Raw genomic sequence first — 144179 nt, forward strand, 5'->3', positions numbered from 1 at the left:
TCGCAGGCAAGCTGGAGCCTATCCCAGCTGACTACGGGCGAAAGGCGGGGTACACCCTGGACAAGTCGCCAGGTCATCACAGGGCTGACACATAGACACAGACAACCATTCACACTCACATTCACACCTACGGTCAATTTAGAGTCACCAGTTAACCTAACCTGCATGTCTTTGGACTGTGGGGGAAACCGGAGCACCCGGAGGAAACCCACGCGGACACGGGGAGAACATGCAAACTCCACACAGAAAGGCCCTCGCCGGCCCCTGGGCTCGAACCCAGGACCTTCTTGCTGTGAGGCGACAGCGCTAACCACTACACCACCGTGCCGCCCGAGAAAGTTATTGAAACGGTTAAAAACGATGTTCCTCACAGAAAGATAGGAAGGGATTTGAAGATTTCACCCTCTACGGTACATAATATCATTAAACGATTCAAGGACTCAGGAGGAATTTTGGTGCGTAAAGGGCAAGGGCTCAAGCCTAATCTGAACACCTGTGATCTCTGTTCCCTCAGCTGGCACTGCATCAAGAACAGTCATTCATTTATAGCTGATATAACAACATGGGCTTATTTTCGCACTTTGGTCCACCTTTGTCAAGCACTGCAATATGGAGTTACGTCCGTTTCCGGTTGAGAGTACACTGTGCACATTCTGGCTGCCTGCTTCTCACCGGAGCTTTTTATTTTATTTTATTTTCCCTTTTGTTTTTCTTCTTCGTGTTTATGTAGTTTGATGTTTGTTTTTTGTTTTTTTTTTGTCTGCCGATTATGGTGTAGCTCCAGACCCAGTTTTGCGTGTAAGTTCCTTCCAGGCCTTGGTCCGCCATGGGTGATGCCTGTGCTCCTCGCTATGGACTGCAGTGAGCTCATTGCTCTTTTAACATTGTGGTTGTCCAGCGCTCTGTGCAGCAGTGTTTTTGTGCTTGGCATGGTGTTCCGAGTGACGTTGCTTGGTGGCATCACAGTGGCTGTGCAGGTGGTTTGGGACATACCAGCGCTCTGCGTGGCGGTGCTTCTGTACTCGCTTTGTGGATCCATGGCGCAGTGATCCGAACGATGTTGCCCGGCGGCGTGGCAGTTGTGCAAGCGGTATGGGACTTATTTTCATATGGCTTTTGGTGGGACTGTGGCTGCTACACCATTGGAATGACATCCTGACCTATTTTTGGTGGCCTTTTTTTTTTTCCTATAATTGTAAAGCAACCTTGGGTATGAGAAAGGCACTATATAAATTTAACTGATTATTAACTGATTACATCCACAAATGCCAGTTAAAACTTTACTGTGCAAAAAGGAATCCTTGTGTTAACTGTGTCCAGAAGTGCCGTCGACTTCTCTGAACTTGAAGGCATCTGAGATGGACCATCACACAGTGGAAGCATGTATTGTGGTCAGATGAATCAGTATTCCAGGTCTTTAATGGAAGAAATGGATGCCGTGTGCTCCAGACCAAAGACAAAAAGGACCATCCAAACTGTTACCAGGAACGAGTCCAAAATCCAGGGTCTGTCATGGTATGGGGTTGTGTCAGTGCCCTTGGCAAAGGTACATAACTTACACTTCTGTGATGGCAGCATTAATGCAGAAAAGTACATTGAGATTTTGGAGCGACATCTGCTGCCTTCAAGATGACATCTTTCCCAGGGATATTTCAACAAGAAAATGCAAAACCACATTCCAAAGCCATGACTGCGGATGAAGAGGGTGTGGGTACAGGCAGGGCCGGCTCTAGGTCTTTGGCTGCCCTAGGCGAGATTGAGTTTTGGCGCCTCCCCCAAGAAAAAAACCCCTCTAATAACATCTAAATAACACTTTAATCTAATCAATTTATTCTATTACTATTAAACAATGTACAGTGCATGGACAATAAACAAGAAGTCATTTTTATCTTTTTCATTATTGTTATTATTGTTATCATTATTCACATAAAGTGTCACAAAGTAAAATGACCACACAAATTCAATACATATCTCCATATAATGGGCAAAAACTCTTCCGCACCCTGTTCAAAGTGTAGTGCATGGACAATAAACAAGAAATTATTTTTAGTTTCTTTTTTGCTATTAAAAGTTAAGTCATCTCTGAAGAATTAACAAATTAAATGAATAAAAAATTCTACAATTCTAAATTGTGCAAACTTAAGCACCCTGTTAGGACATCAATGGGCTGTATTTTCAAACAAAAGTGCTATTATGGGTACTTTGTTATTGAAGTAACATTACAATGGGACTCGTCTGGTCTTCCTAATGGCAAATTCCTTGATAATATCATCAAATGATATTTCTCTTGAGATCTCTTGGTTGATGCTCATCAGAGCAAGCCCATTCAGACGTTCTTGACTCATTGTTGACCTTAAGTATGTCTTCAGCAGTTTTAATTTTGAAAAGCTTCTTTCAGCAGAAGCTACTGTCACAGGTAGTGTAACAGCAGAGGTAAGGAGCGCGTATTTCTACATCCCCAGCCGCATCAGAGGTGTTGTAAAAAAGGTTTTCAACCTTTCATGAGCCAGGGTGCACTTTTTTCAATGAAAAAATCTCAAGGCACATCACCAATAGAAAATGTTGACTGAAACTAAAACGCTGTTGCCAATATTTACAATATACAGTCATTCTATAATTTTCCACGGTACACTTGGTGATCTCTCACGGCACACTAGTGTTCCGCAGTACTAGAGTTCGGCAGCACAGTGGTTGAAAACACTGTACACCACTGATGCACTTGGTAACATCTCCATTCAATAACTCCATCCCTCCTTTTTGGTATGGTTTTGGTTGCCCTTGGCGCCCCTGGGCACACTTTGCGCTCTAGGCAATTGCCGGCGCTGGTAAAGAGAACACATCTGAGTGCTTGTTTAGTTTCCCTGCAGTCTTGACGCACTGAGATTGTTTCTTGTTTTCAACGCGTTTATTATATTTTCCTCCAGGAAGCTCTTCACAACATGGTTGCTTGAATGAGCTGCTAAACTGTCATTTTAATGAGAACACAGATCAACAAAGCAACTTTGTTTTATTAAAAAATAAAAAGTGCCAGGCACCATTGGAATATCTCGCTGCGAAACGTGTTCGGTGCATAAAAGACCTTTACTTCAGCCCAGACTGCTCAACGACACCGACAGACTGCTCCAAGTGCAGCCATATTCAAAACAAGCAACAGATCTATGTCAGTTATCTACGTTATGCAAAAACACTCTTTAGCCAACAACACTTAGGCTATTACATGGCCAAAACAGAGAATAGCTGCGGATGTGCACTTGCGTGCCCGAAGACACACTATAGACAGGGCGAACCACTGTTGAGCGCTTATTGTTTCATGATTAACAACCACCACCCCACCCCACCCCGCTTTTTTTGACAAATCTCACCCTGACTACATGCTTTGCTGTACAATTAAATTAGGCTAAGATATAATGCTGACTCGTTTTCAGAATAGTGGAAGTCATAATTTTTCTCCCCCCGTTTCTGCGCCCCTGGATGGACGCAGCGCCCTTAGCATTTGCCTATATTGCCTATGCCATGGGCCGGCTCTGGGTACAGGACTGGCCTGCCTGCAGTCCTGATGTGTCCCCAATAGAGAATGTGTGACGAATTTTGAAACTAGAAATATGACGACACCCCCATACTGTTGCACACCTTAAGACCTGTTTTCAAGAAGAATGGGACAAAAAAATAACACCTGAAACACTTAATCACTTGGTATCTTCAGTCCCGAAACATCTTTTAAGTGTTGTGAGAAGGAATGGCAACATCTTATCTTCTCGGTTGCTTGTACAGGTAGGAAATGAAAAAAAAAACTCGATGATTGCGAATTCAAGTCGCTATTACTGTGTTTGGGTGAAGGATTATGCTTCAGCGACACTGACATGATAACAGTGTTCCTGAGGATTTTATGCCAGGAAGGGGTACTCCAAGAGGAAGGCGGATAGTACATGTTGAGGAAAACACACACACACACACACACACACACACACTTTTTTCTGCAAATGGGGCAGGCCTGGTGCACCTAGTGGCTCCTCTCTCAGGCGACAGGCCCCATCTGCCACCTGCTCCTCCTTCTTGTGTGTGTGTGTGTGTCACAGTGACAACTGTCGAGCAGCCCACGCAAGATTGATTATCAGTCAAAACCCATGGCACTCGCGGCAGATTTCACTGGGTTAAGCTTGCTGATCCAGCAAAGAGCGAGAACGCACGGCTACGCCAGGCCTTGCCAACCGCGCCCGATGCTCACAGAACAGCCATGCGTGTCACCATGAAAGCGAGCCAAGGAAACACAGCTGCGGCACAGAAGTTCCGGCCTGCAAAACTTGGCGCTCAGCGATGGGCTCATAAATAAACATGGCTGCTGGATGGCACCATTTTCCACCATCTCCCAGGCCAGGATAAATAGCATGTGAACTCCTGCACTGCCCTTTCCAGGACAGACATCTCAATCCAAAACTCACTTTGACTCGAAATGAAGCGGTGAAAGCATCCACACTTAGAGTCGGCCTTGAAAATAACTACCTTACACTTCTTTTGATTTTAAAGCTCATTTCTTGGTGGAATATCAATTTTATATACAATAGTGTGCAAAAGTCTTAGGGATTAATGACATTTCCAGAAAAAGAAAAAAACACCCTTTTGTTTTGTTTTTTTTACTCTTTACATTTATTTTTACTTCCGTTTCTATATTTAACCAAGTAAGCATGTTGGCTTTTTAACCTGGTATTGGCTTTGCTAATACCAGGTTAAACTAGCATTGATTCCAGTAGCTAACATAAATTAGCTTGGGAGTAAGTCAAATTCTAGCGAACAGTAAATATCGAAATGAATGACGTTTTCAGGCAAAATGACATTATTGCTTTTAAAAAACAATTATATACAGCCCTGTGCAAAAGTCTTAGGCACATGCAAAGAAATCAAATCAAATCAAATCAAGTTTATTTGTATAGCGCTTTTAACAATAAACATTGTCGCAAAGCAGTTTTACAGAATTTGAACGACTTAAAACATGAGCTAATTTTATCCCTAATCTATCCCCAATGAGCAAGCCTGTGGTGACGGTGGCAAGGAAAAACTCCCTCAGACGACATGAGGAAGAAACCTCGAGAGGAACCAGACTCAAAAGGGAACCCATCCTCATTTGGGCAACAACAGACAGCCTGACTATAATATTAACAGTTTTAACAGGTATAACCCTCAACTGTCCTCATGGGGCCGTCCTTCACAGGAGCGGTGCGATAAAACTCCGACCAGACACAGGGCACCAGGATGGATCAAGCAGGTCCGAGGGGCAGAAGGAGGCCAGCATCTCAATCCCAGGACCAACATGTAACTCAGAGGGACAGATTGGGGGGGGGGGATGCTAGAGACCAAACATGGCTTAAAAATAATTAAATGAAATGAAATGTTTCAACATAAAAAATACTATAAACCACTGGCGGCTCGTTAATAGGGGCGATTTGGGCGACGCACTCCCAAACAGGGAGGGAGATTTTTTTTTTTTTAATCTACTCCTACTACCAACAGTAATGTCATTGTCCAATCAGGCTAAGGTCGTGCCTGGTGTAGCCACACCCTTTTAGGGCGATTTCTGTCAGGTTCAGATTTGCCCAAAAATCTCCCATTGACACTAATGGTACGTACGTTTTTTTTCGAAAATCCTGCTCCCAATGCATTTTCTATTAGGTTTTATGTGCTCGCACAAGCAGCGTGCTTACGTCATACGCCTGTTGCGCCGCACAAGTGTTGCCAGATTGGTTTTAAGTGCATTTTGGCGGGTTTTGAACATAATTTTGGGCTGGAAAACGCAACTTGCGCGGGAAATGTGTGAACATTCTATGAAGATGGCGGCGAGTGTTGAGTGCAACAATACGATAGCGTCTCTGAAAGAAGTTCCCTTTAGTCGTCGTACCAATGAGGAGAAAACGGCAATCAAACAGCTAGGACCTCCTAGACCGAATTAAAACATCAAGCAAGTGTCTACGAAGGGGGAGAAGACCTACTCAAGAGGTTTTAACAAGAACTGGTACCACCGGAAAACTTGGCTAGCTGGCTGTGATGTAGTCAATGCTCGTTTTTTGCTACCCTTGCGTTCTCTTCCACCCTGGAAGTAGCACAGCAGACAGTACAGTGATATCTGATATTTGAATTTACTAGGCAAAAGTTGTTTGTTTGTGTGTTTTACCAATGGCAGTTTAACATTGCCATGCTTGGAATATTTCAGTAGCCTCAAGTTCTCTCTGACTTGGTGTAAATTAAGCATATTTTCAGTTTTTATATATTGTACAGTATGTGTGTTCATTGGAGCCAGCAGCACCTTACCTTTTTTCCAACTTGTTAAGCCACACTGACTACAAAACCTTGTGTAACCTTGTGTGTGTATATAGCTAAATAACTAAAGCCTTTTGTGTTCATTGACATGCTTGTAATACTTTAAATTTCCTTTTAAGGCATGGCTTTCTGTAGGAATTATTGGGGGAAAAAAACTGCAGAATTTATTTAGAATTATTTGTTGTTAAAATGGTGCAATTCCATATTAAAAAAACACATAATTAAGCTGCACACGTTTGTTTGATGGTTATGCTTTTCATCTTTTTCAAAACTTAAATAAACACTTGTTTTGGATTTATATCCTGCCACTTTAATTGCATTCTTTAGAATTGAAGAAATTAGAATATGTTTATAATTAAGAATTTGTGTCTACTTATTATAGAATACTGGAATAATATGAGAAAATAAATGAGTAATGTAATATTAATTGATTGTTATGTTTTGCTTTGAAGACTTCACAATGAATCTTCCTTAGTTTTAGCCTGGCAAGCCAGACTAATGCTGCGTTCATGTGCTATGGGAAGATGATATTTTCCAGTTGGGAAGTGGTATTTACCAGTGTGTTGTGTTCACATGCTTTTGTTGTTGTTGACAAATTAAAGATGGTGGACCAGATTCAGAATCAGGCCTGTTATTTGGCTAAAACAATTATAGATTGCCTTGTTCATCAGCTGCAGCAGGAATATGAGTTATCAAAAGTCAAAAGGTAAATAATGCTGAATATTTCCTGATCATGACAAGTAGAGATTTTCTTAACACACTGAATGCCACGCAGTTTTTGGAAATTTGGCTGTAGCCACAATGAGTGTAGCTAGTATCTAGATCATTGTTGGCGTTCTTTGGACAGCCACAGAATATTTTGTATTAGGCTATAATATACATATTATAATAATATAATATCCATAACATGACTCGTTTAAAAGGTGAGAGTCAGCTTTCCGTAGGTGAAAACCACTTCTTTCTTGGTTCATAAACTAGTCTTGTACCGCTCGCCGCCATGTTGAAAAGGTTAAAGTTCATCTCATCTTGGCAACTCGTGTATCAAAATTTTCTACGAGTTGCCCAGTGGAAAATACCACAAGAGGGGGCGTTCATGTGTGCTTTCCATGTCGGCGTTTGGTATTTACCATAATTCCCATAGCACATGAACGCACCATAAATGTGAATATTTGCCACTCGTAGGCAAAAATATTTTTGGCACTAGGCGGGTGGGTCTAGTTTACTAGGCTACCTTAGTTTGCCACCTTTAACTTGTTTAGTGTTGCCACCTAGTGGAGAGAAGAGATATTGTCTATATTGATATCTGAATTTACCAGGCAAAAACAAGTTCGGCCAATTGATTTGCTACCTAGGTCAATTTACTTCAGTCCTGTGGACATTTACGGTCCATGTAGACATAACGGGGGAAAATTGCCCCCCCTGAAAAAAAATTCAGGAGCCGCCACTGCTATAAACTGTAAGCAGTAAGCCATAACAAATGAGACGACCCTTTGTTTTTTAAAAAAAGTAGTCTCAGGAACAATGAGTGCAATTTTGTAAGGAAATGAGCTGTAGGTTTTACTGAGCATCTTCCAGAACCAGCCACAGTTCTTCTGTCAGGCTTGTGGTACTCGAGTCCGACTCGTGCCCTAATTTTAAGGACTCGTGACTCGACTTGGACTTGAGCACTGATGACTTGGACTCAGACTCGTGCATTAACTGCATTCGAACTCGTAAATTGGAGACGAGGACTTGGATTTTTTCTTTATATTTTGTAACATGCCATAATAATTTGGCATAAGATTTATATCTACATTAATTTTTATACTAATTTCATGCAAGAGTGTCACACCTGCATGGCTTGGCATCAGATAGACTGGCGCTTTCTGGACAGCACGCGCGCCAAGCGGACTGTCACGCCACACCGTAAACGACTCGCACCTGCACAGGATTAAGGCATACCTGTCAATAGGGGTGTAGTGGGAGTGGTACGCGGGGGTACGCCGTCCACCCACTTCTCCCGAGGTGAGATTCAAAACAACAACAACAAAAAAAAACCTGTCATTCAATGGCCTGAGTTTATAAGCTCTACAGTAAGTGACACGTGCCTTTGTGCTCATCATCAATGCCCCCCCCCAATCGAATGTTACGTAAAAGTTTTACGTAACGTTCAATTGGGAATATATCTCATCTCATCTCATTATCTCTAGCCGCTTTATCCTTCTACAGGGTCGCAGGCAAGCTGGAGCCTGTCCCAGCTGACTACGGGCGAAAGGCGGGGTACACCCTGGACAAGTCGCCAGGTCATCACAGGGCTGACACATAGACACAGACAACCATTCACACTCACATTCACACCTACGGTCAATTTAGAGTCACCAGTTAACCTAACCTGAATGTCTTTGGACTGTGGGGGAAACCGGAGCACCCGGAGGAAACCCACGCGGACACGGGGAGAACATGCAAACTCCGCACAGAAAGGCCCTCGCCGGCCCCGGGGCTCGAACCCAGGACCTTCTTGCTGTGAGGCGACAGCGCTAACCACTACACCACCGTGCCGCCCTCTTGGGAATATATATGAATTTCAAATCATATATAATATATGATTTGAAATTCATAATCTTTGTGGCCTTCCTGTTTAGTGTTTTGTTGTACATCCAAAAATGTGAAATGACAATAAATTTAAAGAAATACTCAAGTCTTTAAGAAGGAGTGCATGGTAGGGCTTAACCCAATGGCTGCATGTCATGTATTTTGTATACGCAGGTGCCTCAATCGCGCCAGACTAAATGCTTGATTTATTCGATTGGTGCCTTTTATAATAAATTTCAGCCCATTGCTGGTTTGTATGCGATGTGAGTGAGTGACGTGACTTTTTTTGAACTTCTGGACACATGCTGTAGCTGTTGCCACGGCAGTAAGTAGGCTAGTAAAAATATCGAATTCCGAATGCAGCTCGGCTCAAATGAACATGAATCGAACATGAACAAAGGTGTTTGTGTATCATAATTTCCAATATTTTGGCTTCACGCCTGATAGTCCATGTTAAACCTATGCAAGGTTTATGTTGAGTTCCAGCAGCAGAGTGGTGCTGTCTACGACGATGCATTCGGAAGGAGAAGGCGAATTTGTTCCTCTTTAGCCATTTCAGCATATTATTTATTGGAGACAAAATAAACCGCGGCTTTTCGCCATAACAGTTGGGCTGTACTGACAAACACGAATGAAAATTGCACACATAAAAATTTCTGAAAAAAAGTGTCTTCTTGTGCCCTCTTGTGTTGTTAAAAGAACGTAACATTTATACAAATCATTCATACCAAACATAGGTGACCAAACAAAGGCTACCGCTTCTGACATGATATCAAATCGATGACGTCACGAATCGCGTACCCCCACTTTAAAAATCTCCACTACACCACTGCTGTCAACCCTCCCGTTTTTCCCGGGAAATCCCTTATTTTGACTTATTTCCCGCTGTCTTCCCGTTTTTTTATTTTCCCGAAAATATCCCGTGTTTTCACATTATATAAAAGTCGGTAGGTCCAGAATTCATGACGCGCCTCTGACAGGAGTTTACAGCAGGAAGTCGGGCCATGAATTCACGTCCCCGCCCTCTCCAGTACAGCAGGTGGCAGTCTAGTAATTACACATTGATTTTAACCTTCATCCTACCAAGTGGGGTCCATCTGGACCCCGCACCTATATGCTTGTTTGCCATTTTAAAAATATGTGACATACTGCCTCACCGTTTTATGAATTTGTCAGAATTTATGTCTTAATTAAAACACTAAAGCACCGGAAGATCAGCTTTTTGCATTGTGAAGGTATAATTAATTTGTTACTGGGGTCCAGCCGGACCCCAGAGTAAAGTTTATCTGTCTTTCATTTTATAATTGAATAGCACACTGAAAGTTAACTTCTTTTATTTCTTTTATGTTCCATAACGAAACTACCAAGGCATTCCTTCTTGGGGTCCGTGTGGACCCCACTGCTGCAATAAGCACAGGCTGCAAAACAAAAGCTCTAAATTATTTTACAATTACTTTTTTGTTTTAAATTCTGTAAGAAAAGACCTAAGTTGTAATCCAGAATGTTTTACAGCTGCATGAGCTGCAAAAATCATGTATATAATGCCAATTTTTTTTGTGGCGCTATAATTTGCTACATGTATGCTAGTTATTGCAATATTATTGCAATGTTATTGCATTTATAATACATCATTGATATTCAGCCATAGTGGATTTTGTTCTTCAATAAAGTTATGTCTGTTTGCTGCATTGAATTGGTTCTTACTGCATTGATTTCAAGGTATTCCCTCCTGGGGTCCATACGGACCCCGCCTGGTAGTTTGTGTATGTAAAATTGGCTGGTAGGATGAAGTGTGTTCTTTATGCCTTGGGCCCTTTAGTGTATTGCTGTTATTAATACAAAATGTTCTGAACAAAACTTATCTGGTGATTTTGTCTTTATAAGCTTTAATTTTAAAGAAAAGCATTGGGGTCCAAACGGACCCCACATGGTAAGATTAAGGTGTAAAATAGCATGGTAGGATGAGGGTTAATTGCATGTCTGTGAAGAAGACTGTCAGAACCATAGCGCCAGTCTGACCCATAGATTTACATAGAAGACTAGATTCCTCACCGCATATTCCAGAACGTCCGCACAGGGCGGCCATCTTACCACAGACAAGGGGGATGAACATAGACATCCTATGGGTATGAAGACTTAAGTACGCAAGCACAGCCCAGCACTCACATTATGATTTACAGGAAATCAAAGTACTGACTTTGATGACAAGCTGATGTGTGTGTCTGTTTTAATTGTAGATGTTTATATCAGTATGTTTAGTTTTATTTTAACTGCACATTGGAGCCTAGTCAAATGAAATTTCAATCTTCTGTGCTAACATATATTGACTTTGACATGATAATCAGCTTTGAATGTTCTTTTTGTAAATGTAAAGATATATTTTTATCCTTGGAAGTATAACCACGTGGTTAATTAAGTGCTTTTTTTTGTCACAAACTACCGTGAGTCGCTGTCACTGTTTTATACTATTACTTACTCGAGCAGTGCATTTGTTATTATGCTATGATGTGAGTTTACATTTGTTATTATGCTATGATGTGAGTTTACATTTGTTATTATGCTATGATGTGAGTTTACATTTGTTATTATGCTATGCTGTGAGTGCATTAGGTTTTTGAGGTGGATGAAGTATTTCTGAAGTTTCAGAAGTGAGTAAGCTGTTTATTTAACTTTAGCTTCCCCTACGGCCCTATCACATGTAAAAATATTTTCACTAAAAATTGGAAATAAATTGTATGATTATTTGTCCTAAGGCCGCAGTTATCCATAAGTATGCAGTGTTAGGCTTCTCACAGCATAGGAATTTCAGCATGCATCCTGTCTTACAGTCTGTAGTATACTGAAATATTTTTGCCAAGCAATGCGTATTTTTTAAAGCATAAAATGATTATTCATCATTAATATCATAAATACCTACTTCCGTTTGTTTGTTTTATATAACAAACCAAACCGTTTGAATATCGATTGAAATTTGAGGAAGTTACGGTCATCTGAAAAGTACATATCGCTACTAACACAATGTAATGGGTAAGCCAGCTGTCTGAGGTAAGATGGCCGCCATGTGCGGACGTTCGACTTCGTTGACAGGCAACGGGGACGAGGCATCTAGTCTTCTATGTAAATCTATGGTCTGACCAAGGTCACTGCTCGGAACTTCTCACAAAACTAAAAGATGGTCGTAATTCTTTCCTCAGGGAGCGAGTTTCAGTAGACGGCGAGACTAGAGACATGAATAAAGAAAGGAGCGAGGCAAAACCAAAAAGGTGTATTGCCGCTACTTGCCCAAATGGCAGGACGAATTTAATTTTGTGAAGAAAAGTCAGTTCGATTACCGACTTTCTGAAATTTTCGGAAAGTTCGACTTTCCGAAATTTTCCCTTATTTTGAGTTAAAATCTGGGAAATATCCCTTTTTTTCAAACCTCAAAGTTGACAGGTATGGATTAAGGCGCAATCAGCGCGCCGATATAAAAACTGTGAAAACACACTTACTTTGCGAAGTATTGAGTTGTGTTGCTGATACATTACAGAGCCTTATTTCCTTGTTTGGTCTCCTGATCCCTGATTTCCTGTTTCTTGTCTTTGATTCTGCCAAGTCTACGATAGCCTGTTTGTGCCTCGCTTGACCTGTTTCACTGTTTTACGATTTTGCCTGCCGTTCTGGATTGTTTACCGTCTTCACTTGTATTAATAAACACGCCTTCTGGACTTGCATCCATCTCCCAACCATCGCTGACAGAATACTTCGCACTGCCTGATGAAAAGATTGCACATTCACCTGTTCATATGGCATGTTCAGGAACAAACTAATGTTAATGGCGCTAAAACAACCAGTGTCAAATGGTGCAGTTGGAGCCTTGTTCTCGGACTTGACTTGAATCAATAGTGGACTTGACTCGAAATTTTTTTTAATGACTTGGACTTGAACACTGGGGACTCGAGACTGGACTCGGACTCGAAGTTTAGTGACTCGACTACAACACTGTCTTCTGGACACTTTGACTGTCACACTTGCTTCTTAATTTTGCCCCAAAACCCAGTAGCCTTTATTATGTTTTCTTTTTTAATCTGAAAAGTGCTCTCTTATGGAATATGCTGCTCAGATACAATTTTTTTTTTCCTGTAACATTTAATTTTGTGCTGGAAAATGAACGAGCGTTTGGACTCTAAAATGTTTTTGTACTGACTTGATAATGTCGAAGTTATAAAATAGAAATCTATAACAAAGTTTGTGTGAAAAAAATAGGGTGCCTCAGACTTTTGTACAGTACTGTAGGTTGAGAGAATACAGCAGCAAGCGTTCTTAATCAAACATAAATATTTTCATTTATTTTTTTCGTGGTCCAGTTTCTATCAAATCGTACGCTCTGATTGGCTCGCGAGTGATCCAGAATCCTACAATCCGTACCCCGGTTACGGCCCTTTGGCAACTCACTCGTTCACAACAACAACAAACATAATAGCAATGTTTTGTCAACATTTTTGTTGCCTAGATCAGGGAAGTGATCTCGAGCAAGTTTTCTTTTTGGAAAATTCCCAGCTGATGTAGCTTGTCAAACAGGTTTTTGGCGAGCTTGTAGTAGGTTTGTTCTAAATATGGTTTCCCTTTCGGGCGCTCTAATTTTCCGTTAGAATTTCATCTCATCTCATCTCATCATCTCTAGCCGCTTTATCCTTCTACAGGGTCGCAGGCAAGCTGGAGCCTATCCCAGCTGACTACGGGCAAAAGGCGGGGTACACCCTGGACAAGTCGCCAGGTCATCACAGGGCTGACACATAGACACAGACAACCATTCACACTCACATTCACACCTACGGTCAATTTAGAGTCACCAGTTAACCTAACCTGCATGTCTTTGGACTGTGGGGGAAACCGGAGCACCCGGAGGAAACCCACGTGGACACGGGGAGAACATGCAAACTCCGCACAGAAAGGCCCTCGCCGGCCCTGGGGCTCGAACCCAGGACCTTCTTGCTGTGAGGCGACAGCGGTAACCACTACACCACCGTGCCGCCCCCGTTAGAATTTGGTAAAGAAAAAAATAAATATATTATTTACCAGGGCGGCATGGTGGTGTAGTGGTTAACGCTGTCGCCTCACAGTAAGAAGGTCTGGGTTCGAGCCCCGTGGCCAGCGAGGGCCTTTCTGTGCGGAATTTGCATGTTCTCCCCGTGTCCGCATGGGTTTCCTCTGGGTGCTCCGGTTTCCCCCACAGTCCAAAGACATGCAGGTTAGGTTAACTGGTGACTCTAAATTGACCGTAGGTGTGAATGTGAGTGTGAATGGTTGTCTGTGTCTATGTGTCAGCCTTGTGATGACCTGGCGACTTGTCCAAGGTGTACCCTGCCTTTTGCCCATAGTCAGCTAGACCCTGTAGAACAGGATAAAGTGGCTAGAGATAATGAGATGAGATTATTTACCAGCTTAAGGTCGGTCCGTATCCTGAAATACCGTGACCTCAACCTTGAAAATACTGACCTCGGCCCAGAGGCCTCGGTCAGTATTTTTAAGACCTCGGTCACGGTATTTCACGATATGGACCTCCCAGCTGGTAAATAACATACTGTATATAAATAGAAAATAGGAACAGAGACTTTTTGTTTACTGGTTATTAATTTGATGGTCATAAATGACTTTGGAAACCTCTTCATACGAAATAATTTCCTTTTCACAAACACAGTCTTTCTTGCAAAGACGTGACAAATCACACCAGTTTCTTGTTCAATGATCGAGCTCAATCTATTCATCAATCCATTTTCATCTTTTGTCATCTGACGTTTAACATGTAACATTATGGTAATAAAGACATTTAAGCACTGCCTAAAAGCAGGGCTCCTGATGAGGGTATCAGCAAAATCTCCGCTCCAGGTTTGTTTATGTCAAGATTGGTTAAATGGTAAGTTTGACCCATCGATTGTATAAAAAACGTTCCCCTTCACTCCCATTTGATAGAAATGAAGCCTCCACTATGTTGTCAAATTTGCCATCAGAGTCTATGCAGTAGAGACAAGGGACAAAGTGAGCTACACCCGAGACCTTCTGTAGACCCGCCCCCTTCTAGCATATTGCGGAATGAGTTCATGGTAGAACTCAATCTTACATCTCTCCTGAGAGCTTAAATAGTTTCAACTGGAGATGTTTCATTAATACGGATGCATCTAATAAGAACGTTTATGACTCGGACATGAACTGGACATTTGCTGACAGATTAACTGTAGGACGTTTTATATTATTTGAGACACTTACTTCGAAAATCCATCCTAATATTATAGGTAGTGTGTGTTCACTGATGAACAAATAACGTTTGCACAAATTTTGATAGCTGGCTGGATGTTGGATGTTGTTAATACTGAAATAATATTGCTATCATGGCCATTATATGCGCTAGCGTGATTAAGCTAGCACAGTTAAACTCACCTTTTTCCTATTAACCCTTACAAAAAAGAAGTTTATTCAAGTGTGCTTCTAGTATACTTCTTCTTTTAACCCTTTGATGCAAAACATGGGTCAAAAGTGACCCGGCTGAGTTTTTATCTTCTATATCTTTGCAATAAATTAATTCCATTATTCAGTATTCAAGGTATTCCTCAATTAACTTGTTTTTGATCATCATACATCTTTATTTTATTTTTTCCTTTCTTACTTTTTGAATAAAAACCCTTTTTGTATCACTACCCTTCGAATGCACAACATGGGTCAAAAACGACCTGCATTCATTTTCCAGGTTATTTCATGTACGGCTGAGTGTTTCTATGATATACTTTTGAAATAAATTCATTTTGTCATTTACTTTTCCAAATATGCAGTAAATATCTTGTTTTTGTTTAGCACAAATCATCATTTTTACTTTTCCTTTCTTAAGTTATGAACAAGCACAGCTTTTGTAATTCTACATCAAGTTTACACACATGGGTCAGAACCGACCCGCATGCATTTACTCCAGCGTTTGGTGGGAACTGTGAATCGTGCTTGTGTCAGACATTTCACAGCTCAGCACAGCACCCTTTGCCCATCTAATACATGGAAGTAATGTTTTTCAATTGTTCGAACATTACCTTAGAAAAAAATCGATTATGTTTAGGTTACCTTGAGAGTGAGTAGATTACTTGTCAGAAAGTTACAAGTAATTACTATTAGCTACCGAGCTGTTGACATATTCTACTTTAGTTAGCTAATTTTATTGTAGTTGGCTTAGCTAACGACATAGTTAATAAATAAATAACTGGCCCCATTCACTGCTAAAGTAATTACTTGAAACAAATTATTATTATAGTATTAAGACATTTAATTTTAAATCACACTTGGATGACCCATGTGTAGTAATATAAAAAGTATTTTTGTTCATAAAGTAGAAAAGAAAAAATGAAATTAATGATTTGTGGTAATTAAAAACAAGATATTTAAAGAATACTTGGAATATTCAATCATAAAATAAATTGATTTCAAAAGATAGAGCAAAGAAAAACTCAGTCAGCATGAAATAACCTGGAAAATGAATGCGGGTCATTTTTGACCCATGTTGTGCATTAGAAGGGGTGTGCATATGTTTTGCATCAAAGGGTTAAACTAAAAATAAGAGAGTATGCTTTCAGTTGACTTTTTATTTACTTATCAGAGATATACTTAATAAAGTTATACATAAATATACTTGGCTTATACTGAAAAGTGTATAGAAAAGTCTAAGTCTATTAAGCTTATACTTCAACTTTTGATCAAGATATACTGAACAAAAGTGTAATAAAGTATTAAAATATTTGTGCCTTATGTCTAAGAGCAATGTTTGTGTCCGGAGCATATATCCAAAACTATTCATGATACGGATTTGAAACTTGGTATACATCTTAACAAGGTGATGTAGATGTGCCTTTTCATATGAAGAAATTTGAGAAATTTGAATTTTTCATGTTTACATGGAAACAATTTCAGACTTAGTCTCTCAGGTTAGTCTTAGGGGTAGGTTTTGTTTCCGGAGCAGAACTTGAAATCTATGAGCGGTATGGTCTTGAAAGTTGGTAGATGTGTTGATTAAGTAATGTATATGTGCCTTTTGATACTAAGAAATGTGAGATTTTAATTTTTAGCTCACCTGGACCAAAGGTCCGGTGGGTTTATGCCATGGGCTGCTGAGGTCAGTGTAAAGAGGTCGGGTTGGTTTCCTGCAGCACAACTTGAAAAATGTGACAAATAATATCTTGAAACTTGGTATACAGTTGGTATATCGGGCGAGGGATATAGATGACTCTGTCTTCTTGGTTTTATTTTTTGCAAATTCGATAAATAAAAACTTTATACAAAATGTCCGACAAAATCATTTCCGCTTAGAATGTAAACAAACCGGTGAAATAGCAGGAGCAGTTTGTGAAAATGCAATAATAATAATCTCATTATCTCTAGCTGCTTTATCCTTCTACAGGGTCGCAGGCAAGCTGGAGCCTATCCCAGCTGACTACGGGAGAAAGGCGGGGTACACCCTGGACAAGTCGCCAGGTCATCACAGGGCTGACACATAGACACAGACAACCATTCACACTCACATTCACACCTACGGTCAATTTAGAGTCACCAGTTAACCTAACCTGCATGTCTTTGGACTGTGGGGGAAACCGGAGCACCCGGAGGAAACCCACGCGGACACGGGGAGAACATGCAAACGCCGCACAGAAAGGCCCTCGCCGGCCACGGGGCTCGAACCCAGACCTTCTTGCTGTGAGGCGACAGCGCTAACCACTACACCACCGTGCCGCCCCATAATAATAATGATTACTGAAAAATTAAAAAAAGATGCGTTTTTATCATCAAATACTGTCATTCCATATTTTGTTGCTTTTTTGTGTTTGTTTTCAAGTAGAGTTTTTATTTCGTCCTCGGTTGGTTCAGCAACACGTGCCACCATTTTGTTTTTCTCTACTCATGGTATATGAGCTGATATCCTAGTAGTCGAGTAGCCAATCAGAGCACGCGATTGCTCATATCCAGTGAATGTGGATAGAATAAATATATAATTAAAATGTACAAAAATTCATCCTCTACTTTTGTCAGCCTCCAAGCTCATTTCTTTGGCTGACATCTTGACAGTATGAATCTTTGGACCAAAACAATGTGAGATGCTTTAATGCCAGCCCGAGGCCTGTGTGTTAAATGAAGGATAAACATATGCGCAGTCTGTCTGATCGAAACCAGTGATTAAGTTTTGTCTGTCTTAGGAAAATATTCACCTATATTAGCATTTACCTCAACTCGAATTCCTTCCACTTGCTTGATTCAGCTCAATTAAGAGACCCCGAGTCGAAGAGAAATAAAGGGGTTATTTGGTCTTGCTTGCTCTTAATTGAATGGAAACCACCCTCTCTTTGGCCGAGTTTCTAAACACATGGAACCCTCTCAAATGTCTGGGCCTTGTGAAGCTCTTTGACGACGGTCCCCATGTGGTTGGCATTCCCGTCGGAAAACAAACGCTATCGGTTAGCACTCGATGCTTGAGGAGAGACGGGCACTGGAGGAGGGGAATTCACCCTGAGGATAATGCTGGTTAGCAGGGGATCTGGCGTAAACCATGGCACCCTGCCAATTAACTGTCCATCAAAACGCTCTCCTACCCTTTTTCATGGCAGAGACCATTGTGAGAGATTTGCATTGGCTGGTGAGTACAGTGTGCGTGTCGTGCTGAGATGTAACTCTTTAATCCGTGATTAAACATACTCTCTTTTCTCTCGGCCATGCTCTCTGTCTCGTTGTAGTGCCAGGTATGAGACGGTGGTGGCGCAAGTGTCCTGCTGCAAAGCACACATTTGGCGTGTTCTGAAATGTTTCACAGAAGTGTAACAGCGAACCAGAGGACCCCCCATGTAGGCTGAGACAGCAGGGCAAAGCTTGGCAGAGGTTCAGGGCCTCGAATTCCTCCGTCCTCCTGCAGCGGGGGCCGAGACACGGAGACTGTTTTCTCCTTTCTTCCCCTGGGTCTTCTTTCTCCTCCTTGTCTTTATGCCATGCTTTCTTTCTCTCATCTCTGCGCTGGTGTCAGCAGGGTCACTCTGTTTGCCGAGGGCACGAATGGCGAGGCGGAACAATGGCGCGACATCAGGGACAAAGCTGCCCACTCTACTTGAATTACAAGTGGTTGGTACTCGTGGAGAAGAAAGCGTGTATCAATGGACCATTCAGGGGGCACTGTGGATCCTCACCCAGGGTAAAGGCAATGGGCAAACACACACACTCTCACGCATGCACACACAGCCTGAGTGAAGCACTGAAGTGGACTGCAAACAGTATTCGGAGCGAATTTCATACTAATTACCTCCTCAGTTCTGTACACTTCACACACAATGTGTGCCAACTCTTTTTGTTCGACGTTATATAATAAAATGTAAGCATTGATCATGTTAGACAACAGACAAGAGCAACGATAAGGATGTCATCGTGGCCAAAGGAATAGGCCCCAGTAGGAAACATTTCCCTAAATATACAATTTCTATGAAGTCATTACGGAAAATTAACAGGTGGTATGTTCGTATCCTACAAGAGGTCCTGAGTTTGTGTGAATTTGCATTTAATGGGACGCAATGATCATTGTATCACGGGGGATGAGTTATTGCCGGTTTATATCGAGATTACACTGTTTAAACTGATTATTTTTTATCAGTGAGACGAAATTTCCGGTCATTTCATGATAGTGGTGCTCATTATTCATTATTAGCTCATCCGGCCGACAGGTGATGAACTCATGCCATCATGTGTTGTCCGGCGTCCATCCAGCGTCGTCCACATTTCACGAAAATCGCTTCTTCTCTCTCAATTCTTCACTGATTTTTATTCTTTTTGGCAGGAAGGTAGGTCTGCCTGGGATGCATATAACTTCTACCACAATTTCCATAATTGCAATTAATAATGAAGATATGGAGTAATTAATCAATCCCTAATGAGCAGTTTCCACACAAATCGCTTCTTCTCCCTCAATTCTTCACCGATTTTGATTCTTTCTCTCATGAAAGTAGGAGTACCAACAGTCGGGTGCATATAACTTCTACCCAGATTTGCTTCATTACAATTATTAATGAAGTTATGGACTAATTAAGCCTTAATGCCTTAAGTAGTTCAACAAAAATCGCTTCTTCTCGGTCAATTCTTCACTATTTTGGATTCTTTCTGGCAAATAGGTCGGTATTCCAAGGGTGTATATAGCTTCTATATATAACTTGTATATAGTTTATATAGCTTGCAACATTTATTGCGCAAGGAAGGTGGCCTACTTTAGATCGTTCCTTCTGGACTAGACGGGGCCGGAGTGAGCTACGCCATCATTGATGGTCTCGTTCATTACTACTGACACCAACGTTGTTGGAGGAAGTTATGTTTTCACCTTCGTTTGTTTGTTTGTTTGTTTGTTTGTTTGTTTGTTTGTTTGTTTGTTTGATTGGTTGGTTGGTTGGTTGGTTGGTTGGTTGGCTGTTCCCAATGTAACTCAAAAAGTAGCCAACTGATTTTGATGTAATTTTGAGGAAAGGTGAGCCATGGGCCAAGGAACCATTTTGATGTAAATCCGGATATATATGCAGATCCAGGATATATTTTTTTGTCTGTTCCTAACGTAACTCAAGAAGTAATGAATGGGTTTGGATGAAATTTGGTGTCCAGCTTTAGTATTCTCCTCGGTTCAAGTGATTTGATTTTGATGTTGGTGATACTGTATGTGGCTTGGTAGTAGTATGGACTCTATCAAGTGCCCTTTGAGTTAAATATGGAATATGGATAAATATAGAAAATATGGCATGATGTTTTGTTCATCATGGCACCTTCTTACCCATCGGAAGCTTCATCTTCATCTTTTCTTCATAGCCAGCATTAGGTGACTGATAAGTGACTGATCTGGTATGCTCTGGCTACGTCCAAACTAGTTTTACAAAGGCGTTTTAAAATGAAAACGATTGTCTTCCAGACACATGCTTCAGCTCTGTAGCAAGCCAAGGCCTAATGGTTAGAGAAGCAGCTTTGGGACTAAAAGGTTGCTGGTTCAATTCCCTGTACCAGCAGGAATGGTTGAAGTGCCCTTGGGCAAGGCATGTAAACCTCAACTGCTGCTCTGGTTGGTTATGTCACTCTGGATAACGCATCAGGAATCATCTCTGTCCATCTTAAAACACATATCACATGTACACTGAGCATGGGTGTGCCAGTATAAATAGCTGATGCTGTTTGTTTTCTTCCAGAAAAGAGTCACGTATTTGGAGTGTCATGAATCAAGGAAGGACGTTGTGACTGATGTGAATGTGGGTGCCTGCATCATCATTTCCAAACGTCTCTGTTTTTGGAGCTCAAAAAAATCTGGAGCACTGTGGCCACCAGGTCTAAACATTGCAAACATGATGCGTTTTAAAACTAAAATGTATTCGTGTGGACGTAGCCTATATCTCAACCCACAACCTATAGACCCTTTTCAGTCACGTGACCTTCGTAAACGCGACCGCCATTTTGGACATGTAGTGGACTTCGGCTCGAATCGGTTTGAATGCGAGGAAGGCGACAAACATAAAAGAAAAAGGAGCGAGATGCAGAAAATAGTATTTACTAGTTTACTGTAATTATGATCTGGCAGCTATTTACACCGGATCCAGTGTAAATAGCTGCCGGAGCCAACGTCCGAGCTTGCCGGAGCGCGCTCCGGCCGGCCGCGAGCTAGCGCGCTCCGGAACCTCGGACGTTGGCTCTGGCAGCTATTTACACTGGATCTGGTGTAAATAGCTGCCAGATCATAATTACAGTAAACTAGAATGGAATGTTAACAGCAATGTAATGCCTTTTCTGGCTAATTTTATTCGTCTTACCTCCAACAAAGTGGTCACTACACAAGCGTTGGTATGCCGCTATCCATCTTCTCCGTCGGTCAGCATCTACCGGGATCCGATAAAATGATAACCCTTGCCTTGTTTGTTGATGGTTACTACATCCAGATGCACAACAATATAGTGGCATGATGGAAGTCTTGCTGAAAATAAACACTTTCTTTGCTGCCGTTCCTCAATGTTGGCTGTGGTAAACTACTGGTAGTACATGTCCAAAATGGCGGCCGCATTTGTCGTGACGTCACGTGAAAAGGGTCCATAGCGTGTGATGCACCATCAGTAACTTCTCCTTGCTGAATACATACAGTTCAACACATTCCCACTTGCTTGCCCAATGCAGTATCAGGGAGGGTGCTTTAATCCCTGTGAGAGACTTTTGGATACTTGCGTACAGCATAGTTTGTTTGTTTTTTCCTCCATTTTTATATCTAAAAATGTTCTCGTATCTAAATCACCTGTTCTGTAATTTGTATATATACACTGGTATAGACGTGAGTCAAAATAACTTCCTTTTCGACCCTTGAGGAATTCCTTTCCTTTCTCCATTTTGTGCTCTGTGAGCTTTCCCTTTATGGAGTTTTATGGGTGTCAGTAAATGTAAATGAGCTGTGGGTTGCATGCACTTTGCATTTCACGGGTGATTGGCATTCATCAACATATGCATATGAATACGAAGGTAATTAGCGTTTCCGAAACTTGTAAATCTGGCAGGAATTTTTAGTTCGGTGTGGTGCGTGAAAATCTTTTGACACTTTTTTTGATGTATGTCCAATCTCAGGGTGCAGTGTGCACTGTTTTCATGTTTCTTTTAAGTTCCTGTCATCATCCATGTTCTTCTATGTTTATATCATCATGTCCATGATGGCTTGATTTTCAGCCTCATCTGTGCCGTTGTCCCGTCATTGCTGCCGTGTTTCAGCCATGGCCTAGAGGTTTGAGAAGTAGCTTAAGGACCAAAAGGTTGCTGGTTTGACTCCCTGGACCAGCAGAAATACACAATGTGCCCTTGAGCAAGGCACCTAACCCCTAATTGCTCCCTGGGTGGGGTGTGTCAAGGTCCTGTTGGATGTTCTCATCTCATTATCTCTAGCCGCTTTATCCTTCTACAGGGTCGCAGGCAAGCTGGAGCCTATCCCAGCTGACTACGGGCGAAAGGCGGGGTACACCCTGGACAAGTCGCCAGGTCATCACAGGGCTGACACATAGACACAGACAACCATTCACACTCACATTCACACCTACGGTCAATTTAGAGTCACCAGTTAACCTAACCTGCATGTCTTTGGACTGTGGGGGAAACCGGAGCACCTGGAGGAAACCCACGCGGACACGGGGAGAACATGCAAACTCCACACAGAAAGGCCCTCGCCGGCCACGGGGCTCGAACCCGGACCTTCTTGCTGTGAGGCGACAGCGCTAACCACTGCACCACCGTGCCGCCCCCTGTTGGATGTTGCTCTGGATAAATGTCTGTAATGTAATATAAAAAAGTGCTCTGTGTTTAGTTTTGGATTAAAGCCCAAAGGTTTTATTGTTTCAGTGCAAAGTCTTATCATGCTTCTATGTCAGTAAAGCTGAGCCTTGGTTTTCCTGTGAAGTGCTTATTCTGGTTATGACTCTTCCCTGTGTTATGACTATGCTATGCATGATGAGAAAGATTTTTAGATTTATCCAAACATGAAGTCCTGCAGCATCTCAGTGTATATTATAGAAGCCATGGCCTAATGGTTAGAGAACTATTTTAGGAGCAAAAGTTTGCAGGTTCAATTCCCTGGACCAACAAGAATGGCTGAAGTCCCCTTGAGCAAGGCATCGACCCCTAACTGCTGCTCTGGGTGTGTTGTTTATTACTCTGGATAAGAGTGTCTACTAAATGCCATTAATGTAATGTAATGTACAGATATACTTAAAAATAAATCATTTAAAATGGCCAAGTAAACACTATGACAATCTTTTCAGCACTTTCATTACTATGCTGACTCGCTCTGACAGCTAGAACAGTAACTGGTTCGTGTCGGTCTGAGGATTTTCAACATTTTTGTGAATTTGAAATTTTGACCTGAATAATTTTCACTTCTCCATACTCACCAACTCTACCAATTCACACGGCAGTCTCCGGATTTTAACAGGTGAATACCGTCTACTGCTTTTAGTTCTAAAAACTACAATGTTACAAAATAATCAGCAAACATTGTTGGATTTGCCCTTCTGATCTCGCTTCAGCACAGGGGATATGAGTATACAGCGTCTAATATTCATGTTAAGTGAAGCTGAGAGCTGTTGGAATGGCGCAATAATGATGTTGAATCTAAACTGTATCGCTCTATCATGCCATTCCATTGGCTGTTGTTATGGTTCGATTCAATTGGCAATGAGGTCACATACTACAAAAAAATCACACCAGTGTTTGCAATAAATAAATAAATAAACAAACAAACAAATAAAACACACTCTCTGGTGATCATGAATAATGAATTCTCCAAAGGAAAAAAAAAAGATTCACAATGACAAGTTCAAGGCGACATAGTCATTGGATCGTCGCATTGAGGCAAGTTGAGAAGCAGCATTTTGTGAAGGATGTCGGTTTGATTTCCCAGTCAATTTTTTTCAAATGTGGCACTCAGAATGCAGGAAAATGCACCATTTTACACTGTTTTTTTCCCCCCTGGGGTGTGGGGTGGGGGTGTAGGGATTGGCATGCCCCCGGACCCCCTGAGAAGGGCACGGCTGCAGCCTGCAGTCTGATCTACCGCTTTTCATTCTCTGGGGGTTGCCAAGTATGGCTTCTGTATCCTTCTGAAATGGGTTTTAGGACATTTCCACTGTGATTTCATAACATGGAAAAAACAAACAAACAAACAAACAAACAAACAAACAAACAAACAAAGACTTGCTAACCAATATACCTGTTCTGTATGTAGACAGACATTAAAAAAACAGCAAATAAAGAAGCATTATTGTAAAAAAAAAAAGTTAAAAAGATTAGGCTGAGGGTTTGGGTTGGGAAAACATCTGTGGCATTTCTTCAAACTTAAAACTTCCAACTGTATATAATTAATTAGAGTTCAACATTTTCATAAATCTGCATTTTCATCAAGCATTACTGATTATTATTATTATTATTATCTATCTATCTATCTATCTATCTATCTATCTATCTATCTATCTATCTATCTATCTATCTATCTATCTATCTATTATACCCTGCCTAAACGAAGTTTGGTGGGGGATATAGAAATGGGTTCCGTCTGTCCGTCTGGTCACATTTTTGTTTCTGGACCATATATTTAAAACTACTGAAAACATCTTCATGAAACTTTGTAGGCATATCAAGCAACATGTGAACTGGTGCCTTTTGCTATTTTGGATATTTGGGGGAAAAAAAGTATTTTTCAAATTTTTACATAAAAAAAATAGATTTTGACTTAGTTTCTAAGAGCAATGTTCATCTCCGGAGTATATATCCAAAACTATTCACGTTACGGATTTGAAACTTGGTATACATGTTAACAAGGTGATGTAGATGTGCCTTTTCATACTAAGAAATTTGAGAAATTTAAATTTTTCATATTTCCATGGAAACAATTTCAGACTTAGTCTCTCAGGTTAGTCTTGGGGTAGGTTTTGTTTCCAGAGCAGAACTTGAAAACTATGAGCGTTATGGTCTTGAAAGTTGGTAGATGTGTTGATTAAGTAATGTATATGTGCCTTTTGATACTAAGAAATGTGAGAAATTTAAATTTTTAGCTCACCTGGACCAAAGGTCCGGTGGGTTTATGCCATGGGCTGCTGAGGCCAGCGTAAAGAGGTCGGGTTGGTTTCCTGCAGCACAACTTGAAAAATGTGACAAATAATATCTTGAAACTTGGTATATAGTTGGTATATAGGGTGGGGGATATAGATGACTCTGTTTTCTTGTTTATTTGGGGGGGGGACAATATGACCACTGGATGTTCTCCACGTCATAACACCAAAAGCTCTTTGCATTTGTGGCATTTTAACTTAAAACTTAAAACTTCAATTGTGACTTAAAACTTCTAGTTCTATATAATTAATGAGAACTCAACATTTTCATAGACCTGCATTTTCATAAATCATGACTGATTGATTTATTTATTGGTTGATTTTTTTGGACGGGACAATTTGACCACTGGATATTCTCCACATCCTAACACCAAAAACTCCTTCCTTATTCCTGTTTGATTGTGCTATTCATCATTACTCATCCTTCCACAAAAGACTGGTGTGGATTGTCTTTAATTAGTGGCTTGGCATCGCCGGTCTCCAGCTACCCACACACTCGCTGGCGAAGAAGTTTGGAGAGAGCAATGGAGACGTTCACTCTGGGGAGAGGGTCACATTGAGCTGCACCTGATCTCTCTCTCTCTCTCTCTCTCACACACACACACACACCCTTAAGCACTCCTCCAGGTCTTGGGAGCCATGAACTGAAACGTACAGAACATCTGTTGTGATCTAAATAACTACTTCCTGTGTTTTCTAGTTAATTCGTTCTATCAAGGCAACATTGTTTGACGAATCTCGTAGTGTGCTACGGCTGAGTTTGTGTAAGGATGTGTGCATAGTGCCCTGTGATTAACTTCCATTCTATCCAGCCACCTCACATCCAGTGTTCCCAGTGCAGACTCCAGATCCACAACAACCCTGACCAGTTTACTGAAGACAAATTAATACGATGAATCCTAAAAGTATTTAATTTCCCCCTGACTGATATAAGGTTAATTTGATACTGAGTAGTGCATACCTGATTAGCGCAGTGCAGTGAAGCTCACACACAAACCACACACTTCTCCCTGCACCACCTCTGACCCAAGACATTAACAAATGAACCCTTGGGAGGTTAAGAAACCCCAGGGAGACCAGATACATCTCTATGGAGCCAAATTTCCAGGAGAAAAACGATCACTCATATCATCTGGCTTACACAGTATCGTCGGAACATCAGCCAAGTGCTTACTGAATAAAAAACTACAAGTTGATTGAGACTATTTACAAAGTATATCATCTTATAAAATGGTGCTAGATCTTATCTTGGTTTAATTTTTTTCAATATTTAACATTTTATTGTCAATTTCAAAATGTTTGTGGACAGGCTACAAAATCCCATTTGCACTTCAAAAAAAAAAAAATGCCTATTTGAAAGAAATAAAGTACAAACAGTATGTGTGAATGTGACAGCATAGCAACAGAACTTACTTTAGCTTCCTAAAGGGTTCCATATCAGTGTTGCATCACAGGAAATGAATGAATAGCAGCAATATGACCACATCCTGCATGGCATACTTTATTTGTTAATATTATATGAGTGTTTTACACTCGTATTTTTCATACGAGCTCCATCCAGGACATGGAGAACCAAAATCGGGACAAAAATCTCTATATATCACTTGTGATGAAATCTATTGATTGTTTTGATAAATTTGGGGACTTTTTATTTGTGAATGTGTTGATATAATAAAAAGAAAAATCACACGTTGGCTTGAAGATATGAAGTTTATCATCTCGTGTTGAAAAATTCTCATTTTTCAAACAAAATGCATTACGGATCTGAGTGATGTATTTAAATAATATTGGTTGGTGTTGAGTGGTATATCAGATATATTCCATTCAGCTAGCATGATATTGAATGAGTCGAAGACAAGTAGCTGAATGGAATATATCTGATAGGCCATGAGAAAAAGCCATTATCTCATCTCATCTCATTATCTCTAGCCGCTTCATCCTTCTACAGGGTCGCAGGCAAGCTGGAGCCCATCCCAGCTGACTACGGGCGAAAGGCGGGGTACACCCTGGACAAGTCGCCAGGTCATCGCAGGGCTGACACATAGACACAGACAACCATTCACACTCACATTCACACCTACGGTCAATTTAGAGTCACCAGTTAACCTAACCTGCATGTCTTTGGACTGTGGGGGAAACCGGAGCACCCTGAGGAAACCCACGCGGACACGGGGAGAACATGCAAACTCCACACAGAAAGGCCCTCGCCGGCCCCGGGGCTCAAACCCAGGACCTTCTTGCTGTGAGGCGACAGCGCTAACCACTACACCACCGTGCCGCCCCAAAAGCCATTATTATTATTATTATTATTATTGTACATACAGTACACATTCAGTGGAACAATTGAAGAGTTTGGTCACAAAATGCAATAAACACCAAATTTGAAAAATTGAAACTCCCGCCACCAAACCATCAGCAATTATCATATCTTACTCGTGCCATATTCAGTTTTCGCCAAAACGCGATATCTGCCACTGATTTACACACTGCATTACGGCCTTTCATTCCAAAACTCAACAAGCGCCTTCACCGATTTTTCTCAAAACCAGACATATCCATTTGACCAATCGGAGGCTGCCATTGGCATGAAGTCTTCTAAGATGACTGCACCCATGAAGTAGGAAATTGCTTTGTCACTTCTGGCATTTATTGGACAATTTCACACTGAATTATGAATAATTTCGATAAAATAATCTATAAAATAATCTGTCATGGGGCGGCACGGTGATGTAGTGGTTAGCGCTGTTGCCTCACAGCAACAAGGTCCGGGTTCAAGCCCTGTGGCCGGCGAGGGCCTTTCTGTGCGGAGTTTGCATGTTCTCCCCGTGTCCGCGTGGGTTTCCTCCGGGTGCTCCGGTTTCCCCCACAGTCCAAAGACATGCAGGTTAGGTTAACTGGTGACTCTAAATTGACCGTAGGTGTGAATGTGAGTGTGAATGGTTGTCTGTGTCTATGTGTCAGCCCTGTGATGACCTGGCAACTTTTCCAGGGTGTACCCCGCCTTTCGCCCGTAGTCAGCTGGGATAGGCTCCAGCTTGCCTGTGACCCTGTAGAAGGATGAAGCGGCTAGAGATAATGAGATGAGATGAGATAATCTGTCATGAAAGACCACGGTTAAATGCACTTTAAATAGAAACAGATATGTAGCATTTTGGGGGAAAATGCCATGGTGTGGATATGTAGCGACTTGACAAAAAAAAATTACTTGGTTCAGTTAAAAGCTGTTAATTAGTTCTGGATTTCATTTGTGAAATTTATTATCATTAAAGACTTAGTCAATAAATTTTAAAACAGGATACAGTGTTTTTCCTTTTATCACTTCCCATAATCAGAAAAAGTGATTTTTCTTGAAACATTGGAATTGGATATATAGTGTTTTGGAACCAAACTCTTCAATTATAGATTTTACAAAAAGTTAAGAACAGGGCGGTAACTTACCAATATTGAATGCTGATCGAATGTAATTCAGTGTTCTGTCAATCAAATGTACTGTACAAAGTCAAAGTTCTAACAATAAAAATGGTACAAGTCCAAAAAGCATGAACAACAACAACCCAACTTATATACGAGTACAAGCTATATCCAGGCTGACAGTTCAAGTTCACAGTTACTTTTGGTCGGAGTTAATTGTTACATTGCAGTTGTTCAAAACAAAAGGGCTTTGCTGAGTGAAGTCCACGAGTGAAGTCCTCTTGTAAAAGTCTCCGTCACTTTTCCTCACCTCCAAGTAGAACTTTGACAATTTCCGATATTGGTCTCTTTTCCAGTTTTTCAATGTCCATTGGTCTGTTTTTCTCTTGTAAATATGTGTGAAGAATATCCAGTGAAGTTTTGGTAGCCTTTCAGGTGTCCAGTGAGTCTTTCTCTTTCAATCTTCCACTTTTAATGAAGCAAACCTCGCTGCCATGTTTGTGTGCAAACTGTCCGAGTCACTCGCTAGCACAGAAGTTTTACATCTCCGATGTGTCTCTTTTCCAGTTTTTCAATGTCTGTTGGTATGTTTTTCTCTTGTAAATATGCATGAAGAATATATAATGAAGTTTTGGTAGCCTTTCGGGTGTTCAGTACGTCTTTAGTTTTAGTTTTCAGTTTATTTATTTAATGCTTAAACCGAGCACTGGATCTTCTCTCTTTCACGGCTGACAAAGAAATGATTGTGCGGAAAAGTTTTGCCATTGGATCTTCGTATCAGGGCTGCACGGTGGTGTAGTGGTTAGCGCTGTCGCCTCACAGCAAGAAGGTCCGGGTTCGAGCCCCGTGGCCGGTGAAGGGCCTTTCTGTGTGGAGTTTGCATGTTCTCCCCGTGTCCGCGTGGGTTTCCTCCGGGTGCTCCGGTTTCCCCCATAGTCCAAAGACATGCAGGTTAGGTTAACTGGTGACTCTAAATTGACCGTAGGTGTGAATGTGAGTGTGAATGGTTGTCTGTGTCTGTGTCAGCCCTGTGATGACCTGGCGACTTGTCCAGGGTGTACCCCGCCTTTTGCCCGTAGTCAGCTGGGATAGGCTCCAGCTTGCCTGCGACCCTGTAGAACAGGATAAAGAGGCTACAGATAATGAGATGAGATCTTCATATCAGCTCCAGTGTGTGATGTCATGTTGTCTTGACCACGTGCAATATGATAATAGTGCACGCTCATTCTCCATTGGGGAGAGTGGTGTAATACATGGAAGATAAGTGATATGATAACAATATTGCATGCCATCAATGAACCCACTAGAAGGAAACAGAATACATGTTTTTATTCCATGGAAAAAGTGGCCTGTATGTATAATAAATCCCGATATTTCACTCCAATGACATCACTCCCAGTGTTTTCCCACTTGCTTGGCAGGTGTTGTCAAAATGGCAAACCGGTTCAAAATTAGAATTCTTTTGATTAACTTGCATTTTTTTGTGTGTGTGTGTGTGTCCATATAATACAAAGAACATTACACAGTGGCACGAAGATATGAAGTTGATCTTCCCATGTTGAAAATATTTTCACTCGTTCACTTCGCTCACTCGTGAATTTGTTCACCACTCAAAGATAAACTTCATATCTTCACACAACCATGTAATATCCCCTATCTATGGGTAATACCCTGAAACTAGGCCAAAAGTCTGTCCAAGATGCTGTAGTCACAGGCAAGTTGATCACAGACTGATTATGTCCATCATCCAACTCCAGAGGAAACAGCTCACTAGCCTGCCCTGATATAAAGATGTTGAGAAAGTTGGAAAAAAAATCAATTCACGCAATTCAACAATGTTCTTAAAACGTGACATCTCCATGTTCATTCATTCATATTTAGCAGAAGCTTTATCCTGGTTATAGTTGCTTGCATTTATTTATTTATTTATTTTTGCGCTAGCAGCACTGGCGCAAATTGCTACTCTCACTCAGGAGCTTTCTACTTCATTAATCTTATTATTCTTTTTCCTCTGTTCTATTTAAGACTAGTTGGTACAATCCCTTGCAGAGTGCATCTACCTGAGCTAACACTGGTGAGGATGGGCGTGCAAACTGAGGGTCTCCAGGTGGGTGCCCTAATGGTATTTGGGTGGAGTATGGAGGAATAAAGCTTCATTGAGGTCATCAGGTGGGCACCCTCCTTCTTAGGTGTTTCAATGATAGGCCCACAACACCTCCAGAGGGCTCATCAGTGACATCTGGCATCCCAGGTGTGGCCCCCCCCCCCCCCCCCCCCCCGCTTTAACTCTCACTATTCACCCTAATGGAGTGGCTGTTATTTGGGGGCCTAGGTGATGTCTCGCCTCTTAATCCAGAGCCACCGACTGGCCTGTTCAGTGGCACTGGAAAGGGCTTTGATGGCTTGCCATTGGGTTTGACCTCTGAGTCCCATGTCCTTAAGCAGCCTGGTGGTTGTCTTACCAACAAAACCTCTGCAGCCGACCTCAACTGGGCAGATCCTAGCCTTCCAGCCACGTTGCTCAGCATCAGCTGCCAGCTCGGCATATTTCAAGCTTTTGCACTCAGATGCCTCCTCCACAGCATCCTCCCAGGGCACGGTCAGTTCTGTTATGTAAATGGAGCGAAGTGAGGAGGACCAAAGCACGAGGTTTGGTCTGAGATTTGTTGCGGCGATCTCAGCTGGGAAGCACAGCCACTGGTTCAAGTCCACCAAAAGCTTCCAGTCTTGCGCCCCACCTAGCTGGCCGATGTGTGGCTTGGATGTATGGGCCTTGTCATGCTTTGCTCCTGCATTGACAAATTTTACTAGTTCAGTCCCCTCAGTGACCCAGCCATGTTCCTGTTTACAAAATTCTGGGGAAGCCGAGTACAGCAGGTGCGTGTGTAAAAATAATCACCTCGTAATATCTAGTTAATTTGCGGTAGCAGCGGGAGTGCAAATTGTTACTCTCACCCAGGATCTTTCTACTTTATTATTATTATTATTATTATTATTATTATTATTATTATTATTATTCTCCAAATACTTTTTAGGACACTATTTCTCCCTCAGTTTTCAACCAATCATCACCAAATTTCACACAAACAATACCTCTGGGCTGAATTACATTGCTATGACTTTTGGTGCTGATCTGGATCACCAGATTGGAATGATCCATGAAAAACTGGATTTTTTTTTCAATCACTTATAACTCTGTCAATTTTCATGACTTTTTTCAATCAGTTTTTTTATATTTTGTTAAGGCAGCAGGGCGCAACTTTTCCTTGACCTTCAATTGACAAAGGTCAGCTAGCGCAAATTATTGTGACTTTAGTCACAGTTTCTATCTAGTTTTATTATTGCATTTATTTCTTTTTTCCATTTTTTTTCTTCAGTTTTGCAGGCAGTACAGAATAGTATATCAACTTTGCATTACATCAGAGCAGCCCTGTGATGACCTGGCGACTTGTCCAGGGTGTACCCCACCTTTTGCCTGTAGTCAGCTGGGATAGGCTCCAGCTTGCCTGCGACCCTGTAGAACAGGATAAAGCGGCTACAGATAATGAGATGAGATGAGATTACATCAGAGCGTCCGCATCAGAGGGAACGAAAACCCTAGCATAAGTCCCACTATCCCACCCCACGTCCCATGTCAGTTGTGGCCATGGTAAGCGACTAACTAGTTACGTAGCAACATAAAAATAAATAAAGTAAAATAAGATAAAATAGAGTAAAGTAAATGAATAACAAGGGGGGGAAGGGGTGGGGAGGTCTCTGTCTTTCCAGCAGCTAATTTTATTTGCATTTATTTATTTATTTATTTTTATTTTTCTTCATTTCTCGCCACATGACAGCTCTCCCCTATCTCCCCTATATAGTTAACAACCAGGGAGGTTGAAGGCAAACACATGCTTCCTCTGAGACACGTGAAATCACCACATCTTTTTGAACTGATGTTCACCCTGAATTACACCCTCCGAGCAAAGAGCTATCTGCCCTCTTCCACATACATGAGCTAAGAAATGCTCACAATTGGCGAGTGTCAGTCTGACTGACAGGAGACACGGACAACTTTTTGACTCCTGGTCATAAACGCTTGTGATGTTGTCAGGATTTTTGCGATGTCTGATGATAGGGTGAATTTTTTTCTGCAGCATTACTTACTCAAGTGAGCCAGCTGTGATTGGTAAAACCTTCTACACAACTGGGCAGGATTGCTCAGAATTCCTTTGGAGTGGACGGGAGTTTTTCTTTTCATGTAAAAACACACACACACACAGACACACACACACACACACACACGTGCGCGCACACACAATTGAGCAATTTATTACCAAGACACAAGATTAGTGTGTTAAAATGATTAGTTTTGAATCCTTTTCCTCAACTCCTTGGCAAGAGAAGAATAGGAAAGAAGATTAGTTTGACACATGGGGTCATGATCACAGTCACATCTTGATGGTGCTTGGAAAAGAAACAAGTGCATGGGAAGTCTCTTCCAGTTCTGCAGGAAAGCGCCTGGTGATACAACTGAAGTTACTGAATCTGGATTCTTTTTGCCTTCAGCCTCGATCACCAGCTGAAACTGAAACTGCTTAAATTATACTTTTAGAAACATTTTGTTTATATCCACATTCACTTGATATGAGCAATCGCACGCTCTGATTGGCTACTCTACTACTAGGATATCAGCTCATATACCGTGCGTAGAGAAAAACAAAATGGCGGAGCGTGTTGCTGAACCAACCGAGGATGAAAAAAAACTACTCGAAAACAAAATCCCAAAAATACAAAAAAAGCAACAAAATATGGAATAAAAGTATCTGATGGGAAGAACGTATCCTTTTTTCCCAAAAATTTTATCACATTTTTCACAAACTGCTCCTGTCATTTCGCTAGTTTGTTTACATCCTAAGCGGAAATTATTTTGTCGGACGTTTTGTATGAAGTTTTTATTTATCGAATTTGCAAAAAATAAAAATAAAAATGCTTTGTTTCTCAAAATCCAGTGAATGTGCATAGAATAAAACAGTTATTCCACTCAATCTCGTCGTACACGGCTTATAGACAACTTGGTGCTACGGGCCTCATCCGCTATTAGCTCATGTATGACTCAATTTCGTCGAATAACTGTTAAAGAGGAACTGAGGTCATTTTTAAACTTGCTTTATTTCTTAATTAATGAGTTATTCAATTACGTTTTTGGTTTTACTAACCTTTTATCATGCCTCGTATTGGCAACTAATTGCAATTAAATATTATACTTATCAGCCTATTCAGTTTTTAGCCATGTTGAACTTAGTTTGTTTGGTCCACGGCAGGCGTCGCTTATCCGCACGATCTTCACGAGACTTGTGCGAGACTTCGAAATGTCAAGTGTCAGCCAGGTGTCAGTGCCGCCATTTTGAAAACTGTTTTCCAAACGAAATATTGCACAAAAACGAGTTTAAATGACAATTACTGCCTACTTTTTTCAAACTTTCCTGATCGCTATCAAAACAAACAAAATTTCCAGCTTGATTACATCAGCATTCAAAAGAGGGCGCGCGCGTCTTTTGACAATGCTGGCAGATTTTGGTCACTTTGATTTCCGCTGTACGTTTTACTTCTGTCCTACGATGTCTCGCACAGGTCTCAACGAATCTTGTTTACGGCCATTGCTTTGACATATGGACTGATATATTACAGAGCATATTTCAAACACTCATAACTTGCTATAGCAGTGACAAAATAGCGATCAAAAATGTGTTCCTGTAGTTAATAAAATGAGATAAATAGAATTTTGATTATAAAAAATTTGCCTCCAGTTCTCTTTTAAATATACAGTCGTGTGCAAAAGTCTTAGGCACCCTATTTTTTTTCATACAAACTTTGTTATAGATTTCTATTTTATGACTTCTACATTATCGAGTCGGTACAAAAACATTTTAGAGTTCAAATATTCATTAATTTTCCAGCACAAAATTAAATGTTACAGAAAAAAAAAGTTTGTATCTCATCTCCTCTAGCTGCTTTATCCTTCTACACAGGGTCGCAGGCAAGCTGGAGCCTATCCCAGCTGACTACGGGCGAAAGGCGGGGTACACCCTGGACAAGTCGCCAGGTCATCACAGGGCTGACACATAGATACAGACAACCATTCACACATACGGTCAATTTATGCCGCTTTTCCACTACAAACGCGGCTGAGTCGGGCTGAGCCGTGCCGTGCTGAGTTGGGCTGAGTCGAGCTGAGTGGGGCTGTTGGAGTTGCATTTCGACTACAACCGCGCTGAACCGTGCTGGCTGGAAGTGGGTGGACACATTGGGTGGAGTTAGTGAAAGTGGGTGGACGTCACGTGATGTCGTTAAGCAGCGCAAACAGTGACATCAGTGAGCTTTTAAGCGGTAGTCTCACGACCCGAATAGTAAACAATAAACATGGAGGACATGGAGTCGTTAGTGTTGCTGGTCTTGGTGCTGTGGCTTGTTGTCACCGACAACGCGGACAGATACTGGCAAGAGCGTATAGATGAGGCGAGGCGCATAAGGCTTCAGAAATTCTCGTAATTCTTCTCCTTCCGGGTTTGCGGTGTTTACAGATCCCAGCGCGCTCGCGGGGCGTGTGTGGGCATGTGAGGACACTCCTCCTCACCAATCAGTGCACAGGGGAGTGTCTCCTCACGCCCCTAGCCTCACTCGGCTCGCTTTGGCTCGCTTCAGCCCCACTCCAAAACCGTGCGAGTTTTAGGGGCTAAGCAGGGCTGAAGCGAGCTGAGTCATGCTGGTTTTTGGTAGTCGAAACGCGAGCCGTGTCGGGCTGAAGTGAGCTGAAAAAGGGTAGTGGAAAAGGGCCAATAGAGTCACCAGTTAACCTAACTGGCATGTCTTTGGACTGCGGGGGAAACCGGAGCACCCGGAGGAAACCCACACGGACAGAACATGCAAACTCCACACAGAAAGGCCCTCGCCGGCCACGGGGCTCGAACCCGGACCTTCTTGCTGTGAGGCAACAGCGCTAACCACTACACCACCGTGCCGCCCAAGTTTGTATCTGAGCAGCATATTCCATAAGAGAGCACTTTTCAGATTAAAAAAGAAAACATAATGAAGGCTACTGGGTTTTGGGGCAAAATTAAGAAGCGACAGTGACAGTCAAAGTGTCCAGAAGAACTGCGGCTGGTTCTGGAAGATGCTCAGTAAAACCTACAGCTCATTTCCGCATAAAACTGCACTCATTGTACCTGAAACTTTTTTTTTTAAGTAAAAGGTCGTCTCACACCAAATACTGACTTTGTTTCATTCATTATGGCTTACTGATTACTGTTTATAGTATTTTTTTTTAATGTTGAAACATTTCATTTCATTATTTTTTAAGCCATTTTTCGTCGACAGCACTTCTTTACATGTGCCTATGAGAGCCAGCTTATTAAGCCACAAGCCTGCCAGTAATAACGTTTGTATTTGTGTAAACAACTGTTTTAACCTTTTTGAAATTATTAACATGAATCCTGTCCTACACACACATCCACCCACATACATACTAACCTTCCCGCCTCCCCACACACTCTCCCACACACATACACACACAAAGAAAAACATGGTGCTTTTAATCACTTTGGAATTTGCTAATTAGCATGTTGAATTTTGATGCTAGTTCTTCGTGAGTAATTAACACGTAGATATTTATAGACTGGCACTGCTTGTATGTTCGCTTTACGTCTCAGGTTATCATTTGCAGAGCGTGAGGTGGGCCAGGAGTGACACGCAAAAAAAAAAAAAAATGGTTCGGCTGTTTGTGCTTTTGAGAACGAAGCCTGATTAACACCTACTGTGTTTCAACAAACATCATGAGAAATGTGTTAATAGGATCTGATTAACATTTCAAAAAGTTGGCATGGTCGAGACAAACAGCATTATGTCAAAAAAAAAAGCAACCTTCCAGCAAAGCCAAATGAAATATTAGTTGGTAGAATTAGGCGCTTTAGGATGGCCTCAGCTCGACAAGGAACGACTCTAAAAATTTCTAGAAAGCAAAGAGGTGAATAATATCAAATGAGTGGCTATATGCAGCGCAAAAGGGAATCATGGGGACACAGTTTGGCATGTTAGAAGCATGGTATGGGTATAAACCCTTGAAGTTGACAGAACATTTAAAGATCTGCTTCAAATCTAGTAACCCTCACTGCAGGCCAGGGAATGGAGTCAGATCTGATCCAACTCCTCCAGGGTGTTTAAGCAACTCGGTGTGATTTAGTCGAGATAAGTGTGTAGTTTTGAGTTGTACAGCATTAGGCTTATCATTATCAGAGTTATATCAGATCCAGCTCTACCCCCTGGACTTTTGGTTCTGCAGTGAGGACTATCACGAGTTGCTTGATAGTTTCTACAGTCCGTTTCCTTTGAACTACGTACAGTGGTGCTTGAAAGTTTGTGAACCCTTTAGAATTTTCTATATTTCTGCATAAATATGACCTAAAACATCATCAGATTTTCCCACAAGTCCTAAAAGTAGATAAAGAGAACCCAGTTAAACAAATGAGACAAAAATATTATACTTGGTCATTTATTTATTGAGGAAAATGATCCAATGTTACATATCTGTGTGTGGCAAAAGTATGTGAACCTTTGCTTTCAGTATCTGGTGTGACCCACTTGTGCAGCAATAACTGCAACTAAACGTTTGCGGTAACTGTTGATCAGTCCTGCACACCGGCTTGAAGGAATTTGAGCCCATTCCTCCGTACAGAACAGCTTCAACTCTGGGATGTTGGTGGGTTTCCTCACATGAACTGCTCGCTTCAGGTCCTTCCACAACATTTCGATTGGATTAAGGTCAGGACTTTGACTTGGCCACTCCAAAACATTAACTTTATTCTTCTTTAACCATTCTTTGGTAGAACGACTTGTGTGCTTAGTGTCCTTCTCTTGAGACTCAGTTCATGGACAGATGTCCTGACATTTTCCTTTAGAATTTGCTGGTATAATTCAGAATTCATTGTTCCATCAATGATGGCAAGCCGTCCTGGCCCAGATGCAGCAAAACAGGCTCAAACCATGATACTACCACCACCATGTTTCACAGATGGGATAAGGGTCTTATGCTGGAACGCAGTGTTTTCCTTTCTCCATACATAACGTTTCTCGTTTAAACCAAAAAGTTCTATTTTGGTCTTATCCGTCCACAAAACATTTTTTCCAATAGTCTTCTGGCTTGTCCACATGATCTTTAGCAAACTGCAGATGAGCAGCAATGTTCTTTTTGGAAAGCAGTGGCTTTCTCCTTGCAACCCTGCCATGCACACCATTGTTGTTCAGTGTTCTCCTGATGGTGGACTCATGAACATTAGCCAATGTGAGAGAGGCCTTCAGTTGCTTAGAAGTTACCCTGGGGTCCTTTGTGACCTCTCCAACTATTACACGACTTGCTCTTGGAGTGATCTTTGTTGGTCGACCACTCCTGGGGAGGGTAACAATGGTCTTGAATTTCCTCCATTTGTACACAATCTGTCTGACTGTGGATTGGTGGAGTCCAAACTCTTTACAGATGGTTTTGTAACCTTTTCCAGCCTGATGAGCATCAACAATGCTTTTCCTGAGGTCCTCAGAAATCTCCTTTGTTCGTGCCATGATACACTTCCACAAACATGTGTTTTGAAGATCAGACTTTGATAGATCCCTGTTCTTTAAATAAAACAGGGTGCCCACTCACACCTGATTGTCATCCCATTGATTGAAAACACCTGACTCTAATTTCACCTTCAACTTAACTGTGAATCCTAGAGGTTCACATACTTTTGCCACTCACAGATATGTAATATTGGATCATTTTCTTCAATAAATAAATGACCAAGTATAATATTTTTGTCTCATTTGTTTAACTGGGTTCTCTTTATCTACTTTTAGGACTTGTGGGAAAATCTGAGATGATGTTTTAGGGTCATATTTATGCAGAAATATAGAAAATTCTAAAGGCTTCACAAACTTTCAAGCACCACTGTAGATGTAGATGCAGGGTCATACTGGCTTGCTAACTAGCTATTGTGCTAACTACCTGGCTTGCTAATTAGCTATCAGAATAAGATTATGCCAAAGTTGCTTTATGTAGACACCCAGTTAGAATACAGCACATCAAAATTGTATTTAAAATAAATGATATTGTCAAGTCAAGTTTATTTATACAGCACTTTTAACAACAGACATTGTGACAAAGCAGCTTTACAGAAAATTAATGACTTTAAACATGAGCTAATTTTATCCCTTATTTATCCCCTGATGAGCAAGCCTGTGGGAACAGTGGCAAGAGAAAACTCCCTGAGAGTCCATGAGGAAGAAACCTTGAGAGGAACCAGACTCAAAAGGGAACCCATCCTCATCTGGGTGATAACAGACAACGTGATTATAAATAACTCACTTCTATAACTGTGTCCTATAGAGTCACAAAGTATAACTGCGAAACCAGGAAATTCATTATAGTTTTAACATGAAGTTTGTTTTGTTGAAGTTATAAACTGTTCATTGATGGAAACTTGAGTCAGAACTGTTCAGGACAACTGCAGTCCTAAAGTTAGTAAGTTAGCTGTCGTCCTCAGGCATCATAGCAAAACTGTAAGCGTCCAGAGCATCTTCCAACTGTGACTTTCAACTGTCCATATGGGGCCGTCCTCCACATGAGCGATGTGATGAGACTCCAGCTAGACGTAGGGCATCAGGATGGATCAGGCAGGTCCGAGGAGCAGAAGAGGTCAGCATCTTGATCTCAGGATTGACGTGTAACTCAACAGAGAGAGACAGACAGAGGGAAGAGATGGGGGTGCACAGAGGGGCACAGGTTGTTTGGTATGCCCAGTGTCACCAAATGAGTAAGATCAGTAGACATTTTGCACTGAGTTAAAATATTGCTTCTATTTTCATTTTTTCTTCTTTGTCTGTTGTATCATTGCTGTATAAAAGTAATAATTAATATAATTATATAAAAAATAAGAAGACTGAAGTGGAAAAATTACTGAAAGTTAAAAACAGAAGCTGAATATTTATTTATAAAAGTCCAAAGGTAAGCAATATGTTTCTTGTGTCACATGTGTTGTTTCTCAAAATGCTCATTAAAACATTTTGATAATTAGCAGCAGGAGGTATGAGCGGCTGAGGCGTGTTCAGGGGCTATGTCGTCTTCTACAGGACTCAGTGGTGTGGTTATTTATTTTTGGAATAATTCTCAGAATTGACAAAAAAATAAATAAAAAACAAAATAAAAAAAACCCCTACCTGACAGTATTTCACACCATTCACTTGAAAATGGTTTGTCTGTCTCTCCATCTGTCTGTCTGTTTGTCTATCTGTCTGTCTATCTATCGCTCTGTCTGTCGGTCTATTTATATATCTGTCTGCCTATCTCTCTGTCTGTCTGTCTATCTCTCTGTCTGTCTGTCTGTCTGTCTGTCTATCTGTCTATATATCTGTCTGTCTGTCTGTCTGTCTATCACTCTCTATCTATCTATCTATCTATCTATCTATCTATCTATCTATCTCTGTCTGTCTGTCTGTCGCTCTGTCTATCTATCTGTCTGTCTGTCTGTCGCTCTGTCTATCTATGTCTGTCTGTCTATTGCTCTGTCTGTCTGTCTATCTATCTATCTGTCTGTCTGTCTGTCTGTCTGTCTGTCTTAGTCAATAATGGTGAAAAATCATTGTTGACTAAAAATGATTATCATAAATTATCATAAATCCATGGCGGCACGGTGGTGTAGTGGTTAGCGCTGTCGCCTCACAGCAAGAAGGTCCTGGGTTCGAGCCCCGGGGCCGGCGAGGGCCTTTCTGTGTGGAGTTTGCATGTTCTCCCCGTGTCCGCGTGGGTTTCCTCCGGTTTCCCCCACAGTCCAAAGACATGCAGGTTAGGTTAACTGGTGACTCTAAATTGACCGTAGGTGTGAATGTGAGTGTGAATGGTTGTCTGTGTCTATGTGTCAGCCCTGTGATGACCTGGCGACTTGTCCAGGGTGTACCCCGCCTTTTGCCCGTAGTCAGCTGGGATAGGCTCCAGCTCGCCTGCGACCCTGTAGAAGGATAAAGCGGCTAGAGATAATGAGATGAGATCATAAATCCCACCTTCCTCATAGAGAACAAAATAAAGAAAATGAATGAGTCAGTGAATGGTGTACATTCCTTTTTCCCTTATTATTCCACTCTGGGCACTTAATCCAGGGTGGGGTTGTTGTTGTTGTTGTTGTTTTCATTCATCTTTGCATGAAATCAAGGCCACTAAGTCATCTGTAACATTTGATTTTAAGATTTCATGATCTTTTATTTTTAAATCCACCAGTATGCGACTGCAATTATTTATGAATCAGTCTGGGGAAACCCTTCACCTGGTGAAATTTAGACATTTTCTAAAAGTTTCCTGAACTGAAGACTTCTGCATGTATCTCAACCAGAAATAAAAGGCTCCTCTTTTAAAATCTGGTTACACCAAAAAGTGCAAAGGGAAAAAAATGTGTTTAAAGGTTTGCAGATGTTTGGAAAACTAGTATCTGATTACAAACGAAACATTAACTGTGTGAGGAAGTTATACTGAGGTAGCAAGGTGTGAGAGAGAAGGGGAATGAAAGTCAGTCAGAGAAAGATGGAGTACATGTGCATGAATGAGAGTGAAGAGAGTGGAATGGTACAGCTACAAGGAATAGAGGTGGTCAGAGCAGATGAGTTCAAACATCCGGGGTCAACTGTACAAAGACTAGGTACCTCCACCTCCATTCTATGGTGTAATGTTCGCTGGTGAATTAGGGATTTGTTAGGAATTAAAGTGTATAGCCTTGAGTTACGGGCGGCACGGTGGTGTAGTGGTTAGCGCTGTCGCGTCACAGCAAGAAGGTTCTGGGTTCGAGCCCCGTGGCCAGTGAAGGCCTTTCTGTGTGGAGTTTGCATGTTCTCCCCGTGTCTGCGTGGGTTTCCTCCGGGTGCTCCGGTTTCCCCCACAGTCCAAAGACATGAGGTTAGGTTAACTGGTGACTCTAAATTGACCGTAGGTGTGAATGTGAGTGTGAATGGTTGTCTGTGTCTATGTGTCAGCCCTGTGATGACTTGGCGACTTGTCCAGGGTGTACCCCGCCTTTCGCCCGTAGTCAGCTGGGATAGGCTCCAGCTTGCCTGCGACCCTGTAGAACAGGATAAAGCGGCTAGAGATAATGAGATGAGATGAGCCTTGAGTTACCATATATAGTATTATTTATTAAACTTCAATTCTGGGGGGAAAAAAATTAAGGATTTTTTTTCAAAATGTCCACATGGGTAGAGTTGGGACAGTTCATCATGTTCCAGGTTTTTTCTTTTGGTTTACAAATATTAATCTGTCCATTATCTGTCGCCGCTTATCCTGTCCTACAGAGTCGCAGGCAAGCTGAAGCCTATCCACTGACTGTGGGCGAGAGGCGGGGTACACTCTGGACGAGTCGCCAGGTCATCGCAGGGGCTGACACATAGAGACAAATAACCATTCACACTCACAGTCAATTTAGAGCCACCAGTTAGCCTAACCGCATGTCTTTGGACTGTGGGGGAAACCGGAGCACCCGGAGGAAACCCACTCGGACACGGGGAGAACATGCAAACTACGCACAGAAAGGGCCTCGCCAGCCACGGGGCTCAAACCCAGAACCTTCTTGCTGTGAGGCAACAGTGCTAACCACTACACCACCGTGCCGCCGTTTACAAATATAAAATAGTTTAAAAATATTTGTTAGAAATGTGGGCGTGTCCCTGCATGAGGATTAACCTTATTTCATTCCTTCTTGAGAATGGAACTGTTTTGTCGAGTCAGGTTTTCTGACATTTTTCTATCGCTGTACCAGTAGTGTGTGTTCATACAGTTCATATGGGACAAGTTTACAAGATAATACGTAAAAATTAAACATGTAGGATTAAGCTATGGATTTTTTTTGTTCCATGTCTCCCCACTATGTCCCAAGTCTCCCAACATAATGTCCCATGTCTCCTCAGTGTCTCATGACTCCTGACACAAAATAATGACAGAAAAAGTGAAGCCTCAAGGCCAGTACATGTGACAATCTGAGAAACTCATGTTGTGGTAAGAGGGTATAGTAAATACTCTCTAATGCAGAATGAATGTGATGCTGCCTGCAAAGAATTTCACACAATCTACAAAAGCTGAAAACTTGTCCCAAGTCTTCCGGCTCTCTCCCCTGTTGTATACAGATTTATGTGTTGTTGTTTATGTCTTATAATAGCAGTTTTCATGTTTCATTTATCCTAACTGATCACAGGAGGTTCGTCCTGACTGTTTTAATTAATTACACAACTTTGACTGTTGGTTCATTCATTATCTATAGTGCTTACCCATTGCAGGTCAAGTCAGCCTCAGTTGACACTGCACTCTCAGTGTACCCTTTAGCGCAGGGGTGTCCAAACTGATCCATAAAGGGCCGTGTGGCTGCAGGTTTTCATTCCAGCCATGCAGCAGCACACCTGATTTGGCTTATTCAATCAACTGACACACCCACCCTTTAATCAAGGGTGGGTGTGGCTGCAAGTATTTGACTGTGTGAAGACAGTTCAGTTGATTGAATGAGCCAAGTCAGGTGTGCTGCTGCATGGCTGGAATGAAAACCTGCAGCCACACGGCCCTTTATGGATCAGTTTGGACACCCCTGCTTTAGCGGTACAATGGTTTGTCGCTTGGGCAGTACCCTCTAAGGTACTTAATTGCACCATTTATATACTGATTAGGAGATACTAGCACAAGGCATGCCAGCCTCTCCTCGCATGGAAATCGATGGTTCCTCTATCGAGGTGGTCAACGACTTCATCTATCTGGGTTCAACAACAACGGACAACCTCTCTGTTGGCGATGGCGTAAGCAAACGCATAGCCAAGGCTGCAAGTGCAATGGCAAGACTTTGGGATCATGTCTGGGAAAACAGCTACCTCACAGTTAAGACTAAAGCATTGGTCTATCAGTCTTGCATTCTCCTCATTCTCCTTTATACTAGCGAAACATGGACCACCTATGACAAGCACGAAAAGAGGTTAAACAGCTTCCATCTACGTTGTTTGAGACGCATCATGAACATCCCCTGGCAGGCTAAGGTACCAAACTCTGAAGTTTTACAGCATGCAGGCATTCTGAGCATATTCGGTCTGCTTAGCCAGAGGCGCCTGACCTGGCTTGGACACATCAAGAGAATGGACGATGGCAAGATTCCTAAGGACCTTCTCAACGGCGAGCTGTCTGAGGGCACAAGGCCCATTGGCCGCCCACAACTCCGTTTCAAGGACGTTATCAAGCAGGACTTCAAAAAGGCCAGCATCGGAGTCACAGATTGGTAAGAGAAAGCAGCGGTTCGTTCCATTTGGTGATCGGCTGTTGGACAAGGAATGAGGGCGTCTGAAGTGAAAATGCAAACTATGCTTGCAGAGCGACAGTGGTGACAGAAGGAAGGGCCAGCGGGACCCTCGGCATTTAAGTGTTATAATTGCGGCCGAGACTCATCTCATCTCATCTCATTATCTCTAGCCGCTTTATCCTGTTCTACAGGGTCGCAGGCAAGCTGGAGCCTATCCCAGCTGACTACGGGCGAAAGGCGGGGTACACCCTGGACAAGTCGCCAGGTCATCACAGGGCTGACACATAGACACAGACAACCATTCACACTCACATTCACACCTACGGTCAATTTAGAGTCACCAGTTAACCTAACCTGCATGTCTTTGGACTGTGGGGGAAACCGGAGCACCCGGAGGAAACCCACGCGGACACGGGGAGAACATGCAAACTCCGCACAGAAAGGCTCTTGCCGGCCACGGGGCTCGAACCCGGACCTTCTTGCTGTGAGGCGACAGCGCTAACCACTACACCACCGTGCCGCCTGCGGCCGAGACTGTCACTCAAAAATAGGCTTGCTCAGCCACCTGCGCAAATGTGATAGAATGTAAACCATCATCTCATGAGATGGACGGATGCCAATAATACTGACTGGGAACATATATGTACCTTTTTGCCCCTAAAAAGGTACACATAGTTACCTTAAAGTCCAATAACAAGCCCTAGGGGTACATTAGTGTAGATTGTACCTTAGGGGACAGAAATGGACTCCTACTGTACCCCTATTTCTGACAGTGTGGGTGAGAGTTGTGGTACACCAGGTCGCCAGTCTATCAGGGGGTGAAACTGGTGACAGACAGCCATTCACACTCACATTCACGCCGAGGGGCAATTTAGAGTCGCCAGGTGACCTAACCTGAGTGTCTTTGGACTGTGGAAGGAATCACTGATTACACTACATTATGTTACAGGCATTGAGCAGACGTTCTTATCCAGAGTGACGTACAACATAAAGAGCAGCCTGGGGAGCAGTTGGGGTTCGGTGCCTTGCTCAAGGGCATTTCAGGTCCAGAGAATCGAACCAACAACCTTTTGTTCCCAAAGCTGTTTCTCTAATCATGAGGTCATGGCTTGATACGGAGCTAAAACGTGTAGCTGGATGACAATTGTTTTCATTTTGATCATTAAATTATACCAGAAAGTCAATAAAAAATGAAGAAATGGCCCCAGATGACCAGCGGGTTCTAACCTGGAAGCTTCTTGCTGTGAAACAGCAGTGCAAACCACCATATCTATGACTATTTTAAATTAAGAAAGAAAAAGAAAGCACAACTTTATTCATGACACACTTGTGAAATTTCCTCTCTGCATTTAACCCATCTGAAGCAGTGAACACACACATGCGCGCACACACACACATACCCAGAGCAGTGGTCAGCCATGCTAACAGCACCCGGGGAGCAGTTGGGAGTTAGGTGCCTCGCTCAAGGGCACCTCAACCCAAGGCCGTCCCATTTTAACCTAACCTTATGTCTTTGAACTGTGGGGGAAACCGGAGCACCCAGAGGAAACCCACACAGACATGGGGAGAACATGCAAACTCCACACAGAAAGGCCCTCGCCAGCCACTTGGTTCGAACCCAGAACCTTCATTCTGTGAGGCAACCATGCTAACCATTCACATCACCGTGCCGCCCTAACAGGACATCTTCATGATATGTGATGTGTTAATGTGTGGATTCAAACCTCTTGACTTGCTCTTAAAGAGAAATACTGGTTTAGATTAAGGGTGACACGGTGGTGTAGTGGTTAGCACTTTGCCTCACAGCAAGAAGGTTTTGGGGTTTAGCCCAGTGGCTGACAGGGGCCTTTCTGTGCGGAGTTTGCATGTTCTCCCCGTGTCCGTGTGGGTTTCCTCCGGGTGCTCCGGTTTCCCCCATAGTCCAAAGACATGCAGGTTAGGTTAACTGGTGACTCTAAATTGACCGTAGGTGTGAATGTGAGTGTGAATGGTTGTTTGTCTCTATGCGTCAGCCCTGTGATGACCTGGCGACTTGTCCAGGGTGTACCCCACCTTTCGCCCGTAGTCAGCTGGGATAGGCTCCAGCTTGCCGTGACCCTGCACAGAATAAGCGGTTATGGATAATGGATGGATGCTTTTGATTGTGAGGTACTACTGAGCAGGTTGTAAATATGAATACAACATTAAATGATAATTATGTTTGAGAGATAAACTCTAACCAGAGGATAAAACTTTTTATCTATCTATCTATCTATCTATCTATCTATCTATCTATCTATCTATCTATCTATCTATCTATCTATCTATCTATCCTCATACTATCAACCACCATATTGCTGTCATTTCCCCATGACAGTTCACTCCGTTTCCATGGAAACCTCGCACTCACTCTCTATGGTGTGTTACTCTTTACGTCACCCGGATAGAAACAGAAATTCAACGCTTTTAATTTGTTAAATTGTGAGGAAAATTTATACAATAAAACTGAACAAAAGAATACTTTTCCTAACCGAATACTTCCTCCATGTGCACCATACTCTGTCTGCTGCTAAACAAGTATATTTTTTATTAAAGTGCTCCGTGTTTCTCCCGGGGCGGAAATAGTGCGACACCCGAGAAGCTAAGCTGCTAATTAGCATGTGTAGTTTGAACCTCAGCAGAAAGACAGAAACTTTTTCTTGACATGAACTTCGCTTTTTCTCATCCTCATTTTGAGTCCGAGTTTACTGTTACGGTTTGTATAATGCCACTTTATATATATTTTTTATTTTTAAACGGCTGTGCTTTAGCTACTACGCTAGCTAGCTAGTTAGCCTGCTAATCACTTTAGCTAGCAGGAGCTTGCATGTGAGGTTTCTGATATTTTAGCGTTCTTTGGATAGCTCACTGCTTGACAAACTGTTTTGTTTGCATGGTTAATTTTTATTTTTCAAACTTTATGCAAGTCAGAAGTTAAATATCTGTCAAAGAAAAAAATATTTCCGACTACCATAATATAATATAAACTATGGTCTTATCTTTTGTATGTGTTTATTTATAATATAATATATGTAAAGTTTATCCAGTATTTTTGGAAGGAGCCTCCAGTGTCAGCACTGTGTCCCAGTCAGAATAAAATGAAGATGTAACTTTAAGTTTACTGAATTTTTAGACTGTTTGGATGTAAAATTATCAATTGTTCATCTAGAGCCATATTAGTATGTTTTGGGGTTTTTTTGTGCATTATATTTGGGAAAATTACATTCTTCCTGTTCACCATTCTTATATTCACACACAAAACAATCAACATGAGCATTTAAGTTTTAATTATAATTTTATAATTTTCACCTATTTACAGGTTACTATCATAAGGTTTTATGGAGTATATACAATAGTTTTAGGTGTCTTGTATACGCTTATGAATGTTGATGTGAAAATAAAATAAGATAGCCTTTTATTATCCCACAAGGGGAAATTTACATTGTTACAGCAGCAAAATAAATAAAGAGAAAAAGATAAGGCAGTGAAGGAGTAGTGCAAAAGTACTAAGTATACAAAAAAGGATATATATGAGTGATTCCACGCTTATGGGTACTGAAATGGGGACATGAACTTATTTTTAAAAATTCACCTAAAAGCATTTCTTTTTTATGATGAATGATATGTTAAAAGATAACTTTAATTTTCTGAGATGTAATAAAAACATATTTATATGCCAAAGTCAGAACGTAACAGAAGTGTTCTGGACATATATATTCTCAATTTTAACAATGTAGAATTACTTTTTGAAACATAGGAAGGTGATGTTTTAGCAAATATAATTAATAAACATGTGTAGTAGAATAAACATACACATTCTTTCAATAAGATTAACATGGTATATAGCTAGATTGTAATTAATTTGTAACAGACGCGAGATGGACAATCGTAACAGAAGTAATGTAACAGACATCATTTTGGAACTCATAGGCTTGACTTTGGCATATAAATATGTTTTTATTACATCTCAGAAAATTAAAGTTATCTTTTAACATATCATTCATTAAAGATTACATGTTTTGTGACCTGATGGTAAAAAAAGAAATGGTTTTAGGTGAATTTTTAAAAATAAGTTCATGTCCCCATTTCAGTACCCATAAGCGTGGAATCACTCATATATATATATATATATATATATATATATATATATATATATATATATAAAATAAATAAATGACAAATTTAGAGATAAAAAATTTACAAATTTGCATAAATTAACAGGTTTGCAGCTATACAGTTAGTGTAAGTGTATTACGAAGGTGGAATTGCACATGTACGTACTGTATTGCACAGGTATTATTACCAGTATTACCCAGGTAGGATTGCACAAGTAAGTAGGTATATTGCACAAGAGCCATTTTAACCGTGTGTAGCTAGTAGTTCCCATTCTTAAACATTCTAGTATGCTGGGATAAGTCTACATGTTATTTTTGTCTTTCGTGACAGATTCGTGCCATGGATTCTTCCCATGTCTTGGTATGAGACTGGCAGCACTGCAAGTTTGACCCTGATTAATTATCGTTCACGTCCTCGCGTGTCATCTGGGAGAAGGATAAAGAGATTGTCAATCACGGTGACTGAAAGAATGTCAAGGAACACGTTGGATGAGTTGTCAAACTAGGCGAGAAAATACAAAAATATTCCCAGGTGTCATATCGCTATTCGTTGATTGTCACATCTGTTTGCTGTTTCCGATGTTCATATTTGGGCAAGATCCTGGAAATTTATCACCTCGCCTGACCTCACTTCTTCGTGCTCAGTTGCACATAAGGCATCAATACTTGTACACCATTTTAAACCTGTCTCTCATTACTGTCCTCACCTCCTTCCATGATTTCCAGCCATTCAAATTCCGTTCCTTTTCTGTTGTTGTCCACCATGTTGTTTTTGGTCTTCCTACTTTCCTCCTCCTATCAGGTATCCAAGTTAGTTCCGTAGCACAGTGATGGTTTCTTCGCATCCTGAGCATGTGACCCAGCCACTTCTACCTTCTCTTTTTCAATTCTGTACTTACTCGGATGCATCCAGTTTTTTCATTAAGTTTGACTATTTAACAGTTATTCCACGAAATCGAGTCGTACATGAGCTGATAGCCGACGAGGCGCGTAGCACCGAGTTGTCTGTAAGCCGTGTACGACGAGATTGAGTGGAATAACTGTTTTATTCTATCCACGTTCACTGGATTTTGAAAACCAGAGCATTTTTATTGTTATTTTTTGCAAATTCGATAAATAAAAACTTTATACAAAACGTCCGACAAAATAATTTCCGCTTAGAATGTAAACAAACTGGTGAAATGACAGGAGCAATTTGGGAAAAATGCGATAATAATAATTCTTATAATAATAATAATAGGCGGCACGGTGGTGTAGTGGTTAGCACTGTCGCCTCACAGCAAGAAGGTCCTGGGTTCGAGCCCCGGGGCCGGCGAGGGCCTTTCTGTGTGGAGTTTGCATGTTCTCCCCGTGTCCGCGTGGGTTTCCTCCAGGTGCTCCGGTTTCCCCCACAGTCCAAAGACATGCAGGTTAGGTTAACTGGTGACTCTAAATTGACCGTAGGTGTGAATGTGAGTGTGAATGGTTGTCTGTGTCTATGTGTCGGCCCTGTGATGACCTGGCGACTTGTCCAGGGTGTACCCCGCCTTTCGCCCGTAGTCAGCTGGGATAGGCTCCAGCTTGCCTGCGACCCTGTAGAAGGATAAAGCGGCTAGAGATAATGAGATGAGATGAGATAATAATAATAATAATAAGTTAAATTTATATAGCGCCTTTCAAGAAACCCAAGGACTCTTTACAATAATAAACAAAGAAAGAAAAAAAAAATTTTAAAAATATAATTTAAAAAAATTAATAAAAAGTAAAAAGTCCACCGAGTAGGGGTCAGGATGTAATTCCCGTGGTGTAGCAGCCACAGTCCCACCAAAAGGCGCACGAAAACAAGTCCCACATCTCCAGCACCGCCGCCGCGACGCCGTCAGCAACATCGCTTGAACACCACGCCATGGACCCACAAAGCGAGCAGAGAAGCACCACCACGCAGAGCGCTGGTGTGTCCCAAACCGCCTGCACAGCTGCCGCGACGCCACCGAGCAACATCGCTCGGAACATCACGCCAAGCGTTAAAGCACAGAGCGCTGGACAACCACAATGTTAAATGAGCAACGAACTCACTGCAGTCCATAGCTGGGAGCGCAGGCATCACCCACAGCGAACCAAGGCCTGGAGGGAACCGACACCCAAAACTGGGTCCGGAGCTACACCACAAACCGGTGGAGAAAACACTCAAACAAACATCAAACTACACAAACACACAGGAAAAAAAAAGAAATAAAATAAAACAAAAACAAAAGAAAAAAAGCTCCGGTGAGAAGCGGCAGCCAGAACGCGCACGACGTACTCTCAACCGGAAACGGAAACGAAAAAAAAAACTTATAGCCTTGAAAAATAAAAAAAGATACGTTCTTACTATCAAATACTTTCATTGCATATTTTGTTGCTTTTTTGTGTGTTTTTTTTGGATTTTGTTTTTGAATAGAGTTTTTATTTCATCCTCGGTTGGTTCACCAACATACTCCACCATTTTGTTTTTCTCTACTCATAGTATATGAGTTGATATCCTAGTAGTAGAGTGCGTGATTGCTCATATCCAGTGAATGTGCATAGAATAATGATGCAGTATATGGCCAGAATATACATACTGGAAATTTATCGGCCACGACAAAATCATGTCAAAATTGGGCTAAAATTGTGGAGTCTGATCCCGATGTTTGACCTGGATGATATGAAATCGTATCAAGAAAAAAAAAATCCCATCAAGACATTTCTGTCGTACATGATACACGTATCAGGACAATAAATTGCTAACAAAACTGGTGTGTTTAATAAAATAAAAATTAAAAAACCCTTTGTTCAATATTATTTTTATTAAATGGTTATAAAAATGAATGATTTAACATTCAAATGCCGTTAAAAAATATATACAAAACTATGATTTTACAATTTTAGTAAAAATGTGAACATTTAATAATTGGCTGCTTTGAGAGTTTACAATCAGTCCTTCATTTCATCCACCAGAGACAGGTGATGGGAATTGTCCAAATCAGAAACCAACATAAAACTAAGGTTTATTAAATGGTTTTGTTCCTGTTAAACAGACCAAGTGTGATGATGATGATGATGATGATGATGATGATCATGATTGATAATATAGTATTAAAGCCAGAGGATCACCACATTGTGCTCCAAACCACTTTAGTAAATCCTTTATTTCTCTAAACAACCCTCAGACATGAAGATAAATAAACAGAAGTTTTTATTTGTTGTGTAGGAGTATGTCGAATGCTCGGGATCTCGAGAAGAACTGGTACTCCATACTCGGTGCGACATCCACTGATGATTTCCAAGAGCTGAAACAGAAGTATCAGAGACTGGTCCTTATGGTACGTTGCTTTTGTTTCCGATGTTCTGTTTGAACCATAAATAATATACAGTCCTGTGCAAAAGTCTGAGGCACATGTAAAGAAATGCTGGAGAGCAAAAATGGCTTAAAAATAATGAAATGAAATGTTTCAATATTAAAAAATACTACAATCAGTAAGCCGTAATAAATGAAATAACGTCAGTATTTGGTGTGAGACGACCCTTTGCTTAAAAAAAATAGTAGTCTGAGGTACAGTGAGTGTAGTTTTATGCGGAAATGAGCTGTAGGTTTTACTGAGCATCTTCCAGAACCAGCCACAGTTCTTCTGGACACTTTGACTGTCACACTCGCTTCTTCATTTTGCACCAAAACCCCAGCAGCCTTCATTGTGTTTTCTTTTTTAATCTGAAAAGTGCTCTCTTATGGAATATGCTGCTCAGATACAAACATATTTTTTTTTCTGTCACATTTAATTTTGTGCTGGAAAACGAACGAACGTTTGGACTCTAAAATGTTTTTGGACTGACTCGATAATGTAGAATTCATAAAATAGAAATCTGTAAGGGCGGCACGGTGGTGTAGTGGTTAGCGCTGTCGCCTCACAATAAGAAGGTCCGGGTTCGAGCCCCGTGGCCGGCGAGGGCCTTTCTGTGCGGAGTTTGCATGTTCTCCCCGTGTCCGCGTGGGTTTCCTCCGGGTGCTCCGGTTTCCCCCACAGTCCAAAGACATGCAGGTTAGGTTAACTGGTGACTCTAAATTGACCGTAGGTGTGAATGTGAGTGTGAATGGTTGTCTGTGTCTATGTGTCGGCCCTGTGATGACCTGGCGACTTGTCCAGGGTGTACCCCACCTTTCGGCCGTAGTCAGCTGGGATAGGCTCCAGCTTGCCTGCGACCCTGTAGAAGGATAAAGCGGCTACAGATAATGAGATGAGAATGAGAGAAATCTGTAATAAAGTTTGTATGAGCGAGACAGGGGAAAAAAGGGGGGGGGTGCCAAGTTTTTTGCACAGTACTGTATATCCAAAAGTATGTGCACACTAGACCGTTGCATCCACATGTGGGCCTTCACTAAACTTGGACTGCACAGTTTGGACAGAATATCTTTGTATGCTCTAGCATTACAATTTCCTGTGACAATGCCCCTGTGCACAAAGCACACTCTATGAAGTCAAGGATATTGCATGTATGGTTTCTGATGCTGTATGAGATTAATTGATGACTAAAAATAGAAATAGCAGCAGGTACGTCTTCAAGCCAGAACCGCTGGCATTGGTTGCATAAAAGCATGACACGGGTCAGAAATACAGGCGTGGACAAGTCACTAGCCTGGATTCCCAGATTTCATGTCTAGGATTTTAGTACACTATATGGGCAAAAGTTTGTGGACACCTTGTTGGTCCCTCTTTCCCTTTTATAATATCCTCCACTCTTTGAGGAAGGCTTTCCACTAGATTTTGGGGTGTGGCTGTAGGGATTTGTGCTCATAGGGCGGTACGGTGGTGTAGTGGTTAGCACAGTCACCTCACAGCAAGAAGGTTTCGGGTTCGAACCCAGTGGCTGGCGAGGGCCTTTCTGTGTGGAGTTTGCATGTTCTCCCCGTGTCTGCGTGGGTTTCCTCCGGGTGCTCCGGTTTCCCCCACAGTCCAAAGACATGTAATTAGGTTGACGTGGGGCGGCCTTGGGCTGAGGTGCCCTTGAGCAAGGTACCTGACCCCTGACTGCTCCCCGGGCGCTCTGGTATGGCTGCCCACTGCTCTGGGTGTGTGCGTGTATTCACTGCTTCAGATGGGTTAAATGCAGAGGATGAATTCCACTGTGCTTGAAGTGTGCATGTGACAAATAAAGGCTTCTTCTTCATTCAACCACAACAACATTAGCAAGGTCAGGCAATGATGCCAGATGAGGAGGCCTGGGGTTCAGTCTGTGTTCCAGTTCATCCCAAAGGTGTTGAGGTCAGGGCTTTGTGCAGGACACAAAGACTTCATAGAGTGTGCTTTGTGCACAGGGGCATTGTCACAGGAAATTGTAACGTGACAGCATACAAAGATATGCAGTCCAAGTTTAATACAAGCCCACATGTAGCTGTAATAGTCCGGTTTGCACATGTTTTTGGATATACAGTACTGTGTAAAAGTCTTGTCGCCCTCTTTTCATACAAACTTTGTTATAGATTTCTATTTTATGACTTCTACGTTGGGCAGCACGATGGTGTAGTGGTTAGCGCTGTCGCCTCACAGCAAGAAGGTCCTGGGTTCGAGCCCCGGGGCCGGCGAGGGCCTTTCTGTGTGGAGTTTGCATGTTCTCCCCGTGTCCGCGTGGGTTTCCTCCGGGTGCTCCGGTTTCCCCCACAGTCCAAAGACATGCAGGTTAGGTTAACTGGTGACTCTAAAATTGAGCGTAGGTGTGAATGTGAGTGTGAATGGTTGTCTGTGTCTATGTGTCAGCCCTGTGATGACCTGGCGACTTGTCCAGGGTGTACCCCGCCTTTCGCCCGTAGTCAGCTGGGATAGGCTCCAGCTTGCCTGCGACCCTGTAGAAGGATAAAGCGGCTGGAGATAATGAGATGAGATGACTTCTACGTTATCAAGTTAAAACATTACAGAAACATTTTTGAGTCCAAACGTTGTTTTTTTTTTCCAGCACAGAATTAAACGTTACAGGAAAAAAAAGTTTGTATCTGAGCATATCTGTGAAGATACTCAGTCATCCAGGTACATAGTAATCTGTGGTTGGTAGAAGAGAGCAACTGGACTTGCTTGAAAAGTCTTGAAGACGTCTTCAAGACTTTTCAAGCAAGTCCAGTTGCTCTCTTCTACCAACCACAGATTACTATGTACCTGGATGACTGAGTATCTTCACAGATATGTTTCTACGCACTTTGGGATGAGATCCCTTCGACTGGTGCGGGAGGATGAGAGGACTTCCAGAAAACTGGCAGACATCTTAGCCAGAGAGGATCGTTCATTTTTGTCAACCTGGAACGACCATCACTGAACAGAGGTGGGTGTCTATGACATCTTTTATCAGCCACCTACAATGCAGCCATCAGCATTCTGATTCGGATTCTATGATGATCCATGAGAGGATAAATACTTGATACTCCCTATAGACCCCTTCGCATGTTTGTAAACAAACCGACCGTTGCCAGGATGCGCGCGCAGCCTGGACCCAGAAACAATGGCGCTGCCCATAGACCGGCATTATGAGCTGTCAGATTATGCCAAACAATTGTCGTTACAAGATCGAGAATGCTACATAAATAAGTTAACTCTAACAAGTGGACATCGCCTACCGGATCCGTATTTAATAAAAGAGTGGACGGACGATGTTAGTAAGTTCCCTGGTATACAATGGCCAGATATATACTCGTACCTTATTGACAAGACTTCAGTGTACACCCACAAAAAACTTCGTGCCTACAAGTCTTTAGACGCATATGATTATGTTATGTGCGGGCATGTACAACTTGATTAACAATGGGACATTCATATTCATTTTGTTTTAATCAAATTATGCCAGTGGTGTGATGGCAATGTGGCTTTAGCTACAACAGCAAATACCAACACTAAACAGCAATTTGCAGGAGGTAATGGCATGAAAGGAATGATAGTGTAAAGAGTGCAGCTAAGAGAAATCAGAGCTGCGTAAAAAGCGAGAGGCAGAGAGCAGAAATGAAACTGAACGGGGCGGGAGCTAGGTTAGAGCAGTCAGCGTAAGTTGGCATTTAGAGTGAGGGCACGCAATTTTACCTTTCCATCCTTGCTTTAAAATTGTGATTTTCGGCATACACAAATAATGATGGCACAAAATCTGGACTGCTTGAGTCAAGCGAGACCTCTCCTACAAACACAATTGCATGCAAAGCTAAGTTAACATGCTAACAATATTCATTACATTGTGTAACTATGACCCAGCTAATCAGACAAACGTTACCAAAGTATTTTGCTACATCAATAAACGAAGACTAGAAAGAATAAAATAAAAAAGAAAGATTTAATAAATAGCCTGATCTTACCTGTGATGAAGTGGGCGCTGCAAACCCGCGCATTTTTGATGGCGCTTTCATCCCAGTCTACACGTTCGATGGCTTGTAGCCATAGACGTCGGCGATTTTTTTGGAATGGGTGAGATCCTGCTGGAATTCTGAACATTTTAACCCCGTCACTGCTACGATTCTGACACCCGACAACACAACAACTAGGCATTTCTGAGTCTTTTTTGGGTCCAGGCTGCGCGCGCAATTTCCGCTTACGTATGAATGACGTTTACTGCGAAGTAGGGGTGGGTATTGGCAAAGAAGTCACGATTCAATTCGAATCATGATTCACATGCTACGGTGCGATACTATCACGATGCATCACGATTCTTGAATTATTGCGATGCATTGCGATATATTCAACATACTTCAGTGAAAATGTAAAAAAAAAAAAAAAAAAGAGCATAATTACCAGTGGCTGTGTACGATCTGGATAGTGTCTCCAATTGATGCATAACTCAGAGCAACTCAGTTCATAACTGAATTTATTGAAACGACTTTGGAGGTAGTTGCCATTAAAATGAATATTACTGTTTCCATACTTAACAAGTGGACACACTAATGACAAAAATTGCATAGGATTTATAAAACTAAAAATAATAAAAGAAAACTAATAGCAGCAGTTTTCAATTTCTTTGCAGCACCTGCAGTATGGGAGGACAAGGCAATAATAAATATCAAAATATATATACTATATTACTCAGTGCATTAAATTATCATCATCATTATATTATTTGTTACATTACTTTACATTATATTTAAATGCCTTATGCATTTATAGTTTGTGGAGCATCCTCAAATTAGGAAACAATACACTCACTAAGCATATTTCTTTTAGCATGTTGTAGTACCGCAGCAGTTATGTCAGACTCGGTGAGTGTGCAGATGTCCTTCTCAGATTTACGTATTTCTGCAGACAGGAGTGCAGCGTGGATGGCAGGCTGTTGCTCTAAAAAGCGCTCAAGCATGTCGTGCGCGCTGTTCCAGCGAGATTTGTAAACAGAGTCGCAGTCGCATATGATGTCTATGCAGAATGTCTAGGTCGCAGTAGCCCGCCGCTGGAAATGCCACTGGCATGAAGGCAGCGGGCGTCAAAAACTCCACGGCGACATCTACAGGACTGGAAGTTGTATTCTACTTGTTTTTAGCTGATGTTCGCCAACCATTCATACAATTTTATTTATTCATTTTTTAAAATTAATAATCGATATTTGGCGTCAAGAATCGATGCAGTATATCGTGAAAGTTAGTATCGCGATGCATTGTCATGACGATTATTTTGCACACCCCTACTGCGAAGGGGTCTATTAGACAGACAGAACTGAGGATGCCTTTCGGACGAGAGGCGAAACGTCTTCAAGACTTTTCAAGCAAGTCCAGTTGCTCTCTTCTACCAACCACAGATTTGTATCTGAGCAGCATATTCTATAAGAGAGCACTTTTCCGATTAAAAAAGAAAACGTAATGAAGGCTACTGGGGTTTCGGGGCAAAATGAAGAAGCGAGTGCGACAGTCAAAGTGTCCAGAAGAACTGGTGCTGGTTCTGGAAGACGCTCAGTAAAACCTACAGCTCATTTCCGCATAAAACTGCACTCATTGGACCTGAGACTAAAGCAAAGAGTCGTCTCGCGTCAAATATTGACTTTGTTTCATTTATTATACCTTGCTGCTTACTGTTAATAATTTAATGTTCTACAGCATTTCTTTATATGTGCCTAAGACTTTTGTACAGTACTGTATATGGAGTGTCGATGGCCTTGATGCATCATCTACCTTTTTTTTTTTTTTTTTAAATGAGCCCTTAGGTTTCCAGGCAACCAAAATTTGCAACTGGTCAGCACGTTAAAGCTTCGACTTAGGTGATGTGCTAGCTAATGATTTATCATTTGTCCAGCCCCCTGGTAATATGGGGGAAATACATCTTCTGAGTCAGTAGGTTCTGCTAACAGGTAGGTCTATTAGATGGACGGGGATATCGCAGGAAGGTGGAGGCTGCAATGGCAAACACAATGGCTCTGTCAGTGAAATGGACCTGATGGACTGCACTGGACAGAAACCATCCGCTTCCTGTCCACACGAGTTCACCGAGATGCAGTGGAAAACACAGCAGAAGTGTAAAGGCAGTGCTTTTCAGATGATCTTAATAGTTTACGATGGCTTGTTACATATCAGCGTTTCACAAACGATCCACCTCCATCGAGCCGCTCTTTATACACAAACGATTTTTTTTTCTTTTAATTCATTTTGTTTTGAGGTGAAATACAATTTACTTCCCCCCGACTTCCATGTGTGTCGTGTTCTGTATAACAACCACACAGAAGAAAACAAAAGCCAGAGCATAAAGATTTCTTCGAGGAAGTCCGTTTTTGGAAATAAACCTTAAAAATAGGGAGTGAATTCAAAGCTGCAGCTGTTACGCCACTCTTTGGATATCAGAGTCTTGTCAAGTTTGGTGTTATGGCGTTATCTCATCTCATTATCTCTAGCCGCTTTATCCTGTTCTACAGGGTCGCAGGCAAGCTGGAGCCTATCCCAGCTGACTACGGGCGAAAGGCGGGGTACACCCTGGACAAGTCGCCAGGTCATCACAGGGCTGACACATAGACACAGACAACCATTCACACTCACATTCACACCTACGGTCAATTTAGAGTCACCAGTTAACCTAACCTGCATGTCTTTGGACTGTGGGGGAAACCGGAGCACCCGGAGGAAACCCACACGGACACGGGGAGAACATGCAAACTCCGCCCTCGCCGGCCACGGGGCTCGAACCCGGACCTTCTTGCTGTGAGGCAACAGCGCTAACCACTACACCACCGTGCCACCCTGGAAGCCAAAGTGATTTTTTTTTTTCTCCTGTACCAACTCCATTTAAAAGCAGCCAGCTGAAGTGTGCTGTCTGTCACTGTGGAGCTAAACGGTATTTATTGTGTCCTCTTTAAAAATACAGCAGCTTTTCTCGGAATATCTGAACACGCGGTGTAAGAACACACCATCATGTCTTTCACACACAGTGTGTGTGCGTGTTGTGCATGTGCAGTATGTGTGTATGTACGTGCTGACATTAGGTGGCAGTAGCGTGATGCTGCTGGCCTTTAGCGTGGCCCCTGAGCAGAGCGCGAGTGCGTTTGATGATGTATGGGCCGCGCCGGCGAGCGCTCCAAATTGGCCAGCCCTTTATATTGTGCTTCTGCTCTCCAAGCTCCATTAGGCCCGGTAAATGAATATTTTACAACGCGTGCAAAGGGACAGCAATTAAAGCGTGTAACTCTGGAGAGGAAGCAGGGAAGGAAGGAAGGAGAGAGGGAGGGAGGGAGGGTGGGTGAGAGGGCAGAAGCGATGTCTGTCGTTCAGCACTGTTTTTATGGTAAGCACCTGGACTGCGTCAGGTGAAGGTGCGAGAGCAGCGGAGTGGAAAACGTGGTGGGAGGGGGGATTAACGCATCATGTCTCGACTCTGATATAAGGCAGTATAGAACCGTTTCTGCCACCATAACATATGTTAAACTGTACGCACGAGTGGATCCGAATCTTATTTTCACAGCCCCGTCATGCATATTTGATGTCACTGTTATTAGTAGTTTCTTTAACAACTTACTTTTGATTTCTTTCAGTAGTATTTCAGGATGACACTATGCTCATGTTTTCAATGTGACTAATAGAGCCGTTCCGTACAGAGACCAGGGAGGCACCGGCCTGTACGTTCCTGCTGGACATAAAGCACCCAGGGCGACGTTTGTGTTTCTGTATCCCTTCTCTGCACTGCAGAGAGAGATAGAGAGAGAGAGAGAGTCAGGAACTCTCAGCCTGAAGACAGAGGCTCATGCTGCTAGTGTTGCTTTGACGCTTCCTACTGTTAGTGGCCTTTAACACGGACGCCTTTTCCTCTCAGGATGTGACGGTGTACCTTTAGTAGGTGTGACACGAGCACCGCTGTGGCTGGAACGATGTGTGTAACTTGATTCAGGACTCAAATTTGTTTTAGGCTGTGCAGTAAGGCAGAGCAGCCGGTTTATCATGTCAGATAGTCGGGTTCGAGCGATTCTCTCAGACTGATAAGAAGACGAGTTTTGAGAAAGGAGCTCCAGGGCTCGACATTAAAGGAGAACTGAAGGCAAATTTTTTTTGTGATCTAAATTCTATTTATCTCATTTTATTAAATATAGGAATGCATTCCTTTGATCGCTCTTTTGTTACTGCGATAGCAAGTTCTGAGTGTTTGAAATACACTATGTAATGTATCAGTCCATACGTCAAAGCAACGGCCGTAAACGGGATTCACTGAGACCTGTGCGAGACATCGTAGGACGGAAGTAAAACGTACAGCGGAAATCAAAGTGACCAACATCTGCCAACGTTCCCTGTGTCCGAAATCGCTCACTCGTTCACTACTCCCTACATAGGGAATTACTCTATAGAGGACTATATAGTGAGCTCATTGGTAAAATGAAAATAACACTTGCGGACACTAGTCCGTCGCGCTGGTATTTACGTCATTATTGTCGCACAATTAAAACGTGCCAGATCAGTCGGTTGGTGGGTTTTCAAAATAATAAATACATGCGTGTGTTTTTGTGATAAATCCATATTATACTGAGCGCATTTCCCACATTAATCAATACAAAGTACCTGAATACTTTCTTTCTTCTTTGCCGCTGCTTTTTATTAAATCAAATTTGAGATTTTTAATTTGATTTCTTTCAGCGCGACCGCAATGCATGATGGGATATATTGCTTTGGTTAGTGACCATCGGTTGTACACTACTTTTCGTGATGCATTGTGGGATACTTTGAGTGCACTATATAGGGTGCAAATAATCCTCACTAAGGTTTCGGACAGCACTACAAAATGGCGTCCTCACTATATAGCGGGGCGATTTCTCAGAGACAACAAGGGAAGCCGAGCTTCCCCTAAAATTCTCTCCCCAAACTGCGGCGTCTACGACGTTGAATTCTCATTAAAACAATAACTTGCATAACATAATATATGCCCAAGATTGTATTTAGGTTCATAACTATCCCTATGTCATCCTGTAACTTATTTGAGTGATGTCTGACGAACTTGCAGTTCGCTACGAGAATCACCTTTGCTGCCAGGCTGTAACCTTTCTTATTTCAATGGGCTCTATGGACTGGCAGCAGTGTTGCCAGATTGGGCGGTTTTAAGTGCATTTTGGCGGATTTGAACATATTTTGGGATAGAAAACGTCAGCAGTATCTGGCAACACTGGCTGGCAGCCGGGTTTCCGTTGCAGTCTATGAGACGGCTCTGAACAGCCAATTTCGGCTAGTTGTTATTGGTTAACATCGAGAAAATCGTCACTTCCGCGGAAGCCAGGTTTCTCTGAGAGTAAATAGGACATGGGCGGCATATGGGCGGTCCAAGAAACCGGGCTGATAAAGGATTATTGGAGGTGGTGTTTGAAAGACATGAGGAGAGGGCGGTCGCTGTACTTCGGCGTTGGCGAGGAACACGGAAGCATGATGTCGAGAAAGTGTAGTCGTGTGCCAAAGTGCTGTCCGAATTTCTTTTCATATAAACGTTTCTTCTCATTGATGTCTCTGTACATTACTCTGTAAATAAATGTAAATATTACTCGTTGTGCTCCGTTAACTTTCATCCATTCTATCAGTTTGATCATTCGTGAATTCACTCATTTATTTCATTTGTAGTTCAATCAACGTGGTTGTAGGCTAGCTTGAGCCTTATTGGGATCTGCAGTGCTAGCTGCTAACAGCTGGTATCTATCTGCTATCATGGCAAAGTACGGCCAGTCATTTTGCCCCGCCCCCACCTCGCGCTCCGTCCGGTGCGGTAGTGATGTCCCGTTGCTCGCGCGCCACAGCAGAGACCCGCGCGACCTTCAGCCGGTACAGTCGCTGTTCTTTTACCACCGCCGTTATTCTCATCTTTCCGGTGTGTTCTTGATTTTTCCATTGTGTCCTATTTCGCCATATCAAGACCCAAAATGGTATCGTATTATTCATATTTAAGTGAATAATCAATTCAGTCATCATAACTTGGCATTTTTAACCCAAGTAATCAAAAAGAGGAAATTTATTCAATATTTTCAAAAAATTTTACAAAAACATTTGAATTGTCATAAAAAAAAAATTCCACAGCAGAGGCCAGATAAAGCACGATGCTATCTTTATTCTTATTAAACATGACGAAAGAAACATTGAGTGTTAGGTAAATGCAAAAAAAAACCCTAAAATTAGAAAATTTATTTTTTGACCATAATGTCCTAAATGAGAGACCAGTTTCTGAGACAGACCCACATAACAACAAATTGACTCATGACAAATAATTGAAAAATTGTATTACGTAGACCTAAAACTGGGCGGCACGGTGGTGTAGTGGTTAGCGCTGTCGCCTCACAGCAAGAAGGTCCTGGGTTCGAGCCCCAGGGCCGGCGAGGGCCTTTCTGTGTGGAGTTTGCATGTTCTCCCCGTGTCCGCGTGGGTTTCCTCCGGGTGCTCCGGTTTCCCCCACAGTCCAAAGACATGCAGGTTAGGTTAACTGGTGACTCTAAATTGACCGTAGGTGTGAATGTGAGTGTGAATGGTTGTCTGTGTCTATGTGTCAGCCCTGTGATGACCTGGCGACTTGTCCAGGGTGTACCCCGCCTTTCGCCCGTAGTCAGCTGGGATAGGCTCCAGCTTGCCTGCGACCCTGTAGAAGGATAAAGCGGCTACAGATAATGAGATGAGATGAGACCTAAAACTGAGCTTCCCCTATTTCAAAGCCCACCAGCCACTACTGCTATATAGTGCCCTATATGGTGAGTAGGGAGCGATTTTGGACACAGGGGCTGTCAAAAGACGCGCGCGCCCTCTTTCGAATGCTGATGTAATCAAGCCGGAAGTTTTGCTTATTTTGATAGCAATCAGGAAAATTTGAAGAAAGTCGGCAGTAATTGTCATTTAAGCTCGTTTTTGTGCAATACTTAGTTTGAAAAACAGTTTTCAAAATGGTGGCACTGACACCTGGCTGACACTTGACGTTTCGAAGTCTCGCACAAGTCTCGTGAAGATCGCGCGGATAAGCGACGCCTGCCGTGGACCAAACGAACTAAATTCAACATTGCTAAAAACCGAATAGGCTGATAAGTATAATATTTAATTGCAGTTAGTTGCCAATACGAGTCACGATATAAGGTTACTAAAACCGAAAACGTAACTGAATAACACGTTAATTAAAAAATAAAGCAAGTTTAAAAATGACTTCAGTTCTCCTTTAACGGTAGTCCGACTGTCCGGGACAACCAATTGTTTGGTCCGGACAAGTCAAAGCTGCATCTGCTTGTACGACAGGACAAGGTGAATATTTGTCGAAAATCACCATTTTTTTTTTTTTAGTAATTATTCAAGAGTTACATCAAAGTTCCAACAAAACTAGTTCAGTCCCTTCAGTGATCCGGCCGTGTTATTGTTTACGAAATTCCGGGGAAGCCGAGTACAGCAGGTGCGTGTGTAAAAATAACCACATCGTAATATCAAATTAGCACTAGCAGCGGTAGTCAGTGCTTTAAGTGGAAAAAAATAAGTGCCACTACTCCCCATATTCACCTGTTGGCTTATAAGTCAGGCGGTTGGTATCAGTGCCGACGGTAAATAAAAGATAGGAAGACGATGCCGATTTTCACAAAATTAATTTATTAAACAAACCACTTCAATCAGAGAAGGTGTGTTGTCTCTCGAACTTGAGCCTTTGACTAACAGTCTGGCCATTCATGTTGAAGGAGGTTATTGTTAACCTCGCAGTTGGCTAGACTATCAGTAGCAACAGGCGTTGCTATAGCAACAGGCTCTTCGCTGTTAGCAGACGCACTAGTGTTAGCTTGCCGCTCCCCACCTGCATTTTCTGCCGCAGTAGAATTTGAGTGTCGAAGGGCTGCGTCATCATCCGACTCCGTTTCGACTCTCATTCTCTTTGTGCCTTTTTGTAGCCAGGCCGACATTACTGTCCTGCTTTTCTTTGTTTTTCCTGTTTGTTGTTTCCAACTCCTCTGTGAACAAGAGAGTGAGCGTCACGTAGTCCCGAGAGGTGAGCATCGCGTAGTGCGCCCTGGGTAATGTGGTTTAAATGTCATAACGAATCGCCAAGAGACACTCTGATATGGAGAGGACAGGAAAGGGTACTGTGAGCTTGTGAGAAGTCCCGGTAGGCTGTAAAAAATCCCGGTACGCCAGGGGTTAAAATCTAGAAGAGGTGGCACTGCGTACCAGTGCATACCGGCCCACTTAAAGCACTGGCGGTAGTGCAAATTGTTACTCTCACTCATGAGCTTTCTACTCTTTTATTATTTTTTTTCTTATTCTTCTCTTAGGGGGTGGCATGGTGGTGTAGTGGTTAGCACTGTTGCCTCACAGCAAGAAGGTTCTGGGTTTGAGGCTAGCGGCCGGCGAGGGCCTTTCTGTGTGGAGTTTGCATGTTCTCCCCGTGTCCGCGTGGGTTTCCTCCGGGTGCTCCGGTTTCCCCCACAGTCCAAAGACATGCAGGTTAGGTTAACTGGTGACTCTAAATTGACCGTAGGTGTGAATGTGAGTGTGAATGGCTGTCTGTGTCTATTGCCGCTTTTCCACTACAAACGCGGCTGAGCCGTGCCGTGCCGAGTCGAGCTGAGTCGGGCTGAGCGGGGCTGTTGGAGTTGCATTTCGACTACAACCGCGCTGAACTGTGCTGGCTGGAAGTGGGTGGACACATTGGGTGGAGTTAGCGAAAGTGGGTGGACGTCATGTGATGTCGTTAAGCAGCGCAAACAGTGACATCAGTGACAGTGGCGGAACAAGTCAGAGCCGGGCCGGGGGTGGGGCAAATGACCGGGCCCTTTATTAAAGCTTATCATAACATCATTTTAGGCTACAAAATGTCCGCAACAGCGGTGTTTACCAATTTCAACACTACCGGGTGCAACTATGTTATTTAGTACATCAAGTCCTTCAAACGAACATGTAACTCAGAAACAAAAAACATTAGGATACTGTACATGGCTCATAATAAAACATCAATAGCCTATACTGCGCACATTATTTGAAGGGCATACGAATGAGCGCTCAGAGGTTGCAACGGTGACAGGAAGAGTCAGAAATAAAAGGAGGGCGGTGCAAACCTCACTGAATGCACTGTGTTTACCAATTTCAACACTCCGGGGTGCAACTATGTTATTTTGTACATTAAGTCCTTCAAACGAACATGTAACTCAGAAACAAAAAAACATTCGGCGACATACTGTACATGGCTCATAATAAAACATCAATAGCCTACTGCGCGCATTATTTGAAGGGCATACGACGAGCCTTGCGCTCCGCGAACTCGTCCACGATGCTCTGTATGTCACTGATTCAGTGATCTTTTCAGCGGTAGTCTCACGACCCGAATAGTAAACAATAAACATGGAGGACATGGAGTCGTTAGTGTTGCTGGTCTTGGTGCTGTGGCTTGTTGTCACCGACAACGCCGACAGATACTGGCAAGAGCGTATAGATGAGGCGAGGCGCATAAGGCTTCAGAAATTCTCGTAATTTGTAATTCTTCTTCTTCCGGGTTTGCGGTGTTTACAGATCCCAGCGTGCTCGCGGGGCGTGTGTGGGCATGTGAGGACACTCCTCCTCAGCAATCAGTGCACAGGGGAGTGTCTGCTCACGCCCCCAGCCTCACTCAGCACGGCTTGGCTCGCTTCAGCCCCACTCCAAAACGGTGCGAGTTTTAGGGGCTAAGCAGGGCTGAAGCGAGCTGAGTCGTGCTGTTTTTTGGTAGTCGAAACGCGAGCCGTGTCGGGCTGAAGTGAGCTGAAGCGAGCTGAAGTGAGCTGAAAAAGGGTAGTGGAAAAGGGCCATATGTGTCAGCCCTGTGATGACCTGGCGACTTGTCCAGGGTGTACCCCGCCTCTCGCCCGTAGTGAGCTGGGATAGGCTCCAGCTTGCCTGCGACCCTGTAGGACAGGATAAGTGGCTAGAGATAATGGATGGATTCTCCTCGCGTTTTTTAGGACACTTTCTCCCTCAGTTTTCAACCAATCATCACCAAATTTCACATGAAGAATACCTCTTGGCTGAATTGCATTTTTGTGACTTTTGGTGCTGATCTGGATCACCGAACCGGTATGATCCATGAAAAACAGGATTTTTTTCCTCACTAAGCGTCATTCTCTGTCTCTTACCGTTCCAGATCTATAGGGTACGGTGACCAGACGTCCCGGTTTGTAAGAATTAGCGCAGATTACTGTGGCTTTAGTCGTAGTCTCTATCTAGTTATAGATTATTAGACTTGGAATTCATCAAAATCAGAGAAATGGCGCTCAAAAACCTCAATAAAATAAATATCAGCGGTGAATCTTCATTTCATTCCATTCGGATATTTATTGTATTTTTCTTTTGTAAGAAAAAAAGAAGAAGAAAGAAAGCACAACTTTATTCATCGCACACTTGTGAAATTCCTCTCTGCATTTAACCCATCAGAAGCAGTGAACACACATGTAAGCAATGAGCACACACACATACCCAGAGCAGTGGACAGCCATGCTAACAGCGCCCGGGGAGCAGTTGGGAATTAGGGGCCTCGCTCAAGGGCACCTCAGCCCAAGGCCGTCCCATATTAACGTAACCGCATGACTTTAGACTGTTAGGGGAAACCAGAGCACCCAGAGGAAACCCACGCAGACATGGGGAGAACATGCAAACTCCACACAGAAAGGCCCTCGCCAGCCGCTGGGCTCGAACCCAGAACCTTCTTGTTGTGAGGCGACTGTGCTAACCACTGCACCACCGTGCCGCCCTATTTTACATTTGTATGGTTCATATTAACCATCACAAATGTAAAATATTTCAGGGGAGTTTTACAACAGTGCTGAACACACTTGCGGTTTGTTTTTATTCACAACGTGATTCCATCACCCTTATCATGTCCAACTTCCATCCATCCATTGTCTGTAGCCGCTTATCCTGTCGTACAGGGTCGCAGGCAAGCTGGAGCCTATCCCAGCTGACTACGGGCGAAAGGCGGGGTACACCCTGGACAAGTCGCCAGGTCATCACAGGGCTGACACATAGACACAGACAACCATTCACACTCACATTCACACCTACGGTCAATTTAGAGTCACCAGTTAACCTAACCTGCATGTCTTTGGACTGTGGGGGAAACCGGAGCACCCGGCGGAAACCCACACGGACACGGGGAGAACATGCAAACTCCACACAGAAAGGCCCTCGCCGGCCATGGGGCTCGAACCCGGACCTTCTTGCTGTGAGGCGACAGTGCTAACCACTACACCACCGTGCCGCCCCTCATGTCCAACTTGTTTTCTTTAAATTAATTTATACTTCAAGTTTTACTGGATTAATTAAGATTTAACTTTATTTCCTCCAGAAGCTTTGAATCTGGGTGAGTCTAACTCTTAAAACTGCAGATCAGGTAATGGGTTAGAACAGCACGCATCATAATGGGGTATTGGGTAGGTTTTGTTTATTATCTCGCCCGGGACGGAGTCCACCAGTGGGCGAGGTATTGTTTTCGGTTGGGTTTCTTTGGTTTTTTTTTTGTTTTGTTTTTTGTTCATGATATTACGGGAAACCGGCTGGATGAATGTTCATGAAACTTTCAGGATAGATGTGCATTGGTCTCAAATCGAACCTTCAACATTTTGAGGGTCATCCAGTCAAGGTCACCAGAAAGGTTAAAATCGTTTTTGTTGTGTGTACTGCCTCATATACAGGTGCTAGCCACTACGTCATCATGCTGTAAGAATGTAAGAGTGTAACAATCGCGGACTGCGCATACACGTGTTCTGATTAAAACGGCCGGTGAGTGTATACAATTCGGTTGACCATTCAAAATAAACGGACTAGACTGAAGAAATCGCTTTCGGACATGTTTATGCTTATTACAGATCAGGCTTTCGTCTAAACGGGGGAACAGGGGCGCTGCGCCCTCTTACTCTCGGCGTGCGCCCCCATACCGACTCCGTGAAAACATCCCAGCAACACCACGTGACAATGTGTCTGATCATCAAATACGTAATAATTGCTCCAAAAATATTCCAATCATAGTAGATACACCGCCAGATGGTGCAAAAACAATCCAAATTGGCGTTTTCCAGACTGAGGTGCCATGTTGTTTACTTGTCGCGGCTGCTCTCGCGAGATTTGACATGGGTTACATACAAGGTCAGCTGACTTGTAGAGCGAGATTTCTCGAGACTGAATGACCTTTCACCCACCGGCGCGGGAGCTTTTGACAGAAGTAGTTCACGAGTTGTTTTTGTTGACACTTGGGCATTTAAAGATGTCATCCCGCGGCACGAAGCGGAAGAAAGCCAAAGACTGTCCGGGGCAGAAGAAGATTACTTCTTTCTTTTTCAATGTTGACAGACAATTTGTTACAATTTCCCTCTCAGATAGCCTCAGAATGTCCCATTGGAGCATTTTTCAAAGGCTTTGCACGGCAGGGGGGGACAACCGGCACCATCCCCCCCCCGCTTCGCTCCCTTGCCATGGTGAGCGCCCTCATACTAAATTGCAAACTCCGAAAATGCGTTCCACTGAGCCCTAGCGCCGGGCCATTTCCGGGAAATAAGAGTTTGGGTCATGGTGACAGCGTGTGTATGTCAGCCTCGGTTCGGAGGTTTCAGTTGGTATATTTTACTTCTGTGATTTTTAAATTGTTCATTTTTGGATTACGCCTCATTTTTGTGGCTACTGCTTCATAGAGTAAATATATATGCTGTATTTACTGTATGGACATGGGATCAGAAAACAGTTTTATTTATAAGCAGTAGCCACATGGACCCATAGGGTACCTATTTTTTTTCGCGATATCTTCCTTCATCTCATCTCATTATCTCTAGCCGCTTTATCCTTCTACAGGGTCGCAGGCAAGCTGGAGCCTATCCCAGCTGACTACGGGCGAGAGGCGGGATACACCCTGGACAAGTCGCCAGGTCATCACAGGGCTGACACACAGACAACCATTCACATTCACACCTACGGTCAATTTAGAGTCACCAGTTAACCTAACCTGCATGTCTTTGGACTGTGGGGGAAACCGGAGCACCCGGAGGAAACCCACGCGGACACGGGGAGAACATGCAAACTCCGCACAGAAAGGCCCTCGCCGGCCCCGGGGCTCGAACCCAGGACCTTCTTGCTGTGAGGCGACAGCGCTAACCACTACACCACCGTGCCGCCACATCTTCCTTCATATTCATCGTAAGTGCTACCAGGCGAGGTTTGTTTTGCCTGGCAACACTTGTTAAAGTTTGAGTTTAATTGAAAAATTGATCAATAATTTAAAGCATAATGATTATCATAACTAGACCTGCTTTTTGATAAACTTTGTTAATCACTTTCCTTTCATTGAACTCATAAATACTGTACATAGGAATTAAAGTTTCTGGTCAGGACAAGTGAAAAATCTTGCTGCTTTTCCGACTGGACGAGTGGATTAAAAAGTTAACGTCAAGCCCTGAGCTGGCAGAATAGAATCGTGTCTTTAGCATCTGAGCTCTTGAAATCTGGATATGATGATCAGTACATTGTTTGGTTGATAAAATGCACTTCCTGCAGGATTATTAGGAAGGAATATAGGTTATAGGAATATCGTCAATAACGGGGCCAGGTGTGAAGCAGAGCTCCTGTCATAACTGTCCGCAGTCAATTATTTTTCAACAATGTGTTCTGGAGTGTTTTATTTGCGAAACATTTTTGATTTCTGAAAGAACGTGGAGTTTTTGTCCTTTGATATTTGCTTTTAATGTTGTGCAATATCCACAAAATAAACCAGTTCCTGTAGCGTCCTCGGTCCCTCGAACTTTCTTGTGTTAGAAAGCTTTGATTTATAGCTGTACCTCTGACCTGATTCTAAAGCGACCGTCGCACTGTAGCTCGCGACCGTCGCACTGTAGCCTATTTACTGTTGTTGATGTGGGTCATTTGCTGTTAGCCAATTCACTTTCTCATACCAGGAGAGCTGAAAGGAACGAGTATTATTCCCTACCTTTTTCACCAAGTCAATTTGAAGCGTTGGTCTACCCTGCTCTTTAATTTTAATTTTTTCCTCGAAAGGAAGACTGGCAAATGGCTTCGCCAAAATTAAATCAGCAATGCTTGGCATCCATGCGCAGCTTTCTTGCTAGCTGACTAGCCCCCTCAAGTTCAAGTTCAGTCACTCAAATAAACGAAATTTCTGGAACTAAGATAGCAAACTTGACAACACTATATTTACACTTTATTTACAATGAAAATATATACAAACTAAAAAAGCTGGTAGAAACCGTATGTAATGAATGAAATCGAAATGTAAGCCGATCTCTTACAATACACCACAGCACTTGCGAATCCGCGTGGGACTGAACTGATGTTGCCAGATACTGCTGACGTTATCCAGCCCAAAATATGTTCAGAACCCGCCAAAATGCACTGTAAACCGCCCAATCTGGCAACACTGTAACCGCTGCCTGTCTATATTTGAAACGAGCTGTCAATCAAAGAAAATATCCGGCCGCTTTCACCACTCACCAGTCTCCTCGCGGAAACTGCCATGTCCCTCCCATGTGAGGCTCGGAGTCCGTGGGCGGGCATTTTCGCAGTATTTGTCCAATAACCGTCTTGTATTTTGAGATTGACAAGCACATAGCTCCCAATCCACTGAGGCTGGGCTGCATCGCGCTGTCACGAGGGGGAAAAACTCACGCACACATTAGGCGAACTGGGGAAAGTTATAACGGAATGATTTCGCACTGTAGTTGGGTTGAGCACATATATTTCTATGATTCTGGATCTGAAATAGCAATGTTATAAGGTCGGCTATAACATAAGCTTAGCGCAATTCATCCTACACGATGTTCGTCATGTTTAGAGGAGGCTGAGCCTCTCTCGTTGTCTTAGAGCAGTCGCCCGTGTTCCAAAGTCTCTGTGAAAAGTGTCCTTATATGCGCATGCTGATTGCACTCAAATCAGCATCAGGTGTTTCCCATAATGACTGGGTTCCAGCGCACTCTGAATGCTCCCTGAACGTAAATGCACTTTTTAAGTTTCGGTGAAGGTTAGGTTATGCCAATCCGCTGTGTTGATGAGGCTCCCACGAGCATCAGAGACATGGATTCGAGACAAATGCATCTCAAGAGGCTCGACGATGCTTCCCCAAGCTTCGGGAAATATTCCCAAACCCGTCTGCGAGTATTCGCTGCTTAGTTTGCCGACGAAAGTGTCACCACCAAATTTCAATGCATGCATGGAAATTTTTCACGCTGTTTTTGGCCACTCACAAGGCGGAGATACAACAAAAAACAACTCGCGAAGCTCTGAGAACGATTGTTCTCCATGCAATACACGCAACGCCGTGTATTGCATGATTGGTGGCAATGCGACCAATTTTTCATCGCCAAGTATTCGCAAACCCATCACGAGCTGTAGTGTGACCAGGGCCTTAGAAAGCGCCGGCACTGGAGACTCCTGACGTAAATTTGAAATAAATGTCTCCTCACAGAGAAATCTTCACGATATCAACGATTAGACAGGTTTTTAAACTGTTCATGAGTAATGTTTACTACAAAAAGCCACATAGAAGTGAAAGTTGTTGTTGTTATTATTAGAGCAAGCGCATTAATAGAAATCTTGAAGCCACTGTCAGAGCTGCTGTTGTAGAAAAGTACAAAATTGTGCTGCTGTGGGGGGCGCCGTGGCTCAGTCGACTAAGGCACCATACCATAAATCCGGGGACCCGGGTTCGATTCCGACCCGAAGTCATTTCCCGATCCCTCCCCGTCTCTCTCTCCAGCTTATTTCCTGTCTCTACACTATCCTATCCAATAAAGGTGAAAAAAGCCCCCCCCAAAAAAATCTTTAAAAAAAATTGTGCTGCTGTGATCCAAAATGTTGAAAATAAGCGACTGTTTCCAATCAGAGTTTGATTGAGATAAAAATACTGATGATACCCATGGATCATGATATTGCTATTATATCATCGTGTTTCCCAGCTATAACTATGGGTTGGTCAGTGTAAAAGAAATACTTACAATGCCAATCATACACTGGATAATATACAGTGCCCTCCATAATTATTGGCACTCCTTGTAAAGATTAGTAAAAAAAAAAAAGAAAGGGTTTTAAAAAATCCACCTTTTGGTGAAGTCGCTTCATTTCACATTGGGAAAAAAAATGAGAAGAATTCAAACTTTAATTGAAATTTTATTCAGAGAAAAGCAAATCCCTCATCAAAAACACATGCCATTATTATTGGCACCACAGAAATGATAATGAACACAATGCATTTTTGAGCTGACTGGATTTTGTAGGAACTTTCAAGCTGTAATCCCTGGCTTCCTGATTAACTGGGGAACAAATACAAGGTGATACAGAGGCCAAATTCCCTTAGTCATCCATCAACATGGGAAAGAGAAGAGACACACAAACCAAATGAGGGAGAAGTGTGTTGACCTTCATAAGTCAGGAAATGGTAATTAAAAAAAATAGCCACTCGTCTGAAAATGCCCATTTCTACTGGGCAAAAATAAAAAAAAGTGGACACCAACTGGAACTGTTACATGCCTGGAAGAGGAGCCAAGTTTATTTTGCCCCCATGTACAGTGAGGAGGAGGGTCTAGGTCTAAAGTCCTTCCTGTGCCTCAGGTGGCACCAATCTCCATTTCCTTAGCTCTCGGCCACTTGCCTATACAGCTAGGGTTACAGTGGGGGGCTAGTCCTCTGGTAACTGCAAGAGTTTGACTCCCCACTCGCATCTGTATTGCAGCGTGCCTTGCGAGAAGGTACCATTTTTATGATGGTCTTTGGTATGACCCGACCGCGAGTAGAACTCGTGATCTCCCAGTCGAGAGGTGGACACGCTAACCACTAGGCCAACTCGCGGTGAGGAGGAGGAGGATAAGAGAGGCAAAAAAATCCCCAAGGATGACTGTTGGTGAATTACAAGAAAAAGTAAAATCTTGGGGTTTCCAAGTCTCCAAAACCACCATCAGACTCCACCTCCATGCCAACAGATTTGCAAGGTGCCAGAAAAAAGCCTTTTCTGTCAGTTAACCACAAACGTAAGCATCTGATGTTTGCGAAACGCTCCTCCAACTTTGACTGGAACTGTGTTCTGTAGTCTGATGGAATGAAAATGGAGCTTTTTGGCAACTCAAGCTGGGTTTGGTGTAAAATGAAGGATGGCTATAATGAAAAGAACCCAATCCCAACTGTAAAATATGGTGGAGGTTCTGTGATGTTTTGGGGCTGTTTTTCCTCCAAAGACCCTGGAAACCTTGTTAGGGTCCATGGCATCATGGACTCCATGAAATACCAGGACATTTTAAATCAGAATCTGGCTTCTCTGTCAGGAAACTAAAACTGGGTCTTCATTGGATCTTCCAGCAGGACAATGATCCGATGTCCAAATCAACACCAAAATGGTTCACTGAGACACAGAATCAAGCTTCTGCCCTGGCCATCTCAGTCCCCTGACCTGAACCCCAGTGAAAATCTGTACCTGAGCTGAAAAGGAGAGAGCACAAGAGAGGGCCTCGGACCCTGGATGATCTGGAGAGATTGTGTAAAGAGGAACGGTCTCCGATGCCCTGCTGTGTATCTCCAACCTTATAAAATGTTATCAGAGAGACTCGGTGCTGTTTTACTCTCAAAGCGAGGGTGTACAAAGTATTAAATACAGGGTGCCACATGTTTTTTGTTGAAAAAAAATTTCTTGATGAGGGATTTTTTTTTTTTCTGAATAAATTAATTTCAAATAAAGGTTGGATTTTTTTCCTCATTCTTTTTCAGCGTAAGATGAAGTGACTTCACCAAAAGGTGGATTTTTGTTTGCGCACCCTTATGACTAATCTTTACAAGGGGTGCCAATAATTATGGAGGGCACTGTATTGAATGCAATTTCACGATTAGTGTCCATCCTGACTATTCCAGCCTTAATGTGACACATGTTATCTGACTGGAGGGTTTTTTTCTTTTTTTTTCTTGATTGTCGTATTAACCAACTTCAAAGTTGTCACAGATCACACTTAAAATATCTCCTGAACCGGGACTTGAATTTTTCCTGCCTTTTGGCCGATAGCTTGCTCCATGTTTCTGATCTCCGAGCAGGTTCCCACACCCAGCGTAAGTCGTGTAATCCTCTCTGCAGGGATCCTGTGTATCCGAGAGCAACTAAATCAAAGGTGCTTGTGATCGGACCGTTCTTGTAGCTTTAATTAAGAAGAGCTTTGGACGGAAACTTTTAACTCAAGACCGGAATTCTGCTGCATACAATGCTGCTCGAGTTCAGAAGAAGATTGTGGGCTGATGGACAGATTAAAGGCCAAGGGTGTCCTTTTAAGATGCTGAAAAATAGATGTCCAAATTAGTGGACTCTATTAGCCTAATTAGTGGACGGGGACAATATCGATGATGTGTCTGTGTTGACGTTTATAGTTAATTGTGCTTTTATTGCTACACATCGTCTTTGCGATATGTCTTATGATGTATTTAAATGACATCGATGACCCATGATTAAAGGACTAGTTTGGTGAAAACTCCAATTTATAAAAAATAAATGAGGATTTAAAACAAAAATCGGGGGGAATATTTGCAAGTCTCTCTGGTTATTAAGTCTTGCCTGGTTATAAAATTTAGTTGCGCTGTCTCCAGAAATAGTTGCAGTCTGTTAGTGTTTAGATCTTGATCCTCTCAGTGTTTTTAGATCTGAATAAGCTCAAAGATGTCCAGAAGCACCAGCGATCGGCGGGTTTCTCCGCCTACACAGACGGTCTGCGCCGGCTACTCCATCCCAGAAATAAATAAATAACTTGCCTTTCAAGGTGCAAGTGATTTTTATATTGTCTCTGCTGCCCATAATTTGCTGCAAATCCAATTATTTCACCACGAAATTGTCTTCGATTCGGGTCTAGCATAACGGGAAGCGACGCCATATTTGTTGATCGATTCTCGCGTTCTGATTGGCTGAGCCGGACCGTGTGACCACGCCATAGCAGTTTTCTTCAATTTATTAGATTAGAAGGTATGAAGGTATTCGATTAGAAGGCTCTTTTTCTACTGCATATCTTTATCTTCTTTATTTTTGTGTTTCTTAAATGCGTTTACATCAGCGTCTTCCCCTAGTCAATTTTTAATGACCTTTCAGAGTTTGTACGCTCACCTGAGTGAAAACTACCTCCCATTTAATAAACATACAGTTCTGTTCACTTTGCTTTCTGGATTTTGCTTTCGAGAGAAAACCACAACAGCTGTAGCTGCTGATTTTGTTACAGCTATCCCATAACGTTATTGTAGACTTGGACGTTATCGTAATATATTATAGTTTATATTTCTAATCAGGTGTGTCTCTCAGGAATTGTTTTGAACACTACCCTTTTTTGTTGTTGTTGCTAGTTTCACCCAGATAAACAGCAGCCTGGCCTATCAGAAGAGGAGGCAGGGCTGCAGCTGCAGAGGTTCATAGATGTGGATCAGGCCTGGAAGATCCTGAGCAACGAGGAGAGCAGGAGAGAGTTTGACCTACAGTTGCGTGGTAGGTTCCTTCCGCTGCTGAAACGAGGACATGTCGTCATCAGCGGCCCAGTGTAACGATGCTATACAGCAGGGGTCTTCAATCCTATCCACAAAGGGCCAGTGTGGCTGCAGGCTTTCATTCCAACCAAGCAGGAGCTACATCTGATTTCACTTGTTTAATCATTTCACCCTCGTCTCCAGTCAACAATCAAGTGAGCCTCCAATTTGGCTGTAATGAAAGCCTGCAGCTACACCGGCCCTTTGCGGATAGGATTGAAGACCCCTGCTATACAGTTTAAATCTGATCAATCCTGTAGGAGGAGTAACGATTTTTTTGTAAATTGTGGACAGACGACAACGATGGCCGGATGAGCTAAAAAAAAAAAAAAATCCATCGACGTGATTACCTGGTCATTCAGTACGTTCAGGTCATCAGCTGACTTCATTTTATTGCACCATGAGGTTGCTGAGCTTCGACCTGACCAACTGACGCAACCCCAGATCACAGCACTGCCTCCAGAGGCTTGTACTGTTGACACCATGCATGATGGGTGCATCACTTCATGAGCTTCCTTTTTTACCCTGACACGCCCATCACTCAGGACTAGGGTCATCTGGACTCATCAGACCACATGACCTTTTTCTATTGCTAGAGAGTCCAATTATTATGACCACATGGCAGTTGAATCCCAATCCTGTGAGTTCTTGTTGCACCATGCGTGTGGAAACGCTCTTACTTTCGCTATTATACATAGCCATGAGTTCTACTGTTGATTTTTTTTTTTTCTCAATGAATTGACTTCAACAAGCGTTTCAGTGATCTCTACATACAGGTCCATTATAGAGTACGACTACTACTAGTGAAAAGGAGCAGAGATGATCTTCATCATGGGCGACTCTGCTCAGTTCTGCTTGGGTCAGCTGATTGTTGTGATTTGTAGCGTTTCAAATGTGTGTGTTGCCAACAGTGGAGTTGTAGTGTGTCCACTGGTGGACAAACTACACAAAGACAACACTCATAACATGGTTGAAGAATCGATCATCTGTTTCTCCATTTCTTTTTTTTAATTGTCGTTTATCAGCCATTATAAATGCTGATACCGATTTATATATAATTAGCTCTTATTGACCGATAATATTGGAACACCAATTTATCGGTCAAACTCTTGTCATAAGTAAGGAATAATCCACTTGTTGGCATGCAGTTATAGGAAAATATGCCCAAAACTGCTTTATTCCACTTATACCACAGTAATTTGCCTGCAATTACTTTTTTTTAATTAAAGGATAACTTTTTTTTTGTACTTTTTATCCATTTATAGTGATGTTGTGGACCACCCGTAAATCAAGTACGTTCATGTTATCACTTCAGTTATAACTGCTATAAACAGTCATTCGATCACGTTCTCTTAAATTATAAGAAGGAAAAAAAAATCCCTCTGGCCTGAAGGCGTTCCTGTGACACTGCAGACTCCTGATGATCCGCAGCGCTGGGCGGAGTTATGAGTCACTCGTTCAGAAAGGTCAGATGAGAAAGGCCAGGCCGTTAACTAGGCCAGTTAACATAACATAATTATCTGGCATCTAAGTTGTTCTTGTTGTTGTAGTAAAAAGCAGCAATAATATTAGAAATCTTATCAGCGCTCGTGTTTTCTAAGCTGAGTTAGTGAAGCACTGAGCAAGAATTTGACTTTTGCAGTAGCTGTCAGACTGCAAAAACAGGAATGAGGTATTAGAGGTGGGAGTTATGGGAAACATAGCACATTTAAAGATATGCAGCATAATGGTCACCCTCTCTCCCTGTGTGTGTGTGTGTGTGTGTGTGTGTGTGTGTGTGTGGGAGGGAGGAAATGTAGGTCAGGTCTATCACACATGGCCTATTCTTATATGACGTGATAGGCTGTGTCTCTCCCTACTTGCCTGAGGAAAGAGCTTCCCTAGTCCTCCATTATGAGCTTCAATAAATGTACACGCAGGGCCCAGTGCACTGTTAGGGTGGGGGCCGTCTTTAGGGATGGGCATACACTAAGTGCCCTATTTTTATTTATTTTTAATCTAGCTTTGAGAGTTTATTGAAATTTGTAGAAAATGATGTATAATGCAAATTGAATGGATGATTATTACATAATTATTAATATGTAATTTTCCATAATAATAATAATAATAATAATAGTATTTTTTAAATAATTAAAAATAGTCATTACCTTTATTTCAATGTATATTTTACCCACTATTATTATTATTGCTATTTTTAATATTTAAAAATGGTCTAATAATAATAATTTATTTTTATTATTATTATTATTATTATTATTAAGTCATGTTTTTACAATGTATATTTTACACATAATAATAATAATAATAATAATAATAACTTTTTGATTGTATTTTTTAAGAACAGTCATTACCTTTCAATGTATATTTTACCCACATTATTTTTTAAATGTTTTTTAATAATTAAAAATGGTAATGAATAAGAATAATAAAAATGTTATTATTATTATTATTATTATTATTATTATTTTAATTGTATTTTTTAAATAATTAAAAATAGTCACTGCCTTTCAATGTATATTTTACCCACATTATTGTTTTTTTATTTTTAATAATTAAAAATGGTCATTAATAATAATAATAATAATTTATTATTATTTTTAATAGTCATTGAAATATATATATATATATATATATATATATATATATATATATATATATATATATATAATGCATATTTTACACATTAATAATAATAATAATAATAATAATAACTTTTATTATTATTATTAAGTTGCTGTGCCCCGCTGTGAGGTATTAATCTGAAGGTTATCGGTAGTAACTACTCTGACTGAAGCTCCTGCAGCTCTGGGACTGTGTGATGGATTCGGCTGTAATTAACGCTCTGATTGATTCGTGCTCAAAGCGTGTGCTAATCCGAGCCTTACTGAAGCCTGCAGTGTTTTGCTCCACAGCTAAATGTGAGTAGTTATTGACTGGCTACTGTTTGATCTCAGCTTCAGTGTTTCCAGTGGAAGTGTACAGTGATGTTGTTTAAGACTGACGCTGCTTCCAACACGAAGACGATTCAGCTGTTTGAATATTCACGCAGTTATCCAAGTAGGATGCAGTCATGAATATGTAAATTAGCTGTTCTTTATGGCTGCATATGAAGTTTGGGAATGTATACAACTGACAGTCATGCTGTTTGATTACGTTATTTAAAATCTAGAAATCATTTAACTTTTTATATCTATATCAAATTGAAAAGAATGTAAAAGGTTAAGTACAGTATTTTAACATCACACCAGCTGCTTCTGGTGAGTTAGTAATTATTAAAGTTAAAAGATAAAATTTGAATGGAAAAAAAATCACGATAATTCAGAGAAGTTTATTGTGAGTATTTATCACGATATCAGTATTGTATCACCATATCGTCCAGCCCTGCTAAATATATTGGGTGTTAATAATGATGCATATCATTATTAACTATTTATACACCAGTTAGTTCCTGGTCATTAATTTGATTGGCTCAGCAGTGTTCCAATAGTGCTTATATTTATGATAAACCTCACTGGGACATTTCACTTTGTGTATCACTTCTCTCGTCTGTGTTTGCCATGTCAAATTCCACTTCCTGGTTTGAAACAGTTACTACAGTAGAGTTAACGACTTTATGAACTTTTCAGGAATATTACTTTTGACTTTGAGAGATTTATTACAGTAAAATTACATGCAAGTAGGACAAGAAGACAGAGTCATCTATATCCCCCGCCCTGTATACCAACTATATACCAAGTTTCAAGATATTATTTGTCACATTTTTCAAGTTGTGCTGCAGGAAACCAACCCGACCTCTTTACACTGACCTCAGCAGCCCATGGCATAAACCCACCGGATCTTTGGTCCATGTGAGCTAAAAATTTACATTTCTCATATTTCTTAGTATCAAAAGGCACATATACATTACTTAATCAACACATATACCAACTTTCAAGACCATACCGCTCATAGTTTTCAAGTTCTGCTCCGGAAACAAAACCTACCCCAAGACTAACCTGAGAGACTAAGTCTGAAATTGTTTCCATGGAAACATGAAAATTTAAATTTCTCAAATTTCTTAGTATGAAAAGGCACATCTACATCACCTTGTTAACATGTATACCAAGTTTCAAATCCGTATCATGAATAGTTTTGGATATATGCGGCGGACACAAACATTGCTCTTAGAAACTAAGTCAAAATCTATTTTTTATGTGAAAATTTGAAAAATCCTTTTTTTTTTTCAAAAATCCAAAATAGCAAAAGGCACCAGTTCACATGTTGCTTGATATGTATACAAACCCTGTGTCTGAAATCGCTCCCTACTCACTATATAGGGCACTATATAGTGAGGACATCATTTTGTAGTGCTGTCCGAAACCTTAGTGAGGATTGTTTACACCCTATGTAGTGCACTCAAAGTATCCCACAATGCATTACAAAAAGTTGTCTACGACCGATGGTCTCTAACCAAAGCAATATATCCCATCATGCACTGCGGTCGCACTGAAAGAAATCAAATTAAAAATCTCAAATTTGATTTAATAAAAGGCAGCGACAAAGAAAAAGAAAGTATTCAGCCTTGATTTAAAAGAACTGAAAGCTGCAGGTACTTTGTATTGATTAATGTGGGAAATTATACGCTCAGCATAATATGGATTTGTCACAAAAATACATGCGTGTATTTATTATTTTTGAAAACTCACCAGCCGACTGATGTGACACGTTTTAACTATGCGACAGTAATGACGTAAATACCAGCGCGACGCACTAGTGTCCGAAAGTGTTATTTTCATTTTACGGTACCAATGAGCTCACTATATAGTCCTCTATATAGTAATTCCTTATGTAGGGAGTCGTGAACGAGTGAGCGATTTCAGACACAGGGGAAGTTTCATGAAGATATCTTCAGTAGTTTTAAAGATATGGCCCGGAAACATAAACGTGACCGGATGGACAGAACCCGTTTCCATATCCCCCGCCAAACTTGGTTTGGGCAGGGGATAACAATATACTCAGTAACAATTGAACTAAATACATGAAACTAAACCAAGGACAGCACAACAACGTGTAAAACACTTATTTCCATTGTGGTCCTAAGAAAAGTTTCAGGATGGTGCTATGTTGACTGTTTAATAACGGAATTAAGTGTTTTATCAATACTAATTTGTACAGATGGCACATGAGGAAAATAATAAGAATAAAAAAAATGTAACAGCACCAAAAATACTAAATTACTGGCTAAACATGGATATAAAAGGCAAGCTACAATAGTATTATAATCCACCCAAGAGTAGCACCATGTAGTTGAGCGCCACAGAAGGATCACATCAAGAACCCTATCACAGAAGGCGGACCACAGACCAGTTAAATTAAACTGACCAGAATAATTTAAAACTGCCCACTCTGTGCTGTCTGAAAACAGTTAAATAAACGCCTGTTTACTTTCTGCTTAATGTATGAAAGCTAGCCAGATAGCTGGCGTGCTCTTACGTGAATATGGTGTCTTCGGGATCTGAGCAAAAATGAACAGAATATTTAAAGGAGAACTGAAGGCAAATTTTTTTATCATCAAAATTCTATTTATCTCATTTTATAAAATATAGGAACACATGTTTGATCGCTATTTCGTCGCTGCTATAGCAAGTTATGAGTGTTTGAAATATACTCTGTAATATATCAGTCCATATGTCAACGCGATTGCCGTAAACGAGCTTCGTTGAGACCTGTGCGAGACATCGTAGAATGGAAGTAAAACATACAGCGGAAATCAAAGTGACCGACATCTGCCAACGCTGTCAAAAGACGCGCGCGCCCTCTTTTGAATGCTGATGTAATCAAGCCGGAAGTTTTGTTTGTTTTGATAGCGATCAGGAAAGTTTGAAAAAAGTAGGCAGTAATCGTCATTTAAACTCGTTTTTGTGCAATATTTTTTGTTTGGAAAACAGTTTTCAAAATGGCGGCACTGATACGTCACGTTTCGAAGTCTCGCACAAGTCTCGTGAAGATCGCGCGGATAAGCGACGCCTGCCGTGGACCAAACGAACTAAATTCAACATGGTGAAAAACCAAATAGGCCGATAAGTATAATAATACACTACCATTCAAAAGTTTGGGGTCACTTTGAAATGTCCTTATTTTTGAAAGAAAAGCCCTGTTCTTTTCAATGAAGATCACTTTAAACTAATCAGAAATCCACTCTATACATTGCTAATGTGGTAAATGACTATTCTAGCTGCAAATGTCTGGTTTTTGGTGCAATATCTCCATAGGTGTATAGAGGCCCATTTCCAGCAACTCTCACTCCAGTGTTCTAATGGTACAATGTGTTTGCTCATTGCCTCAGAAGGCTGATTAGAAAACCCTTGTACAATCATGTTAGCACAGCTGAAAACAGTTGAGCTCTTTAGAGAAGCTATAAAACTGACCTTCCTTTGAGCAGATTGAGTTTCTGGAGCATCACATTTGTGGGGTCGATTAAATGCTCAAAATGGCCAGAAAAATGTCTCGACTATATTTTCTATTCATTTTACAACTTATGGTGGTAAATAAAAGCGTGACTTTTCATGGAAAACACAAAATTGTCTGGGTGACCCCAAACTTTTGAACGGTAGTGTATTTAATTGCAATTAGTTGCCAATACGAGTCACGATATAAGGTTACTAAAACCGAAAACGTAATTGAATAACACGTTAATTAAGAAATAAAGCAAGTTTAAAAATGACTTCAGTTCTCCTTTAAATAATATTGGCTGGTGTTGAGTGGTATATCAAATATATTCCATTTAGCTAGCATGATCCTGAACGAGTCGAAGATAAAGTCGGGTGTTCAACGCGTCTTTCTCTTTCAAAATTCTCTCAAAATCTTCTGTATTTAACGAAGCAAACCTGGCGGCCATGTTTGTTTACAAATTGTCACAGTCGCTCACTAGCGCGGATGTTTTACATCTCTGCCTTGTGACGTCATGTTGTCTTGACAGCCATACAATATCGTAAACCATATTCAACGCTCATTCTCCACTGGGTAGAGTGATGTAATACACATAGGATAAGCGATATGCTAACAATATTGCATGCTGTCGAACCAAATGAATGAAACGCGCTAGAAGGGAATAGAAGACATGTTTTTATTCCATGAAAAAGTGTCTTGTATGGATAATAATTGGCTGTATTGTGTCTGTCGCTCAATATTCATTTCTTGTTCATAGAACTGTTGTATTAAAGCAATATCGTGTGAGCAAGAGTGCGGTGATGGTGAATATCTGCAGCCAGATCACACCATGAAGAAGAGACATTAAGCGAAAAGTAAAGAGACCTCAACCTAGCCTCTTTATGTGATTTGACTTTTTTCCCCTCCAAATTCCTCCTCCTTAAGATCTGAAACTACTGTTCTCCTCAATAAAAACACACCAGTGTAGACTTTTAGGGCGTATTCACACCTACGTTGTTTGGTCCGGACCAAACGAACCAAATTTCCCTTGGTCCGGACCTTTTGGGTTGGTCTGAATACAAACCACCGAACTCTGGTCCGGACCAAACAAGCGGACCGAGACCGAGCTGCAAGGTCGGACTCGGTCCGGACCAAAGGAACCCTGGTACGGATCTTTTGGAGGTGTGAAAGCAGACCGGACCTAATCCGACAGTTTTGCTTTTTTGTACCTCGGGAACTTCCGTCGTTTGTCGAGCATTATGGGAAACAGAGTCTTGACACTCCACCGCAAAGTGCAAACACTGTTTCGGTTGTCAAGGGAACCTTACAACAGTCGTTCAGTCATTCAGACCAGTGGTAGGCTAGACTACAGAGTACAAAAAATGAGTAGGGGGCAAACGTGGGCCGAGGAAGAAACGCGTACCCTTGTGGATATATGGGCAGATGTCCACATATCTGAGCTTTTGGAGAGAACACACAAAAATGCCGACGTGTTTGCTGTATTCAGTGAGAAAATGAAGGAGAAGGGGTTCACGCGCTTCCCAGAACAATGTCGGCTAAAAGTGAAGAAACTCTAGTCTGGTTAACACCAGACCATATCACAAGTGAAATATGGTCTGGAATCCGCCTATTGAATTTCTCGTAGGGGAGGTGTGGTTTACGATTGTCAACGGCCGTTTATTGGACGTTGCGAATGTCTGTCATTTGGCGTATACGTAGCCCATGGCCAATCACGGCAGTTGTACCCGGTGACGTAGTTAGAACGACGAAGAAGACGAAGAGGCGAAGAAAGACTGAAACGCCAAACGTTGTTCTTTTTTTTTTAAAACAAACTTTCGCTCTAAACTATTCAGAACAGTGTCTAAAGCTTGATCAAAAGTTCGGTTCGTATCGCTCGCCGCCATGTTAAATGTGATCCATAAACAGTCCCAAATAAACTACAAGCTTCCGTTTGTCGAGTAGTACGCGTCACCGTCTTTCCACCCCTCCCCACTCTCTGATTGGCTCCCTAACTCAGGCAAGCCTTTAGACCATAGTTTCCATGCTGTCTTTTCAGATCGGAACGATTGTGCTAAGCAGCATGGGATTTCCCAGGCTAAAGAAACTCCGTCAGACCTACATTAAAATCAGGGACATTCTTTCAAAAAGTGGCGGTACTAGCGACGCAAAAAAGAAATTCATCTATTACGATGGATAAGGTGAATATCCCGACACATACCTCCTCCGTCTTGCGTGAAGAGCCAGAACTGTCACAACATGATGTGCGCTCATCAGCGCTATCCTCCGTAGCCGCCTTGCCCTTTGAAGTCGTCGTTGATAAATTACTTGTACAACAGCATAGTAATCGCACAATTGTGAAAACAGTAAAAACTGGAAAAAACATATAGCTTTGATGACATTAAAAAGAATAACAGCACGGAAAGCCTCCGTGACTACTTTTGAACTTAACGCTTTGTGCACGTGTCGTCTCTGACCAATAGCTGAACGACCTCAGGGCGCGTGGCTTTGTTGACAGATTTTGGTCCGCTTACTAAAATGTACAGTGTGAAAGCGAACCACACCAAAATGAAAAAATAAAAAAAACATTTGGTTCGGACCAAAGCAAGTGAACTATCGAACTATCCTGGTGTGAATACACCCTTAATCATCGTAACCTTGTGGAAATGTGCTTGTTGCACATCCCATTCCAGTTTTAGTCCCTATTTGCTGTTATCATAACCTCCAGTCTTCTAGGAAGCCTTTCCACTCGATTTTGGGGCGTGGCTGGAGGGATTTCTGATCATTCAGCCATAAGATCATGAGTGAGGTCAGGCACTGATGTTGGCTGAGGAGGTCTGGGGTGCAGTCGGCGTTCCAGTTCATCCCAAAGGTGGTCAGTGGGGTTGAGGTCAAGGCTCTGTGCAGGACACTCAAGTTCCTCCAGTCCAAACTTGTCTTCATGAAGCTCGTTTTGTCCGTATCTGCGCCTCTGCGTTCCAGTGAAGGAAAATTGTAACGCTACAGCATATAAAGACATCATCTACAATCATTTAACCAACTTGGTTGCAATAGTTTGGGGAAAGATCCAGTACACATCCAGTACCAGGCAAAAGTTTGGACACCCCTTCAAATTCACTGTTTTTGTTCTTTATTTGTATTAATTAAAAGTCAGTTCATATCTTAAAGTAATGATGGATGTCGTTTGTCTTGACTCAGTTGAGCGGTTCTTGACGTAATATGGATGGATTACTATAGTTGTCAAATAAGGCTATTTGTTTAGTATTTTTATTATTTACTATTTACTGTTTGCTTCTAAACACATTAAGAAGGCAAGAAACTCGTCCACTAATTAACTTTTGACGAGACATGGCTGTTAATTGAAAAGCATTCCAGGTGACCACCTCATGAAGCTCGTTAAGATAACGCCGATAGTGAGCAAAGCGTCATCAAGGTAATTTTATTTTTTAAAAACTTTTTTTTTTGTTTACCACATAATTCCATATATGTTCCAGATGTTATTTCAGAGTTTTACAGAAATACCTATGAATGAGTAAAGTACGTACTTCTTACTTCAGCCGAGCTTCCGCTCGCTTCAAGTCAGCACGTCTCACCCATCCTTCCCTGTCCATCATGGCCATCTGTAGTTCCTCAACACTTCCTAAATTTGTGTCATTCATCAGCACATCTGTGTAGGATACAGCCTGCCTGCCTGCCCACGTTCCGCTTCCCAGTCATTGGTTGCCACAGGACTGGTTGCGATAGCACTTCCTCAGGGTGTCTGACACAATGTCCAGCTAACTTCAGCCTCCTTTATGCTACTTTAGATGATACTGGCGGTAGGCTTCCATACAAGTGTTCATTTGTTAGCTTTGCCTTCCATGATTATGTTGAGTGCCATACGGCGCATCCTGGTGTAACGTCCATCGAGTCTCTTTTGCATATTTTTGTCAATGGTCCAAGTTTCGTTGCCATACAGTAGCACAGATTCTACTGTCACGAGAAAGAGACGTTCTTTTAGATTTCTTTTCAAGTTTGAGGTCCATACCTGGGACATCTTATGGCATGCTGACCAGTGGCGGCTGGTAGTCTTTCAAACAGGGGAGGCTGGTCGGTTACGATATTTCCAGATTTTAAAAGAAAAAACACATCAATTTTGCCCATACTCTTGCCTCTGATCTGGCTGATTGGCAGGATCACAAACTGTGAAATAACAGGTTCTTTTGGCCCATTAGCCTACTGTCCAATATACATGATGGTGGTGTTGGGGGGGAGGGGTATATTTTAACATTTTATATTTTAAAATTGTGGCATGTTGTTTAAAAATTGACCTCGGCTGTGTTTTTGTTTAAAAATGTTTTCCAAATTGTAGCTGTGTTTAATTCATATCCAGAAAAACATATATTCCAATATAATATACTCAGCATAAACATTTTAAATAGATTCTATATTTTTGGTCCATCCATGACATATTACTAAAGTAGCCTATTTACTGTTGTTGATGTGGGTCACTTGCTGTTAGCCAATTCACTTTCTCGTACCAGGAGAGCTGAAAGGAACGAGTATTATTCCCTACCTTTTTCACCAAGTCAATTTGAGGCGTTGGTCTACCCTGCTCTTTAATTTTAATTTTTTCCTCGAAAGGAAGACTGGCAAATGGCTTCGCCAAAATTAAATCAGCAATGCTTGGCATCCGTGCGCAGCTTTCTTGCTAGCTGACTAGCCCCCTCAAGTTCAAGTTCAGTCACTCAAATAAACAAAATTTCTGGAACTAAGATAGCAAACTTGACAACACTATATTTACACTTTATTCACAATGAAAATATATACAAACTAAAAAAGCTGGTAGAAACCGTATGTAATGAATGAAATAGAAATGTAAGCCGATCTCTTACAATACACCACAGCACTTGCGAATCCGCATGGGACTGAACTGATGTTGCCAGATACTGCTGATGTTATCCAGCCCAAAATATGTTCAAAACCCGCCAAAATGCACTTAAAACCGCCCAATCTGGCAACACTGTGCTGCCTGTCTATAGTTGAAACGAGCTTTCAATCAAAGAAAATATCCGGCCGCTTTCACCACTCACCAGTCTCCTCGCGGAAACTGCCATGTCCCTCCCATGTGAGGCTCGGAGTCCGTGGGCAGGCATTTTCACAGTATTTGTCCAATAACCGTCTTGCATTTTGAGATTGAGAAGCGCAGAGCTCCCGAATGCCGTTGAAGTCCATTGAGGCTGGGAGTCCGTGAGACTCCGTGGGCGGGCGTTTTCGCAGTATTTGTCCAATAATCGTCTTGCATTTTGAGATTGACAAGCACATAGCTCCCAATCCACTGAGGCTGGGCTGCATCACGCTGTCACGAGGGGGAAAAACTCACGCACACATTAGGCGAACTGGGGAAAGTTATAACGGAATGATTTCGCACTGTAGTTGGGTTGAGCACGTATATTTCTATGATTCTGGTTCTGAAATAGCAATGTTATAAGGTCGGCTATAACATAAGCCTAGCGCAATTCATCCTATACGATGTTCGTCATTTTTAGAGGAGGCTGAGCCTCCCTCGTTGTCTTAGAGCAATCGCCCGTGATGCTGACCATGCTAAAGCCTTTCTTATCTCGAAGTCTTTGCTTGAGCTGTGCATCCAGTCTCCAAGGTATTTGAAGTCGTCGACTATCTTGATCCTCATCCCGGTTCTGGCGTGTATCCTTTCTTCGCCCTGGTTGAATTGCACGATTTCGGTCTTTTTTTTTTTTTTTTGCATTACGGTGTAGGCCAACCTTGGCACATTCTACCTCTACACATCTCAGCATCTCACTGGCTTGTGCAGTTTCCTCAGCGCTATGTCATCTGCAAAGTCGGTATCTGTGATGACTGATGGATGATGTAGGGGTGTACAAACTTTTGCCTGGGTTGATACACAGGCATCCGCATATTTTTGGCCATATAGTGTCTCTAGTGAAATAAGTTGTGGCTTTGAAATTTAGTACTGACTGATTTCTGATCCTTAGTACTGCTTGTATAATGATGGAAGTCCAGTGCGTCAACATCTGTCTGACTTTTATTTATTTCTTTGTTTGTGTGCATACGTTTGGTTTGAACAGTTTGCTTGGCCAAGGCCGCCTTTTCTTTTCTTTTCTTTTCTTTTCTTTTTTGTTTCTTTTCTTTCTCGGGCTGTTATGCACTCATTCTTCGTAATTACTCATCGTTTTAGCTGTCAGCATCGACTCATCGCTAAATACACTGGCCATGACAGCGCTGCTCTCTGGGCCCATTTCTTCTGATCGCGCTCATCCAGAACCAGAACTCACTGACCCGTGTGGACCCGTGCTGACACCACTGTACCATCAAACCTCTTATTGGAGTTTAATGGTCTCTCGCTTGTCCACAGATCTGTCAGATTTCGCTTACACGCCCGTCTTGACCGATACATGCTCATATACTGAATATGTACTGCATTCTCATTCACACTAATCACTATAGATCAGGGGTGGGCAATTATTTTTTCCATAGGGCCACATGAGAAACAGAAAATTTTGTGGAGGGCCGGACCAAAAGGCTGAACTAAATTCTGCATAATATTAATTGTATTTCTTTATATAAAGTAATAAATAACATTGTTTTTACAAGCTGCTAAGACTGGTAAGAGTATGGAAAAAACGAGGTTGCCTTACAAAAAATGTCATTTATTCAATCAAATTTCCCAAAACAATGGTTAACAAAATGTGAACGTTTGTACCATTTTTTTTTCAGTCACATTCACCCCAAAACACAATAAAGACATCACAATATTGTCTTTCTACTCCAAATATCAAGCAAGATACATCATATTATAATAATGATGCCCACATTTGTAGTCTAATCACCTCATTTGGTGTTTTTCAGTTTTTTATTTGTTCAGTGAGAGAAATCTCGTCTCTGTTGGTCTTTAACGAGTGCATCAGAGTCAGGTTGAATGTCTGAGGTGGAGATGCGAAGCACAGCTGACAGATGATCATCAGTCGATTCGGTGTAGGTATCAGATCTACAGATCGGCTCGGGCTCCGGCGCCTGCTGGTGACGTCACACTATGAGATTGGCTGGACCGTTTGAAGGATGACGTACAAGTTTGTGGTTGGTCTGGACAAATTACGGAAGTAGTTATCGCGGGATTAGGTTTCGTGGGATTTCATGTCATGTTCATGTCGCGCGCATTGCGTTTTTGTTGAACACAACTTCAAAATAAAAGCAATGCACATTCAGTCCATGCATGAGGTAAAATTAGAAAATACGTTTATTTTGTAATTTCTAATTAACCTTACGCGGGCCGGTCAGAATGAACCAAAGGCCGGATGCGGCCCGCGGGCCGGAAAATGCCCAGGTCTGCTATAGATTGAGGTCGGTACATCTTTAATGTTGGACAATCAACTGAATTCTGTTTCGGTGAACAAAGCCTGATGTTTTATTGATTTCTGATGTTTACGTTATCCAAGGGGGTGGCACGGTGGTGTAGTGGTTAGCGCTGTCGCCTCACAGCAAGAAGGTCCTGGGTTCGAGCCCCGGGGCCGGCGAGGGCCTTTCTGTGTGGAGTTTGCATGTTCTCCCCGTGTCCGCGTGGGTTTCCTCCGGGTGCTCCGGTTTCCCCCACAGTCCAAAGACATGCAGGTTAGGTTAACTGGTGACTCTAAATTGACCGTAGGTGTGAATGTGAGTGTGAATGGTTGTCTGTGTCTATGTGTCAGCCCTGTGATGACCTGGCGACTTGTCCAGGGTGTACCCCGCCTTTCGCCCGTAGTCAGCTGGGATAGGCTCCAGCTTGCCTGCGACCCTGTAGAAGGATAAAGCGGCTAGAGATAATGAGATGAGATGAGACGTTATCCAAGCAAAAAGACTTTAATTTCTGCTTTTTTTTTTTTTTTTTAATATTTGGGTAAATCTGCCTCAAATCACCAGATTTCAGAAAATGTTCCTGCCGGACCATATCAGATTTGCTTCATACTTTCAAAAATTAAAGCAATTAGTCCCAATAAACAGTATGCAAAATTTCAGCCTTACGTCTTTTGTTAGTTTTTGAGATATAAGGACATGAATAAGAGAGAGTGGCTCAAATTTTACCGTAAGCACAAGTCCGATAGAAAACAAACTCTGCCGTTCTATAAGCCATAACTTTTGAACTATTTAATCTCGATGCATGAAATTTTCAGGAATTGTTCTTTGGTATGAGATAACTTTGAAATACTGCAGCTGAAGATACAGGATTGCAGATTTACCACTTTATATATTGTTGAAATCTGTTTAAAAAAAATAATAATAAATCGTTTGTGCTTTTGGAGCATTTTTGGCCCTCTGTTTCGCCAAATTTAAACATGTCACAACTTTCAAATTCTGGTATTTATCTCTCATACTGTAGGACTGTTTTGGTAACTAATGGCCCTTTTCCACTACCCTTTTTCAGCTCACTTCAGCCCGACACGGCTCGCGTTTCGACTACCAAAAAACAGCACGACTCGGCTCGCTTCAGCCCTGCTTAGCCCCTAAAACTCGCACGGTTTTGGAGTGGGGCTGAAGCGAGCCAAAGCGAGCTGAGTGAGGCTGGGGGCGTGAGGAGACACTCCCCTGTGCACTGATTGGTGAGGAGGAGTGTCCTCACACGCCCACACACGCCCCGCGAGCACGCTGGGATCTGTAAACACCGTAAACCCGGAAGAAGAAGAATTACGAGAATTTCTGAAGCCTTATGCGCCTCGCCTCATCTATACACTCTTGCCAGTATCTGTTGGCGTTGTCGGTGACAACAAGCCACAGAACCAAGACCAGCAACACTAACGACTCCATGTCCTCCATGTTTATTGTTTACTATCCGGGTCGTGAGACTACCGCTTAAAAGCTCACTGATGTCACTGTTTGCGCTGCTTAACGACATCACGTGACGTCCACCCACTTTCGCTAACTCCACCCAATGTGTCCACCCACTTCCAGCCAGCACGGTTCAGCGCGGTTGTAGTCGAAATGCAACTCCAACAGCCCCGCTCAGCTCGACTCAGCACGGCACGGCTCAGCCCGACTCAGCCGCATTTGTAGTGGAAAAGCGGCATAAGTAATTGTACTGAATATTTTAAAAAACAAAGAAAGAAACAGCCAGTGTGTGATTGTATTATGAGAAGCGTGCCTCTATTTTACATTTCCATCTGCAGTAAAACAAGGCATATTTGATCCCTCAGTAAAGATAGTTTGGTTGAAGATACCAACCTCATCTTTTATGCATATGCTAATTAAGACCTGCTGTTTCCTATGGTATATTTAACAGTTATTCCACGAAATCGAGTCGTACATGAGCTGATAGCCGATGAGGCGCGTAGCACCGAGTTGTCTATAAGCCGTGTACGACGAGATTGAGTGGAATAACTGTTTTATTCGATCCACAGTCACTGGATTTTGAGAAACGGAGCATTTTTATTTTTTGCAAATTCGATGAATAAAAACTTGATACAAAACGTCCGACAAAATCATTTCCGCTCAGAATGTAAACAAACCGGCGAAATGACAGGAGCAATTTGTGAAAAATGCGATGTGTTGCCAGGCAAAACAAACCTCGCCCAGCAGCACTTATTTTATACCTATATGTTGATAACGGTAATATTTCTTAATCATCAGCTGTCAGGTTATAGTCCTATGAAAATCCATGAGCTTGAGTTTGACATTTCAAAGTCAAAGGTCATGGTACCAAATGAAAGCCCATATGGCACTTCCTGTAAGTTGATAATGGTAAATATCTGTCTACCATCAACCGTTTTCAAGTTACAGCCCTCTGAAAATCCATGACCTTGAGCTTGACCTTCCAGGGTCCCTCAAGGTCAAAGATCATGGTGCCAAATGAAAGGCCATATGGGAGTTCTTATATGCTTATAATATTAAACATTTGTTTATCGGCAAACGTTTTTGAGCTAGGATGGAAAATGTTATTTTGACCGAAAGGTTGACCTTGACCCGATCACCCCCAAAATGTAATCAGGTAATCTATGGATCATTGCCCACCTACCCTGAAAATTTGAAATCAATCGGTGCAACCGTCTAGACGCTAGATTGTTAACAGACACACACAAACAAACCGCACTGATTATAATACCTCGCCCCGCCTACTCCGTCACAGGTGAGGTGGTAATAATAATTCTTGAAAAAAAAAAAAAAAGATACATTTTTGCCATGAAATACTTTCATTCCATATTTTGTTGCTGCTTTTTATTTTTTTTTATTTTTTTGGGTTTTGTTTTTGAGTCAAGTTTTTATTTTGTCCTCGGTTGGTTCAGCAACACGCGCCGCCATTTTGTTTTTCTCTCCTCACGGTATAGAGGTTTTCGACCCACATGACCGTTGCCATGTCAACAAGTAGACGGCGCCATTTTGACGGTCACAAATATGGCGACTACCGGTAGCGATACACATGTTGATCATGACGAAGTCTCATTGTCGAGTATTTTATCCGGCCTAGATGACGCGAGTAAGAAGCGATATCACCAGAAAATCAATGATGCTGGTGTACGTGATCCGTACACGTTACCAGGCTATCTTTTTCTGGCTTTGCAGCGCTGCAGCGCGGGTGATCTTCCTGACCTGCAGTCAGGCGTGTGGGAAATACCAGGGAAAAAACATAAAAGAAAACGGAGCGAGATGCAGAAAACACCTTCACTATCCAGCGACGTAGGGCATTTACAGGGCGAGCAGAGGGAGAGGTATTTGCAAAAATTGAGGTTAGCAGGCTTAGAGAACGACGTTTACCTGCTTCCACCAGGATTGTTCACTGACGTACGGAAGTACACCAAGCCCTCGTCTTTACCTGACTTCGGCCCACATGATCTGTATACCTATGTCGTTAAAAACCAGGCTGGGTAACATGCCTACATCAGTGGATCGTCCCTGGAGCCGGTGGTCGCCGTCTGATTACAGCTAAGGTTTGTTCACATTTTCATTTACTTTCGGTCCTCAGGATAAACAAAATGTTATTAAATGTCATTGAAATAACTTCTTAGTCTGTTGAGACATGGCCCGTTATAAATTTGCTGTTACCAGGCAATGACCAAGAACTGTATTATTAGGGTCGGTGTCTGTGTTGTAGCAGTGTACTAGCAGCTAGCTGTTAGCACTAGCTAATGTCAACAACATAGTAGCTAGTATGTTACTGTAGCAATGTTTACGTTCAGTCATTTGGATGACTGTTAAAACCTTTCAGTCTCAAGTTTTTCCTTTACTGTATTTACTAGTTTACTGAGCTAGCGCGCTCGGGCAGGCTGGGAGCGAGCGCGCTAGCTCGGGCAGGCTGGGAGCGAGCGCGCTAGTTCAGTAAACTAGTAAATCCAGTAAAGGAAAAACTTGAGACTGAAAGGTTTTAACAGTCATCCAAATGACTGAACGTAAACATTGCTACAGTAACATACTAGCTACTATGTTGTTGACATTAGCTAGCTTGACCTTCAAAATGGCGGACACCGGGGCGTCACGTGACCTGTGACGTCACGTCGAAATCCTCTATACGAGCTGATATCCTAGTAGTAGAGTAGCCAATTGGAGCACGCGATTGCTCATATCCAGTGAATGTAGATAGAATAATACTGATTTATTTTCCATATTCAGCATTCCCCAAAGTGCTTTTCCTCACATACTGTCTTCATAACCCTCACCCTTAGTCAAACCCACAGAAATATTCAGCGATGATGTGTAAAGACCAATTTTGCGAGCAGATGCGTACCATAAGAAGTTATAACATCTCTTCGAGCTGCTATAAAATGCGTCATACAATTTTCATAAAAGAAAATATTTATTTAGAGCTTGCACTGTTGAACATTTTTAACCATTTCGGAGCGTGCAGAAAAGACTGCCCAAGCTCCTGTAGCGTATATTAATCATATATTCTTCATATATCTACAGTGATAAATATGCACGATGCCTTGACAGGTTAACGAGTACGTTTCACTAATTTGAGCGCTGTACATGCGAAATACGTTTCCAACAAGCCTTTTGTTCGACACGTTTTTCTCATCTGCATCTCGAACCGTTTTTTTTTTTTTTTTTTTTGACGGCCTGGGAATTAACGGTGCAAATTTCTTTGCCGTACTTTTAAAAATGATATGCAGCCCAAACTGTAATGGCGCACACTCAGGGCACTCTCCGGGCTAATTAAAGGCAAACATGTTGAAAAGTGGCACAGGACGTGCTAATTACCGTGTTCTCACAACGGCTGAGGGCTTTTTTTTTCCCCTTTCTTTCCGGGATGTGTTACATCTCGGGCTTTCGTTCCTTCTCGTTTTTGCTTCTGTGACAATTAATTGTCATGTATCATACTTTCATGTTCAAGATGCTATCTTTCACACCATTAATATATATATATATATATATATTCAGATTTTGTGACAGCTCTTTTTTTGGATGAGCCGTTTGAGATCCTGTACAGGCTCCTCGTTCTGGGCTTCTTTCTTCTCTTTGTTTGTGGTGTGTTCACATGAATGGCAGAAGCACATGACAGTGGTTTTCTGTTGGTAAAATATTATATGGCCCAGGTCCAGTTCTTCCTGTCCTGGTCTTCATTGATGCGTTTTTGCCAGGATTTCAGAAACTTTTGAGGAACTAAAGATTTGAAAAGGAGAACTAAACAGTTCCTCTGTATATTTCAATTACACAAGGATTATTTACGTGGTAGGTTTTTTTTGTTTGTTTTTTAATTTTTTTTTAAATTTGTCCCAAGTGTTAAACTGTATGGAGCAGAAACAGTTTGCCAGCTGTCAAAAAGGTGACTCTGATATACAGTGGCTTAAAAATAATGAAATTAAATGTCATCTCATCTCATTATCTGTAGCCGCTTTATCCTTCTACAGGGTCGCAGGCAAGCTGGAGCCTATCCCAGCTGACTACGGGCGAAAGGCGGGGTACACCCTGGACAAGTCGCCAGGTCATCACAGGGCTGACGCATAGACACAGACAACCATTCACACTCACATTCACACCTACGGTCAATTTAGAGTCACCAGTTAACCTAACCTGCATGTCTTTGGACTGTGGGGGAAACCGGAGCACCCGGAGGAAACCCACGCGGACACGGGGAGAACATGCAAACTCCGCACAGAAAGGCCCTCGCCGGCCACGGGGCTCGAACCAGGACCTTCTTGCTGTGAGGCGACAGCGCTAACCACTACACCACCGTGCCACCGAAATTAAATGTTTCAACATAAAAAAAAAAATAAATACTATAGGCAGTAAGCCATAATCAATGAAAAGGTCAGTATTTGCTATGAGACGACCTTTTGCTTTACAAAAAATAGTAGTCTGAGGTCCAGTGAGTGCAGCTTTATAAGGAAATGAGCTGTAGGTTTTACTGAGCATCTTCCAGAACCAGCCGCAGTTCTTCTGGACACTTTGACTGTCACAGTCGCTTCTTCATTTTGCACCAAAACCCAGCAGCCTTCATTATGTTTTCTTTTTTAATCTGAAAAGAGCTCTCTTATGGAATATGCTGCTCAGATACAAACTTTTTTTTTCTTTCTGTAACATTTAATTTTGTGCTGGAAAATGAACGAACATTTGGACTCTAAAATGTCTTTGTACCGACTCGATAATGTAAAAGTCAGAAAATAGAAATCTATAACAAAATTTATGGAAAAAAAAATATGGGGCCTAAGTTTTGCACAGTACTGTATATTTAACAGCTATTCCACGAAACCGAGTCGTACATGAGCTGAAAGCCGACGAGGCGCGTAGCACCGAGTTGTCTATAATCCATGTACGATGAGATTGAGTGGAAGAACTGTTTTATTCTATCCACATTCACTGGATTTAGAGAAATGGAGCATTTTAATTTTTATTTTTTGCAAATTCGATAAATAAAAACTTTATACAAAACGTCCGACAAAATAATTTCCGCTTACACTGTAAACAATCCGGCGAAATGACAGGAGCAATTTGTGAAAAATGCGGTAATAATAATTCTTGAAAAATAAAAAAAAGATACGTTCTCACCATCAAATACTTTTCATTCCATATTTTGTTGCTTTTTTTGTGGGGTTTTGTTTTCGAGTCGAGTTTTTATTTCGTCCTCGGTTGGTTCAGGAACACGTGCCGCCATTTTGTTTTTCTCTACTCACGGTATATGAGCTGATATCCCTTTGGTTTAAAAAAAAAAAAAGTAGTCTGAGGTATAATGAGTGCAGTTTGATAAAGAAATGAGCTGTAGGTTTTACTGAGCATCTTCCAGAACCAGCCCCAGTTCTTCTGGACACTTTGACTGTCACACTCGCTTCTTCATTTTGCCCCAAAACCCAGTAACCTTCATTATGTTTTCTTTTTTAATCTGAAACGTGCTCTCTTATGGAATATGCTGCTCAGATACAAACTTTTTTTTTCTTTCTGTAACATTTAATTTTGTGCTGGAAAATGAACGAACATTTGGACTCTAAAATGTCTTTGTACCGATTTGATAATGTAAAAGTCAGAAAATAGAAATCTATAATAAAGTTTGGAATATTTTTTTTTTGGGGGGGTGCGCCAAGACTTTTGCGCAGTACTGTAAAACTAGTAATAATACTAGTGCTGTCAAGCGATTAAAATATTTAATCGCGATTAATGTCATAGTTAACTTGCGATTAATCGCAATTTAATCGCACATTTTTGTCACATGAAAAACCATTGTAATTCTCTTATCAGCATAAAAAAGTGAATGGGCTTGCTTTGTACCAGTGTTTTTTTTTTTTTTATTGCAGAGCATAACACGTCTTGTCACAGCCACTGCAAAGTCGGGCTGGAGTCGCCGATGGGAAAACGAAACCTAAGCCGAGCACCGTGGCTCTTCGTCCCGAGGTGCGGGGCTAGCGCGCCCTGCCCGCGCTGGTTTTTTGGGGGGAGGGCAGAGGACTCTGGCTGTGCGGGGCGTGGCATTACAGTCTAGCTGCTATCGTTTTTCTAAGCAAAGTCTCTGTTCCAAGTTCCTGGCAGTTTCAAAAGCTTATGAAAAACCTACATCATGTCACAGAGCGTTAATCTCGCGATAAAAAAATTATCGCCGTTAAAATTGAGTCAAGTTAACGCGATAATAACGCGACATTTTTGACAGCAGTAAATAATACATAAACATGATGCTGCCTTATGATGCCTTACTACCCCAAAGGTGATTATTTTCCTAGAACAGCATTGTTGTGATTAATGTTGTTGAACGTCTGTATTTTTTTTTTTTTTATATTAAGGCAGCTAAGTTGCTTCTTTCTCTAATATAATTTTACATGCATTTTTGTTAATCGAGAGTGTGTGTGTGTGTGTGTGTGTGTGTGTGTAGCACATGAACTGAAACAAAGGTGGCCGGTGGATGCCTGCGTTACACTGGAGGACATGAACTGGGACAGCGGTGAGTAAAACTCTATCAGGAACTCAAAGATTCAACTCTTTTTGAATAGAATAATACTCTGTTCTTCTACAATAGTCCAGAATAACACTTATGCACAGCCGAGCAGCACCATATGGACCTCAGACACACAGGAATGTTCGTCCGTAATCTCAAACGACTCCCTGTTCGCTACTCATGCATTTTACCCAAGATATATTTAACAGTTATTCCACAAAATCGAGTCGTACATGAGCTGATCGTGGATGAGGCACGTAGCACCAAGTCAGCTCTAAACCATGTACAACGAGATTGAGAGGAATAACTTTTTTTATTGTATCCATGTTCACTGGATTTAGAGAAACAGAGCATTTTTATTTTTAATTTTTGTAAATTCAATAAATAAAAACTTCCGACAAAATTACTTCCGCTTAGACTGTAAACAAACTGGCGAAATGACGGGAGCAATTTGTGAAAAATGCCATAATGATGATAATTCTTAAAAAATTAAAAAAGATAAGTTCGTACCATCAAATACTTTTATTCCGTATTTTGTTGCTTGTTTTTTGTAACAAAGCTACGCATAACAGGAAACTCTGGAATCTGATTTCTCATATTAGTGCGCTGTCTGGCGCAGATGGAGACTGTGTTCGATGATGAGGAATCAGAAAATAAATGTTGACTTTTCTGGTAATAAAATTTTGTGTTTTTATTTTCAAAAATATCATGGGGAAAATCAAATCGCAAACCTGAATCGAATTGTGGATTGAGTGGATCGATACACGCCTAATTGAAACTGATACCGACACTGATACCAAGATGAGTAACTTACTAGGTATTAATCAGTCAGAGGCATCATGGGACATTTAATTCATCTCGGTTTGTTTAAACAGTGCCCATGAAAACTTTCATTGTTAATGCTAATAAACTCATCCTTTATAATGTTAAATGATGTGCACCCGCTAGCTGCGTTAGTTAGCTTGGAGTGAGTCGGGCTGGGCCAGCATGGCCAGGGTTTCCCATACATAGACCATTGTGTGGCACAGCGCCACACAATGGATTCCTATCGCCACACAATCAGACTCGCGATTTTGAAAAAAAAAAATTCCGTTGCGTATCGTTCCGTTCATTCATAGTGCTCTTTCTTCTTGTTTGCGCGCGCACACACCCACACACAGACAGAGAGAGAGAGAGAGAGACGGAGAGGCGTGTACACAGGCCTAGCCTGGGCCCGTCCATCCTAAGCGTGACGCAACACGAGGGCCTGTTGCGAGCTTAGTCTGGCCAGGCAGGCTATCTACAGCTCTTCCAAGCTCCCGAAAAATCGGGAACCAATCAACTTTGAGCATCTGCAACGGCCCTGGGTAGAGGCGTGTTCAAGGCACTGACGTAGTAGAACTGCGACCGGAAGCCATAGATTGTTTACAGAATCTATGCCGGAAGCGCTTCATTCACGCTTCCGCATCTATTACACATAGATGCTGTATTGAAAGCATTCAACGGGAAGTTCTCATTGAAAACGGAGCAAAGAGCAGCCCTGGAGGTATTTATTGAAAGGAAGGACGTTTTCGCCTTGCTCCCGACCGGCTTCGGTAAGAGTTTAGTCTACCAGTTAGCCCCGTCGCGTCGCATACGTCAGAGGAAAGAGTGATGTGATTGGTCTAAGCTTCATCACAGCCTTTTCTGGCTTCGACCAGTAGCAAACTGAGGCATTTCAGGGAGGCGGGTCAACCACGGGCTCTGGGAAACGGTTGGGCTTAATATCTTGGCCAGACCAATAGCTCGGAGAGCTTTGAAGTCGCGTTAGACAGGCTAACACAGGCCTGCCGTTGCGCATATACCCGGACTGCAAGTAGGCCTGTTAGGCTAATTAAAAATAACGCAGCCTTCCTGATTCGCCTTCCGACCCCTTATTTTAAAAGGTAGCCTGCCGTACGTCGTGCTCGTGATGAGCTTTATCATAGCCTTCTTGGCTTACATGAAACGGACATCCCTGAGTCAGGTTATAAACCAATTTTGATGCATACAGTAGCAGCCTGACGCGAGGAACCGGCCTTATTGCATTATCCCGTTTATCCCACTTCAGCATTCATGCAAGTTATTAATAATGGCTTGACATTGACAATAAATAAGGATTTCCCACTAGCCTAAATAAAATGTTGTTATACTCACAGGGATGCCTAGTTGATGCTATCTGAACCATAAAATCTGAATATTTTAAGAAACATCTTTATTAGCGAAGTAGATAAACCATCACTGCATCACTGATACGCACACACACTGGCAGCTGATTCGCCCACTCCTCCTCTCCACGCATACTGCTCGAGGGCTATCAAGAGGAAAACCCAATGCTGCGTGATATTTAGCACAGAGAAGACGGTCAACGATATCTGGAGTCTACCAAAGAGCACAGTACGGTATGATGTACTGTGCTCAAACACACCTGCCCAGTATGTAACTCAGAAAAGGTCGCCTTATGCTAGCTTTATGAACTGCTAGCCTTATAACGTTATCAATATTGAACATCCAGCTGTCAGCCTATAACGTTGGAAACGCAGCAAACAATGTGATAAAGATAAAATGCGGTAGTTGAGATAGGCTACTGTAGGATGCCCATAGGCTAATAATAACTTCATATTTATTTGGCTATTATATATGCAAAGCCTGCATATATGTATATGCAGGCTTTGCACCAATTAGGGTAATGCTTTTTCATTATTGTTAGTTGCCTTGGTGTTACCTTTAAGTGGTTTCTTACATCTAATTATGATATTTTATTTTATTATTATTTTGTTGTTACATTATACTATTTATTTCATTTTAGTATTGGTTGAGGTAAGTGTTGAGTTCAATATTTAAAATTAAACCTCCAGCTTGTTTTTTGCAATTTATTCCTTGAACGTCAACTAAAGAATGATTGAAAGATTGCGACCAAAAAGGCAAAAAACTAAGGTAAAAACTAAACTTTAACTTCAATTTTGGTGAGTAATTTTCATAAATTTAAAAGACAGGTTTTCCACCAACATCAAGCCCAGCAAACTAATGGCCTGCCCTGTAATGTAAAGTTGGGTCGAGGAATGAAACCAGGCAGGGTTCTGGTAAAAAAAATAGTTTTAGCTGTCTTCTCTTAAAGAACTTAAAAGAATTTAGATTGAACTGAATAATCTCAAATGCTTCTTGTAGCTTTAAAATAGTCCCAGCAGGTGACTCTGAAGAAAAATACTGTGTGTTTGAACACCGCCCGCTGTAAACACTTCGCATACACCCCAATGACCGACTCCACCGACCGCCACGACACCACCGCGCACGATTCCCTCATCGGCACAGTGGGGCACCACAAATTGCTACCTGGTCTGTGGGAAACACTGATGGCAGTGCAGGGGTTAAAGTGCATATCACGGGTAAATTCTGGAGCAAGATCAATGTCTCATCTCATTATCTCTAGCCGCTTTATCCTTCTACAGGGTCGCAGGCAAGCTGGAGCCTATCCCAGCTGACTACGGGCGAAAGGCGGGGTACACCCTGGACAAGTCGCCAGGTCATCACAGGGCTGACACATAGACACAGACAACCATTCACACTCACATTCACACCTACGGTCAATTTAGAGCCACCAGTTAACCTAACCTGCATGTCTTTGGACTGTGGGGGAAACCGGAGCACCCGGAGGAAACCCACGCGGACACGGGGAGAACATGCAAACTCCGCACAGAAAGGCCCTCGCCGGCCCCGGGGCTCGAACCCAGGACCTTCTTGCTGTGAGGCGACAGCGCTAACCACTACACCACCGTGCCGCCCCCAAGATCAATGTAATTCTCCTATTATATATTAAACTTTGGTCAAATATTGGTCACATTTTGCGCAATTTTTTTTACTTTGCGCAATACCAGAAAAATTCAGTTGAAATCAAGCCATTTGAGGCGAATTGGTCTGCCTCTGAAAAAACTTGGCATTTGGATTTCCCGGCAAACATTGATTTTTGTGACGTCACATGCAGGATGCCTCCTTCTGACTCCTACGTCAGCGCTGGTTTGTTTATGAGAAAACGATCTGGTGGTTTTCTGCAAATTTCTTCAACGCTATCACGTAATTATTAAAATGGTTAACAGATGTATTGTAGGAGGGTGTAGCAACACCAATCATGATGGGATTAGTACTCATCGTTTCCCAAAAGACCGGACAATGAGAGAGAAATGGGAGCGCTTGGTCTACACAGGCTGTGCACTGAAACCGTGTAAAGCTCTCACAGCCTGCTGGCGCTTCCGCAGGTAACGTCACGAATCTGGCTCCAGACTCCCTTGGGATTTTTCCAGACGCGTTTTGTTATTTTATTTTTTTCTGCTGTAGACCGATGGCCTTGTGCGAAATTACCCTTCTGGATGGGTGTGTCAAGGGACATACTTTCATATAAAAAAAACCTGAAATTGGTCCAGAATATGCCCTTTCACACTGTCAAGCAGGCAGGTTCTGGGTTCGACTGATAGTGTCTGTCAAAAATAACATGGTGTTATTTTCACTCGCTTCACATTATTTTGATGGCGTCACATTAAAAAAAAAAACACACCCATTCATTAACTCTTATTAAAATATTATACAGCACATCACTGGCCTTCTGAAACAGTTAGTTAGAACAGAGCAAATTTCCAGTGCGGCTGTGACACATAAAGCAGTGCTCTCGGCAAACCTGAGCTTACACACACTGCTTTGACATACCCTGTGTCCGAAATCACTCCCTACTCACTATATAGTGAGGTCGCCATTTTGTAGTGCTCTCCGAATGTGTAGTGATAATTACCGTATTACACCCTATTGCTGGGTTTCGGTCATGTGACTTTTCTTAGCGGTTTTAGTGGAAGTGAAACAGCTGGTGGTCTAGCAAACCAAAATGGCTGCCATAGTGCAAACAACTAGCAATAATTTATCAGAGTATGCTTGTAATCTAGAAGCTACTGCTGGCTTTAGATATATTCAGAAGATTGCTATGTGCAATGGAATCGACCCCTACAGTCTGGGAAAGAAGGATTTGTCATACGATCTCGAAAACTACCCTTCAGTCGAGTTCCCCGACATCTCGAACTACAGTATCTGGTGTTGCAGATGTCCTTCTAGACCGCAAAACAGATGAAAGTGTGGAAGAGTACAGAGGCTTACAACTTTTTTGTATGTGGCTGGGTAAAGGACCTCGGGATCAAGTCACTGCGCAGTGAATCCTGTATTGTTTTAAGTTTAAGTTTCTTAGCATTTATATAGCACACATAATTGTACAATATATATATATATATATATATATATATATATATATATATATATATATATATATATATATCATCTCATTATCTCTAGCCGCTTTATCCTGTTCTACAGGGTCACAGGCAAGCTGGAGCCTATCCCAGCTGACTACGGGCGAAAGGTGGGGTACACCCTGGACAAGTCGCCAGGTCATCACAGGGCTGACACATAGACACAGACAACCATTCACACTCACATTCACACCTACGGTCAATTTAGAGTCACCAGTTAACCTAACCTGCATGTCTTTGGACTGTGGGGGAAACCGGAGCACCCGGAGGAAACCCACGCGGACACGGGGAGAACATGCAAACTCCACACAGAAAGGCCCTCGCCGGCCACGGAGCTCGAACCCGGACCTTCTTGCTGTGAGGTGACAGCGCTAACCACTACACCATCGTGCCACCTATATATATATATATATATATATATATATATATATATATATATATATATATATATTATGGCGCTTAACGAAATGTAAAAAGTAACATAGAATAAGATATAATTTTAAATAATAAAATAATGATAAATATAAAATTTAAGGTAAAAGTAAAATTAAAATGTAGACTAGAAATAAATTTAACAAATTAAGAATAATAAAATAAAAATAAATAGAAATTAAGGGGTAATTTAACAACTTAAGATAAATCCACTGGCCACGTTTGTATGAACATGACCGGGACTGTTTATGATTTGAATTTTAACTCAATATATTATGGAAAGCGGGCGGCACGGTGGTGTAGTGGTTAGCGCTGTCGCCTCACAGCAAGAAGGTCCGGGTTCGAGCCCCGTGGCCGGCGAGGGCCTTTCTGTGTGGAGTTTGCATGTTCTCGCCGTGTCCGCGTGGGTTTCCTCCGGGTGCTCCGGTTTCCCCCACAGTCCAAAGACATGCAGGTTAGGTTAACTGGTGGCTCTAAATTGACCGTAGGTGTGAATGTGAGTGTGAATGGTTGTCTGTGTCTATGTGTCAGCCCTGTGATGACCTGGCGACTTGTCCAGGGTGTACCCCGCCTTTCGCCCGTAGTCAGCTGGGATAGGCTCCAGCTTGCCTGCGACCCTGTAGAACAGGATAAAGCGGCTAGAGATAATGAGATGAGAGATGAGATATTATGGAAAGCCCTGGAGAAAAGATGAGTTTTCAATTTGCTGCGAAACTCCTCACAAGAGTCAATTGATTTTAAGGATACTGGGAGGTTATTCCATAGTCTAGGACCACAAACACTAAAGGACCTGTCAGCAAAGGTCTTCCGTGTAGTTTTAGGAATGGTAAGAAGAACACCTTGACCTGATACTCGAGTTGATCTCGTAAATTCCCTGACACTAAGTAAGTCACTAAGGTACTTTGGGGCGAGGTTATGGAGGCACTTGAAAACTAAGAGAGTGATCTTGAACTCAATCCTGAAGGCAATTGGCAACCAGTGTAGGTCATATAGTGCACGAGTAGCACTGTCAGACCGTTTCCTTCTGAGGACAAGTTTGGCAGCATGGTTCTGGATAAGCTGAAGTTTTCGTAAAAGACCAGTTGAAATTCCAGACAGCAGGGAGTTACAGTATTGGAGAACTACGTAGTAGCAAGTTGTTTAGCATTTTCCAAAGACGGATACTGCCGTATTGAAGATAACCTATGGAGATTGAGAGATGCTATTTGACATTTGGCTAGGACTAGTTCTTTAAATTTTAGTTGCTCATCGAGGACTACACCCAAGTATTTGATGCATTTAGAACGAAACGCTAATGCTTGGTTTATTCGTATGCTCTCCAAACTGCACTTTTGTAATTGGGCGAAGCTGCCGAAGTACACTACCGTTCAAAAGTTTGGGGTCACCCAGACAATTTTGTGTTTTCCATGAAAAGTCACACTTTTTTATTTACCACCATAAGTTGTAAAATGAATAGAAAATATAGTCAAGCCATTTTTCTGGCCATTTTGAGCATTTAATCGACCCCACAAATGTGATGCTCCAGAAACTCAATCTGCTCAAAGGAAGGTCAGTTTTATAGCTTCTCTAAAGAGCTAAACTGTTTTCAGCTGTGCTAACATGATTGTACAAGGGTTTTCTAATCATCCATTAGCCTTCTGAGGCAATGAGCAAACACATTGTACCATTAGAACACTGGAGTGAGAGTTGCTGGAAATGGGCCTCTATACACCTATGGAGATATTGCACCAAAAACCAGACATTTGCAGCTAGAATAGTCATTTACCACATTAGCAATGTATAGAGTGGATTTCTGATTAGTTTAAAGTGATCTGCATTGAAAAGAACAGTGCTTTTCTTTCAAAAATAAGGACATTTCAAAGTGACCCCAAACTTTTGAACGGTAGTGTAGATGAATTCAGTTTTGACATCATTCATCTTAAGCTTGTTATGGTTCATCCATTCCTTTATGTCTGCAAGGATGAGTTGTGTTTTTTGTGAATTTTCTGTTTCCTTATCAGATGTTGGCGAAAAGGAAGTATATAAGCAGTGATCGTCAGTGTAGCCCATGATTTGGGTATTTCTAGGAATGACAGACGCTAATGTGCTTGCAGAGGCTGTGTACAGAACTGGTCCCGCAACACTACCCTGAGGGACAGAGCACGAAAGATCTCGAGGGTTGGAGTAGGTGTTGTTAATTTTCACCCTCATTTGGCGCCCGTTAAGATATGACCCGAACCATTTAAGTGCTTTACCCGAGACACCAAAATTTGTTTGAAGGACATCCAATAGGATATCATGATCCACAGTGTCAAATGCTGCAGACAGGTCAAGACTGATAAGTGCCGTGACCTGCTGCTGTTCCATAGCCCACAGAAAGTCATTGGTAACCTTGACTAGGGCCGTTTCCATACTAAAATGTTTTCTGTAAGCACTTTGATAGTCGGGTATGAGTTTATTGTCATTGACATATGGTACAAATTGACCTAGAGCACACTTTTCAGCTATCTTTGAAACAAAGGATAGGTTGCTGACTGGTCTGTAACTGCGTTTAACTAATGCCCTGCCCAACTTCTTGAGAAGAGGTTTCACAATAGCAACTTTCCATTCCTCATAGAAAATTCCACAGACAAAGGAACTGTTAACATGCCTGTTTTTGCCCGTGTAAGTATAGGTATGTTTTTTTTTAAGCTTTTCGTTAATGTCTTTACAACGAAGCGCTGCAAGTTGAAGTGTAAACAAACAACAGCTGGCTTGATTCTCACTTGTGTTGGCTCTTATCTCTCAGCTAAGTCATTCACAAAGATCATCAGAAACCCCTTTAAAGACCTGGATCTAAGGCTACATCCACACGACAACGGCAACAAGATTTTTTTTTTTTAAATATCGCGTCCACATGGGCAACGGATCAGTAAAATTTCAGGTACATATGGCAACGCAACGCTTGCTGAAAACGATGAAATACACATGCCACACCACTACGTGCGCTGTAAGACGGTCCCATCGGAGACACCAGAACAATAGAAGTAGACGCATGCGCATAAACCCCTTCTTCTGTAGCATTAGTCACATAAAGTTTTGATTATTAATCAGTAGCGTAAAATGAAAGATGCGGAAAGAGGAATGAATGGGGGTAGATGGAAGCCGGTACGCCAACATTCTGATATCCTTTCGATTACGTTCATTATGTCTTATATTAAATATAGTTAGTTTTTTTTTTTTTCTTTTTTATCAGACATCTAATTTATTGGGTTTGTTTACCTGACATGTTTCGACGTACAACTTCCGTCTTCCTCAGAGTGTCACCGGATGTTAATTGGTGATGCATCTTTTATCAGCTGCTGTTTCTGAAGGCGTGGCCTTCCTGTCTGGTTTGACAGGTCGGTCACGCCTTCTACTGTCTGTTTGTCCCCTGCAAGATGGCACTCCAGGTGTGGGAGAGCATGTATGCTCCCTCATCCCGGTTGATGGTCCTCGGGCTTCGCTTACGGATCTCCATGGCCTCCCTGATCCAGCGCTGATGTTTGTTATCTTCTGTGCGGATGACTCTGGCATTCCCCCAGTCCATAATGTGATTTTCCCTTTTACAGTGATCTGTTATAGCTGACTTATAATTTTCCTGTTGTGCCTTTTCTTTTATTGTTCGGGTTTGTCTTGTAGCTGTCTCCTTTTCGCACTCTTTCTTATGTTCATGTTTTCTTGTGCTGAAACTCCTTCCTGTCTCCCCAATATAAGTTTTATTGCATAATTTACATGGAATCTCATATATGGTGTTGCATCTGTTGTCCGGATGTATTCTGTCTTTGGGATGCACCAGGATCTGACGGAGTGTTGTGTGTGGTTTGACAGGTGTGTTAACATTGTGTTTCCTCATTACTCTTTGAATGCGTTCAGTTATTCCCCTGATGTATGGTAATGTAACTACTCCCCTGTGTTCTTGTTTGTTAGTTTGTTTTTTCTCTTTCTTCTGTGTTTTGTTGTTTTTAACCTGTTCCGCCCCTTTGGATATTGCCCATTGTGGATATTGACATGCCTTCAGTGCGTGTTGTATATGTTGTTCCTCCTGTTCTTTGTCCTGTGGATCTGTAATTATTGCTGTGCGTTCATGTAATGTTCTAACTACGGATATTTTGTGCATTATAGGGTGTTCGGAAGTCCAGTTTAAATATTGGTCGGTATGTGTGGGTTTTCTGTGTACTTTTATTTTGATATCCCCATCTTCTGTGTGTTGTATTTTTAAATCCAAAAATGCTATTGACTGCTCCGTTTCTTCTTCATGTGTGAATTTTATATTGCCGGTATTGTCTATGGTGTTAAGATGGTCGGTGAGTTGTTGAGTGTGTCCCCTCTTTACTTTTTCCAATATGTCGTCCACATACCGTTTCCAGAGTGTTGGTCTGTATTCCGCTGGTATTGTGGTGAGTGCTTTTTGCTCCAGATCCTCCATGAAAAAACCGCACATGATGGCTGATAGTGGGTCTCCCATGGCAAAACCTTCCTTCTGTCTGTAGATTGTATTCCTGAACTGAAAGTATGTGGATGTGGCGATGAATTGAAGAAGCTGAGTGATGTCTTGTACGGTGAGGTTTGTACGTTTCTTGAGCGTCCTGTCTGTTTTTAATTTGTCTTGTACTATCTGTATGGTGGCTTCCGTGGGTGTTCTGGTGAAAAGAGATATGACATCATGTGAAATGAAAACTTCATCTTGCTGCATTTTGATGTTTTTTAGTTCTTCTGCCAGATGTTTTGAGTTTTTGCAGTGTTGGTCTGTGAGTCCTAGTAATGGTTTAATTATTTCGGTGAGTGCTTTTGATAAGTTGTATGTGACCGAACCAATGCTATCTACTATGGGGCGTAATGGTGTTCCTGGTTTGTGTATTTTTGGTGTGCCGTAAATCCTGGGGATGACATTGGCTGTGGGTACTAAATGATTGTAATCCTGCTTATCTATTTTATTTTCATCGAGTAGTGGTTTTAGTAGTGCTTTAAGTTTCTTTTTCTTGTCTTCTGTTGGGTCTTTTTTTAATATTTCAAATGCGTTGTCGCTGAGTAATTCATTCATTTTTCGTTCATATTCATCAGTGTCCATAATAACTGTTGTTCTGCCTTTATCTGCTGGGAGAATTGTGATATCTTTATTTTTTGCTAATGTTTTCATGGCTTTGGCTTCCTGTTTGGTGATGTTGCTGGGTGGTGGTTTGGCCGTTTTCAATATACCAGCTATTGCGTTTCTTAGTGCTGCTTTTTGTCCGTGATCCTGTATTTTCTCACATGCTAACTCAGTTGCCAGAATGAATTCGTCGTGTGGTATGTTGTTCGGTGTGACAGCGTAGTTGAGTCCTTTTGCTAATATACTGCGTTCTGCTTGTGAGAGTTTGTACCTTGATATGTTGTAAATCCATTTGTCGTTGATGTGTGTGTGCTCCGGTTCTGCCTTCTTTTTCTGTGCGATGAGTTTGTCCAGTTTTCGGATTTGTCGGGTTTTTGTCTCTGTGAATTCCTGTTCGTGTATGTCTGCCAAGTGTCCGTGTATTGCCATTTCCATTTCCTTGTTTTGGGGAAACCGGCGTTTGAAAGTTTCCGTCTCTCTGTGTAGTTCGCTGTTGATATTATTTAGTTTATCCGTTGTGCACCGTATCCGTTCTTTTACCAGAGTCATCCGCACTTTCCTGATCATCTTTTCCGCGTTTCTGGTTGGAATCGGGTTCTTGATGTTCAGGCTGGCCGGTACGACTTCCTCATCCCGGCAGCGCAGATTGAATCTCAGGTGATTCCTGTAGCGTGCCCGTTTCCGTGTCAATCGCTCTAGGCGGCGAAACTCCTTGATGCTTTCGTCTCCGTAACTAATTCTTAATCTTTCGATTACGTTCATTATGTCTTATATTAAATATAGTTAGTTTTTTTTTTTCTTTTTTATCAGACATCTAATTTATTGGGTTTGTTTACCTGACATGTTTCGACGTACAACTTCCGTCTTCCTCAGAGTGTCACCGGATGTTAATTGGTGACGCATCTTTTATCAGCTGCTGTTTCTGAAGGCGTGGCCTTCCTGTCTGGTTTGACAGGTCGGTCACGCCTTCTACTGTCTGTTGTAAAAAAGAAAAAAAACTAACTATATTCTGATATCCTCCAGAATTCTTTAATGGTCCGGAATAAATTGAATGCTACACGTTGATGGATTACTTTGTTCTTCTACGCCCTTTTTGAGGAATGTATTGTCGGACTTAAACCAACATCTGAAGAGGTGAGATCGCTCCTTTTTTTTTTTTCCTATTTTTGCTGGCGGGATTGTTTTTGTTTTTGGAAAGCGCACGGGCGGTGCGCGGTTTGGTGCTGCTTCCGCAGTGTTTGGACTAAAGACTCTGCCCTAAGGGCTATTCTCTCACTCTCTCTCTCTCACTTTGCACCATTACACAATAAATATTCACAGTGAAAATATTTTGTAAGCGCATTTCATGAACCAAGTTATAGGATTTGTTGACAACTCGCATCGAGTTCGTTACACTTCTACCCGGCGTGAAGCACTGACAGTCATGTGGTTGTGACGTCATCGTAAACAAATCCGTTCTACTCATCTAGACGACTTCGCAACGGGGCCGTTGCCAGATTTTTCCACTCTGGAACCCGTTCTCAAAAGATTTCGTTTTGGGGCACCCAAAACGCCGGTACCGTGTGGACACCAGGCCGAAACGATAAACAATTTTATCAGATTCACCTGAATCCGTTGCCGTGTGGACAGGGCCTTCGTTAAACAAGACGGAGAAGTGATCACGGCGCATTGTAACTGTACGGCTGGGGAAGAATTTTGTCGCGACCTTCATTCATATGGACTTTGTGAGGAGTAAACAAAGAAACAGCTGGGGACTTTAGCGCTTCGTGACTAAAAAAAGTACCGTAAAATAACGACACATAGCAAGAAAAGTACTTGGAAAACACTAAGGACAGAGCTGAGAGGGAAATACAAACCTTTCACCAAGCAATCACTGCAAACTCGACTCCGCTCACTTCGAATTCACTAAGAGGTTCGAAAGCCACCTTTCTCGGCATCTTTTTGTGAAATCCTGTGTTCGTTCCCCCTTTTTTATTAGTTCACGGGGAACCCTGAAGAAACTTTTATCAGTTTCACGGTTTGATTGATTCGAACAACCTAAAACAACGCAAGCGTAAGGCATTTTTCATGCGAGCAATGCACCTTCTCCGTACAAACACTTTGCCAGCTGAGCTTTGTTAGACCACCAGCTAAAGTTTTGAATAATTAATGAGGCGGATGTGATGTCACGTGAAACCCAGCACTCATAGTATCCCACAATGCATCATGAAAAGTAGTGTACAACCGATGGTCACTATAACCAAGCAGTGTATACCATCATGCGTTGCGGTCGCGCTAAAAGAAATCAAATCAAAAGCCTCAAATTTGATTTAATAAAAAGCAGCGGCAAAGTAGAAAGAAGGTATTCAGCCTTGATTTAAAAGAATTGAAAGATGCAGCAGACACAAAGTACTTTTGTGGGAAATACACTCTGTATAATATGGATTTATCACAAAAATACATGCATGTATTTATTATTTTGAAAACCCACTAAGAACCAACTGATCTGGCACGTTTTAATCGTGCAACGGTAATGACGTAAATAACAGTACGGCGGAGTAGTGTCCGAAATTTTTTTTTTTTATCAATGAGCTCACTATATAGTCCTCTATACAGTAATTCGCTATATACTGAGTAGGGAGTAGTGACTGAGTGAGCGATTTCAGACACAGGGATTGACTTTTGCCACTCAGTGAAAACAGCAGTGCTCTAATCAATATCTCACCTCTGTTCCAGAGAATGAGTGTTATTCGTACAGCTGCCGCTGTGGTGGCGAGTTTCTCCTGGAGAAGGAGGATGCAGACGGGGACGAAGACGCTGTCGTGTGCTGCGACACGTGCTCGCTCAGCATCGAAGTGAAGAGAGCGCCATGATGGAAGCATAAGCGTTCTTTCTCAACGAGGTGAACTCGTCAGTCTGGTGTTTCAGTGTCATTCTTAAATTCACAGCTTGTTATCGGGGACGCTAAAGTGGTAAAGTAGTGCCTAATAATTGGCGCTACAGTATCCATCGGACATTATTTTTTTTGTCAAAATGGCAGAATAATGATTAATATACTAAGTAACTTTAAAAACGCACAATGGAATTCAACACGATATCACTTTAGATCCATGCATATATTTGAAATTTATGATATTGTATGTAATGCACACACATCTTGAAACATCGATAAAGGACATTTATTGTCAAACTCAAGAATTAATTCACAATAAAAAAATTCAAAGTGACCGTTGGTCCATGTTCGGCCCGTCATGCTGGAGATTCTGGGTCTGTGTCGTCCAGGGGTCTCAGCAGCAGTGACTGAGGGTGTCAGGAATCTGTCACGGAGGTGAGCTAGCCTGATGTGCTGATCCTGAACTGGCGTCGTGACTCGAGGCTGACCAGGGCGTGGACGATCCCTGGTGCTCCCTGTCTGTCTGTAACGCTGACTCAAACGGGAAATGGTCGAACGATGAACACCGAAGTGCCGGGCGACCTCTGTCTGTGTACTTCCGGCACGCAACATCCCGATGGCCTGTTCACGTTGATTTTGGCTTAGGCGTGGCATCTTCAATAATGACAATTTTCCCATCATTTCCCCCGGGTATTTATAGGCAAGATTGTGTGTGTACAGTGTATGCAAAATTTGTTTGAAAATTAAAGCCTGTCCATGTCATTGACTACCCGAGTCATATTGTACGTTATTGAGTACAACTCCCTTAAATTCTGATTTGAGCACAGATTTGGAACTTATTCGGGCGGAACGAAGTTATTTTTCCATTGTGATATATTTCTTTTCTTCTTGAGATAAACTCAGCACGAATTCAGCAAGTTTAATCAATGTGCGTTTTTAAAGTTACTTAGTGTAGTTTGCATAAAAACATTTATTGGGTCATATTCACACGCTTTTTTGTGTGTGTGTGTGTGTGTGTGTGTGTGTGTGTGTGTGTGTGTGTGTGTTATGTACAATGATATCCAGTATTGTAAAGTAAACTTATTTCATGCACTGTCTATTTATTAAAAATGAAAATTGTATACTTGTGTCTGTCTTCGCTCTTTTTTTTTTTTTTCTTTTGGAAATTGCTCTTGAAACCCTGAGCAACCCGGTCCTTCAAACAAAAGTGAAGTGTATAAATAATTTTCCTATTTACATCAACTTTGGCTAAAGTTATTATGGTTTTTTTTTTCCTTCTCTGAACCGTAACTTTAATTCTCATAAATCCCTCCTTCACAGCAGCTCTTTCAGGAAGTGGGTCATGTTATTCTCTTTCCTAAAAGCCCTCAGGTTATTTCCTCCAAGCGACTCGTGCTCTTTTTCTCAGAACAACATGGCGTCCATCCCCCAGCTTTGTAAAGGCGCAGCTCGTTCACTCTTATTAACTTTACTTGTAAATAAATACGTTTTGGAATAAAGTCACAAACTGCCTCAACACTCTGTTTGCAAAAAAACAATGTGTTTTTTTTTTTTGTCCTCTCTTTCTGTCTCTCTTTCTCTTTTTTTCCTCTCTCCAGCCTCCAGTAATCAGGGAATCCATGGAGTTTCGAAGGAACAAGGTCACGGGTTGATTAAGACTTCAAAAGCAGTCATTAGGCTTTTTGGTAGAAATCTGTCCTCTCGCCGAAAAGGCGGTTTGAGCAGAGCAAAAAGCGCTCTTTTCATCAGCGTCCCTCCTGAAGCCGGACCTGCCAGTGGGCCTGCAGCGGACCGAACCCTAATCCATACTGACATCAATTAGGGATAATCTCGTCACTTTTAGAGAGTGGGCTTGTCAAAGCTCTAATTAAGTGCGCTGTCCACCCAGCAGACAGGATCAACAACACGTTGGATGCCAGTGATGGACATCTTTGTGCTATTTTTGTGAAAATCTCACTTTTCATCTGGTCTTCATTATCAGTGTTACAGGCCAAAAAATTTCAACCGAGGTGATTTTTTTTTTTTAACCTGGGTTAAAATTTTTAACCTAGTTCATAATTTCCAATCTCGGTAAAATTTGGATTCTTAAGAGATTTTTATTTTGGAGACTCATTAATAAAACAAGGGTTTGGGTTTTTCGGGGGTTCTCAAAAGAGCAATAAATCTATTTTCCATCACCTCCTTTGTCTTTCATTCTTCCATCCACTTCCTCTCTGTCTACACCTACTTAGTATTTCCTCTTGTCCATCTGTCTGTTCTACTTAATTAGCATTTTTTATATTTGTGCTAGCAGCGTTAGCACAAATTGTTACTCTCACTCAGAATCTTTCTATTTTCTTCTTCTTATTATTATATTATTATTATTATTTATAATTTCACATGAAGAATACCTCTGAGCTGAATTACGTTGCTATGACTTTTGGTGCTGATCTGGATCACCAAACTGGAATGATTCATGAAAAACAGGATTTTTTTTTCCAATCAGTTTTTTTTTTTATTTTGTTCAGGGTGGCACTTTTCCTCATGAAGGGTCATTCTCGATCTCTAACCATTCCAGGTCTATAGGGTACAGTGACCAGACGTCCTGGTTTGTAACATCTAGCGCAAATTATTGTGACTTTAGTTACAGTCTCTGTTTAGTTTAAATATCTTTTTTCATACTTAACCAGGAGTCAAACTCGGAACCTTCTGATTCCTAACCCAACACCTTAACCACTAGACCAACAATGATTTTTCAATGATGGAAGGGGTGATATATATTTTGAATTTATGAATGAGTCCAGTCTTATAATGTCATCAAGTAGTTTAAAATACAAAGTCTTCCCAAATCCTGACCCTAAACCTAATTCTAGATAGATGGAGTAAGTCTCCCTCATACAAGTAGCAAATTAAGAACTGGGTTAAAAATTCTACTTGACCTACAATTCTGACCTGGGACATCAATATGAGTTCTTACTACTGCAATTTAAAAAAAAAAAAAAACGAGACCATCCATCAATGATGGCATAGCTTACTCTGGTCCCGTCTAGTCCAGAAGGAGCGAGCTAAAGTGGGCTACCTTCCTTGCGCAATAAAAGTCGCAAGCTATATAAAAGCAATATACACCCTAGGAATACTGACCTAGCGATTTTTGTTGCACTACTTAAGGCATTAAGGCTTAATTAGTCCATAACTTGATTAATAATTGTAATGAAGCAAATCTGCATAGAAGTTCTATGTACCCTAGGTACCCCTACCTTCATGCCAGAAAGAATCAAAATCGGTGAAGAATTGAGGGAGAAGAAGCGATTTGTGTGGAAACTGCTCATTAGGGATTGATTGATTGATTACTCCATATCTTCATTATTAATTGCAATTATGCAAACATGGGTAGAAGACATATGCGCCCCAGGCTGAACTACCTTCCTGCCAAAAAGAATAAAAATCAGTGAAGAATTGAGAGAGAAGAAGCGATTTTCATGAAATGTGGATGACGACGGATAACACATGATGGCATAAACTTATCATCTGTCGGCTGGATGAGCTAACAACCATATTTCTGTATTATATTGGCGTTTGGTTTACAGATTAATGGACGAGCGGTAGGACGACACACAGAAGCACTATCGAGAGAATCAAGACTCAAGAAGTTATCATGCTCCCAGCACCAGGTAGTGAAATTATAGTTTACAAAACAGCATTGAAGAACATAGAGGCAAACAATGAAAAATGGTTGGTATGAACAAACGAGCAGGGCTAAGACTTTCAAGCATAAGGTATAAGGTATCATTTTTGCCATTGATCACATTTTTGTGGAACCAAGTGTCACCAATGGCCACACAGAATGGTACAAAGACGTGAGAAGCGAAGCTTTCTAGACCAGACTGTGGCTTCATGCTGTGATCACACAGAGTAGAACTCTAGATTTGTTCTCCATGGGCTGATATTTCAAGGGATTGAGAAGGCGTGTTTGAAATCCTTTTGCCTCCAAAAAGCCTTTTGTTTGTGGTTAATCTAAAGACATATTGTACAACAAAAGTACAGATTACCGAAACGGAGAAATGGTAAATGTAGGTTACTAAAAACTCTTACAATGCAGTTTACGTCGGCCATTTCCTTCTGAACTTGTTAAGCAATTATTACATGTTAAGGTTTATGTTAAAAGTCGACGGCCTTTCGATTTCATAAAATCTGTGAAATTTCATTCCCTCGGAAATGTGGTCATTGTGATGTCTGTTTATTTCTGTAATATCTCACAAAATATCAAGCCATTCTGTTCTGTGGCTGGGAAGTTATTTAATTTGAGGGGATTAAAGCAAATAATGTGCATGAAATCGCTCGCTTCGCGCAGTCAAGCAGACAGAGGAAGTCCGTGTGTGTGCGCATGCGCATCTTTACCTTTGGCCGTGCACTGACAGTTCCATCATTCTGTCGCTAAAAGAACAGCTGATCACACCGAGGTGCTCGCTGACCGCCGATATTTATTAGTTTGGTCCTGCGTTTCCTTTCCTTCGTATATAACATGATGTCTTTTCTTCTCGCTTTCCGTTACCGTAGTCGGTCTTTCGCATTTCATTCGCGTCCTCCATTTTCCTCTCCTGTTTCAAATTTGTATCCCACAATGCCTTGTGCGAACGGGGAAAGCCCACCACGTCATGCATGATGTCGTATCTTGAATTGGGTCATGGTGAAGCAGGAAAAAATGGCGGAGAATTTCGGGCCACGTGGCCCGAAATTCATTAATTGTTCTTTTAGGGGAAAAAAAAGTAATAAAATTGGAAGTCTGTGGTTCAAATTCAGTAGCTTTCGGTCCACTAAAAAAAATCTCATCTCATCACATGATCTCTAGCCGCTTTATCCTTCTACAGGGTCGCAGGCAAGCTGGAGCCTATCCCAGCTGACTACGGGCGAAAGGCGGGGTACACCCTGGACAAGTCGCCAGGTCATCACAGGGCTGACACATAGACACAGACAACCATTCACACTCACATTCACACCTACGCTCAATTTAGAGTCACCAGTTAACCTAACCTGCATGTCTTTGGACTGTGGGGGAAACCGGAGCACCCGGAGGAAACCCACGCGGACACGGCGAGAACATGCAAACTCCACACAGAAAGGCCCTCGCCAGCCACGGGGCTCGAACCCGGACCTTCTTGCTGTGAGGCGACAGCGCTAACCACTACACCACCGTGCCGCCCACTAAAAAAAATAAATAAATAAAAATATTGGGTGTCAAGTAAAATTATTTTTATGATCTAAACATGAAAAACCTGAAAGGCAGTCTAGCTTTAAGCTTTCATCATTTCTCATTAGTAAAAAAGCGTTGTACATGGGCAGGTGAACATAACCTGGTCTGACCTCGATGCTTGACACGTTTTCACACGTCATTTGAGGTGTGGAAGGTCCTGGTGTGCCATGGTGTGTGTGTGTGAGAGAGCGAGTGCATAGCAGCGGTAACCTTAAACTCCCGTCAAGTGAGAACTGGTGGATTTCACTGATCTCCAACTCACTTCACAGGTAGCCCTGAGAAGCGTTTCCTTCAAAGCATGCCTGATACTCGGAAAAGGAGGCGGAGGAGGAGGAGGAGAAGAAAGCCACTTTTTTTTTTCTTTTAATGAACTTTTCTTCACATTTCTCCCTCCTCCTGCTCTCTCCTTGAACTCGAGCATAATCTAGAGCAGACAAAAGCACGGCCCTCCTCCCGCTTCCAGTTCATATTCCAGCTGAAATCTTTTAAAATGGTTTCCCTGTTTTCAACTCCAAATGTAATTGTGTTCCCAGGATCATGGGTGTTAGTCTCACAAAAGTTGGTCATCACAAGACCCAGCAGGTGCTGCTTTCCCAATCACGAACGAAGAAGATGAGATCTTAAATCAAAGTTGTATTATTTTTCAAGATGGTGTTACTTTTTTTAAATTTGGACAGATTATGATCAAGTAAATTTGTGTAGATTTTATCATCCCGGATCGTTTCACAAATCTTGACTTGCTTCATGCAAACTCGCCTTCCAGCCTGTTCTTCACCAATCCATTCGACTCGCTGGCCAGAATCAAGAGTCAAGGCAGCGTCGGTTTGGTGCCATGCATTTGGAAGGCTTTTCCTTTGTACCACTGTTTCAAAAGATGACGTGTCCTCTGTTCACCCAAGCATCAAAGTTTGCCGTGCAGATCACAAGGAGTCTCCGACGTCCCAATTCAAACTTCCTGAGAGCAAACTGAGAGCCAGATGGCCAATTAATGGCTGTTGGAGTATCAAGGAAATAGGCTTAACGTACTTCTGGACTTAACGTACTTCTGGAGAGGAGATTGTGATTATATGATATAAAATGTGGTTAAATTTGGGTCAAATTTGTGAAAGTAATAACGTCATAGTTTTCTATTTAAAACAGAGACTTTGGGGCGTCGTGGCTCAGGTGGCTAAGGTGCCATACCATAAATCTGGGGACCTGGGTTTGATTCTGACCCGAGGTCATATCTCTCCCCGTCTCTCTCTCCCATTCATTTCCTGTCCTGTCTCTACACTGTCCTATCCAATAAAGGTGAAAAAAGCCCCCAAAAAAATAAAACGGAGACTTTAAAACTTTTAAATTCTCGTGGACAGATTTGGGCCGTATGTACAAGTGCAAGTTTGTCTCTCATCTCATCATCTCTAGCCGCTTTATCCTGTTCTACAGGGTCGCAGGCAAGCTGGAGCCTATCCCAGCTGACTACAGGCAAAAGGCGGGGTACACCCTGGACAAGTCGCCAGGTCATCACAGGGCTGACACATAGACACAGACAACCATTCACACCTACGGTCAATTTAGAGTCACCAGTTAACTTAACCTGCGTGTCTTTGGACTGTGGGGGAAACCGGAGCACCCGGAGGAAACCCACGCGGACACGGGGAGAACATGCAAACTCCGCACAGAAAGGCCCTCGCCGGCCACAGGGCTCGAACCCGGACCTTCTTGCTGTGAGGCGACAGCGCTAACCACTACACCACCGTGCCGCCCAGTGCAAGTTTGTGATGTCACAAAATATACTTGACAACTTGAGCCGAGCAAAGCCAGTATGGATTACAGTGTCTTGCAAAAGTATTCATCCCCCTTGGTGTTTGTCCTGTTTTGTCAAGTTTATTTGTACAGCGCTTTTAACAACAGACATTGTCGCAAAGCAGCTTTACAGAAATTTAAAGACTTTAAACATGAGCTAATTTTATCCCTAATTTATCCCCAGCGAGCAAGCCTGTGGCCACGGTGGCAAGGAAAAACTCCCTCAGACGGCATGAGGAAGAAACCTCGAGAGGAACCAGACTCAAAAGGGAACCCATCCTCATTTGGGTGATAACAGACAACGTGATTATAAATAACTCGCTTCTGTAACGGTGTCCTATAGAGTCACAAAGTATAACTGCGAAACCAGGAAATTCATTATAGTTTTAACATGAAGTCTGTTTTGTTGAAGTTATAAACTGTTCATTGATGGAGACTTGAGTGCAAAACTGTTCATGACGACTGCAGTCCTAAAGTTAGTAAGTCAACTGTAGTCCTCAGGCATAAAAGCATTACTCTAAGTGTCCAGAGCATCTTCTAAGTGCGACTTTCGACTGTCCATATGGGGCCGTCCTCTACAGGAGCGACGTGATGAGACTCCAGCCAGAAGTAGGGCATCAGGATGGATCAGGCAGGTCCGAGAAGTATTACAAGCTGGATTTTTGGGGAGTTAGCACCATTTGATTTACACAACATGCCTACCACTTTAAAGGTGCAAGTTGTTTTATTGTGAGCATCATGGTTGCTATATGAATTGGAGTATATTTTTATGCCGGATGCCCTTCCTGCTGCAACCTGTCCTATTTCTGGGCTTGGGAAACAACCATACACACACTTAGGTGGTGTTTACATTAGACCGCATCAGCGGATAATCAGATTAACGTTTTTAAAACGATTCGCGTGCACACAGCAACGCCAATACACGATTTGCGTGCACACAGCAACGCCAATACACGGATACGCTCATCACATGACTAATTAGACGGCACGTAAGTTGAAATGTGTCAGTGCGGCTCAGCGCTTCCTCCTCAGCGGCTGCACTCCAAATCACTCCGCCCTGAACAGCGAGTGCCCTCTGGAGGGTGCGCACTCCGGCCCTGCGCAGCTCACAGAGCGCGCGAGTGAAGCGCACGAGTAGTGATTCGGGACTGAGCCGCTGTGTGTGTGATCCCAGTGCATATCGGGCATGCGCAAGTCACTCACCACTTGCAAGTGGAAGGATGGCAAGCCTAAAGACAATCATAACTACACAATGGGCAGTATTTGCATCTTACCATGAACAACATTAAGAATGACAAAGCAAAGCATTACATTCATACTTTTATACTCTTTAATATACTTTTTTTATACATACTTTTATACTCTTTACTCCAGCGAATCAGGAAGGTGGATGTCACAGTGACGTTGTCCAATGACGACGTCAGCTAGAGCTCAGCACTGCGTTTCCTTGTATCTCAATGTTTACACAGCACCGGATCACATATGAACTGGGTTGAATACGTGGGCCCTGGCGGATTCAAGTTGTTCCGCCTGTGGAGTCGTTTCCCAGCGTTTTAATGTGAATGGACAGTGCATCCGCGATGAAAACGAGACGGATACGGTCTAATGTAAACACCACCTTACTTACACCTATGGACAATTTAGAGTGGACAATTAACCTAATTGGATTGTGGGGGAAACCCATGCAGACAGCATGCAAACTCCTCACAGAAAGGCCACTGGGCTGGAACCTAGAACCCTCTTGCTATGAGGTGACTACGCTACCATCTCTCATCTCATTATCTCTAGCCGCTTTATCCTTCTACAGGGTCGCAGGCAAGCTGGAGCCTATCCCAGCTGACTACGGGCGAAAGGCGGGGTACACCCTGGACAAGTCGCCAGGTCATCACAGGGCCGACACATAGACACAGACAACCATTCACACCTACGGTCAATTTAGAGTCACCAGTTAACCTAACCTGCATGTCTTTGGACTGTGGGGGAAATCGGAGCACCCGGAGGAAACCCATGCAGACACGGGGAGAACATGCAAACTCCACACAGAAAGGCCCTCGCCGGCCCCGGGGCTCGAACCCAGGACCTTCTTGCTGTGAGGCGACAGCGCTAACCACTACACCACCGTGCCGCCCTACGCTACCATACCACCTGTAAATCAAATGATGCTAACCCTCCAAAAATCCATTTTAATTCCAGCTTATAATGCGCCAAAACACCAAGGGGGATGAATACTTTTGCAAGACACTGTATTCGAGTATTGCTTTTGAGGACACGTTCCCGAATCCCACTCATGTTTACGTGCGACAGATTTAAACTAGCTTACTAGCAGGAGTTTAGCGATGGAGAACATGGGTTTCCAATGATCATAGATCTTTTTTTTTTAATTAAATATACTATGAGGCTAAGGTTGTGATTATTAGTAATTCACAGGCCATTGTTTGTGTTTTCTCTATTAATAACAAATAGTGATTTATTATTGTGGGTAGAATTTTTACATTAATATGATGTACGTGCTACATGTGTATCGTCTTGTGTTCTGAAAAGTGTGTGTGTGTGTATTTGTATGCGTGTTTGTGTGATGGGGGCTGATGGATTGCAGGCGGCCCTGTGCTTGCACTCTCATTGTTTCTTTGTTTATGTTAGACACTGTGTCAGAGAGCTAGAGGTTTACTGCCCAACCCATCATCTGGCTCACTCAACTGGCACTAACACTAACAGCCCTCAGTACAATCCTGTATAAATGTGTGTGTGTGAGAGAGAGAGAGAGAGAGAGAGAGAAAGCTGGAGAGGGTGATCGGTGTGATTCAACATCATTAAATCAAACCATCACCTTGCAACGCCCATCCTCAACCCAGAGACAATTTTAACTTCCTCTGAACATGAGCAGGGTTGCCACGATTGCAGTTTTTATCGCAAATTGTGCTAGGTTTGGGGAAAGGTTGTGGGAAGAAAAAGCAAGTCCAGGGGTCGTTTATTTGGGATTGCATAGGCGGTGGCAAAAGTCTTGTTAATGAGAGCATGTTCAAATGAAGTTGGTAATATTCATTCTACGTGTTTCGTCAGATTTACCACCAGAACGCCAGGTCTAAAAGACAACCACAAGAAGAACGTCTTGCGACGGTTGAGAAAATGCGATTTGGGACTTCAGCGGTTGGACGGCTGTTCAGAAGGTTGCAAGTTCAAATCCTAGCACTTTAAAGTTGCCATTGTTGGGCCCTTAAAGGAGAACTGAAGTCATTTTTAAACTTGCTTTATTTCTTAATTAACTTGTTATTCAATTACGTTTTCGGTTTTAGTAACCTTATATCGTGACTCGTATTGGCAGCTAAGCAATTAAATATTATACTTATCGGCCTATTCGGTTTTCAGCCATGTTGAATTTAGTTCGTTTGGTCCACGGCAGACGTCGCTTATCCGCGCGATCTTCACGAGACTTCGAAACGTGAAGTGTCAGCCAGGTGTCAGTGCTGCCATTTTGAAAACCGTTTTCCAAACGAAATGCTGCACAAAAACGAGTTTAAATGACGATTACTGCCTACTTTTTTCAAACTTTCCTGATTGCTATCAAAGCAAACAAAACTTCCAGCTTGATTGCATCAGCATTGACAGATGTTGGTCACTTTGATTTCCGCTGTACGTTTTACTTCCGTCCTACGATGTCTCGCACAGGTCTCAACGAATCTCGTTTACGGCCGTCGCTTTGACGTACGGACTGATATATTACAGAGCGTATTTCAAACACTCATAACTTGCTATAGCAGCGAGAAAATAGCGATCAAAAATGCATTCGTATATTTAATAAAAATGAGATAAATAGAATTTTAATGATAAAACATTTGCCTTCAGTTCTCCTTTAACCCTCAACTGCTCAGCTGCATAAATGAGATAAGTCTAAGGCGCTCTGGAGAAGAGAGTTTGCCAAATTTCATAACTAAATTTATACAAAAGATGCTCTAAAACAGAAATATGCATGCTCCACAGTGACCTTGTTTACTCTGCAAAGAACGCTTTGGGCTACTTTCAGGACTTTGAGATGTAGTTGAGATGGAGATTTTGCTGAGACCTGGCAACCCTGGACTCAAACATTCAAAACCCATTCACTCTCCAGGCCTGGGGCACATTTATCCTTCTTTTAAAACCACCATCACTTCTGCCCTAGCAAACTCTTCAACTCCTGCTGCCATATAAAACGATGCCTTGTTACCAAGTGAAAGTCTGCAACAACGTTCGGGTTTAAGAGCCTATTTACACGTTTGTTGTGAAAGCAGTTGCCAGAGGGGAGTCTCACTGTGACCGTGTCCCCATTGTAAGCAACGTCACTAGAGCCCAGAGATGCCCACAGGCCCTGGAGTGCCCCCCCCATCCCCCCACCCACACCCTGCAAGCCCAAACCTGCCCGGACCTGATTTAAAAATAACCCCAGATTGTTAATCATGCAGACGCTTCCCCTCCCTCCTTCCACATCCACACCCACCCGACACCCTCCCTTGTGTTCATTATGTTGACCCCATCACTGGAAAAGCCCCCATGTGTCTGCTTCTAAATGTTCTCATGTCATTCAGAATGGCACACATAGGCTTCCTGTGACATGCGAGGCCAAGGTTGTTTTGTAGCCTCGCGTCTCAGGGGGCCGCTCGCGCATTATCAGCTATTAACTGTAAATCTGAAGGATGGTTATTCCAAGGTTTAATCTGACTGGTCAACATTTTACTGTGAGACACACTTGGCTACTGGCCATCGGTTATCTTGCTCATTGGTGGTTTTATGGGATGGGATGCAGAAGTTATGATGGTGATGATTCAATATGAAACAATAAGGCAGGCTGTTAAAAGAAAATAATCACTGATGGGGTCCTGTGAGTGACACAGTGAATTACAGTCGCACTGCAAAAACTGATTTCTTGTTCAGAGAAAATATCTTTAATACGGGTGAATTTATCTAATATTTTTATTAGAAGATTTATTAGAACTCAAATATAAGATTATTTAGCTGACTTTTAGACACTTTTAGACAATTATCTTATTCTACTGATTGGCAGATAATTTTGCTTCTTTCTAGAATTTAAATGCTTAAAAGTAGACGGATTTCTGTAATATCTTTTTTTTTTTTTTTAAACAGGCCATCCTGTGGCTGGGAAGTTATTTCAAAAAAAAAAGTCAAAGTCCTTCCCGCGCCACTTACAGTACCTGGTATTCCTAGGCAGTCTCCCACTCAAGTACTAACCAGGCCCAACCTGTATGGTGGCACATTGGGCAGCGCCGATCTCCGTTTCCGTAGCCCTCAGCCTCTCACCTATTACATAGCTAGGGTTACAGTGGGGGGCTAGTCCTCTGGTAACCACGAGAGTTTAACTCCCCATGCACATCTGTATTGCAGCGTGCCTTGCCAGATGATAGTAGGTACCATTTTTTTTTTATGATGGTCTTTGGTATGACCCGACCGTGAATAGAACTCCTGATCTCCCGATCGAGAGGCGGACACGCTACCACTAGGCCACTAGTCGGTGGGAAGTTCTCATCTCATCTCATTATCTGTAGCCGCTTTATCCTTCTACAGGGTCGCAGGCAAGCTGGAGCCTATCCCAGCTGACTATGGGCGAAAGGCGGGGTACACCCTGGACAAGTCGCCAGATCATCACAGGGCTGACACATAGACACAGACAACCATTCACACTCACATTCACACCTACGGTCAATTTAGAGTCACCAGTTAACCTAACCTGCATGTCTTTGGACTGTGGGGGAAACCGGAGCACCCGGAGGAAACCCACGCGGACACGGGGAGAACATGCAAACTCCACACAGAAAGGCCCTCGCCGGCCACGGGGCTCGAACCCGGACCTTCTTGCTGTGAGGCGACAGCGCTAACCACTACACCACCGTGCCGCCCCTCGGTGGGAAGTTATTTAATTTAATTTAATTTGAGAGGATTCCCGAGCAAATAATGTGCATGAAATTGCTCGCTTTGCGCAGTCGAGCAGTCCGTGTGCGCATGCGCAGGTTTGCCTTTCGGCGTCATCTTCTTTTTCTTCTTTTGGGTTTTACAGCAGCTGGCATCCACAATGTTGCATTACTACCATCTACAGGTTTCCCTTTGAGCGTGCACTGACAGTTCCATCATTCTGTCGCTAAACGAACAGCTGATCACACCGACGTGCTCGCTGAGCACCGATATTTATTAGTTTGGTCCTGCGTTTCCTTTCCTTCGTATAGAACATAACGGCTTTTCTTCTTGCTTTCCGTTACTGTAGTCAGTCTTCTACATTTCATTCGCGTCCTCCATTTTTCTCTCCTGTTTCAAATTTGTATCCCACAATGCCTTGTGTGAACAGGGAAAGCCCACCACATCATGCATGATGTAGTATTTTGGATTGCGTCATGGTGAAGTAAAAAATAATAGCGGAGAATTTGGGGCCATGTGACCCTAAATTCATTAATTGTTCTATTTAAAAAAAAAACCCTGGAAGTCTGTGACTCGAATTCAGTAGCTTTCAGTCCACTAAAGAAAAATAATTGGGTGTTGGGGAAAATTCTGTTTATTACGGTACCTACAGTACAGTACACTTGAAAAATCCGAAAGTCAGTCTACCTTTAAAATTAGCAAAATTATCTGCCAATCAATAGAATAAGAAAATTTCAAGCTTGAAATGAGGAAAAGCATCTAAGCTAAATAATCTTATATTTGAGTTATAACAATCTACCTAGAATTATTCTATCTACGTTCACTGGATATGAGCCATCGCACGCTCTGATTGGCTACTCTACTACTAGGATATCAGCTCATATACCGTGAAGAGAGAAAAAAATGGCGGCATGTGTTGCTGAACCAACCAAGGAGGAAATAAAAACTCTACTTGAAAACAAAACCCCAAAAAAAAAAAAAAAAAGAATATGGAATGAAAGTATTTGATGGTAAGAACGTGTCTTTTTTTTTCAAGAATTATTATTATCGCATTTTTCTCAAATTGCTCCTGTCATTTCGCCGGTTTGTTTCCATTCTAAGCGGAAATTATTTTGTCAGATGTTTTGTATAAAGTTTTTATTTATTGAATTTGCAAAAAATAAAAATGCTCAATTTCTCAAAATCCAGTGAATGTGGATAGAATAAAACAGTTATTCCACTCAATCTCATCGTGCATGCCTTATAGACAACTCGGTGCTACGCACGTCATCGGCTATCAGCTCATGTACGACTCGATTTTGTAGAATAACTGTTAGATATTAGATAAATTCACCCATGTTAAAGATATTTTATCTTAACAAGAAATCATTTTTGGCATTGTATTATCCTGCGGTTGATTTATTTTCTTATCACTGTTCATCTGCACAAATGTTCCTTTCTAGTTCATTCATCAATTTTATTAATAGCAGTCCAACATTTTTTTTTTTACAGTATGGGTTCTTCTACAAGTGGTTGCCCAAATATTGTAATTATTTTTTCCCCAGAATCTAGATGGATAATTAATTATAGTGTATCTTCATCAGAAACTGTTTTACCACCTAATATAACAATCTAACCAAATAAGTGGGGAAGTCATGACCTAAATGTTAGAGAAGTAGCTTTGGGACCAAAAGGTCACCAGTTTGATTCCCTGGATCAGCAGGAATGGCTTAAGTGCCCTTGAGGAAGGCACCTAATCCCAGGCTGCTCTGAATATGTTATACGTTGCTCTGGATAAGAGCATCTGCTAAATGCTAAACATTTTGGTCATTTTGACAGCTTGAGTAGTTAAATTTACTGGGATTTGGGGTGATTTCACAATGTCTATGTGCAACCTGTGTGTAATTACCAATAAAAACAATATAATTTTACCACAAATAAAATAACACATTGAATACTTTTATGTCTGGTTAATGTGTTGATATTTCAAAGAAAATTGTGTTTATATGCAAAGTACTGGCACAGCGTAGTGTAATATAATGTAATGTTGCATTGTATTACAGCTCTACAGGCCTTATGCTATACTTTGACAACTTTATCAAAGTGGTTCTTCATCTCATCTCATTATCTCTAGCCGCTTTATCCTGTTCTACAGGGTCACAGGCAAGCTGGAGCCTATCCCAGCTGACTACGGGTGAAAGGCGGGGTACACCCTGGACAAGTCGCCAGGTCATCGCAGGGCTGACACATAGACACAGACAACCATTCACACTCACATTCACACCTACGCTCAATTTAGAGTCACCAGTTAACCTAACCTGCATGTCTTTGGACTGTGGAGGAAACCGGAGCACCCGGAGGAAACCCACACGGACACGGGGAGAACATGCAAACTCCGCACAGAAAGGCCCTCGCCGGCCACGGGGCTCGAACCCGGACCTTCTTGCTGTGAGGCGACAGCGCTAACCACTACATCACCGTGCCGCCCGTGGTTCTTCATGCCACTGAATTTTTCAAGCCAGCATTTGGTGCAGCTTTGGCCCAGAATCTCATCTCATCATCTCTAGCCACTTTATCCTGTTCTACAGGGCCGCAGGCAAGCTGGAGCCTATCCCAGCTGACTACGGGTGAAAGGCGGGGTACACCCTGGACAAGTCGCCAGGTCATCACAGGGCTGACACATAGACACAGACAACCATTCACACTCACACCTATGGTCAGTTTAGAGTCACCAGTTAACCTAACCTGCATGTCTTTGGACTGTGGGGGAAACCGGAGCACCCAGAGGAAACCCACACAGACACGGGGAGAACATGCAAACTCTGCACAGAAAGGCCCTCGCTGGCCACGGGGCTCAAACCCGGACCTTCTTGCTGTGAGGCAACAGCGCTAACCACTACACCACCGTGCCGCCGCTTTGGCCCAGAATCAAAAGTTCAAATGCTTATGTGTCACTGAAATTAATATGTGTCATCTCTCTCTGTAGACTGACTGAAGCTATTCTCCCCCAGTCGCCTAATTTCCAAAAAGATTTGTGTTTTGTTGTTTAGTATTTGAGTGGCACGGTGGTGTAGTGCTTAGCATTGTTGCCTCACAGCAAGAAGGTTCTGGGTTTGAGCTCAGCGACTGACGGGTGCCTTTCTGTGTGGAGTTTGCATGTTCTCCCTGTGTCTGCATGGGTTTCCTCCGGGTGCTCCGGTTTCCCCAACAGTCCAAAGGTTAGGCTAATTGGTGGCTCTAAATTGACCGTAGGTGTGAATGTGAGTGTGAATGGTTGTTTGTTTCTGTGTGTCAGCCCTGCGATGAACTGGCGACTTGTCCAGGGTGTACCCCGTCTCTCTCTCATAGTCAGTTGAGATAGGCTCCAGCTTGCCCACGACCCTGCACAGGATAAGCGGTTACAGATAATGGATGGATGGATGTTTAGTATTGGACTTCAGTTTGTTTATTAAATCATTTGATGAAGTTGGAAGTCGAAAACCATTAACCTTCCATTGTGTTCCTGTGATCGCCATTTACTGACATTTGAGAGTAGTCTAATGTTCTGGTGAAGACTGAACCATAATAGTAATGTCATGATGGAGTTTGTATCTCATACTTTTTGGCTCAGCCTTTAGCTGAAGCCTATAGAGGCACCTGTCTGAATGTGTATGTTTAACCGAGTTTGAGCGTGTTTAAGAATGTAATTGGCGTGCCAGCCTCAGGTAGCGATTCCACAGTCATGGTGTGGTGGTACTGCATACTATGTAAGTGTGACATTACACAACCTCCGCTCACGATGTAATCCTCTGTGGCTGAGCAGTCCAGAGCACTGTCCAGGAAAGGTGTGGATTTTGCAACGCTGGTTTGAATCCTGGCATTAACGAGTGCGTTATTTTTTCTATTTATGTACCGTAGCTTCTATCTCCCAATCAGACAAAGGCTGAGCTCAGACCTGCACAGGTCTCTCGTTATAGCAAAACAAGTTCTCTTCACTAGTGCCAGCTAGCCTTAATACTTGACAATGCACAAGCGGCCGCACAGTCGTATAGCGGTTAGCTCTGTCGCCTCACAGCAATAAGGTTCTAGGGTCGAGCATGTTCTGCATGTTCTCCCAGTGTCTACGTGGGTTTCTTCCAGGTGCTCCGGTTTTCCCCGCAGTCCAAAGACATGTACAGTAGTTAGTTTAGCTGGCTACTCTGCATTTTCCATAGGTGTGAACATGTGTGAGAATGGTTGTTTCCCAAGTCCAAGGGAGGATTGCAGCAAGAAGGGAATCCGGTGTAAAACTACGCTTCAATTAATATGACGTGTGGATCAGTAGGCATGATGGTGTAGTGGTTAGCACTGTTGCCTCACAGCAAGAAGGTTCTGGGTTCGAGCCCAGTGGCCAATGGGGGCCTTTCTGTGTGAAGTTTGCATGTTCTCCTCGTGTCTGTGTGGGTTTCCCCCACAGTCCAAAGACATGCAGGTTAGGCTAATTGGTGGCTCTAAATTGACCATAGGTGTGAATGTGAGTGTGAATGGTTGTTTGTCTCAGCCCTGCAATGATCTGGTGACTTGTCCAGGGTGTACCCTGCCTCTCGCCCATAGTCAGCCGGGAGAGGCTCCAGCTTGCCTGTGACCCTGCACAGGATAAGCAGTTATGGAAAATGGATGGATGGATCAGTAGGGTCCACATGGACCCTGACCTGGCAACAGTGCTAGACAAGGGAGAAGGTGATGAATGCACAACTTGATAGACAAAAAATAGTTACGTTTGTAATTAACTTTGTACCAAATTGTTAAACCAATTATTTCTTCACTCTAACAACAATAATGTCATCATTTCGGAAGCCATGGCCTCATGGTTAGAGAAGCAGCTTTGGGACCAAAAGGTCACTGGATCAGCAGGAATGGCTGAAGTGCCCTTGATCAAGGCACCTAAGCCCCAATTGCTTCCCAGGTTGCTCTGGATAAGAACGTCTGAAAAATTGCATTAATTTAATGTATATTAAGGTTTTAAATCCACAAAAATGGGGGAAGCTTGATCTGGAAAACTTGTTGGAATCAATCAATAGACCTGATTGTTTTAATTCATGATTAATTCTGGAGAATTAATTCTAACTCCCCTTTGAACTTTCGAATAACATCTTATCTGTGGGTTTTGGGGGCTTTGGTTATGGACAATGAGCTCTACCCTTTATTTTCCTTCCACTCTCTTTCTCTTGTCTCGCCTGGTGATGGAATTAACTCGAGGCTCGCAGAGCGGAAATCACTTGCGGCCTTTCTGAATGATGTCCCAGAGATGGGAAAGGATTAGTGCCCTCTCTTTCTCCGCCCGTAACAGCACCAGGTGGCTTTTTTTTCACTCGCAAAGGTGTTACACTTAATCTCATTACATTGCTGCTAAACCTCACAGACCTCAAAATTATCACCCCCACCACTCTTTCTCTTTCTTGCTCTCCCTCTCTCCTCAATTTCTCTTCACCCCCCCTTTCTTCCCATCCTCTCTCTTTCCAAGTCACTGGAGGTGGCTCCACCTGAAAGGAGAGAGAAATTGGTGAGGCGGCTGCTGTTTTAGCTGCCACCGCTGACTCTCAGTGAATGCCAATCCTGATCCAATTTCACCACGCTGGTGGCCTCTTATTCCCCTGTCCAATAATGTGTCTGCTGGAAAAATCCCACTGCTTCAAATCAAGTCTAATCCTTGCTGGAGACGGTGTGTCAATCTCATCATTCAAAAAAAAAAAAACATATAGCAGGTCTCCACTTGGTATCTCTCTCTCTCTCTCTCTCTCTCTCTCTCTCTCTCAATCCAGCATGTTGGGCTCTTGGGACTGTCCTCCAAGTCCCTCATCTCCTCAAAAGAATTAAAAAAAAGTGATCACACAACATGACCTCCTTGCACCTTGATATCACAATATTGCGACCCTTGGGGCATTGGGACGTAGGTACGGATTAAGACTTTGCATAATAAGATTACACGCTGGCTGAATGATATCAAGGGAGGATCCATATGTGGCAGGCTGATGCTCTGTTGCCCAAACGCGAGTGTATGGTATAAATTGTGTATCGGGTGGGGGGATCTATCCTTGGAGGGGATAGAAATCAAACAGGATTCAGATCAGATGAACATGCTGGCCATTTGCAGCCAAGGCTTTATCACTTGCTGGACCTTGATCTGCCCACATGTTCCCACATATGATGGGGTTAATTCCACTAGTCTGGTTGTGTTTTGAAACTGCTCCAAAGACTCACATTTTTACTGGGACTTTGCTTCATTATTTGTGAACCTAGGGATCACAAATAGAGTTCGGATGTTCAATGAAGACCATTAGTTGATCTGTGAAATACAAGAAATCCCCCAAAGAAAGGGGAGATTTTGGTGGTAGAGATGTTGGATTGCCAAGATTTGATCACTAACAAAAGACCCATCATTTTCATTGTGGTCTTTGGAAAGAAATGTCAGTGAGAAACTTTCCAATATCCAGTTTCTTTGCTTAGGAATGACTAAACAGGGCATTGCAAAGAAAGCTAGAGTGATGGGTGGACTGAAAGGCGAGTGGAAGAGCTTTTTTGTTCGTGGAATACCTCAGATGCCAACTGTGATGCATCCTGCCGAGAGGCTCCTGCCTTTCACTCAGGAATCCCATCATCCACCTTTCTCCATTGCAGATCTAGCTCCGTATTTCAATATTGCTCAGACAGGGCTAAGGGTCAGGAATGGGTAGCAGAGGCTTTTGGCTCATTGCAGTTTGACAGAAAATGGCTGAGTCAGTAAGTGGGATGGGATCGATAAACAGGGTCAGGATTGCAGAGCCGAGGCTCTGCTAAATGACTGTGAGTGTGAGTACAGTGTGAGCTCGTTGGCAACTCCAGCACTGTAGGAAACCTGGGGAACTGTAAAAGCTTAGTGGCAGGGGGTCTTGAATTGAAAACACACCTACTGGCATTAAACAATGCCCTACTCAGTGGCGTTCAAGCACTCACCTCTCTGTTTGGTACCATGGGCTTTAATGCTGGTCAGAGAGAAGGTTATTGTTGCTGTGTTAACATTCATTTTGGGCCTTCATGGATCTGAGGAGAATTGCAGCAAAGACCAGGGTATATAGACCAACCCAGTGCACAAATTTATCTTCGGTGTTTAGAAAGGAACAAAAAGGACAAGAGTGACCCAGCTGGGAAATTGTTGTGCTAATTCTTTATTTTCTGTTGAGCAAAAAAAATCTTTCATCACGTAGTTGATAATTAATACCATTTATTTGTTGATGGGTTTGATATCCACCCAAGAGGGTTACCTCGTAAATAAAACACCCGTCTAATCCGTTTGTCTAGTAAACATCTTATCTTTTATAGATTTTGATCAACACCCCTGTTCCCACCCAACCCCACCCTCGATTAAGGTCACGGCCTGTGATCGCAAAATGTGCATCACCTGCTTATCTTATATCTTATATCAGTGCCCCCTGCCTTTTATGCAAATGTGCCAAGATAGGACTTGGATCCATGGACCAGGCTCCCCGCTCAGATCAGTCCAATTTCCCTCAGCATTTGTACTGCTGATAACAATCAACACTGAGCAAGTGTAGCACATCACAGACCCAAATTAGCAAAACATGGGAAGAGAGGTCCAGGCAGCTGCCAGCCAAAGAGGATTAAAGGAGTCCCTCAGTCCCTCAGCACCAACTCACAAATTACATATGATAATCACCCGGCAGCTTCACAAATGCAGTTGAAGACAGTGTTTGAAAAATACTGATCTGTGTGATCAGTGCTGGGTAGCATTGCCAAATCGGGAGATCATTGCAGTTTGATCGTTTGAAGGCTCAAAGCTTGTACAAAGCCTATAAAGGCTTAATTGAGGTTATCTAATAATTCAGGATACCGAGAGCTGGCCTAGTGGTTAGTGTGTCTGTCTCTTGATCGGGAGCTCATGAGTTCTACTCACGGTTGGGTCATGCCAAGGACCATTGTAAAAATAGTATCTGGCAAGGCATGCTGCAAGTAGGGAGTCAAACTCTTGCAGTTACCAGAGGAATCACCCCCCCACTGTAACCCTAGCTGTATTGAGGTTTTTCACCTGACGTCACAGGGTCACGTGACGCCCCGGTGTCCGCCATTTTGAAGGTCAAGCTACATACTAACGCTGCAGACAGAGAGGGAGAACCAGCTTGAAAAAAAACGTGTGACAGACACCGGATCCAGTGTAAATAGCTGCCGGAGCGCGCTCTGGCTTGCTCCCCCTCAAATTAAGCAGCGCGCTCCGGCTTGCTCCCGGAGTGCTCTGGCCGAGGTTCCGGAGCGCGCTCCGGCTTGCTCCCCCTCAAATTAAGCAGCACGCTCCAGCTTGCTCCCGGAGTGCTCCGGCTGAGGTTCCGGAGCACGCTCCGGCTTGCTCCCCCTCAAATTAAGCAGCGTGCTCCGGCTTGCTCCCGGGAGCAAGCCAGAGCGCGCTGCTTAATTTGAGGGGGAGCAAGCCGGAGCGCTCTCCGGCAGCTATTTACACTGGATCCGGTGTAAATAGCTGCCGGATCATAATTACAGTAAACTAGTAAATACAGTAAAGGAAAAACTTGAGACTGAAAGGTTTTAACAGTCATCCAAATGACTGAACGTAAATACTAGCTACTATGTTGTTGACATTAGCTAGTGCTAACAGCTAGCTGCTAGTACACTGCTACAACACAGACACCGACCCTAATAATACAGTTCTTGGTCATTGCCTGGTAACAGCAAATTTATAACGGGCCATGTCTCAACAGACTAAGAAGTTATTTCAATGACATTTAATAACATTTTGTTTATCCTGAGGACCGAAAGTAAATGAAAATGTGAACAAACCTTAGCTGTAATAAGATGGCGACCACCGGCTCCAGGGACGACCCACTGATGTAGGCATGTTACCCAGCCTGACACAAAATATTTGTAGGCATCCAAACTCTTATACGCTTTCAGATCAATACCTGTGTATGGCGATGGGTTTTTAACGACATAGGTATACAGATCATGTGGGACGAAGTCAGATAAAGACGAGGGCTTCGTGTACTTCCGAACGTCAGTGAACAATCCTGGTGGAAGCAGGTAAACGTCGTTCTTTATGCCTGCTAACCTCAGTTTTTGCAAATACCTCTCCCTCTGCTCGCCCTGTAAATGCCCTACGTCGCTGGATAGTGAAGGTGTTTTCTGCATCTCGCTCCTTTTTCTTTTATGTTTTTCGTTTGTCGCCTTCCTCGCATTCAAACTGATTCGAGCCGTGACGTCCAAAATGGCAGCCTAACGATGCATCACATGACTTGGTCACGTGGGTGAAAAACCTCAATAGGCAAGAGGCCAAGGGCTATAGGAGCGGAGATTGGTGCCACCCAATGCACCTTAAGGGCCTGTGCTAAGTTTCTCAAAAGCATTGTAGCACAAAGACCATCGTTAAATGGTAGAGTGAGCAGCACAATGAAGTTAAGAGGCTTTTGGGAAATCTATCCCTGGTTAGTACTGGGACAGGAGACTGCCTGGGAAGACCTGGTCCTGGCACAGGCGGGACTTTGAATAATTCAGGATGGGTTTTAATGAACTATTCACGCTATCTTGTTGAAACTGTATTGATAGTTGAGTGTCATTCGTTCAGTCCTGGGGAATGATTTGTGTTTTCATTGCGACTTTTTTTCTCCCAACAGTGTTTACTGACTGAAGAGTCGCACAGCATTAGAACAACTGGTAGTAAAAATAATTCTGTCAGAATGTATTTTCTTCATTACAGCTTGTCATTTAGCGGCACAGTGTAAATGAAATCCGTAATAAAACTTATATAATTTCAACCTTCAACTAATTGACAGGTGGGTCATAAACTGTAAAAACTGGCGACGTGGACTTGTAGTCCTGTTGCTACCCTCACATTCATTTTGGCTAAAAATATCGGAATCAGTAATCAACTAATCAAAGTCAGCACAACAGCAGTAGGAATAAACACTGACTCAAACTTGGATATGAAGGTGGAAAACTATCAAGGTGGGATAGAAGCTTTTCTGAGAATTTTCTTATATTTTTCATGGCTCAAACCAAATCTCTGAATTATACGGATGTGCCAATTGAATGCTATACGGTATTTTTTTTTAAATTAATACCATTTCTTTGCTCAAGCAGACAATCTTTGTGCCAATTTGTACCTACATCCCCATTTTGTTCGAACAAAGACCTGTCAAAAAATCTTCATCAAAATCATTTATAATCAAACCCAGCTGGCACCCAAATGAACTTGCTCACTAATTTCCTCTGAGGTAGCTTTGACTTCTGTCCCACCTGTCAACAGGTGAGAAGAGAAGGTAGAGACTCCTTCCCAAGTGGCCACCTACACAAACAGCTTAATTCAATAAGGTGATGTCAGGGTTAGCCGAAGCTTATCTGCTGAGCTCACACGGCCACCAGTCTGCGAGTTTGCACATAGATCGGGGTGGATGAGGTGGAAAGCTGACACCTGCCTTTCCTGTCCCTTAAGGAAACACGGTCGAGGTTTTACCTGCCTGAGGTCTGGCACGACAACTGAAAATAATGCTATGTTCAGCAAAATGAACGGAAAAAGCGCACCATGGCAACAGCTCCCTTCTTGAACAAGCCGGTATGGGCACCTCGGAGATCTTTTAGGACAGCACAAAGAGTCCTAAAAAGCCAATAAAAGACATTTTATTATGGTGGAGAGTCGTTATTTTTGAATACACCGTCATGAAGTCCATTTGCACTTCATGTGTTGGTTAATGATTCACATGGAGCTTGAATATTCCCTGAAATGGTGCACACAGTCCCAGTTCGAAGGTGGAGGAACAGATTGTTTGCACTGTCACCGCAGCTTACCAAACTTGCAACATCTTGGCTCTCCATTGTGAACCGAACCAGGAGTTTATTCCCAGTGAAAAGCAATGGCAAAAGAAGAGAAGAGAAGAGAAGAGAAGAGAAGCCAAAGCCTCTTGTCTTAAGAAAGGGCCTACGCTGCAATTGTTGAAATGACTGATCTGTGGCCTGCACTGTCATCATTACCCCCCATGAGAGGGGCACCCAGCCCATAAAACAATCCACTGAGGGCTAATGGCTCCTGCGCATTTCATTTGTAAGACACTATAGAAAATCTGCGACAATAGGCTCCTTCTTGAGCTGGCCCATCTGGGTGCCTTTTAGATCCTTTGAAAAGCACTCGGGGTCGCTGACCTAGAAAGTCATCAATAAAAGACAATCCTTGGAAGGACAAATTGAAGAGCGGGGGGATCTCTCGTCCTTGCGTGGCTTGGGTCTGGGTGAGTGGGTGCGGTGGGTCTACCGTGGGTGGTGTCCTGACTCTTCTAATACTGAGCACAGGTGGTTTTTTTTTTTTTTAAACTTTGCTGGCACAGTGAATACTTCATGTACTGGACGTATTTTGAAAATAAAGAGTTATTTCAGCAATGCAAATGATCCCTTCAAATATAATATCCAGCAATAGAGGTACAGATAAAGTGCTGTATTACAAAGGTGAAGCCAAATATCGCAGTGTTTTATGAAAAGTCGCTGAGAACTCAATTCTGATTGGTCAGAAAGTGTTGTTTAATATTCTATAACAGCAGCTCGGACAATCGTTCTGGCTGCAATGTTTATTCATTTCTATAGTAATAACTTACAAAAGCAAAGGGGAGTCCCATATACGATTCGTACATTGGGGGAGTGCCTGTTAGAGAGCGCACTTGTCCTGGGCCATCGGCATAGTGAGGTAGGGTGGCCAGTTCCTTTCCTCGCCGCCTTTAACTTCCCCAGTGTTTCCACCAGGTCCCCATTCACTGCTGGGTGGACAGGGAGCGAGCCCCAGATCCCCGTCGAGCTGAGGCTCGAACCAGGGACCGTTCGCTTAGCGGTCAAGCGCTCTAACCACTTGGCCACCTGCACTCCGTAATAACTTACACAGAGACTTGTATAATGGATGCGCCATGTAAACAAATAAAAAAAAAGTGTGTAGTTGTTTATACAGTGACTTTTTCTCTGAGGAGGTATTTAAAATGTTTTGGAAGGAGTCTCCAGTTTCAGTGCTTTGTCACAGTCAGATATAAAGGTACGGGGAACATGTGCTAACAGGAACGAACTTGTTTTGTGGACGTTCCACAATGCTTAACGTAACTTTAAGAAGTATATGTCGTAATAAATGAATCGAATTGCAATCACTGACAAGTTGCCGCGGTGTAGGTGGAATAAGACACATTGGGTGGTATATTAACTCCACTTCGCATCAGGCCACGCTACGCCACACTGTTGCTGATTATTTTCCCGTAACAGCATGCGCCCAAGTGTTTTTATTCCTTACATAATGACCTTTTCTGGTTAGACTGTTTGTCTCTGCTCTTTGGCTCAGTTTGCCACATAAACTCATTCATCATTCTTGGTTAAATAATTTAATGAAGCAAGGTTGTGCTTCCTGTGCCTGTGCATCAGAGGGTGTAGTGTACTGAATGAAATCCGTCTTTACTGGACTGCCTTGATTTTAGTGTTTCTGATTTATTTTGGGACAGACTTTATTTTCATGGGAACAAAATGGAATTGCCAAAAATAAATCTTTAAGATCAAGTGATCTGTATGGACACGAGTGTTTTACTGGGAAATACGCCACTCGTATTTTTCATACGAGCTACAAAGATATGAAGTTTATCTTCTCGTGCTGAAAAACTCGCATTTTTCATACGAAATACATCACGGATCTGAGTTACATATTTAAATAATATTGGCTGGCGTTGAGTGGTATATCAGATGTATTCCATCCAGCTAGCATGATATTGAATAAGTCGAAGACAAGTAGTTGAATGGAATATATCTGATATACCACGAAAAAAAGCCAGCTAATATTATTACTCATACACATTCCTTTCGGGTGTTCACCGCGTCTTTCTTTTTCAAAATTCTCTCAAAATCTTCCGTATTTAATGAAGCAAACCTGGCAGCCATGTTTTGTTTACAAATTGTCACAGTCGCTCGCTAGCGTGGACGTTTTACATCTCCGACGTGTGATGTCATGTTGTCTTGACAGCCATGCAATATCATAAACCATATTCAATGCTAATCTGTGGTTGGTTGAAGAGAGCAACTGGACTTGCTTGAAGATTCTTGAAAACGTTTCGCCTCTCATCCTAAAGGCTTCCTCAGTTCTCTGTTCAATGATGGTCATTCCAAGTTGACAAAAATGAACGATCCTCTCTGGCTAACATGTCTGCCAGTTTTCTGGAAGTCCTCTCATACTCCCGCACCAGTCGAAGGGATCTCTTCCCAAAGTGCGTAGAAACATATCTGTGACGAATCTCAGTCATCCAGGTACATAGTAATCTGTGGTTGGTAGAAGAGAGCAACTGGACTTGCTTGAAGATTCTTGAAAACGACCATCATTGAACAGAGAACTGAGGATGCCTTTAGGATGAGAGGCGAAACGTTTTCAAGATTTTTCAAGCAAGTCCAGTTGCTCTCTTCAACCAACCACAGATTACTACAGTATCTACCTGGATGACTGAGATTCGTCACAGATACATCTCATCATCTCTAGCCGCTTTATCCTTCTACAGGGTCGCAGGCAAGCTGGAGCCTATCCCAGCTGACTACGGGCGAAAGGCGGGGTACACCCTGGACAAGTCGCCAGGTCATCACAGGGCTGACACATAGACACAGACAACCATTCACACTCACACCTACGGTCAATTTAGAGTCATCAGTTAACCTAACCTGCATGTCTTTGGACTGTGGGGGAAACCGGAGCACCCGGAGGAAACCCACGCAGACATGGGGAGAACATGCAAACTCCACACAGAAAGGCCCTCGCCGGCCCCGGGGCTCGAACCCAGGACCTTCTTGCTGTGAGGCGACAGCGCTAACCACTACACCACCGTGCTGCCCTCACAGATACATATTCAATGCTAATTCTCCATCGAGTAGAGTGATGTAATACACATAGGATAAGCGATATGCTAACGATATTGCATGCTGTCGAACCAAATGAATGAACCCTGCTAGAAGGGAATAGAAAACGTTTTTATTCCATCAAAAAAGTGTCCTGTATGTAAAATAATTCTTGATATTTCACTCCAATGACGCCACTCGCAGTATTTTCCCGCTGACTTGACGTGCGTTGTCAAAATGGCGAACTGGCTCAAAATTAAAATTTTTATATGAAGAATATTACATGTTTGCATGAGGATATGAAATTTATTTTCAAGTGGTGAACATATTCATGAGTGAGTGAAGCGAATGAGTGAAATATTTTTCACCATGAGAAGATAAACTTCATATCTTCATGCCACTGTGTAATGTTCTTTATATTATATGGACACATCCACAAAAAATACGCAGGTTAAATCAAAAGAATTTTAATTTTGAACCGGTTCGCCATTTTGACAACGCATGTCTAGTCAGCGGGAAAACGCCGGGAGTGACGTCACTGGAGTGAAATATCATGAATTATTATACATACAGGACACTTTTTCGATGGAATAAAAACGTGTTCTATTCCCTTCTAGCGGGGTTCATTCATTTGGTTGGATAGCATGCAATATTGTTAGCATATCGCTTATCCTACATGTCTTACGTCACTCTACCCGATGGAGAATGAGCGTTGGATATGGTTTATGATATTGCATGGTTGTCAAGACATGATGTCACATGTCGGAGAAATAAAACTTACGCGCTAGTGAGCGACTGTGACAATTTGTAAACAAATATGGCCGCCAGGTTTGCTTCGTTAAATACGGAAGATTTTGAGAGAATTTTGAAAGAGAAAGACGCGTTGAAAGGAATGTGTATGGATAATAATATTGGCTGGCTTTTTTGTGGTATATCTGATATACCACTCAACGCCAGCTAATATTATTTAAATATGTCACTCAGATCCGCAATGTATGTCGCATGAAAAATGCGAGTTTTTCAACACGAGAAGATTAATTTCATACCTTCAAGTCAACGTGTGATTTTCTTTTTATTATACTGACACATTCACAAACAAAAAGTACCCAGATTTATCAAAAAACAATTCATTGATTTCCTCACGAGTGACATATAGAGATTTGTCACAGTTTTGGTTCTCCATGTTCCGGATGTAACTCGTATGAAAAATATGAGTGGCGTATTTCCCAGTAAAACACTCGTGTCTACCGTATATAATATATGTCGATAATTGAGAATATACAGCACATTCCAATACTTCGTTCATGTTTCACTCCAAATCATGGCACACATTATGAACGTTGTCGCCACTGGAATGTGGGTTTAGACGGACAGTTAATTTTGGTATATTTTTAAGGTCAATAATCAGAAAAAGGTCACTTTCGGGGCTTGTCACTGCCTTTGAAAATGCCAGTCAGGCAACAGATGTTAATTGGAACCATTACTGTCCTATTGCTTGTGTAGATGAGCTGGTGACAAACAGCAGAGGTTTCTCCCATGCCGAGAAGGAGCGCGAGAGAGACAGACTAACAGACTATAATTACCTCAGCTGCCATGAGACTGATGGAGAGAGTGACGCTGTAGACGGTGCCCCATCACCTACCTTAGATATAATATTTTACTACCCGGCAATTTATCCATCATTGCTGAAAGCATTCACGGCCTATTGTTGTCAGAGAAGGAGATGAAGCCACAAGCAATGACTTCAATCTCGAAATTACACCATTTCAGAGACAAAAGAGCCAGATCGTGGGAGAAACAGGGGAGACGTGCTTTCGGGTGGCACTTTTTATCACTGAGTGGCAGACAGTTGAGCAATCAATGAGTTTGAGGGCAAAGTGCTTCGGAGGCAGACAGAGGTTTTTTGTTTTTCAAGGAGACGTCAAATTGAGATCTCGCTGGGGTTTTTTTTCTTCTGAGAATGAAAACGCATAGATTTAAGGCTTATCACAATATAATTTTGCTGTAACTGATTATACTATTTATGCATTTTGAGTTGACGCAATCATAGGATCATATCAGCTATCGATTGTGTATTTTTTGCGCAGTGCCTGTTCATTTTCGTGTTTCTTCAGGACGGCTAGTTCTTCTCCATCTGTTACATTTCCGTCAAAGCAAACTAAAAGTTTGCCTCCTTCACTTAGTTTATCCGTGTTAATCATCTGACAACAGACTGACAATTTAACAATGACTCGCTCCTCAGATTGTCCTATTCGGCTTTTTTTCCACAATGCCGTCTTTGATTCCTCCCACGCCCGACTGCTGAAGATACAACGTTTTGTTTGCTGTTATCCCCCAGATTGGCGTCTGGGGGTTGTGAAGGTCACGGCGTGGGGTTACCGAAGAAGCGGCGCACAGCGATCTGGACAGCGCCGGTGTCACACAGAGATGCATAAAGAGTCACGGCGTTAAAAAGAGAGAGGAAGTGGATCTTCTGCTCGTCATTACTGCTTGGTGATGTTGCTGATTTTAATGGCCCCCTTGAGCATTAGCCACCGGTGGAGGGGGGATTTCTGGAGACTCGGCTCTCCACGTTGGCCCTCTCCCTCTCCCTCTCCCTTTCATTCACACGAGGCAGGATGGAGGCGCAATGCTGCTGCGGACCAGCAGACAGATGGAGGAGCATTGTGAGTGTTTTGATTGATAGAGGGTGGGGTCAAGGCGTAACCTCTGTTTTCCATACAAATAGGCCTGGGAGGGCATTGCTGTAGGATGCTGGGGCATCTCTGACAGGAGCTTCATTCCTTTGCATGGATGAGGAAGGAGAGGCTGTATAGATATGGGCCTGGAAAAGGTCGCATTGTTGCAAAGGGAATGCATCGAATGGTTATGTGAATAGCTGAGAATTCTTCTCCGCATTATTGAGCAAAGGCTTTGGCAAAACTGTATTTTAAGCAGCAGACGTTTTTTGTTTTTTTGTTTTTTTTCACCCCGAGGGTAGGGTAAAAATCAGGTGATGTATAAATGTGATGTTTTTAGCATAGCTACTAGTTTGGTGTGAGCAGCAAGTGACATGAATAAAATGTATACATGGCCCATTCTATAATTGCAGGTACATTTTCAAGTGTTGACTGTGTTAGTCATCATCAACTCTGTTGTCATTAAACTAGGCAATCCATTAACACAATTGACGAGTTGACATTTTCCACCATTTTGCGTCTTAACTCCACATGCTAACCTCAAACTAGCCACCACATGGCATGTATAACAAGAGAGCACAATATTCCCCATGACAATATACTGTAAACGAAATTGCAGTATGCGTATTACTGTCCTATAACAAAGTTTCGTGAAATTCCTCGAAAAATTGTGAGAGGAGTTGATTTCAGAAGGTGAGAACCCTTTCCGGGACGGACGGACGGATGGATGGACTTTGCCACGACATAATCCCTCTTTGGGCCTTTTAGCCAGTGGGGGATAAAAACAGAATTTTATGGATTTTAATCATATTATTGTTTTTTCTTTTAATGAGTGAGATTCATTCCAATATCACAATAACAGATTTGACGAATAATTAATCTACTCATGGCAGTCGAGTCACGAGTCCTCAATGTTCAAGTCCAAGTCATTTAAAGAAAATTTCGAGTCGAGTCCGAGAACAAGACTCCATCCGCACCATTTGACTGTGGCTGTTGCTGCCTTTATATGAAACCGTCTCTGCGTTGGACTAACGTTACTGCTCGACTGTGCCATTTTAGTTAACAGGCTACAGATAAAAAGCTTGTTCATCGCTCAGCAAGCCCTGCCTACTCAACAGGGCAAATAACATGAGAGAGGGTTAACACTAGCTAGTTCATCGGTCAGCAAGCAAGCCCCGCCCACTATCAACAGAGCAATGAACATAGCGTGTCACTTCCTTCTCTGGGTGGAGTCTCGCCAAATGATGATTGAAGTTCGAGGTTGTCCCCGTTGTCTCCTCGATAGTTTTTCTACATATGGAACACACACCAGTGCATTTTTTCCCACTGCACGAGAAGTCTGTATAAGCAAAGCGGACAATCCTAGGGGCTTCTCTCCAGGCATTTTAGTGCCATTAACGTTAGTTTGTTCCTAAACATGACGTATGAACAGGTGAATGTGCATTCTCTTCTCTTGCATGAAATTAGTACAAAATTAACGCAGATATAAATATCTTATGCCAAATTATTATGGCACGTTACAAAATAAAATAAAGAAAAAAAATCCAAGTTCTCGTCTCTCATTTACGAGTCCGAATTCAGTCAATGCACGAGTCCGAGTCCATGTCATCAGTGCGCAAGTCCAAGTCAAATCACAAGTCCTTAAAATTAGGGCACAAGTCCTGGACTCAAGTACTACAAGCCTGACTGTTGGTGTAAAATCCTCAACATTTTGTTCAAATTAATGAGAGAAGAAGCGTAACCTACCCATACCTCACTGCCTTTCTGAAATTTCCCACTAGAGGAAGTGACATCACTTGGTGCAGGTGTCATGCGTATTATTAAAAGTCTTTGTGGATTTTATGCGGTTTTATAACAGAGTCAACAGAGTTGACAATAACACTGGGACGGACAAATATATAAAACAGTTAATAGAATAAGCCCCCCCAAAAACAGACTGTTAGACTGAATCACTTCGTGTTTATTCAAGTTGAATGGATGAATCAGGAGTCGAAGACGGCCAATAATGTAGGGGGAGGGGTGGGGTGGGAGTCATTTAGTGAAGGTTTTATGGATAAATTGGGTCTAAAATGTACATCGAGCACTGCTATTGGTGAAAGTTTGTCATAGTTTGCATTATTGTTCAAAACTGATTCAATAAAGATTTCCTTTGTGGAAAATAACAAAAAGTTTATCTCGGAGACACGAAATGTATCCCGAGTTCTAGAATGACATATATATATATATATATATATATATATATATATGATGTATATTCATGTATGTATGTGTGTGTGTGTATTTTTTAAAAACCGAAGAGAGCACAGCTTGCCCATTGCTTCCAAATGTCATTTCCAAAATTTGCATGGGTAATGTTCACATACAACAGTCGTAGACAAACTTGTGAATGTGGTTTCGTTCAAATTATTATTATTTTTTTTGACAGGCAAATTTTATTCACATTTATTCCTCTACTTTTATTATTATGGGGTTAAGGTTTCCAACAAGGGAAAGACAAGAGAGAAAACAGAGGCTGGTGAAGGAACAACGGTTTATCACTGGTTTAATGTAAATGGATGGAAATCATAACATCGTTTTTGAATAAATTAAAACAGTATTCATGTAATGTAGTGTGATCACTTGCCTGTAAAAGCACACCGTCATTTATAATAAAACTGAATAAAGAATAAGAATAAATAGCGTAAAGTCCTTAACACATTTGAAGCACATGATCTGAAGTGTCTGACATGTTGTGCATGTTAACGAAATTACCAAAATGGGTTCAGTTCATGGAAAGTGGTCATTATCAAGTCGGCACCAGTGGATGTGTGTGTGTGTGAAAGGTCATAAGTGTGTATCTCTTTTAACCTCTCCCTGGCTAACCTTCCTGAGGGATCCGCCTGCTTGTTTTGCCACATTAGTCCTGACCAGAATGAGAAGTGTTCTATTCCCTTAAGAGGCTCCATCATACGCCCACTGGCCTCATGGGGAGGGGGAAGCTACAGCAACAGGTGAACACACACACACACACACACACACACACACACACACACACAGGCTTGTATTACTATCATTATAAGGATTCCTACCTTAAATTCCTTCTAATCATCATTTATACAACCCTGATTCCAAAAAAGTTGGGACAAAGTACAAATTGTAAATAAAAATGGAATGTAATAATTTACAAATCTCAAAAACTGATATTGTATTCACAATAGAACATAGACAACATATCAAATGTCAAAAGTGAGACATTTTGAAATTTCATGCCAAATATTGGCTCATTTGAAATTTCATGACAGCAACATATCTCAAAAAAGTTGGGACAGGGGCAATAAGAGGCTGGAAAAGTTAAAGGTACAAAAAAGGAACAGCTGGAGGACCAAATTGCAACTCATTAGGTCAATTGGCAATAGGTCATTAACATGACTGGGTATAAAAAGAGCATCTTGGAGTGGCAGCGGCTCTCAGAAGTAAAGATGGGAAGAGGATCACCAATCCCCCTAATTCTGCCCCGACAAATAATGGGGCAATATCAGAAAGGAGTTCGACAGTGTAAAATTGCAAAGAGTTTGAACATATCATCATCTACAGTGCATAATATCATCAAAAGGTTCAGAGAATCTGTGCGTAAGGGTCAAGGCCGGAAAACCATACTGGGTGCCCGTGATCTTTGGGCCCTTAGACAGCACTGCATCACATACAGGCATGCTTCTGTATTGGAAATCACAAAATGGGCTCAGGAATATTTCCAGAGAACATTATCTGTGAACACAATTCACCGTGCCATCCGCTGTTGCCAGCTAAAACTCTATAGTTCAAAGAAGAAGCCGTATCTAAACATGATCCAGAAGCGCAGACGTCTTCTCTGGGCCAAGGCTCATTTAAAATGGACTGTGGCAAAGTGGAAAACTGTTCTGTGGTCAGACGAATCAAAATTTGAAGTTCTTTATGGAAATCAGGGGCGTCGTGTCATTCGGACTAAAGAGGAGAAGGACGACCCAAGTTGTTATCAGCGCTCAGTTCAGAAGCCTGCATCTCTGATGGTATGGGGTTGCATTAGTGCGTGTGGCATGGGCAGC

At 42.2% G+C, this 144179-nt stretch overlaps 1 protein-coding gene across 7 annotated transcripts; it reads left to right on the top strand.

The window, feature by feature from the left end:
* The first annotated feature begins 46866 nt into the window (after positions 1-46866).
* Positions 46867-112784, top strand: dnajc24 (DnaJ (Hsp40) homolog, subfamily C, member 24). Of its 7 annotated transcripts, none has more exons than XM_060928274.1 (7): positions 46867-46982; positions 48713-48887; positions 51593-51704; positions 75107-75245; positions 96963-97031; positions 110544-110709; positions 112299-112384. In XM_060928274.1, the coding sequence occupies exons 2-6, from the start codon at positions 48871-48873 to the stop codon at positions 110678-110680; spliced, it is 474 nt and encodes a 157-aa protein (XP_060784257.1). In that variant the 5' UTR covers positions 46867-46982; positions 48713-48870; the 3' UTR covers positions 110681-110709; positions 112299-112384. The 7 variants fall into 7 exon arrangements, with proteins under 7 accessions (XP_060784257.1, XP_060784258.1, XP_060784256.1 ...); XM_060928275.1 differs by lacking the exon at positions 112299-112384 and adding an exon at positions 111766-111784; XM_060928273.1 differs by lacking the exon at positions 112299-112384 and having other exon boundaries at positions 110544-111758.
* The last annotated feature ends 31395 nt before the right edge of the window (positions 112785-144179 follow it).

Source organism: Neoarius graeffei, chromosome 8 (assembly GCF_027579695.1).
Source record: "Neoarius graeffei isolate fNeoGra1 chromosome 8, fNeoGra1.pri, whole genome shotgun sequence".
In the NCBI taxonomy this organism is placed as follows: domain Eukaryota; kingdom Metazoa; phylum Chordata; class Actinopteri; order Siluriformes; family Ariidae; genus Neoarius; species Neoarius graeffei.

Bases quoted from the DNA above. Each gene is read 5' to 3' on its own strand.
- dnajc24 (XM_060928272.1), top strand. The intron at 51,705-75,106 runs GTACGTTGCTTT...TGTTGTTGCTAG, and splicing joins ATCAGAGACTGGTCCTTATG to TTTCACCCAGATAAACAGCA. The intron at 75,246-112,298 runs GTAGGTTCCTTC...TCCTCTCTCCAG, and splicing joins GTTTGACCTACAGTTGCGTG to CCTCCAGTAATCAGGGAATC.